The sequence below is a fragment of the Molothrus ater genome, chromosome 2 (genome assembly GCF_012460135.2).
Source record: "Molothrus ater isolate BHLD 08-10-18 breed brown headed cowbird chromosome 2, BPBGC_Mater_1.1, whole genome shotgun sequence".
NCBI lineage: Eukaryota > Metazoa > Chordata > Aves > Passeriformes > Icteridae > Molothrus > Molothrus ater.
The window spans coordinates 90,160,380-90,262,501 of NC_050479.2; the positions used below are offsets into that span (position 1 = coordinate 90,160,380).

General features: G+C 38.0%; 1 protein-coding gene across 1 annotated transcript; it reads left to right on the forward strand.

The window, feature by feature from the left end:
- The first annotated feature begins 11,306 nt into the window (after positions 1-11,306).
- SPAG17 (sperm associated antigen 17) lies at positions 11,307-100,220 on the forward strand. Its single transcript, XM_054514120.1, has 48 exons — positions 11,307-11,399; positions 19,628-19,768; positions 20,553-20,612; positions 31,824-31,955; positions 35,662-35,839; positions 38,008-38,202; positions 40,571-40,752; positions 43,619-43,774; positions 44,370-44,451; positions 45,401-45,519; positions 46,470-46,607; positions 46,685-46,798; positions 48,241-48,391; positions 50,077-50,307; positions 52,289-52,377; positions 53,038-53,154; positions 54,731-54,885; positions 59,443-59,522; positions 61,158-61,240; positions 62,527-62,781; positions 64,029-64,140; positions 64,681-64,806; positions 67,358-67,471; positions 69,790-70,001; positions 72,646-72,766; positions 74,599-74,954; positions 77,340-77,472; positions 78,741-78,934; positions 79,213-79,357; positions 80,505-80,659; positions 81,063-81,239; positions 82,009-82,130; positions 82,296-82,426; positions 84,003-84,130; positions 84,481-84,660; positions 86,289-86,396; positions 87,887-87,932; positions 89,425-89,521; positions 89,962-90,009; positions 91,333-91,435; positions 91,980-92,076; positions 92,940-93,038; positions 93,168-93,313; positions 93,777-93,943; positions 94,805-94,865; positions 96,013-96,166; positions 97,319-97,447; positions 100,094-100,220. The coding sequence occupies exons 1-47, from the start codon at positions 11,307-11,309 to the stop codon at positions 97,444-97,446; spliced, it is 6,411 nt and encodes a 2,136-aa protein (XP_054370095.1). The 3' UTR covers position 97,447; positions 100,094-100,220.
- The last annotated feature ends 1,902 nt before the right edge of the window (positions 100,221-102,122 follow it).

Below are 102,122 nucleotides of genomic sequence, written 5' to 3' on the forward strand. Positions count from 1 at the left end.
AAAGCTCCGTTGCAGGGAAGTTTCCTTCTCTGAAAGAGACAGGGCTTGCATAATATCATCAAGCTGCAACACCTCTTTAAGGGACCAGACCTAAATCATCCTGGTGGTCTGTGTCTCAAAGGTGGCATCAGCATGTCGCCTGATTCTATGAAAGATATTTGGGCCAGGCTGGTCTGTGCTTCCTCTGTCCTGCCAGCATCTGGTGGGCTGGTGACTGGTACTGCACCACAGGGCTTGTACAAGTTCAGCCTCCAGGGATCCTGCCATAGTGTACTTTATGTGGTCTGCAAACTACTGGTTTTCTTAGCATTCTTGGGAATCACAGGGATTGGCTGCCAGAGCTTCCCCTACATGCTGTGTTGCCTGAACTTCAGATCTCCACAGCTGCAGCCACCCTGCCTGTGGAGACTCTGTGGAGACATGGAGACTCCCACCCCAACAGGATACTTCTGCTGGAGGAGTTAAACCACCATCTTGAATGATATTCCCTGAGTGGACAAAGAAGTCCTCATGCACACACAGCTACTCCCGTCCCCACCATGAAGAGGATTAATTATCATAGCCCACATCACTACATTAGCAAACCAAAGCCCATACCCTGCCCAAACCCTCTACTGTACAAACCAAGCAGAGGGACCACTGGAAACACATAAACTGGGAGTCTACTAAGAAGCTGAGAGAAAACAGCTTTCACTGCCCTGGAGCAGTAGGCATCTGGCTGATTTGTATAATGTTAATTAGAAATCTATTCTTGAAAAGGGACAAGTGCTTGGTTTTGCATTCCACAAATATGAAGGAAGTATGGAAAAAAACAGTGAACTCTCCTTATGAAAACTGGGTTTTGTTCAATGTAACAGAACACAGTAGCATTAGCATAGGAATGAGTAGATCTGTGATATTAGAAATTTTTCCACTAGTACAGTAAGCTGAATTTCAAAGTGGTATCATACACAGTGTACATCAAAACATAAATAAACTCTACTGCCATCTAGCCAATAATCGAGGTCTCTACCATAAGATCTGTCTCAGGTAACAAGTCAACCTTTCACCAGATTTGTTAGAATATTTTCATAATTTGGAGCATTTTCCAGAGGTCTAGGTCATGAGTGTGAGTCTGAAACAAGCAAGTGGTAAGATAGGAAATACTATAGTTTCATGATTCAGCATATACACAGATCCCACTGTTTCTGCTCCAGGTGAAATGCAGAGGTTAACTCTGTAACATGTATACCTGTTCCTGAAGGATGGAATCCCTACTGATGTTTGCTTTCCTATGTTTGTACTTTTCATAGATACAAAGTACTGAGCATATGTTAGCCTAGAGAACAGTCTTGCTCTTCCACTGCTATCAACAATCTCTCCTGAGTTTTGCAGCTCCAGCTTTACAAATGCATACTGAACCACACTGAAAATATGGGTATTTAACATTACAACTAGCTTTGCTTTGTCTTGTTCTTTCTTTCTTAAATTTATGTTTTAGACATACTATGGTACAAAAGTGTCTTATGCACTTAGAAAAAAACACTCAAAAAACACCACCTCAGATTCTCATACATAACTCAGAAAGCAGCTGGGCAAAATATGCCCAATTTGATCTTTATCAGGCTGATAAGCTGGTCTTTTAAAAAGTCTGATGCAAGTGAGTTCCAGGGCTTCCCACCTAGGTCAGGAGCCTTTTAAAATGCGATTAAAATATTCTATTTCCCCACTGACTTGAGGGAAATAATGGATTAAAGTGTGTGCATAATGTTTCTTCTTTTCAACAATTCTTTAAATTCTAAATAAATAAGTGAAGGTTTAGATACCAGCATGGGAGGATGGGCAAATGACTGGGTTAAGGCAGGTGAAGACATCTCAGTTTAAAAAGAGATTGAACACATAGCATTGTCTCAAATGGTAATATTGCCATGCCTCCTCACTTGTTGCGTATTTGCATTAAGAGAATTGGAATTATTTTCTTCCAGCTTCAAATGCCTGCCTTTAGTGTATTCTCACCCTTCACCACACTTGAAGCTGTACAGACTGCTTTGTTTGTGTGTTGGAGCAGTGATGCAGTGGCTCCCAGGGCTCTGAGCCCTGTCACTCCTTTGTTTTCTCCATTTGCCTTCGCATCACTTCTATAGATAAAATCAGGATCAGGAATGTACCCATTCTTTCAGAAGATCACTCTGTTCCTGGCTAGTTGATGAAATATCAATGATGATCAAACGAAACCTTGACGAATGCCTCCCAAAGGCTAAGCTGCATCATCAATAGTACTTTATCTTGAACACTTGGGGGAAAAAATTGGTTTATGGCACTGTGAAGCCTTCAACCATTTTTACACGTTCTGAAAAGCAAAAAAGGACAGTGCTTTCTACAGGGCACTCCACTGCTCTTGGCAGGAAAGATCTCCAAGTCTCTGATTTGAACAGGATCCCAGTACATGTAGTGAATCAACTGACTAGCATTTCCTTAAAATCTATTAGAACCACTGGATGAGAAGTGCTGAAAATCATACCTACTGCATGTTCGTAATCCACTCATTCTGGGCAGAAAAGAAGGGTAATCCTCCTCCGTCTGCCCTGTTTTTTCCCTATCAGACAGCACTCTGATCAGAGGCAAGGATACCTCGGTGATCCAGGGCGTGTGGGCAAAGAGGAGCAAGGCAGGTACAAGAGCTCAGGTCGCTCAAGGTGTCTGGGGAGCTCAGTGCCTACAGATCTGGGCTTCAGCCTCTTGTTCAAAGCATCTAGAATTACCTGAACTCTGATGGCAAGGTCTGAATGAGGTAAGTGTTGAGCTTTAGTAGTCAATAATTTCCTTACTTCAGAACTGATAGCTTTTCCCACAGCTAACTTAGTGCCCCCAAACAACCAACAGAGATATATTTGCTCCAGCTTGGAATCTCAAGTACTGAGCTCCAGAAAGTAACACAAAGTGCTGATAGTGCCTTTTGTGCAAAAGCTGTTATGATCTCCAAAGTATGATTCCATCACCTCTGAAACGAAAACCACTCTAGGAGTGATTCATTTTCAGAGTAGTCTTTTATTCCACCCAAACTCTCACACTTTTTGGTGGCAAAGTTCTGTCTTTGTAGTGTTGTCTAAACAACATTACACTAGAAGATTTTCAATTTCAGTTAATTAACCTTCTGTTCTGAAAGTCAATATTTGCTGTTACAAAATAAAAAAAAATTAAAAGATCAATTAAATCTTGCAAATGTTAGCTGTTTGTCTAAATGAAAACCAGACAAGCTGCAGCTCATTGATCCACACTGGTAGTAATGGTACTCAAGGTTTACTAGTGAGGGTTTGCAGTAAAAATAACTAATTTGTCAGTGTTTTCTTTAAATTATTATTGTTTATTCATCAGAGGATTTTGTGGGATGACAAAGAAAAGCAAAGATAATTCAAGGCAAGTGAAAAAATATGTTTTCACCAAAAAAAGCTTTCTATTGGCATGTAACATATTTTAGAGAAAACTAAGAAGTCTGCTTTCTTTCATTTTGCTCACAGTCCTCATTTGACATACCCAATGACTAACACAATGACATTACAACATTTACATAATCCAAGCCTAAGTGTGCAGTTGAGAATTAGACTTTAGACACCATAGCTAGTACATTGGGCCAAACTGCTGAGCTCAACTGTTTATCTCAAATCTAGCCACAGTATTTTCAAATGCTGACTACTACCTCTCTTAAAAATCACTGGATACAAAAGTAAATACTAAGGATGCATGATCTGAAAGCACTGGCACAAGCAAGTCAATGCATCTGGAGCATGGCCAGATGTTAGTTATGCACTACCTTTTCCATTAATGCCCCTCCACATCTTGCATCTCTGCCACAGTAAATGTTTTGCTTTGTCTGAAGTCATGAGATGGAGAGAGATGGAAAAAAAGCCTCCTTTTTCATTTTGACTAATCTTAATGTGAGTTAAGGAATTTGACTGATGGGAATTAGTGCTAACACAGTTTGTCAACTAAGAAAAGTGTTAATTAGAAATGCTTTTGAACTCAATCTCTGCAATGATATAATATAAAAATTTGCCACATTTCATTTGTTTAAAGTGTACTGAATCCATATGAATGGCTGGTCATGGCAGAAGCTATCCAAAGTTGATGATAAAGCATTACCAAATCATTCTAACTTTTATTTATTATACAGCATCTGTCAGTAATAAGTGGAGACTTTACATTAAAGCAAGTGTTAGCATCTCATAGAGATGAAAATCCTGTTTCTCTTTCCTAAAATTATTTAATTTGATTTTTAAATAAATAGTTCTCTGAGAATTAAATCACTCTGATAGAGCCTGAATCAAATCACTCTGATAGATTGGTTTTGCAGTCATTTGCAGAAAAAGAGACACCATAAATTATTTCAACTTCCCATATTTTTAAGACTTGCTAAAATCTTGCACAAAGGATACATTTGTGGACTTTGGTGGGGCAGAAAACTGTCCTTTTTCGTGGTTATTTCACATAACTGCATAGTGTCCTTCCAAAGAAGCTGAAGAATGCTACTCCCTTACAGATAATTCCACAAAGGTAAGCCACATTTCATAGTACTTTCCAACTCTCATTGTCTTGGTAGGATGGTGCAAGATGAGGCCCTGGCAGGCAGAGACTGCCAATAGCCTGCTCATCTCCATCACCTGGTTCTCACCATCCTTTTCCTAGTAACCAGGGCTACAACAGTTGCAGATGGCACTGTACAGGCTCAGGGCTACATCCTGATGCCCTTAGGAGTAAGCAAATTCTGGAATTACCCAGACTTTCTACAGGAGGGCTCACAAATTTTAGGCTTTGAACTACCCTGCAATAGCCCTACCAGCTATTGCAGAAGCCAGCCTTTCAATGTTCTTTTATTTCATTTAATTGACTGGGAAATGGAGGTAGTGGGGTGCCCAATAAAGAACAAGAGAGGAGGCATTCCAGCACAGCTGATGAGGAAGAAGACCACACCTGCACAAATATGTTAATTGGAGCACTGTGCTTGGAGTTCACAGGATGGGGTTCTTGGCGGGTGTAGCTCAGATCACATGGACCAGCTGTGTCTAGAAGCAAGGACTGGCAGAAGAGAAGTGCTGGTGAAAGATGAGCTCCTGCTGGGCAATGCTGGATTTGATTCTTTATGGTGCCACAGTGTGCGGTCCAGCTTGAAATCTGGAGATGCAGGATAAGAAAAGCTGGTGAAATAGGAATGAGGCAGGTGGGGAAGAGAGAAGCACAGGATGGCTTCTAGTCTGCAGTTTGGAGACAGTAGCTGTCCTTCAGGGTTATGAAAGAGTAAAGGATTTAGTGGGTGACACTGTGAGGCACAATAGTGTTTTGTGATATAGCCCTAGCACTGGGAAGTTTAGTCATGGCTGTTCTATAAAGCACATTTCAGGCACTGAAATGACTGAGAGCCAAAATGGAGCAGGAAATAGTCATTACTCCATGTGCTTCTTTCCAAATGTACTCACTGAACCAGATCTACTGGGGGGTGTATATGCTCAGGAAAATGGTTTAGAAAGAAAAATAAAGTCAAAGCAACAGTTTCAGTATAGTCTATAATGTGGCAATTTAGTTATTCTGCCATTAGACATCACCTTGAGAAAATCCAGCTAAAAACTAAAAGTTCACTGAATGAGACTACCAAGGCCAAAGAAGTTTAGCCCTAGCCATTAAGTTACTCCAATTCTAGTACAGCTTACACTTATTTTTAAAAGTAATATCTTGTTTTAAAAAAAAATAAACACATGTCTTTCCACCTCTTTTCATCAATATTTTCATTGCAAACTCTGGCATACAGCTCAAGTCTGTTTACCCTCTATGGTGCTAATGTTTGTTTTTAATGGATTAGAAACTTTTTTTTTTTGCACCAGTAATGGCATAATATTTCAAATTCTACTTATTTAGACTTTGCTTTGTTTGGCCGTTGAGAAATGTTAGCAGTTAGTGCTCAGCACTACTGTGCAAGTCACCCTTTCTGGATGGTGGTAGAAGTAAGGACTATCTACTGAAGCAGATCTCCATGAAAGACTTTCTAACCTTAGGGAAACTACTCCTTTTGTGCCAAAAGAAAGCATGCAATGATGCAGGATTTGAAAATGCTGGAGAATTGAGTGGAGAAGGGGAGTGTGGCTATCTGGAAGACTGGGAGAATGTTTTCTTTGGATTTCTTCCTTTAGGGAGAAATATAACTTGTGATCTGTTTTGGAAAGGATCAGGAATAAAACCTGAGATACCTGAATCTGGATTTTTCTTTTGCTGGCTGATAGCACTGATCTACTTCCAAAATTCAGTTACCTAGAGACAGTAGAACTACAATACCAAATGCAGGAATCTTTCTTTAAAGAGACTGTTGCACAGCATCCAGCTGGAATTTGGAAGTCATTTTACTGACAGATGATAATGGATTTCATTCTGAGCTTTGCCAGGAATCCTTATGCCATTTGCTACAGAGAGGAAAAAACATTCTCCTTGCATATGCATGCATGTGGGAGAGCAGACCAAGAAAGCATCTTTTCCAAAATTAAATACAGGGCCTTGCAAGTTTTGAGATTTTTTCCTGGTAAAACAAAGCTGGTAAAGACTCTTAAATGTAAACATATTTATATACAGAAAGTTTGATATGTTCTGTATGTTATAGTGGTGATAAAAAACAGAGGCTACAAACACTTATAACTCAGCGTGGCTGGAAACATTTGAGTTGAAAAAAACACTGACTGGCCAGGCACCCACTAAATGCAAGAGCTGGAGGGAGAAATGAATATCTACAACTTGCTTTGCTTTTGGCCATGTTATTGGATGGACCAGTTAAATAGGTAAGGCCCAAAGTGTGCAGAGAATGGCCCAGCACTGGAGGCCAGGCCCTGCCATGTGGTGGATGGAATTGTCTGAATTGCATTGTCTTTACAATCCAGCTGTTCCCTTTCTCTCTAACCATCCCTGCAAGTTCTCACAGCTCAGCAAACATCTAGAAACCCTTATTTTATCAGGAAGGCCCATTACAGTCTGGAAAGGAGAGGTTGTTTTATTGTCTCATGATTACAACTCAGCCTAATGAAGAAGTTACTGATCTTTGGCACTAGAAAAGTAAGAGCACCATGTCATATTCAGAAGGGGAATGTGTTAATATATTTACACTTGACTTAACCTTTACCCCTTTCAGGGCACGTGCACTTACAATTTACTCATGTAGAAATAACCCTTCTAGATCCTAAAGCCAAAACAGATACTTGGTCCACATCCACAGGGCCAATTCAGCCCATGTGGGAAGCTTTATGCAAATTACATAAACAAATTTAGAGACTAAGAAATAAATTATAAAGAATCATTTGGTGGCCAGAGCAGCAACCATAGGCAAAGACCTCCTGCATCCAGCTTGGTATGTGAGAGTTCAGGGAGGCTTTGGTAACACATGCTATAGCTGTCAAATCTGTGTAACTTGTGAGACACTTGTGTCCTGGGGGGTTGCAAACTTCAAGCAAAAGCTGTTCCCAGCCCAGATGCTGCAGCGCTATGAAAATGGAAAGGAAAGCAAAATGAGTTTTATGTTCCTCCCTTTCTTCCTTTCTGAGGGGAAAAAGGACTGAACAGTGTTCTCTTGGGGGGTGGGGGGGTTAAGGAGGAGGAAGTGTGCTTTTTTCTTTTTTCTTAATACCTTTCTTTTTCTTTTAGAAATATAAGGAGGATGAAAGGCTGTTTCCTTAGCAGTGCTGAGCGCCATGTTAGCTCTTCTAGACAACTTTCCTAGCCAGTTTTCTAAAACAGAAACAGCTTTCTGAGGCCATAATTCAGGAAGCTTCCCTGTTTCAGCAACATTTAAATCTTATGAAAGCAGTATAAAGCAATTAAGTGTTTTCTTAAGGACTTAAGCAAAGAGATTCTGCTTACTTCCCAACTAAAGCTGAGAAGGTGATGGTTCTTACTGAAAAGATCATTTTTCCAAATAATTTTCAAGAATTTAAAATAGGCATATTTTTAAAACAAAACAAGCAGGATTAAAATAATTGCCCTCTCAGGTAATCAGGCTTTAATTAATAAGAATCAAAACCTTTACTGGTTCTTTAGACAGCCATAGTCTTTCAGAAAATATCAAGTAGAGAAAAACTGACATGTACAACTAGTAATGCCTTTCCACTCCCCACACTTTACTGAAGAACAAGAAAGTGCAAATGTTCTTTAATTTGCCCTAAAAGAAAAGACAACCAATATTCCTTCTCTTCCTGAAGGAGATAAAGAGTACACCTCATTTTTAAACACTGCTTCTATACTACTATGAAAAGTAGTAGTATAGAGTGTGGGCATGCAGACATGTTTTTGTGCCTAGTTACTCCACAGTACACTACAGTACTGGTACTCCAGTATTAACCATGCATGCTTTCTTACCCTGCTGTATAAACTCACAACACACAGGCTTGTTAACCTGTCTCCCAGGGAGAAGTGAGCTACACTTTATTTACACAGAGCATTATTCAGAGTTGCAAGTGTACTGTAAAGTCATGTCTTAAATTACTCCACACATGTATTCACAAGTGGTGTTTTTTAATAAGCCAAAAAATTAAAGGCTGATCTTGGTATTTTTGGGTTGCCACTCTCCCTGAAAATCTCACCATAAATATTCCTGTCACACACAAAGTCATCAAAGGTAGTCCCATTAACTCTTGCCCTAGACTAAATTTCACTTCTTGGAAATGTCCAGCGTACATCTAGACATTCCTGTTTTCTCTGAAGGTACCCTAAACTGCACACTGTCTCTCTGATTCTGAAATTTGCCTATTCCTCTAACCTCTAATTCCTTTAACAGGCTCATCAGTATAGTTGAATTACATTCAGGTTTGCTAATACAAGTTTTGAGATTGCAGCAGCTTCATATTTTAGTTACCAGAAGGAAGCTGTAGTTTTTCAGATGGCTCAGCTGCAAAACATGCAGCTGGATGTTGTGCAGTCCAGACCATTTGGAGGAAACAAAGGCTGTAGTTTCCTAGTATTTCTGATTTTTCTGTCTGTTTCACAATTTAACCAAGAGGGTTTCAGTGATCTGGTTCACAGCTTGGCCTACAAGCATCTTTGGCAGCACAACAGAATGGACAGGGACAAGCAGCCAAACAGGACATGTCTTCAGCTGACTTCACTGATGGATAACCCATTTTATACACTACAACCCTTTTTAATAGAGCATAAATACAATTACTTCCTCTCCTTTGTTTCTGAGAGTGGTGGAGGTAATTTTAAATGAACTGGTATAAAGTCCTAGTGATCAGCAGTCCTACTTCAGTTGGACTTGGTATCTGCCACAGCAGCCAACAACAAACAAGTTATCAAGATGCATTTACTAATGTGGTAAGCAGAACAAAACCATTTCCTTCAAATAGTCCTCATGCATCAGGCAAACCCACAGTAGATATAAACAGGCCAGCTAATGGTTCTCACAGCTACTCTGTGTTCTCAGAGCTGTTGGCTGGCTAACATCAGTCTCTCTGGTTTTTAACTTTTCAATGATCTGAGCACGCAGATACAGGTATGGGCATACTTAAACAGTTATCATTTCCCACCAAATTCACAGTAATGCACATTCCAGCCACACCATTGAGATCTGGGTGCACAACCCTCTCCTGTCACTCCTCCCGAAATTTATATTTATTCCTGAAAACTGAGCCATGAAAAATCTGAAGGGTGGTTCATATTTAGGATATTTAGCAACATTATCTGTGCATTCAACCCCAAACCTCCCTATTGTTCTGCTACATCAGCTGCTACATCAGATCCTGCCCCATTTCTCTTTTCCATACTCTTGTCAGTGCACCTCTGCAGGCACAGGCTGTGTATCCAAGGCTTTAGTGAAGAATAAGGATATGGTGGGAATGTCATGCAGTCTGTTTCTTTGAACAAGTTAAGCCTGATTTTTTTTTTTTTTTTTTTGTGGACAATAAAAGAAAAACTCAAAAAGAGAAAAAATGGATACCAGCCAAGAGATGGGTTGGGGGAAATGTTAATGGACGTTGGCAAATCTACTGTGCAGCTTTCCCATGTTAACAACTGTATCACTATTTAGAAATGCTGGGAAGATACCTTTCTGCAAATTAAAAAGATGAGAGATTTGCCTGTTACATCCCCTAAGAAGCTAAATTCCTATTCCTTAACTAAAGCTGCATAATGAAAGGTGTTTTATACAGCACACACACCAGGTCAGTATCATCCCAGAATGAAATCCTGACTAAGGCAGTAACACACCGCACAGCAGGGTTTTAAGCTCTGACGAAAATAAAATAAAGATTTGGAGGCTCTGAGCAACCCCAGTCGGTATAGGGGGGTGGGGGAAGGGCAGCATGTGGTTTGGGGTATTTTCACCAAATGTTAAATCACACTGAATATTTCACTCGTCTCCAGTGTGAGATCACAACATGACTCCTCTGTAATGAATTCTTTATCTTGGCAGCTCTCCTGTTTTCTCCCAACAGTGCCTCCCTCTCCCCTCCTGGTCCCAGTGCCGTAACATATGGTAGTATTTGGAGAGCCACTTGGGCCTGGGAGCTGGCCTGGCTGCCCACACCTGCGCGCCCCCCGCCTCGCCGCTCGGCCATGCTCCAGCGCCAGGCCCGAGCTCGCTCCTCCATCCTCCTCAAGGGGCACGCCGAGAGCTGCCAGGGTGCTGCCATGTGGCTCTGGGGATTTGATGTGTCACTTGGTGCCCTGGGGACGAGATGTGTCACTTGGTGTCCCTGTGAGCGTGTGTCACACCAGAACTCCCCACGCAGCCTCCGTGAGGCTTCTCCTTCGGGTGGCCGTGATGAAGGCTGCTCATTGTTTCAAAAATTATGATGAAATTACCCAAATAGCCCAAAGAGAATGCACAGAATCCATCAGGTTGGAAGGAACCACAGTGGATCATCTGGTCCAACCTCTCTGCTTAAGCAGAGAACCACAAGGCACAAAGTTGCATCCAGATGGTTCCTTGCCTGCCTCCAGCGAGTGAGATTCCACAACCTCCCGGGGCAACCTGTTTCAGTGTGCGGCCACCCGCACGGCAAAGTTCGCACTCATATTCAGGTGCGACTTCCGGGCATCAGTTTCTGCCCGCTGCGTCTTGTCCTGTGCCTTGGCATCACCGAGCAGAGCCCGACTCCATGTTCTGACACCCCCTTTAGATATTTACAGGCACTGGTGACGTCCCTTCCCGAGCCGGAGCAGGCCCAGCTCCCCCCGCCTTCCCGCGGCCGCCCCGGCCGGGCCCGGCGCCCCGCTTGAGGGCAGGCTCCGCCCGCGGCCGCCGTCTCCGGGGCGACGCGTGGGGCCGCTGCTGCTGCTGCTGCCGCCGCTGCCGTTGCACCGCCATGGGCCCCAAGCAGCCTAAGTCCGGCCGGGACACGCCGGTGTCCGTGCTGCCGACCTGGGAGCCCGCGCTGGTGTCCGCCCGCCTCGAGGAGGTGAAGGCAGCCGAGGGGCAGAGCCGGCGGCGCGGGGGAAGCGGGGAGCGGGCTGGAGGCGGCTCGGGCCCCTCCCCGGCCCGGGGGTTGCGGCTGCCGGACGTCCAGGGGGGCCCCGGGAGGGCCGTGAATGGTCCCGATGTGCGGCGGAGCCCCCCTGCCCCTTTGCCCCCCGCCACCAGCGTGGCCCAGCGAGTTTCTTTGCTCCTCCTCTCCTCGGCACTTTCCTTTCTGGGCTCTGGGTGCCAAGTTTCGGCTCGGAGTGAACTTTTTATAAACTGCTGAACAACGGGGTTTGATGGAGGTGCTGACACAGCATTAACTGTAGCGTTGAAAATGTGAGGCTGTAATTTTCCTGCCCGAGTGTGTGCAGCTAAAAGACACTTTTTTTTTTTCCTTTTTATTATTTTTTCTTTTACAGAGTGTGAGGATCTAAAGGCATATTTAGGTTTCCAGGTTCTGTGTAAGCAATGTAATTCTCATAAATCTTGACTTGCAAGAGAGAATTTGGTTTCAAAATAGGGCGGCAGTTTAGCAAACAATAATATTTATCTCACATGTGTTTATCTAGCAGGGCTTCTGCAAGTGAGACAAATTGCTTCCGTGGTTTCCTTGTTTTCTGGGTTCCTGTTGTGCCCTATTAAAAAAAATTAGAAAAAAAAGCAGGTTTGTGTTTTAGCTGATGCAGGTTTGTGTTTTGTAGTTGTTTTTTTTTTTTTTTTTCTTTTAATATGCCAGCAGCACTGGTTAAATATGAGGAACTTTTAATTCAGGGGGAGGCTTTTGAACTCGCTAATTGCTTTTCCAGAAAAGGCCACAGATGTCCAAAAATCTCTTAAATATTTACTCACTTTTACTTTTATTTGATAGTAACCATATAATTCAAGTTTAGCCAAACAAGACCACTTTTTGAATAGCTTAGTCTATTTTTTCCCATTTTTCTCTAGGACACAGATTTTTCAGTAGAGTTCTAAGATGCTTGAGCCCTTTCTTACTTGTGAATCTTGTCTCTTCCCTTGGGAAATGTCCCTGAAGTGTAAGAATGAGGTGAAGGTTCAATCTCCATCACCTACTCTGTTCCTGGTCTTCCTCCAGTGCTTACTAGCAAGGTGCCAATTAGTGATTATGTTTTTTTTATGGTGGTGTTTATTGTGGCTGTGGATATTGTGCAGTGAATTCACTGAACAAGGTGCTTTGTATGCTCTGCTGCCTCTACATGTAGTTTATTACATTTCTTAAATGCAAACCATTATATTGAAGTATTTTTAAAGGCAGGAAATAAAATGCTCAAAAGTTAGGAAATGTCAAAGTTGGTATTATTCTGGACTACTCATTGAGGCAGATGGAAAAAAAAATGTTGAATGTTCACTGAATGGGGCAAGAATTCTGTAGGGAAAGGTATGTGATCAACTAATTAAAGATTATCGTAATTCCTGTACCCATGGGGGCTGACTTGAGATACCTTGTTTCCATAATTCTGGTATTGTCTGACTGCTTTCTGTTCCAGTTAAGCTAATTTCGCTTTCTCTGCCATGCTGTTCACAGATAGAGCCTTGGGAAGTTGGGAAAAACTGTCCTCTTGCTGCGGTCAGCTTGAACTCAGGCTTCTGAGATGCTGGGCAGCCACTGAAATTTCTTACTGCAGGAGTGTTCTTATTCAGCTCTTACAGTCATGGGCAAGAGCACACTCGGTGCAAAACTGTCAAATGCCAGCAAATTTCTTCTGAGCGTGTGTGAATCAAGATTCATCAAGTGTGGCCAAATGTGGGTGTACATAATGTAAATAAACATGCTCTGTAAAAGCAAATCTTTGACACAAGTACGGCTCTGCTGCCAAATTTAATTCCTTCCTCTTGAACACAGAAAGCATTGAATATCTTAACTACTTAATCACATAGGGGTTTTTATTAAAGGATAAACATGGTTTTTAAAAATCAAATCTCATTCTGCAAATAGTCTAACCACATTTTCCCTTGCCCCACTCACCCTACCCCAGTAATCATGCAACATACAAAGTTTAAACTCGAATATATAAAGCTCAGGAACTGAAAGCAGTCTGTAAAAGAGAGTGTTGAACAGCTTGAATTTTAGATCTCACCAGATATAGTGCACAAAACTTATTTTTTACTCATCCTCAGTACTGTATATGAAATACCATATGAATCGGAAATTATTTGGGAGATGACAGGAACTCCTGTCAAGTAAATAAATGTCTCTCCTCATAATTCATATGTAAAGAATTTGTAGATCTGCTTGTATCAATTTGAAAAATATTCTTTCCCTTTATTGAAGGCAAAAGGAATTTGCTGCAACTGGTTTTAAATTGTACCAGATAGACCGAGTGGTGAAATTTCACATTTTAATGTGTTTATGACTTACACTATTTTATTAGTTCAATCTAGGAAAAACATTTTACCAGTGCTGTTAAGATTTTTATGAACGGGTACACTAACTAAAATATTATTTAAATTATATTTACTAACCAAATAATTGCTTTTACTAAATGCACTGTGAAAACTGGCAAACACACAACTTATAAATACATACAGAGGAAATATGGATTTTCCAGAGGCTCACATTATAATTTATGTCTATCTTTCTTGTTTGCAATATGCTATGCAGAAGAACATGGAGTTGCAAACTGTATTTGCCTTCAGATATTTATAATCTATTTTGGTTGGGCTCACTACAGAATTAAATTGCAAAATATAAATTAAGATTCTTAAGTAGTTTTTAACTTTGCATGTGTTAAGTAGCTAAAGGGTGATATTTGCTAAGTGAATGGTGAATTCTGGGCAAATACAGCCCTTAATTGAGATAATTGTCATTTATTATTTGTTCTTATTAACTAGTATAACTAAGCATAGCAGCAGTAAGCCATGTTCTGTGCTGACTTTCCATCTTTATGATTCCTCTCATTTCATGGCATTTTAGGGCCTGAAAATTGAACTTAAAATCTTGTGAAACCTCTAAAAATGTTCTGAATAGGATGGTTTCTCTTTTGATTGCTATTTATACTACTTCATCTTCAGAGAAAAATCAACGTTTTGTTGAGTTTTGATATTCTCTCACTTGCTCATGTTGTACAGCAAAATCTCAGGCTCTTAAGAACACAAGCCATTAGTAAATGTGGGTGTGTCATCAGCAATGAAAGTGGGTCTACAGATTTCCAAGCAGTGATGTCACCTTAAGGCTACAAAACTCCTGATATAAAACCTTTCTGAGTAATGCCAGTTGTATTTACTGGTTTACAAGCTCCCTCATTGTTGAAAGTAAAGAGTGCTAGCTAGAGTTGTTACTACTCTAATTGTTCATAAATCACTAATTGATGCTCACATGTTTTGAGTTTGAGTTTTCAAATGTTTCTTCTCAGCGTTTATAGGTAAATTTGAAATTCTGCTGTAATGAAATGAAATTACTGGTTGTTGTCCTACGAGAAAAAACCCAAACAAAACAAAACAAACAGACGGCAAAAAACCCCCAAACAAACAACCAAAAAAGCAATCAAACAAAAAACCAGTAAAACCCACAACAGTAAGTATCACAAAAATAAAATGACATATACCCAGATTGTCTGGAAATAGGAGGAGAATAAGATGGCTGCTTGATACTTTTCTTGGCCAAAGAGCTCTAGAAACTGGTACTGAAAAAATAAATATACCTGACTTGTTCAACTCTCTTCCCTAGAACAGCTGGCATTTTGTGTCTAGGAAATGAAGCAGAGAAAACAAGATACGTATAAAAAGGAAGAAAAAAATTTGTGTGCTGCATCTGCTTTTTTCTTCAATGTGAATTAAAGTTAGATATTTTCTTAACAGACCTATGCTATTCCAATACTGCTGTGATGAAGATATACAGGCTATGTGTACTGGTTTTTAAGAGCTGGGAAAAATCACATTACAGGGGAAAACAATGGAGCCTTGAGAGCAAAATCGTGAGAAGATGAGGCACCTTCTGTGTTTTGTGAAAGCAAGGATTTTTGACAGCCATTTGCTGCTTACATGGAGCTTCCATAATTAGGTTGATCTTGCGGATTTGGAGCCTCTCCAGCTGAGGAACATAGAAATTTCCCACACAGATGGTTATTTCTAACATCGAGAGACTTTGGTGCATTTCAACTCTTGACATGGCCAGGAGTTTTAAAACCAGGACAGTGTCATTTGTAGCAATGGTTGTCACTGGATGTTTTCCAGTGAAAGTGATCTGGCCTGCCCTTAACTGGAGTTTGTTTGAGATTGCTTAAGCAATATTCAGTTGCCAATGCCACATTTCCAGCTTCAATTTTCTTTTAAATTCACATTTGAACCAGCATTGTTGATTCTGTGGGATATCTGCTCCCTGCATTTTGGTCTTCTTTGTGCAGTTTGTAGTGCTCATGTTAAATTCTCGGTGGCAAGCTCCCTAGACTGTTTCCATGATTTTCCAGTAGTTATTTTTATGGTTTTTTCTATCCTGTTCATTAAGCTGGGAATGTCATTTGAGGTAGCCTTAGGGTCACTAATCTATCCTCTTTCAGATCCTTTCTCAAGCCTTCATACTACAATAACATTTGAAAGAATAAAACTAAGTAGAGGAGCAGTTGTATATTGAGGGAGAAAATATTTTTAGAGTAACCATATACATTTTACTACTTTTCCTTCACATTTTTATGTTGTGATTTTAGGTGGTGAGCTGTAGAAGCAGGGTCTGTTTCTCTTCTGTCCTTTCAGTGCCTTGAACATTAAGGATACTGTTACAGGATCGATAATATAAAGGCAGTATTGCAAAAATATTAGATTTTTAACCTCAGAAAATAGTCTAATCAATTAAACACCTTAAGCTGTGTATTTATGCTGCACATTGACTATTGACTTCAATTCATGTTCTCAGTGTGCAGATTTTCTGAAAAATGATCTTTAAGGACTTCAAAACTGGTGAGTCTAGAAATAGATGGCATGCTATTAATGACTCCGGGAAGTCTAGATCATTATTGACTGTGAAGATGTGTGTTGCTGCTTTGGATATATACTAGCTACTTCCAGATCCCATTCCCAGGTGTTGCACTTTTTAAAGAAAAGCTGTTTCTTTTCTTCATTTAGCACCAGGGAGGTATAGGCTGTCTCTAATAATAATTAAATTTGTGTGCAAAAACCTTGTATCGAGCTGCATATACTTCTGTAGAATTAAGTAAGTTTATAATTTTCACTACCAGTTCAGTTATCTTGTAGAGACTCATTCTATTTTATTTTAATATATTAGCCAATGTTTTGCCTATAGTATAAATATTCTCATAGCTGTTCTGTGGAGCAGATTTATCACCTTGTTTCTTTGAAGCAGAGCATTTCCAGTGGGAAGATGTGGCTCACTGATGATAATTTTTCTTGGATAAAAAAAAATCTGGGGTTGGATAATTTTGTTTGTATAAGTCCTGTTGTGGGTTTTTAAATATTAATTTTGCACAATCAGGACCTACCCTGATGTTTTGCTTTGGTGCTTTATCACAGGCTGCTGAGAAGGAGGGCACCACAGTGAAACAAGGAAAATTCTCTTTTCTTAGAAAGGCTATTAGTACTTTTGTGAAGAAAGGTCTCATTGCTCAGCCATAACTCTGAAAATGCCTGGGAATTATATGGGCTAGAGAATAAGAATTTGGAGAAGGAATCTGAGGATGGAGAAAGCTTGAAGTGGGATCGGATAATGAAACTGGAGACTAGCTGAACCAAGAGACAGAGGATAAGAGCTGGGGAGCAAGTCACAGGTGGGGGAAACATTAAGACAAGTGGTGTAGCTCAGGAAAAGAGAGTGGAAAAGGAAGGAGAAATTAACTAGGAACAGTTGTGACCAAGGGGTGGAAAAATAAGAAGAGAGAGGACAATAAGAAAGACAGGTTCCACAGACATTGTTGCAGTGTTATTAATTGGTGCTAAGCAGGATTGATCTCTGTATTGCTCTGCTGGACCATGCTTACCATAGGATCCTAAGTAGAACCTGACATTCCTGATTCTTGCTGCTCTTAAGCTGTCAGCATCTCTCTGTGAGACTTACTGGACCTTGTTTCCCTGTCTTGGTGGTCCCCCCTAAAGTGGGCAGTGTAGTGATCACAATTGCTCCATTAGTTCATGCCACAGGTCGATGGTTTTTCAAAAGATTCTGTGTGTGCTGGTCAGCACTGGGAACACCAGGATACTGACACGTGAGAGCATTTCAATCTCAGTGCTGAGAGCCTAGAAAATTATGCATTTCCACACAAGCATGGGCATCTAAATACTTCCTGTTCAAAGAATGCTGAAGTTTTACAGTCCAACTCTTGTCAGGTATACAGTGATAGCTTTAATCCAGATTAGCTGCAACTCCTGTGCATGTTGACAATATTGGAATACCTAGAGCTCTTTCACAGTGCTGTGCACCAGTAGCTGTCTTGCAGCTTTAGGCAGAACGACTTCAAAGAGCAAAATGAAATTCAGTGTACTTGATGCAGTAGTCCCCACTACTGCTGCCACTTCTCCAATGAGCAGTGTCTGCTGCCCCAGTGCAGCTGGACACTCATAAATTCCACCATGTTTGCACACTCCTAGAGCATCAGAGATATGCTTGATCTCTCTAGTACTTCATAATTTTAAAAAATTGAGGTTTATTTTGTGTTGCAATAAACCATCAAGGAAGTTCATGATATGTGGAGCTGTAGGCACCCTTTTGGATTAGTTATCTGATCTGTAGCTACTTGCAGTTTCACTTAATGACCCAGGTGATCTTTACACTGTTTTTGTTTTTCTGAATATTCTGTGGTTAGAAAAATGGGGCATACTCATGTGATGTTATCCTTTGTTACCTTGAGTGTTTGACAAACCATTTCCCACCATACAAACATGCACTGTTTTGAAACTTAAGTCAGCTGTGGCTTTCTCCCATCCCAGGCCATCAGGTACTCAAATTGCAGACATTTGGGTAGGCTTTTTACCAGCTAAGAAAAGGAACAAATTAAGAATGGTACTATAAAAATGGAAGAAGATGCTTCTCTTACCATCAGAGTCTTTTTCTTAGAATGGTCCTTTTCCTCACTTTACCATAATTCAGCTCAGGTTTTGTTCCTATTCTACAAGGACTTTGTACGTAATATAAATATATTAAAATATTCAATAACTAAAGTCACCACCCTATCTTAAATCTCTTAAAATCTTTCTTTGCTATGATGCACAATGAACAGTGACTCTGCTCGGATTAATGTGACTGTCCTGGGACTGCCTTGATCTGACTGAATCCCTTTCCATATTTACCTTTATGCAGCTGCATTGGTAACCTTGCAGTTTACACACGCAGACATGCATTGAAAAAAAATAAAAATTGGTGATTCCTGTATATCACAGCCATTACAAAATGCTCCTAATTCAGCCACCACTAATGCTGATAAAGAATACTCGAAAGTGAGATGTAGAATTGCTGGAGATAGCAACTCTGTGAAAGGGATTCCAATAGGAATGCGAAAGACAGTAACCAGTAAAAGTTGCTTAAGTTACATAATTTTTAAGCTTTTGTAGATGTACATCACTAAATAAAGTGTTCCAGTCTTCTCTTGTTCTGAATTTTTAATAGTGCTGAAAACACTTTTTACATTAGAATAATGTGTATGCTACTGCAAATGTCTGGAAACTGCAAATGTTCTTAACTTATCAACATTGTAGCGTACAACTTGCCATTGGGAAGTATTTTCTCTTTATTCAGAATATTTAGTGAAGCCATGCAAGAGCCATACTATGCATAAATATACCTTTATAAAACATCATAAAAATAATGCTACAGTGTACAGAAAATAGTATCTGGGCATTATCTAATTCACAGGATGAGGGAGCTGAAAATTGCTAATTTTTTTCTACATCGAATAATCACAATAGTACATATATTCAAAACTCACTTCTTGTTTGCTACCTGAACTGTCAAATCTGCAAATGCCTTTTAAAAGTTAGTACATCTTTGTGAGACGCTAATGCATCGTTTGCATGGGAAAAGGTTTAAGGCTGTTAGTAGGCATTTGTGTTTTGCGTAGCATAATGCTGCCACCTGATGGCAGAAAGAATTAGGACAAAGTAATAGGGGCTTTTTCGAGTTGCATGCAATTTCAGTGATTAATACAGTGATGTTTAATATATCTTAAAGTGACATAAAGCCGTCTCTACAAGATTACTCTTTGAAACTGAAGAGGACTTTTGTTGTCATGAGTTTTAATACCTTAAATATTTTTTTTTGGTATGTAGGATGACTGGAAGCCTAGCATCAGTTTTGTTGTCGGGACCAAGATTGAGGATGAAATCCACACCCAGGCCCTGGCTCTTGCTGTGCAGGTGCCACTGCGAAAACTCTTCAGTGTGGTAACATCTGAAGACCTTTACAAACAGGTATTTCAAGAAAGTAACTTTTAATAATGAACCAATCTGTAGATGTCACTTCTAGATCCTGCCTCCTTTGGTCTGTGGTAATGATAAACTACTCTGTGGAGGTTTCAAAAATTACACTAATTCATAGAATCATTAGGGCTAGAAAATAACTTTAAGATCATCAAGTGCAGCCTTTGAACATCACCTTATCAACTAAAGCACAGCACTAAGTGCCACATCTAGTCATTTCTTGAACACTTCCAGGGATGGTGACTCTACCACCTCCCTGGGCAGCCCATTCTAGTGCTTGACAACCCTTTTTGCAAAAAAATTCTTCCTGAGGTCCACCGTGAACCTGTCCTGGCACAGTTTGAAGCCATTTCCTCTTGTCCTGCCGTTTGTTGTCTGGGAGATGACGCTGATCACCACCTTGCTGCGCACTCCTTTCAGGCAGTTGTAGCAAGTGATAAATTCTCCCCTGAGAAATGGATTTCTCCAGACTAAAGAGCCCCAGCTCCCTCCTCCACTCCTCACAGGACTTACTCTCTTCTTACCAGCTTCATTGCTCTGATTCATAGGAGTTAAAAATGGGAAAAGAAAAGTTTATGATGTAAGCTGCTCTGCTCCTTGTAAATGAAGTTTTGTTACAGACTTTTCTTCAAGGTGCTGATCAAAAAAACTCCCTCCCTAAGGTACAGGGTTGCCATAAGATGATTCCTCTCTGTCTTGGGGTGTGAGTGTAGTATTTGCAAAGGGGAATAATGAGTAAAGTACTTTGGGTAATGAATGCTTTATTTACTTGCAGATCACAGAATCTGGGCGTCCAAAGGGAAAAAGGGCTAAGGATGTGCCTATGTACTATGAGGTAGGTTAAAACAGGTATTGCATAGTCAATACTCTCTTACCCCAAAGTGTGTAGAGCTGTGTGGTTTTGTTATACATTCTTGAGTAAATGCAAATTTGTTGACTCTAGCTGGTAAAAACATTCAACCATCTAGATACTTAAACTGCTTTGTTTTTGTGATACCAGCAATATTCTGTCGGACTGCTGATTATGTGATGATCAAAATCTGTTTTCAGGGATAAGAGTTTCATTATTGAAGAATGTGTTACATGGTCATATTTTGATGGTGATATCTCAAATTACAGAAAACCTGTCAGACTCTTCTGTCTCAGACCCTCCCAATAATTTAGAAACTTATACCTTCATTTATGGGTGTGCAGTCCCCTATATGAAACACTATTCTGTGTGCTAGTACCCTTGATAATCTGTTTGATGTAACCTGATTCATCTAGTGGGCTATGTCAGCAGGGTTTGGAGTCATGCTTAGCACAAAGAGTACTTCCTCTTACCCTGTTAATGTTTTACTTACAGCTTGAGAGAGGTGATAAAATCCTGTGATTAATTAGAAGATTGTTTAAAATTTTCTCAGGTAGGGTTTTATGGTCCTTACAGACCTGGAGCGTAAAGAATTTTGTATCCCTTTAAAAGGACTTTGTTTGTGTTTTATTTCTGCAATGACTAATAAACTTTTTATGTGTCTCAGGTTTTGGTGGACTTTATAACAGTACTTTTTAGCTGCGGTCTGCTTTTCAGTAATGCCAGGCTCCTATCTGAACAAGTCCCTTTGGAATTATTTACCACTGAAAGGACTGTGAAATTTATGCAATTAACCCTCTTCATTTAGGACTAGCCTCCCAGGCAAACTCACCCTTATATTACCTGGTATGTAAAACTTCTTCAGTCCTACTTGACAGAAGGATTTTGAAGTCTAGCTCTAAGCAGAAGCTTTGTATGATACCTGTATTTAATTACTAAGAGCAATTTTACTTGTGAAGTGGACACTTATTAAATTCCAGCTGTCAGTGCTGTGTCTCATTAGCTACTTACTTTACTCCTCAAAGACATTTTTTTCCTCCCCTCCTTTAACAGAGAATATAAAATGCCTGTTCTGACCTTTTGCATGGACTCAGTTTCCGTTCAGGCTGTAGCAAATTAAAAGATCGATCATGTTGCCACAGCATTAAAATCCCACCTCCCTGGGCAGAGTTTGTTCCTGAATATTCACATACATTCCATGTGCAGTTTGAGCAGTCAAAGCTTTCACTGCTTCCACTAGCAAAGATAAACAAATACAAGGTTGGCAGAAAACACAGGGTTGTGAAAAGTTCTTCTGAGAGGAGCATTTCTATCGTTGCCACATACAGTTCTCTGTGGCAGGATTCAATGTGCTGCCATTTCTACAAGTTTCCATATTAATTTTTAGAGGCATTGTGAGTTTCATTACATTCAGTGGTCTTTGGACATCTGACATGTAATATGTGTGTGAATTTGGGACTAATGACATGCATAGTAATGTGTTTATTATTGGTATTAGTAGTAATATAGTTCCCCATGCCACTGATCTTACACTTTGCATCCACTGAAATGCAGGGGTTGCATTGCAAGCTAATTATATAATACTAAAATAATTCCTTCTGTCTGCTCTAAGTTATTCCTCTTAGGCTTTCTATCATTTCATTGTTTTGTATCTCATATCACTCTTGTTGTACAAAGTGAAAAGGCTCAGGGCAGGGTTTATAAATATGTAGCTAAAAGATTTCCAAATCCAGGAGAAGTAGGTGTCTCCAACACCTTTTCTGATTCTTACATGACTTGATGGGGATAGGTGTCCTGCTTGGTAATTTTGTACTTAAGCATTTAATTGAATGATGATAGGCTGATTCTCTCATAAAAGTGCTGAGGAGTTAATTTTTTCCCTTATATATGAAAGGGAAAATGTTATGCTTCCTGTAATAGATCAACAGATTTCATAATTTATCATGTACAATTCTTCTAACAACAGCTACAACTAAAAATATAGTATTTTATCATTAAGGTGTGTATTTTTATTGTTTATGCACCTGTTTGTTGGGTCAGTTTTCTACTAAGGTTAATAACATTGTGTAATTAAGATATTTTGCCACTACTAAATATGATAGTATTGTTAAGATCTGATTGTTGAAAGATGCCTCTGCCCAAAACAAGACCAGATGCCAAAGTAAATGGTACAGATTTTACTTACAATTAATTAAGAAATAGAAGAGAGAGGAGGGAGAGGGAGAGTTCAAGTAGAAAATAACACCACCGTGGATCCAGCAGCATCCTGTTAGTCCTTTGCTCTGGGCTTTTTGGTGGTCGGAGGTCCCAAGGTCATTCAAAGCTTTTCATTATCTCTGCATTTTAGCAAACAAAGGAATTAATGCTTGTTGGCTACACAGTCTTCTTATGCTGTTGGTTAAATTATACCTCACCTCTAATGCTGGTTAGTCTGCATGCTCAGTCTTCCTTTTTGTCTGGTACAGTTAAAAAATAAACTCATCCTATATCTGCTGGTATCTGTTGTCTCTTATTTTTTTCCTTTCTTCATTGAATCTGAAATAGTGAGGACTTATAAATTACATTATCCAGGATCTTGTAATCCCACCTGGTTTATGTGAATTATCTCTGATATTCACATGGGATGAGCAACCAAACATAAGATTTCAAATCACATGCTGGAACTTTAAATATTTAAACAGAAGATAATACAAAATTTTGACTACAAATCATTCTTTCTGTGGTCATTGGGTGAACACAAGACCTGTTTGATTCTTCTGTTCCAGATCTGCATGACAGATTGTTTTCATACAAAACCTCACTTTATTTTACCTCCTTGCTGACAGGGAAGCAGCATCAGCTCAGAAACTTCAAACCTTTGGATAGATAAAAGCAGGAGAAGCTCCAGGCTTACTGTCAAGATACATAACAGCCAACCCTTATCACTAGGCATACTGAGATATCAACTAGTTGTGCAGTTTCAATAAACAAACCAAAGAAATTCCAAACTAGATCCTTCTTTTGCCGAGCATAATATGCATAGTTTTGCTATTAAAATCCAGTTCAGTTGAGTGCTTGCATTTAAATCTTAATTAGCTCATGTTTTGTACAGCTCATTTAAAGGACTAAAAGGTAATTGGTTAGAAATAGAATCTTATTGTTTTAAAATTATTTATGTTGTACATGTTTGGGGTTTTTTCTTTGGGCTTGTTGTTATTGTTATTGTTATTGTTGTTTTTCCCCCTAAGATTGTGATGCCATTATCCTTGAGAAATTGCATAATGTTCACAGTACTTCTTGCCTTAATAGGCAATAGACTGTAGCAGACACAGAAGAATCCTTGAGTTTTCTGGGCGCACAAGAAACAGATTCCTCTTCTGTCACTTCCAAAACAAAATATATAACCAAGACATTAAGAACTTCTGTAGGATTGTAAAACATAACAATTAACAAGCCCAAGTTGAAAAAAGTTAAATAAGTTTAGCCAGGAAGCAGTGGATGTAAAGCATCTTTCAAGCATTCGTGTGAATTTATGCTTTGTTAGGAATGTGTAGAGTGTAGACCTATGAAGTAAAGGTTGCTGCTGGCAAGGTTATTTGAAGTGCTGATCACATTATGATGTAGAGAGAAAGTCCACTTTAGATTGGAACTGAGTGTGTGTTTCCTGGGATAGGTGCTCCTACTATATCATGAAGTGTTATATACATTTGTATAATGTAATATGTATAATTGTATTATTTTTATATGTAATTATAGTTAGGTAATAGACATATTTAAAATATGTTTTAAATGTGTATGCATGTGTATAATTATTCAAAACTACCTTATATTACTCACCCCAGTGGCCTGAATTTCATTTTTAAAAAAGTTAAGAAGAGATGTTCTCTTTCTAAATATCTTTCATATCCTCTCTTCAGTAGGTCTTATTTACCTTATACCTTTGTATTACCTTATATTGTTCTTTTGTCTATGCCCCTTTTTTAGACTCTCATCGTCGTCTCTAACAATATCTTCAGAAAAAGGAATAAGGAGGGTAGCACTAGGGATATGGAGTATGCATTTATTTGTGTTCATTATAATAAACTCCTAGGGTACAAAAATCAAAAATGTTGGGTTTAGCTTGATAAAAGGGGACTTTTAATGTCAGCGACATAACGCTTATGGGAAGGAATATTTTCACCCAAGGACAAGCTCAAAAGAGTTGTCTGCCACTGGCAGAAAAGCAAACCCAGTAGTAGCCAGGATATGGGGCACTTAAGAAAACAGTTTCAACCATAACGTTAGTCAGGAGTGTTTTTAAGGAAGCCTTTTTATTTCTTGTGGAAACATATAATCAAAGCTTTCCTATTTTTGTGTAAGTGTATAGATAGTGTATAGATTTTGACACAACACCATAACAAAGGTTGTGGTCAAGATTAGGCTTTCTCAAAAGTAAAGATAGCCCTATCAAAAACCAAACCTCACTCTATATGTGCATGTCAGTAGAATTCTGTTCTTAATACAAGTTAGAAAGATTTTGTTTTCATTCCAATTGAGCAAAAACAATTTTAGAAGTTGGTGTAAAATGGAACAGCTCAGGAGCCAAAACTTATCTGGTGTCATTGTTTTCATGAAAGGGTTTGACACTAGAAACAACCTTGGCAGCCATGCTGAATGATTAGAAGGCTAGAAATACTTAATTTTATTTTTCATTCCAGTTCAAAATAAATTTCATACTGCAATCTTAAATGTCATAATAAAATGGAGCAGTTTTCCAGTCAGCCTTTGTCAAGTGGTATCGTGTGGATGCAAGTGAAGAGAATTTTATTGCAGAAGGACTTGGCTCTTACACTGTGTGGATACACAGAGATTTAATGTGTACACTTGGGAATTGTTGTTAAATGAATATGCCTTTTAGGGAGGTACTGGCTTCAGGGAAGGTTAAGGGACTTTAATTCCTGCTTTGGGCATTATCTACTCATCTGTTTTCAGTTCTTTTCTATCTGTTACCAAGCTCCTATCAGCTTAAACTACAGAATAGATACTTTATAAATGATCCACTAAATGAGGTGGTGTATTTACCTGAGTTATTTGGTGTCTTATCTTCTGAGGAGGGTTTATCTACTCTGTCTGCTGGTTCCTGGTATTTAGGTCAATCTACTTAAAAGGGTGTTAGGGAAAGAATCTGTTAATTTTGGTCTAGCATGTCTTTGCATCAGCCTTTGCCATTGTCAGATCATCTGATGCCACTGCATGAAAAAGTGGCCCGTGTAGTCCTTTAAGTAATCAAATTGTATGGCTTCCATTTGGTTTTAATTTTTCCATGAGAGGAAACCATTGTTGCTATGAACCAGGCAGTTCTATAAATTGTAGCTGTTCACTGTCAGTTTGGGTGTCTCCAGTTCAGTATCCCTTTCCAGGAGTAATGTGTCATGTTAAAAAGTACCAGCATTTCTAAATGTTAAAATTGGGGGGAAAAGTCTCAAGCTTGAGCAGGAAAACAACCTATGTTTTCTAATTTTGCTTCCTAAAATTTGGGTGGCCAGGTTCTATTATTTACATGAGGAAATTGACATGCACATCTCCTAGTTTCATTTCAGAATAGTGACTCTTCATAGTCCTAAAGCTAGGATTTTAGAAACATGCATTATTATTTCATTACTGTTAGTTGTAAGTATTTGACCTGAGGCCATTCGTAATACTCAAAATGTTAGCAATTTATTTTCTAGGGAAGACAACTTGATAACCTTTTGAAATTCATCTACCTATTTAAAATCTGCTTTAGAACACTGGAGACACTTTGGATTTCCTTCACAGATTACAAGAGTTATTGCCTAATGCAAATTGGTATCAAATTTCTGCTTTTTCTGTGCAGGTTTTGTTGAGATGTCTGTGTAACTAGAGGAAACAGCAATTATGTCTATGAGAATGTCATTTTTGAAGTGTTAGAGGGACTCTGAAGTAGCCAAAGGCAATGCTGTCTTCTGGTTTTTTGTCTTCAAAGTTTTTGGGGGACTGTATTAGGTTCATTAAGGACAATAAAGTGTATGACATTCTTCTCAAGTACAGCAACTAATCCTAGAATCCTTTGTCTCCAAATTAAAAAAAAAAAAGCTCAAAGCCCTGTTGCAAAGCTGGACCAACCAAGGTGGAAAGATTCTGCCCAGTTTTCTGGTGCCCAGTCTACAAGGCTGTTGGAACTACCTGGCCCAAACATTCTGATGTGGCTTAGAAAATTCTGTCAAGATGTAGCTGGATGGCTTCTGCCAGCACAAGGTTTGATGAGGCAATTTTATTTCTTAATCTTTTGTTCCACCTCTGATTGGGTTCTCTTCCTAGCCAGATGCAATGTTAGAGAAGCGTGACTAAATCTTTTAGCTGTGTGGTGTTCATTGTGTGGATTCAGTTGGCTGAAATTGCTGGAGACAATTTAGTTCTCAGAAGCTTAAAATATTCTGTACCATAATGGAAAGATTTACTGGGCAGATTCATCTCACTGAAATGTAAATATTTCAGTATTTGATCATAGCAATATATCCCCTCATCTGAGCACAACTCACAACAGACTGGCCTGTCCTCTCTCTCTAAAAGGGTCTGGGTTCTGTAGGCATTCTTCTGAAATCACTTAAATGCTGTTTCAACTATTGCCTCCCAATCAGTGTTAAAAGAAAACAGATATATGAAAGGTCATGTGAGAAAAAACCTTCCCTGTGCATAGAACTCCTTCCTGAGATAGCAGCGCTAATGCCTGATCTTTCCAATCACTGGATATTTGTATCCCTTAAAGCAGTTGGGTTTTCATAACAGCTAATGGTCAGGGAGCCATGGGACGTGTACATGCCAGATGATGAGAACTCCTGTATGAGCTCTCTAATAAAACCCTACTTATTTTTTTGGAATGTATTTTCTCTTTTTTACTGAAATTGGGTTATTCACCATTTCTGTTTTTCTTAAAACACAATATAAGTACTTGACATAACACTGTACATGTGTGTTAGAAAATTCTCATAGAACATCTCTGAGATTAAATCATTTAAATTATCCCCTCAGGTTGCAGATTTTCTGTAGAGAGAGGTTTAGAGAACAGATTTTCTTACAATGGATAATTCTAATAGGTTTCTGCTAACCAGATCAAGCTGTGTTGTGTTTTGGCAAAAAACAGACTCACTCATATGAGTGACAGGTTATTTTTCTAGAGTAGAAGCAACCATTTGCTTCTGCTTTGAGAAATTCTCTCACAAGAGAAAGGAAGATATTTAGCACATGAACAGCATTCATATTTGCTCAGTATTGCTTCATTTTAGTAGGTTGAGTTGAAAGAACTCCATGGGGCACAAGAAATCATAAAATCCTCTTTAATTATTTTCATTCTCTGGAACACAGCTTCACTGAGTAACGAAGATGACTCATTTGGCTGCTCTTAGGTTTTACAGTCTACCTTGTGGATACATAAGGGTTACATGGAGCTCTGCTCAGATATGCAATTGATTTATTGATTTATGTGAGTCCTTAAACTCTCTTTGAACTGTGAGTCATTAATTCGGTAGTGAAAAATAATGATTAAGCAAGGGGTCTTTTGACATCATAGGTGGGAAGAGGTTCTGAGAGTTAAAATCAAGTTAGGTGAATGGTCTAATATGAGAAACTGAATTCTTTCAACACACTGGAGGTGTCATCTGAAAAAAAAGTTATTTCAGTTAGCTCAGATCCTTCCTGGTATTCTTTCAAAATAATTGCTTTATTCAATTAAATTACAATGGCAGGGTCAGAAGTATTTAATAGTATATTTAAAGAAGTCTTCTTTAGAAAAACAAAATATAAGTATGATACATGCAGCTTTTGTCCCCTAGTCTGTCTTAAAAGTTGCTTGTGAAGGACTCAAGACTGACAGCAGATTTTAATAAGTCAAGATCACTTTTTTCCTGTACTTTTATTATTTTGCTCAGGAAAATACATCTGAATAGTAATTACCAGCTTGATTGTGTAATCCATAGACCCTCTTGACTGATGACTATCCTGCTTCAATTTAACTTGAATTGTGTCAGCAACTATGGGATTTTACTTATTTGGTTCTTCTAGGAACTGTTATGTTTCTTTGAGGAAGTGTTAGATGAGTCTGAGTCATATGTGATGGTCTGGATTTCTTACAATTTCAAGAATAAGAGGGAAGACAGGGCTTTAGAAAGCTCACTCTGGGTATGGGATAACTACACTGTGAAGTGGGCTGACCACTGTTCATAGCAAGCAATGTTACTGCTGCCAGGTAGTAATAAAGCTGTGAAAGTTTATGATCTAATTTATCTTTTTGGAAGGTTTTCTGATTATAATTTGGCAGCCACAATTGTTCTGTATCTTGAAAAAGAGGCATTTCAAAGAAAGATAGCACAAAGACTCTGGCTTTAAATGATCCCCTAACTTTTAAGACCTATCTCCTATCTCAATGGTGCTGACATCTGTCAGTGGTGTAGGGTCACTTACAAGCACTCATGCAGTGTTTGGGTGGCTCCAAATACATGCCCTTTGCACCAGACAGCTAAATCTCTGTGTGCTTCATACTGCCACCATATGAGATCAAATACTGCATCACCAAAGCCTTTCTGCACTTCACCAGTGTGACCCCTGCTGTGTGAGGAATGCTAAGTTTCCTCTTGCTTTAGAGGAAAAGAGGCCCTACCTAACTAAGTTTGTCCATCCAAGTTTCCATGGTTTCTCACATAAGAAAAAGATCATCACTGGTGGGATGAAGTATAGCCAATCAGTAACAAATCCACTTCATAGTAGCTGAAAAACTTCCTTCTGTATTCCTACCCAGTTTTTGTCTTGAGGTTTTCGTTCGGTTTTTTTTTTCACTTGAGGCTCTGTAGATTTTTAACTGTTTATGCCAGGTGCCTGCATAACTCACAGGACCACAGATGAAGTAAATATGGATGTGTAATAAATTTAATTTCTTTTTATCTACTGTGCATGGATTGATCTATGTTCTGTCTTTAGGATTGGTTTTAATTTCCTCCTGTATAAAGCATATTTTACATTTCTGTTTGAAAAGATATTTGCTTTCTTTGTATTGCCAAATGTAGTGCACTCATTCTGTCTTTGCTTTATTTGTGTGACCTCTTTCCACAGTCATGGAATGTATTCCTGTTAAATAGTTTTGGTTATGCTTCTCATGGCTCACATAAGACAATTTGTCCTTCCTACCCACTCTACTTCAGCAAGTCTCTTCATTCCTGTGTTTTCCATCTACAAAATAGGAATAATTATTATGCATTGCTTTTGACTGGTAAAATGCTTTAAAATTCTCAGCAGGAGTGGGGTTTAAGAATCTGAGCACTTTTTTCTTCTTCCATGAACAATAAATCAGCAACTGCCATTGAGCTGAGTTACTATATATACATTTTTCAGGAATCCTTCCAGAATCCCTCCATTTCCCCTCTACTGTGTTTCAAGAAATGTGCAACTCACCTACATTAAACCAGTGAGAAGCATCACTTTCTATAGGTTGTTAACATCAATTCTGAAAAAAAAAAACTTTATGAGAATTTTTCTCTCTGAGGGAAGTTACTGATATGTTATTTCTACCAATGTCTTTTTCTTTCAGAGCACCGCTTTGTGTGCCTAGCTCTGGGTGACTATTTTTTGTTGGAATAACTAGTAGCTCCTAGTGTGCCCACAGTGTGTGGTAATTTTTAAGTCTTGTTCTTAACATGTCCTTGATTTTCTGCTGTGGCTCTGATGTCAGTGGGTCTTTCCAGAAGCCTTCTATGATTGGCTTGTTGAGCTAGTGACCAGTCTTACTTTGAGTACAAAACATACAAACCAAAACTCATCTTAATCATGATGTATCTTCCTTTGTGTATGTTAAGATCATTAGATTTATTTGTGTTGCAAGAGAAGGATTGTTTTGGAAGGGTTTTGAAATGCATATGTTTTGGTTTGTCTCCCTGTTAAGCAACTTGGAAAAGATCTGAATTTTAAGACATTTATTTTTCTGCTCCTTGCTTTTGTTTGCATGAAACAATGATTTGGCATATAATGGTCTGGATTCTGATTTGGCTTCACTTTATTCAGAGAAGCATTTTAGTGGCTACATTTAGGTGAGAAGTGAAAATTTCTAAACTAGGTAAGAATCTATGAAAGCTCAAAACTAATGGTGGTGCTTGCATTAGACAAGACACAGTTCAGTGAGATGCAGTGTGCACCTTCATTGTCTCAGTATTAACAAGCAAAATTGACACCATATGTGCCCAACTGTAATTGCTCCATGAGGAGAAAAGAGAAACATGTCAGAGCATTTGAGTAACACCTAATTCAGCCCATGGTTATAAATAAAGCTGATGGTTGCTTAAAAACAAAAGTAAGAAAATATTATGGTTATATTATTCCTCAACAGCGCTTCCTACGTAGGTGAACTTTATTACAGAGACAACACAAGTGAAAAGAAACATATAACAACTTTTTAACGGTATTTTTATGTTATTTTATTTTTTTCGCAGTAAATAAAGTGGTTATGAGGCTCCAAGGAAAACGGCCCAGATGTTAGTGAGTTGTATGAAATTTAGTGGAAACAAGCTGTAAAAAACATAGTCATAAAACAGCCTGTCAATGCCACACATCTGGACAATGCAGCTGTATGTTCCTGCTGCTGTCATCACCCTAAGAAAACTCAATAGCCTTATTTCACCCCAATTAGGCTGCATACCAACAGAATCAGAATTACACAGGGAAGGGGTGTGTTTTCACCAAGACAGACCCGCTCAAATTCCCTTCAAGAAGTTTTTATCTTTCATTTAGGGCTAGTCCCTCAGACACTGGTCACTTTGTAAACAGCACTGCAAACTATTCCCCTTGATTTGCTATCTGTTAGGTGCTTTTTAATTTATTGCTTTATAATATGTAGTTGCTTAATGTTGTTCCTTTGTTTAAAACCTAAAGAGAATTACATTTTCCTATGAGAACTCTGTGTCTGTTGACTTTCTCATAAATCATAGAAGTTTTTTTCCATTCTAGTTTTATCACATAGTATAGCTGAAATAACTTTATTTGAGGTCTTTGGAACCAAAGAATAGTGGTGTATGTTACTGATACATTGTTTTGTCTGGAAATGTGGCCATTTCAACCCACACGTGGTACAGTGTGAGATAGCACTTGCTCATTTCAGCATGCAAATAAATATGAGTCAAGTGCAGTATGAAAACTATGCAAGTAGTAGTTTTGTTGAGATTTTTTTTTTCTTTCCAGGTGATGGAATTAGCCAAAGCCTTTCTGGACCAGGGTGAAAAAATTCCCGTAACACTAACTGGAAAGCTGTTGAAATTTCAATTGCTTTGTCTCAAACAGAAGGCTCTTCAGAGAAGAGAAGAGGAAAAGAAGGTACTATAGTATGCCCTAGGAACATTACATTTTTGAAGACACTTCTTTGATGTTGCTTCCATAAATCCAGCTTTCTTCTCATCTTTGTCTTTCTAAAACTGTAATTAAAGAGAAATGTGATTAGAAATATTTTTTAAAGTTGATTAGATTTTGTGCATGAAGTTCTCAATTACTCAAATGCCAATGAGAACATGGGGGAAAAAAGAAAATAAAAACACTATGGAAGAAGTCTTTGTTAGAGGTGACAGCTAGTAATGGCTTAGCTGAGTGTTAGGACCAATAGAAAATAGAGCTAGGAACAGGCTTCTGCTGAATGTGTATCCCTGCTGAAGTAAAGGCAGGAGAGATTGTTACTTGGAAGGTATCAAGGATAGACACAGAGCAGACTATGACAGAGTTCTTGTTATGAATCTCCTCTCTGGAGGGAATTTGGAGAAGTTATCTCTTCCATCCTCCAGCACTAAGGCAGGATAACATTTACATAAACTATTCCTGGCAGATGTTTGTTGAACCTTTTCTTAAAACTTCCCTGTGCTGTGTCTTTGCTTTTCCATGGAAACCAGTATTATTTCTGAACCATCTCTGCAACATGAGCATTTGAAAAAGGTTTCTGATCCTACCAACCCTACTCTCATTTAAATCTGTTTGAGTTCTCCCTGTATGGAACAACACTACGCTCCATTCTACAGAAATCTATTACATATTTAACTAACAAACCCAAATATGTACCACGGTTGTTCGTTTTTGATTATGGATGTTCCTCTCCTCTGAACTCTCTCAAAACAGTACATATTTTGAAGTCCACTTCTCAGAACCAGGTACCACATTTTCCAGTGTTCCCAAAACTTGCTTCCTTTTGTCTCCAAGGTCATCACTACTAGCTCCAAGATTGTCTGGGACAGATTGCTTATTTGTTCTAGGAGTAATTTCACTGAGCTTGCGCTGAATCACAGATCAGACCTCTAATTTATTTCTAACATTTTTTGGAGTTGTCAATGGTACATTTCAACAACTTACTGAACAGGTTGTGCTATAGTCCTTTTCCAACAAACATTCATGACACTGAAGAAAGTCAGTTAATTATCAGAAAGTCATACAATTGCTGCAGTAAGTTTACCCTGTTAATTGATCAAAACCTATAGTGTGGAGTGTGATGATATGGAGACCTAAGGAGTCTGTGCATGTAAAAGATGCAAGCAGAAAATAGTTTAATGGATTTTGTACAGCTGAAAAATCTGTAAATTTCTTTATCAATAGTTTTACTTATGGGAGAATTTGGTGGATGAAGTGTAGCACACAATCACAAGAACATTAAATGCTTGGTGATTCCATTAAAATTGTGTCCTGTTCCCACAGAATTCAATTTATTAGGAAACGATAATTTAAACTATAGAAATATATGAAGAATATGAGAAAAATAATGCGTTTTCAATCTGAAAAGAAATTGAGAGGCTGAAGCTGTAGAATAGATTGTTAATAGTGAATTGGAAAAAAAATTGCTTTTTTCTTAGATAGCAGTCAATTCTTGTAAGTAAACTGTCAAACCAAACTTTGAAGTTTAATGGCAATTCAATATTAAAATGGAGTCTTTAGAGCTTTGATTTAGCAAAATTAGTCTTGTAACTGTAATTTTATTTCCCTGGTTAATTGGTGGGTAGTCAATGTTGAGGATTGAGGAGTCTCTGGCACTTACAGTTACTCTTCTGTTTTAGCCAAACTGTCTGCAAAAGTTGTCACCTCCTTTGAATTGTATCTATATCAATGTGTGAGAGGCAAACACAAGCGGAGCTGTTGAACGACAGAGTCAAGAATTGGAAGGCTCTTGGATATGAGGATGTTCTGCAGTACAGAGTGGGCAGAAACTGACTTCTAATTTAGAATTCTATCTCTAAATTGGCTGCCATAGAATTTTTAATCCTTTCCAACTAGCTTGTACAATACAAGTTCTGTTGCCAGCAATCTGGGTGTTGAAAACAGGATTTTACTCGCAAATCAGTTCTCAGAAAGCAAACATATCTGTCCATGGGTCTTTTTCTTAAGTAGATACCTAGAATGGATACAATATATAAATAACCAAAAACAAGGCATCCTGTATTTCATTAGGAGCAGGAGCTTGTCATAAATTGACAGGCATAAATATTATGCAGAAGAGAAGAAGTGTCTCTGAATTAGAAAACTGTTTGAGGTAGTAAAATTTTGAAATGTGAAGCTTAAAATAAGAAAATTGCAGAATTAATGGATTATTAGAAACTCCACCAAAAGCTGCACCTTGTAGGGAAGGAGAAATATGACATTAAAAGGAAAAGGAAAGAGTCCAAGAAAGGAGAGGCTCTTACTTTCTAAAGTATTTAGGTCAAGTAATGTTCTTTGTTAGAATCTTGGCAAGTCCATAAATGTCTCTGTTTATTTAAGAATTACTTAAAATTATGCAGATGCAATAGATCAAGTTGATTGTGATCTTTGTGGCATGATGATTATATCATCTGTTTGATGTGTTCATCAGCTTAGAATTCAAAGAAGTACTATCAAAATTTCTAATTTGAAATGTCAAAGGTGGAACAAATTTGAAAGAAAGTAATGAAAGCCTCCAAATCCTTCATTACACAGTGGAAATAGTTTCAAGATTCTGTCAAAGACATTTCTAAATTTTACAGAAAGGAAATTCAAGAAGGAAGGGAAAAGCAGGAAGATATTTTCTGTTTTGATTTTAAATTTGAACAAAATACAACTTTCACAGCTGGAAAGTCTGCTTTTCAGCTGGATTTAGGAAAAGCAACTATATAGTGTTAGCTGACCTCTCTCATTTGCATGAAGGGCTTTCCTAATTGCTTTAATAGCCTTTAAAGTGGCATCAGGAGGATTGTAACTATAAGTTAAGTTAATATTTTTTTAAATTTAATTTAGCTTTATTATCCTGAAATGCAATTTTTGCATAGTTTGAATGTAGTAATTCTGCTGGGCAAAAATAAGGTGGACACTTTCTTCTCTACAGAACCTACTTTACCTTAATATTTTTTTTATTGTTTTCATTTCAGACCGACTCACAATTTTTTTGGATTTATAGAGTGAGTCTTTGGGACACTCAAAAAATCTTTTTTTGTCCTGTACTCTTAAATTACTAGGAACAGCTTTATGTAGGTGTTTTTATTTGAAGATAATGAGAATGGCTGAGTAATATCCTGTGTGAAATGAACGCACAACTCTTGGTTCTAGTTTACATTAGACAGATATTTACATCAAAGAAAAATAGTGCTAGTACCATTTTACACCATAGTCAAGAGTGTTAACAGAGATGTTAAAGATATTAACAGATATTGAATTTTTGCCATATTTCCCTTCAGTCCAAGGAAGGTTTCTGGCTGCAGCAACTGCTGTAGTGGAAGTAACTAAAGCAAAGGGGTTTTTACTCATCTTTCTACCCATATGCATTTTGTTAGTTTGGTAGGTATAATGTCTACCTACCTCTTGCAGTTCCTTTTTAATGTGAAGTCTCAGCATTATGACTGAGTAAGAGCATCTAAATAATTGAATGTGTGTTTGAGTAGGAAAAAGCAGGGTGTTCAAGACAGCTCCACCACATGAATATTATAGCAGCTGAGAGGGAAAAGTGTGAAAATAAAAGAATTGAACACCTAAAGTTTTGCAACAGTCTGACCTTTGTTCTTCACAAAGGTGTTAATGAGACTTCATATATTCATCTTGTCAGGCAGAACAGCAGCAGAAAGAAAAAGAGAAAGCGAGAGAAAAAGAAAAAGATAAGATATCTCCTGATAAGACAAGTGGAAAAGATAGTAAAGGAAAAAAGTCAGTGTCATCATCCCCTGTTAAAAAGGACACCAAATTCAAACAACGGGGAGAAGTGGAAGTGAAAGACAAATACATTGGTATGTAAAATATGATGATATACTCCTGGTAAACCTTTGGAATACTTAGTTTTGTTTCATGTTGAAAAGTCAAGATCTATTTGGCAATATCAAAATTTTGCCACTTTGCATTTGAAGAGGGCACTGTATTCTGCTCAGTGTTTGGATGGATTGTGCAGTCCAAGAAGTAAAATACAGATAAGTTACATGTGGCATGTCAACATCAAAATGTTTGGGCATATGTAAGACTACAATTAAGTAGCCAAATAAATCCCACACAAAGCCTATCCTAGAGAAAGATTCCAGAATAATTAAATGTCAGTATCCAAAGGTGGCTTTCTCCTTGTATTATAGTTTAAAACACGGCTGACAGAGTTGTGAACCCTGTCAGTGAAGAAATTTTTCATTACTTCCAATCTGGGCTTCCCCTCTTTATATTTGTTCTAATATAGCTGTATAAAGAAAGAGGGAAAAGAAAAAGCATGCCTTAAATTCAAAGACAATCTATATCTGTTTCTGGTAGCTAGCAGTCATTTTATCATTCATCCCTAATACATTATCATCTTCTTTCTGAAATTAAATATTTCTGCTTTTGAGTAATATTGAGATTACTTGCATTAATGTCTTTCCTCTTTTGCATATGGACTAGTCACTGATAATTAGAACTGACTGACTGTTATGCACTTGTCATGATTATTAGCCTAATCATAATTATAATTTTAAAATGGCAGGCAGTCTTCAGCATGTACGCATTGGAATTTTTGGATCTCTGTAGGTGACTGTGCAGACACCTGTCTTTTTTGTTAAAAATAATTAATGTTCAGTAATTCTATGTGCTCATATTTTTTATTCCTGCAGTAACTGAGACATAAATTTATGTACTTCATTTTCAGTACTAGGAGTGAAATAATAAGCTAGTTTTCTTCTGGTTTTGATTTTTACTTTATGTAATATATGTGCTGGACTGTGGTGGCTGCTTCCTCAGTCAGTCTCTCTCTAAATTTCTGTGTTATTTTATGTTTAGCTAATATTAACCTGCTACTACTCCAGGTGGTAGCAGCATTTGCATAGCCCTGGGCATATGCCTGAGCACAGGCAGATGTCAGTGCCAGGCTACCTTTTTTCCTTCCTTGGACAAATGAGTCCCACAAGTTGAGGAGTCAGTAAAGCACTTTTACATGTGATGTGTTAGTAGGCATAAGAAAGGATCTTAATGCTAAATAGAGTATAAAGCTGTGATTTGCTTTTAGTGTAGGTTTGTCTGCACTAACTCTATGTGTTTCAGCCTTGATGGAGAGATACAGGACCTCCAGCAGACAGTTTCTGTTAACTTAAGATAAATAACTGTACTGGATTAATTAAATCACTTGATACCTGTCTTACTACCTGTATTTCTCCATAAGGCATAAACGGAAACTACACAACTCTAGAGCTTCTAGAGAGTTCATGTCTACTTATATCATGCTTAACCTTTTGCTTTGGAACTGAAATGCTGCTATGCATATTTCTACATAACTGATAAGCCCAAATAGAACAGGCACTCAATGAAACTCCTCATCTACGTTTTAATATGAATTTGGATATGCCCCTGCCACCTAAAAGGAGTAGTGTGAATTGCTATTACCAGGTGATGAGGATTTTGCCAAGAATTACATCTAGTGAACATGAACCTGCTGGGTAGGGAGGAGTCAGCAGTGAGTCAGCTGATACCTGCAGCTAATCCTTTGAAATTATTATGACTTGGGTAATTTTTCACGTAAGATACAGTGACTTACTTTTTGTCCAGCTCTATGTCCAGCTTTATGCAGGATGAAATAGGATAGTTTAAACTACCATTAAGGCATGTGCATATGTCCTAACACTAAACTCCTTTGAGAGGAGCAATTACAGAAATGCTGCTACAACATTCTGATTATAATCAGCTTCTGCAGTTTTTCTCCTGGTCTTTCTCCAAACAATTATTACTTCTGACTTGTATTCTTCCTATTGTGTTCTAGGTGGTTTGGTACAGAAGAACTGAGTCTTATGCACATAATTTTTGAATTTATATGTAATTTTCCCAGTGAGAGTATAAAATGACTGTTTCTGTAACCTTTATTTGCATAACCCCATATAGTCAAGTAAAAAATTTATTTTGTTTAGATGATGAATGTTCTTATTCAAATTTGTTTTTGTTGTGTTTTGAACAGATGATGAACCAGATGATGGTGCTCATTATTACTTTATCATTCTGGGTTTCCCCAATCTTCAGCTGTTGCCTGTCTTGATTGACCTTGGGATTAACATTTCAAGTGTAATACAAATTTCTTCTGAAAATTACAAGCCATTGCAGATATACTTAGAAGCAACTAAACTTCAAAAACAATCTTCACTTTCACTTGAAGGTAATCTGGTCATTAAAAAAAATATGTAAAAAGGAGATCATTTTATATACAGGAAATGACTGTTCTGGCTGTGTTTTTCTCCCTCTCTATGCCTTGTGTTTGTGCTTGCTACTTGTGAGCAGCTGTGTTTGCCAGTGCCAAAATAGTATTGCCATTGGTTGACCACCAAACCAAATGGTTTGCCAGTGCAAAAACTGGACAGTAGAAAGAGGGACTGACTAAGCAGGCAGAGTTTGCAGCCACAGTAGCCACCAAAGAATGTTTTATCAAATGTATGCTTCTGTGAATTGTTAGGAAGCGTACTGGTAAGAAAACTTGGCTCATTTGGTAATTTTAATGAAAGTGAACAGTTGGCTGCTTTGGGACTGTGGCCCCAGCCACAGAAGAATATGCCTCAGAATAATGTTCTGTAATTATACTCAGCTGTTAACACTTTTCTTGAACTGGGATGCTGGTAAGCAGCGAGCTAAATATGCATCATCAGTGATGGCTGGCTATCCTGAGCTGTAGTGACATAGCCAGCAGATTAAGGGAGACAGTTATTCCCTGCTACTTGGCTGTCATGAAAATAGAATTATGGACTCTACAGTACAGAAAAAATACCAATAAACTCTATTCAATCCAGCAAACAGCCTCCCTATAAGGACTGGCTAAAGGACCTTGAAAGAAGAAAAAGTGGTTGTGATCATGAATGGCCTTTGGAATTTTCAGGCCCCAGAGACAGGGTGAAAGTCTGGAGAAAGTCTCTTGTTGGAAAAGGATTGAGTTAGGGATTACTTAAACAAACTGGACACACATAAGTCCATGGAACCTGATGGGATTCACTCAGGCATGCTGAGGGGCTGACTGTGATGTCACTTCAAGGCCACTGTTAATTACTTTGAAAAAACATGGCAATTGGAAAACATGCCTGAAAACTGGAGGAAAGCATCACTCCTATCTTCAGAAATGGCAGGAGTAACTCAGGAATGTAAAGGCCGTAAACGCCACTCAGACTCTTCTCAGTCTCTGGGAAGATAGAACAGCTAACCCTGGAAATATTTCCAGGCACATGAAGGACAAGGAGTTGGTCATTTAGCATGGATTTGCCAATGGAAGTCATTCTTAACCAACCTGATAACCTTCTATGACAAAATGACTGTCTTGGTCGAGGAGGAGGAGGAAGCAGTGAATATTGTCTGCCCTGACTCAGTAAGACCTTTGGCACTGTCTTCTCATAAAAGTGTTTGCTTGCTGGGTAAGCAAACACTGAGATAGATTGAAAACTGGCAGAATGACCTGGCCTAGAGCGTGTCAGAGGGGATTTGTGGTATGAGTCCAGCTGAACATCATTGTTAGTGATCAGGAGAGTTCCCTAAGCAGAGTCCTCTTATGATACAAAACAGGATGGAATGGCTGAAACACCACAGAATTGTGCTGGTTTTCAGAGGGACCTCAACAGGATGGAGAAATGGTCTGGTTTAATGGACCCCATAAAATTTGGCAAGGGCTAAATCCTGCACCAGTTCATGGTGGGGGCTGACTGGCTGGAAAGCAGCTCTGCACAGAAGGACTCCGGGGTGGTGGCAATGAGCTGAACATGAGCCAGCCCTGTGCCTTTGTAGCAAACAGGGCTAGTGGTATACAAGGCTGCATCAGGTCAAGGGATTTGAACTTTCTTTTGTGTTCAGCACTGGTGAGGCCATACTTAGAGTTCTGTGACCAGTTCTGGACTCCTCAGTAAAGGAGAGATAAGGAGCTATCGGAGAGAGTTCATCAAATGACTACAAGTATGTTCAAAGGACTGGAGCATCTCTCATGTGAGGAGAGGCTGAGAGAGCTGAGAATGTTTACCCTTGAGAAGAAAGAGCCTGGAGAGAACTCATCAATGTGTATAAATGCCTGAAAGGAATGTGGAAAGAAAAGGAAGCCAGGCTCTTTTTCAGTGGTGTTCAGTGACAGGACAAGAGGCAATGGCAAAACTGAACAGGGGGTGTTAGCTGAAGACAAAGAAACACTTGTTTACTGTGAGGGTGACTGAGCACTGTCACAGATTGCCCAGAGAGGTCATGGAGACTTTATTCTTGAAGGTACTCAGACACCATCTGGACAGGGTCCTGGGCAGTCTGCTCTTGGTGACCCTTCTTGAGCAGAGTTTTACCAGATGAGCCCCTCAGGTTCCTTTCAGGATCAATCATTGTACTTGGAATAGAAGATGATGGCAAGATATAAGGGGGGGTATTTTTTAATCCCCAAGTTAGGTGTCAGATATTTGCTAAGACTCTAAGGATGGAAATACTTTAACAATAGAGTAGACTGATACATGATTTGTGCTTTATGTTAAAGGGAGACACTGTACCATGATTTGTCAAATACTCATATATTTTAGATTTAGAAGCAGAGAAAAGAAAGGAAGATGAAGCTAAGAAAGACCTGGAAACATTTTGGAAATTCCTGGAGCCTGTTCTGAACAGTGGAAAGCATGGATCAAGTCTCTTTGATGTTGCCAGGCTTCATTACCTAGTTAAGGAAAGTGACTTTCCCCCTGATTGGTCAGACAGCGAAATGCTGGTCAGTACATTCTGTTTTTTACAGTACATGCCATGCTTTAGGGTTTGTAACTTTTAACAACACTTTAGGAATTTAATCTCAAGTCTTCTCTGAAACACAACCACAGTAGTTAGTATATTTGTAATCATAAACAAAAATTATTTCCTATGTATCCAACAACTTCATTAAGCATCTGTTTACAAGGAGTCCATTGAATAAAAATGCCTGATTTGGAGTTTCTTTATGTTGTAGGCCACAGCAGAAGGGTTGTAAAATAGTTTGAGGTTATTTTAAAGTTATTGAACATGTTTGCATCTTGTTCGAGAGTCATATGTGTGTATGAAATAACACAGAAGTTCTATTTTTGTCCTCATAACATCAAGCCTACTTACTGCACCTCAGAATAGTCACATGAGAAAAAAATAGCTGAATACAAGAATACCTTTTGATATATGATATTGCTTTATCATACTCAGTACTGCTTCTTTTTGTCCAAAACATGGATCTAGCTTATTATAGCCTGCTGAATCAGGACTATTACCAGGCACTGAAGGAGAAAGTGAATCATTAGAAATGTTTTCCATCCTAGATTCTCACATATAGTGAAGTAAAAGAGTCCAGTATTTCTCAATCTACAGTGTCAGCAGTAAAAATACAAACTGCTAAAACAAAATAAGGCAACATGCTATAATTTAACCTAGTGTATTTGTAGTCTGTATTATTAGGATTAAAGGACATTCTAGGGTTAAACTGCATTCTTCTAACCCTTACTTGTAGTACGGTAGATTCTGTATACAAACAAGTGACAGTGATTTCCAAAGCATTCACTGAAAATGCGTTAATTGTGGAATGTAGGCTTGCTACTTATAATATTACTTATCATTATACTCTTTATACAATCTTACAGTGCCAAGCCCCTTTTGGGAAAACAGTTTTTCTCTTCCCTATAATCACATCGCACAGGGTTTCTACTTTTGATTATCTTGCAAGCTCCTATATTATAGTTGAAATAAAGGAAAAACCATCTGTCACTGAAACAGATTTAAACAAATTGGAGTTACAGTTTCATGAGCCCTACAGAAGTAAGAAAGTTTTTAAGTTTTTTAAGAAACAGGTGCAGAGCATATAGGTTCTTAAATCATAGGTTGATAAAGTAAGTCCGTTCTTGTGGACTTTCTGGAGAATCTCTGAGTCCAAGCTTGCTGCATCTCTGAAGTGCAAGACACACAGGAGGAAAATTCTTGGGGCAAAATGTTAGACATTAATATAAAAATGACAGAGTATTGCATACTGCAAGTAGTCTCTGCTCTCAGATTTGAGATCTTTAAAATAGAAAATACTTTCAAAAATATTTACTTTGTTGAAGAGTCTCTAATGGTTAGACTTAAAAACTTGTGATAAAAATCTATGTCCTGAGGAGACACCAGGCAAATTGAATTACAAAATTGTAATTATGCTAAATTTTGCTTGGATCCCATTGAGCAGCAGGGTTTTGTTACTTATGACTTTGTAAAAAATCTTGTTTTGTTTAAAAGACTGCATTGAAAACACTCCAACATTTTTTATAAAACTTTTACGTGCTCTAGTGATACCTTAGATATACAAATATATGGATGAAAAGGTGTTATACTAGCCCATTCTTCAGAAGAATATTGAACTGGGAAAACAAAAGTGCAAGAATATTAATGAACATTCTGTTTTTGCAAATAGAATTTCTTTCCCAAGTGTCTCTTCTAGTCTTTAAATGTTCTGAAAATGGAGTCAAGTATTCCATAACTTAGTGATTTGGAATTGCCAGTTTCCCAGTGTCATAAAGAGCCACTGAGTTGAGGAAAGCAGATGTTTTGGTTTGTTAGTTTGGGTTTGTTATTTTTCTTAGTGCCTAATGTCAGTTGTGCTTCTTCACTGTGTTCTATTTTAGGAAATTTAAAATTGAGACATTCAATGTTGTTAGCCACCTCCTAGAGGCAAACTTCTTAGTACAAGAGACTTGCCCTAAATCCACAAAAGTGAAAAAATCACTCAGAAAAGGGCTTTTTACAGAAATCATCTAAAAGTTATAATAATTCCATTCTTTCCACAAAGTGCAGGATGTACAGGAGAAGATTACATCATTAAAGCTGTTGAAACTTGAGTGTTTCATTTGGTCTCCTACATGGTATTGGTATTTGTAAAAGAGCATTTAATATTTAAAATAGCAGTTGCTATTATTCTTTTTATTCCTCCCAAGCTTTGGTGAAAACCACAGTGCATGACCTCAAGAACCATGACTCTTAGCTTGTCAGATTTTTGCAGATACAGCGCTCTCCTTCTGGACATTTGGGCACTATGCTGACATTCCTTCACTCACAACAGTGGATTTCAGAATGCCATTCTTGAGGTTTTCTTTGTTTTCAAAGGGCAACAGAAAGAAAGAAAATAATATGAGATTATATTAATTACCTGGCTAGGGTTTTATTTTTTATCCTTCTAGAGCAGGGAAATGATTGAACTTGCACATATGCTGCAGGTTGATCACTAGTAAAAATGTACATACATTACAAAATACTTCAATTTTTCTCTTCCATTCCTTCCCATCCAAAAAAGATCCATCTGCAAGATAGCAGACCTTGAACAGTTACTGTTAAGACAAGTAAGACTTTATAACAACTAAAGCACTTTGGCAATATACAGTCTATACTCTGCTGTGGCAGTGTTAAGGCAAATAAAATGAAGGAGGTTTTAGAATAACTCTATAAAACATACTGAATTGGTGGAGGAAAAGGTCTTTTGTAAAATTCATAAACAGATGTAGATCTGCTGGTTAAAGAGCTAATGACTGTTATCACTAAGTTACATGACATTTTATACACACTCTTCATCCTTTGTCTCTGGTTTTCTCTCACAGCTTGAATTTGGTACTGTGGTGTTTGAACACATTGCTTGTTTGATGTATGACTGCCTGGACTGGAGAAGACAGCATTGCAACTACTTGGAAAACACCAAGTTTGTTAATGTGCCTTTGTTACCAGAGAGCAAATCGACACAACCATCTTCATTTGAGGCAAGGACCCTTCCCTTCTTGTTGATAATATCTAATTTTAGGATAGAATTGCCTGTCTTTAATTTTGACTCAAATATTTACCTTGGACCATCACTCTGTGAATAATTTTCAGTGAATGAAAGTTTTACTTTTGTTTTTAGCATTTAAAACCTCCAAAAATGGGAAAAAATAGCTGAGCATTGGGGAAACAGAAAAGGGAAATTGGAAGGACCCTAGAGGCATAATGTATCATAGGTGTAGAAATTTCTTAAATAGTGTCTGATGATACATTCTTATGTATGAAAAATCAATATGCCTGCACAGAGCTACTATGAAATGTTGCAGATCTATAAACTGTCAAAAAAAAAGATTATTAGTTCTATGCAAGATCAATTTCCTTATTTTACTTATGGTAGCAAAATGTTAAGTAGGCAGAAGAAAGTAGCTTATTAGAACATGCACTTCATTTTTACTATCTTGTTCCAATTAAAAGTTTAGCATGTAGTCTGGGGTGAGTAACCAAAGCTAAATGAAATTAACTTCTCCCACCTATTTGTGCAATACCCATTTGTTTTATGGTTTCTGATTTTTTTTTTGTTAACTTTCATTGTCTTAGGAGCAACCAGCACCACGGATGTCACCTACAAGGAAAAAAGGGAAACAAGAAGAAATTCTGCCAACAATAGTTTTGTCAGAGAGTATGTTTAAAGGGTTAAAGCACCCATCTGTAGTTGATCCCTCTGTCAAACCATTTATTCATCTGAGAGCACAAATCCTCAAAATTATTTGTGTAGTTAGCTGAAGATGTTGTGTATCCTGGTGAATGCATTATGGAACTGAGTGGTGATAACCAAGTTCTTTAGAAAATCACATTTTCTATCTGTTCCTAGTCAAATTCAGATTTAAAAGATCTCAGTAATTTTGTCCAATCTCTAACTTTGTTAGACTCTTTTTAATAAATATTGTCTGAAGGTTCACAGAATCACAGAATATTCTGAGTTGAAAGGGACCCACAAGGATCACTGAGTCCAATTTAGCCCCGCATAAGACATCACAGCATGTGCCTGAAACCATTTTCCAAAAGCTTCTTGAACTGTCAGGCTTGGTGCTTTCACCACTTTCCTGTGGAGCCTGTTCCAGTGCCCAACCACCCTCTGGATGAAAATGTCTCTAATACGCAACCTAAAACTCCCCTGACTCAAGGTGAGGCTGTCCCAGTGCAGAGCAGAGTGGGACAATTCCCTCCCTTGCCCGGCTGGCCATGCTGTGCCTGATGCACCCCAGGGCACAGTTGGCCCTCCTGGCTGCCAGGACATGGCTGGCTCATACTCAGTTTTCCATCAAACAGGACCCCTGGGTTGCTTTCTGTGGTGCTGCTCTCCAGCATCTTATTCTCCAGTCTGTCTGTACATCCAGGGTTGCCTCATTCCAGGCACAGAATCCAATACTCCTGGTTTTTAAGCTTCAAAAGGTTGATTATTGCCCAGCCCTCTAATTTGTCAAGGTCTCTCTTCAGGGCCTCCCTGCCTCTGGGAGAGTCAACAGCTCCTCCCAGTTTTGCATTACCTGCAAACTTGCAGAACTGATTTGGACTATAAATTGGCATTTCTAAACTAACGTATCTTAATGTTTTATCTCTTAATATAGCAGAAGAGACTTCTGTTCTGTTTCCTTCTGTGGACATGAGATATTACAATGACTTGCTGAGTCAAATTCCTGAGGAGTACATCTCTGTACCCTTAATACTGAGCTGCATGTTGGAACAGGTGGGAATGTTCTCTTTTTAGTTTCTGTGGCTATTTTGGCCTAGACCTAATATAATGAATTAACAAAGATCAATAAATCCATCTGTTTAAACCTAAAATATCAGACAGTGCATTGAGGCACTGAGCAAGGAGGTTCAATACAAAGGAGTCAAAACTCCAAACTTTTATTGTCTTTTTATTGTCTTTCATGTTGTCCACTTACCCTGTGTGTATATATATGTGTATTTATATATGTGTATATATATATGTGTGTATATATATACATATATATATATAGTACTACTCCATAATTAATTTTTGAAGACTACAAATATAATCAAATTAGGAGAAAGGAGGTGCAATTTCTTATCCAAGTCCATAACATGTTTTTGTGTCCTTCAGTGGTCTTATTGATACTGAACTTTTGTTGGTTTACTCAGTTCAAAGGACTTAGGTCAAGCCTAACATAAGAGCCTCAATGCTAGTGCTAGACAGATCTGACTTCTGTTGAATTAGGGCACAATCTATTATTTAGAAGAGACACCAAATATGATTTGGAAATCCTTCTTTTAGGAGTAACATTTCATAATTTTGGGGTTTTTCTTTTTGTAACTTAGCCTGAAAATAGACTGGGTAAGAATAAAGTCCAGCACCTAATAGACAAACAGTTTTTAATTACCTGTGTTCCTTAACAATCCTTAACATTTCAAGTTGGAAATATTTTTCTTCTTTTCCTTTCAAAAGCAACTAATAGGGAAAACATTTAATTCTGCTTTCCACAGTCCTTGCTTTGTGCAGCAACTAACCTGGAAAATTTTATTTTTGCTACTTGTAGAAAAAAATTAGGCTTTTCTTCCCTCACAGAATTTATGGTTGTATGCTTAGCTTATAGCAGGATTTGCTTGGTATTTCTTTTAAAGTTAAGCAGCAGTCATACTGTGATGAAAGCTAACATATACTGTATTTGCCAGGTTATTGCAAGTGAAGAAGACCTTCCACCACCAAGTCTGGTGTCACTGGAGCCTCAGGCAGATGAGCTGCATCGTGCCATTGCAGATCATATAATCTCTGTCCTTCCTTCTCTTTACCTTCCTATGAGTGAAAAAAAGGTTTGTGTTGTCTTTCATTAATTTCCTAAAATGACAGATCTCATTATTGGGATTTAATACCTCTTCTTTTTAAACAGAATCTGTATGACTACTTTTCTCCTAAACACAATGTACAAGAGATGGTCACCCCTGAGTACCCTCTCTTGTTTAACTACCACGATGCCCTGGCTCAGCGGTTGCACCTCCTGAAGGTACAGTACAACCTGTTTATATATAAATATTTCCAAAGTTCACAGGGCATGAATGCTCAATGCACTAGAAGGGGAGGAGGGCTGGTTTTGCGCAACAGGACAGCATATCCTAGATCTTTTTTACACTGAGGTGGACACACCAACACATGTTTAGTTTACTTAAGAAGCAATGAGTTACTGATGGAGGGCACCTCATAAACATGGAGCACAAACATACTGATTTAAGTGATCTATTTGCATTATTAATGAGAATGTTTAGCCTTTGGCATAGATGAGAGATATTACAGAACTGTTGATTTGCTGTTAAACACTGATGATACAATGGAACATGAGTTGCTAACTTGCTAACGGTGATTTAGCATGGAGATTAGACTGAATACTAAAATGCTGAGAAGTAGAAGAAAATACATAGCAGTTACTAATGAACACAACAAATGTATTCAGGTTGGCTAAATACTTGCAGCATAGCATGTAACGAAGATACTGCCAAATTCTAACAAAGGCAGAAAGGTTCAGAGACTGCATAGTTTGGGATTATAGCAAAGTAACAGTTCCCAGACTTTCTGAATCAAGAAGCTACTGTGAATGTCTTGAATTTTTCCAAAGGCAAGGTGTAGTTTTACCATTAAACTTCAAAAATTCACTGAGGATAATAAAAGTGATAATACAGTTCTAGATTTCACAGCTAAGGTGTGTCTGCCTGGCTTCCTGGATTAGAAATTATCTGGGAATACTTTGACAACCGTTGATTAAAACTATTCAGAAACAACTCAAGTTTGACACATTGGATATATTCAAGAAGAAGGAAGGGCTGAGTAATCAACATAAGAGATGCTCTTAGGAGATATATGCTTGATATATTTTATATACTTGCTGAAGAGGAAATTCAGGATATAGCACAATGTTTGAGGAAAGAGGACAAACATTTGGAATATGCAGTTGAAGAAAAAGGTACCATAAGTGTGTAATACTAAAAAGAGTGAAACTGAAATATACCACTACATCTGAAAAAAAATCCTTGGATATAGAGGGATGCCTCTCATCACAGACTGACCAATAAGTTTATTGATTTCGTTACTCTAAGAAGTAGCACAGACCAGCTGAAAGATACATGGAAGGTACCTGCTGCCAGTCTGAACAGATCAGTACATCTTTCTGTATTTTTAAGTCTAGCTAGCACAGACAAATAACTTCTAACAAATGTCTGTTATTATGCTGTCAGTCATTCTCTTATGTGTCTAATATTTTTCTGCCTACAGTATCTGACACCATGACTCAAAACCACACTGTGGGCACATGTTCAAGTATAAGTTTATGTCCAACTGGCTTAAGCACATGCTAATGTCTTCTGCTGAAAAAGACTTCTTTATTCAAACATAAGTTTTGGAAAGTCAATAGTGTGAAAGTTTACTTTAACTCTGGTACTTTGATTTTTATTCCAGGTCCAAGAGAACGTCAATGCAGAAAAGATTGAGCATGAAATGATGGATAAACTGCCTCTTACAGAACTTATCCATTTCACCCCTCCTTCAACTGAAAACAACACTAAACGCTTGGCTAGAGTTCATGAGCTCATGCATTATTTTACTACTGGTAAAATGATTTTCATTGATATAATTTCCATTCTTTTTATTTCTGGTTGATAATTTTCTCAAATAGCAGGAATTTTGGGGCAAGATTTTAAAGCTGCCAAATAAACCTTTGCAGAATTTCCCATTTTCACATTCTTGCTTATATATAATTATAGCCTACTATACAAGTTAACCCTAACTTCAGACCTCATCAGACCTGACGTTTCATGGTTAATGGGAACAACTGAATGAGTGTTAAATACTGCATAACTAAGAGCTGGAACTTATCTTGGAAGTACTTTATTTATTTATATTTGCAAACATACTTACTAATTCTGATGGAAAAAAAAAACAGCGGTAAAAATTGCAATTTCGGTCCTAGAATGTAGAATGCATTTTGAGAGACACTGATGTAAACTGTGTTGATTTATCAACTCAATTTTGGAGGTAAAGCACATGTATCTTAGGTAGACAATTTTTATGGAACAATACACAGCTTTCAGAATGTATTCTGAAATGCGTTGTGTATTGTGTTATTCATCTGTAAGCTGTTGGTGTTAATAATGAAGCTACTTTATCACAGTCCCTCTATCAAACCAAAAATATATTCACTTCTCCAACCATAATCACTTCTGCAGTTACCTTTTCTTAAAGTGTGCTTGCCACCATGACATATGCTGGGAAACAATCCCAAAGACTACATAAATACCCTTAGGTAGTATCAAAAGTCTGCTGTAGGTTATTAAGAAATATAAACATCCAAATCCCTTTGGTTACATTCATGTCATCATATAAGGCACAGGATTTGAAGGTACTTTCCCAGCTCTTTCATCCTGAATTCCCTGTGTTGGATTAATTTACACTTTGCTGTACTGTTTCTAGTTGCTGGTATGTACATTTTGGACAGTAAGCTATTAAAGTATTCACTATTGCTACAGTCTTCCAGCTGATGGGTAACTGAATTTGATGATCCTCACTGAGACACACTGTACTGCCAGACTGTCTTAACTGGTAACTTAGCTAGCAAAGCCTTTGCTTTTATCAAAGGAGATAATTAATTTGAACAGAAGATGAGGTCCAACATTCTCAAGATATATGATGTGCTTAGGTGCTTAACCACCCTAAAAAGAAAACATTTCAAACTGAAGATATTCTTTGTGTGATTTGGGCATTGTACTACCTTCTTAAACTTCAGTCCTTTGCATGATTATCATTGTTATATGACACAGATGCATACAAGCATAAATAGGATTTATTATTGCCTTTGCACCTTGCATAATTCTGTTTAAAATATGTGTAAGAGTCTTTCTGAAGAGGAAAAAAATTTGATACTTTTTTGAGAAGTTACAGATAATGGAAACATTTCATGAACTGAAAATAACTAGTTGCTAACTGGCCTGATAAAGTCTACTCAGTATTTTAAAATCAACATCATTTATATAAAGTTAATGAGCCAGAAGGTATTCAGATGTAGGAACCACTTCATTTAAGACGGATTAATAGGTAGGCATATCATTTTGCAATTTGGAAGCATTCAACTTTGAATGCAGTGTAAAATGTAGCCCACATAAGTTGATCCAGTACCATTAAGGAAATTGCTGCTGGCTTTTGCAGAGTTGCCAAGAACAATACACTTAAATAGTCTTGTATTTATTTTCTGCTGAGCTGTAAGGACGTTTTCAGTTAATGATTGTAATTCTTTTTTAGAACTTCTGAGTTGGGCTGAAGTAGAAAGAGCCTTCAGAGTGTTTACTTTTGAAAGCCTGAAGCTGACTGAGCTAAGTAACTCTGGTTTCCTGGAGAGCTCTGGATCTAGGGTTGGAGGTGATTCTGAAGAGTCTTATATCCCTTGGGATAATCCAGCCATGTTTGCAAGACAGCTGAGACAACTCTTCCTTATGAAAAAGAAATTTAGTGGGAAATCTCCAAGAAGCTCTGGTAAAAAGCTTTCTGTTTACGTTACTCCTGAAGAATTTGATTCTACTATTTGTCTTACCATATCATTTGCTATTGCAGGGATGTGATTTTTCTTCTTTGCACAAGTCACCAAATTTTCAAATATTGTATAGCCTGTACATTGAGTAACTCTGTAGGAATACTAGAATAACAACAAGAGTTATTTTGATTACAGCATTAACAACTGTAGATGATGTAAAATGAATTTTCTCAAGTTCTGCATTTTCTCCTCCAGATTCTAGCATAATGAAAAGTTGTTGGCCTGGTTAAAGGAGATGTGTTGGCCAAAAAGAAACATTAAAATCAAGTGATTATTTTTTCAGGACACAAGAACAGTAGAAATTAGATAATTTTAAGCAATTATACCTTTAGGTTCATGATCACAGAATCATAGAATCATGGTTGGTTTAGGTTGGCAGGGACCTCTAAAGGTCATCTGTTCTGATATCCCTGCAAGAAGCAGAGACATTTTCAACTAGATCAGGTTTCTTGGAGTCCAATCTGACCTCCAGTGCTTGCAGGGATGGAGCATCCACCTCCTTTCTGGGATACCTGTTCCAGTGTTTCACCACCCTTATGATAAAAATTCTTCCTTATACCTAGTCTGAATCTATCCTCCTTTCCTTTAAAACCTTTACTCCTTATCCTATGACTACAGTTCCTACTAGAAAGTCTCTTCCAAGGCCACAATAAGAAGAGCTCCCCAGAGCCTTCTCTTCTCCAGGCTGAACTCCCTGACCCTATCTTCACAGGAAAGGTTCTCCATCTTTGCACTCACCTTCATTGGGTCTACTCTGGACCAACTTCAACAGGTCCATGTGTTCCCTGTGCTGAGGACCCCAGAGCTGGATGCAGTACTTTGTGATACAGTCCATGCTTTCCTAATAGAGATGTCTAAGCAAGCAGCTTAGATGGGATCCTTTCCTTAGAAGGCTGGAGCAGACAAAAATGAGTCCTGCTTATCTGCTTTTCTTCTGCATCTAGGGAACATTTTTGGGTGTTGGTCTATTTTGCTTTTGTACTTAGTCATGATATTAAATTTTGCAGTTACAAGCATAACAACATTTCAGCACTTCTGCAGCACAAAAGCAAACATCAGAACGATAAAACATTTGCTTTCAGGTTTCTTCAATCTTCTAAAGGCAGCCAGTAAATAGGAGTTATTTCCAAGAGAAGCAGAGCCTAAAGATGTATGTCTGGGACCTGAGCTGGTTATAAGACACTTACAAACAAATACTTTGTGGTGTATTTTCCACCAGAAAAAGTAATTTTCCTGTACAGGTGAATTTTGATCAATTTTGATCAATTGAATTTTGACCTCTGCCCTCGCTTAGGGAATAAAGAATTCTATTAAAAGGATTTTTTTTTTTAATTAAGAGAATATAGAAGTTAAAATCCTCATTTGGTGCTGTTCATATCAGATGCTCATTGCAACAATGGAATGACTGGTCAGATCCTCAGGAGAGCTAATATTCTGTCAGTAGCTTATGGATCTGTAAACCAAATTAATTCAAACTTTTAAATTTGCATTTGTCAAAAAATGTGTGAAAATACCAGAACAATTGGTCTTACCTTTTATTTTAATGCCATCTGTGCAAAAGAATGCTTTTTAAAGTATGAAGAAAAATGGTTCTTTGTTTATGAATCTGGAGGCTACTTCTTCTGGAGGGTACTTCTGTTTAGTGGGCCAGCATGGGTCAGATAGAAAGGATTATTTGAGTGGGTTTTATAAATTCTTTTTCTCTTTTAATTTTATTTAATTAGCTGGCACTTGTTGACTGGGTTTTAAGGTGCTCTCTTAGTAAAGAAGCATAGCAGAGCTGATAATGTATAGGACAAGTGTGAATAAAGGAAGCATCAACTTGATGTCAATATCAGGGAGACTAAGGAAATTGCACTATTCCAACCTTAGTAGGGCTGAAATTTCTGGAACAATTCTTTAAGTTCTGCTTTCAATTTGCAGGGTATACAGAAACAAGTGACAAAGATGAGGAAGACGATCCGGTTTCTCCTCTTTTGAATGTTGATTTGGATCATCTTTATTCTGATATGGCAAGTGTGAGAAATGGAGTCAACTAGGTTTATATGAGGCAACAGAAGATACTGCTTAATGCCAGGCCATGTTACTGGGATTCCTTTGCAATGCTGCATGCAAATGTTAATTCTGTGATGTTTGGAAAATACTGACATAACTTTTAGGAACTGTGAAATCACTTTCTTTGAAATCCAAGGTGACAGGTTTTGATGAAGCTGTTAATGATAATTCTGTGCTGGTTTTGCTGAATACCAGGGGACAAATACAAAGGGGAAAGTTTAAAAGAAATTGTCAAACTGTGTCACACTAGAAGACTGTGTAGTTTGGCATCTTCAGAATCACCTGTCTTCTATACATCCCATAATAAACATAGCAATTTTAAAATTACATCATAGGACATGTTTGAATACTCATGATTGCTTACAGAACTCAAAAACATATAAGCTTATAATAAAAGTATTTAGATTATTTTGTCATAAAAAGTCCAAAGCCAGACCTGCTTGGGTGTAATTGTATTTTTTATTAAACAGTACCATATGGGTCTGCACATATTCATCATTATGCAGTTAACTGTGGTGCAACATGGGGTGCTGTCTATTAATCCAACAAGATTACAGTCAATTTAACACTGACACTGAAATGTTGATATTCATTATTTTGATTTCTTGTATTTTGAGGTGAGTCTTGAAAATTATGGCCTGGGGCCAAATTTAGAAGAAATAAAAAAGACACAGAGGCGTTGCTTGACAGACTGGAGTTTGGAAGAGCATTTTCAACCACATGTTCTTCATCAGGTATCTTTGAACTGACAATTTCATCTATACAGTTCTCCCTCAGAACCCAATATAAAGTAGTAGTAGTGGAGATCAGGGTATTTTTCTGCTCAATAATTGATTCAGTTTTATATTTCATTTTTACTAAAAATCATTGTGCTTTAGCTATTTTTCAGTTCTTTGTGTGAAATTTAGTTTGTAACAGGTTTTTATTTCCTGATTTGGCCAAACTGGAGCTGTCCTATTTGGCAGCAAGTCTCTTAGCTGAAAGTGTGGTGGAGATAAAACCACCTTGCCCTTAGAGGTCATCCGCTGTAGCAGTTTTGGGACTCAGTGCAGTGGATGTGAAAACATTCTTTGCAAATGCCTATGCAGGGTATGTTTTATGGGCAAATAGAAAATTTGGTTGTTACAGTACTTTACCCTTTAAGGGCTAAAAACATAATTTATAAAAATCTTGCAAGCTAAACACTAAAATCTTGCAGAAAGACAGAAGGACAAATCTAAAAGATATGCTCAAGTGTATTTGGCCTGAACTGGGAGGCATCCTCTTGGGAAGAGTGGATTTTTAGTTCTGTGCTGCCTTGAGCTTCATAGGTTGTAATTCTTATTTGAACCTGACACATGCTATACATGGGTGAAGGAAATGCTGCCTGGACTTTTGCAGCACCACTTTAGTGTGACAATTTTAAAGTCTAGTCATGCATTTCAATGCATGGGCATCCCTTCTTATGCAGCATAAATAGCTAACATTACTTCAACTACCAATAATTAGTGAGTCTAGTAAAAATATACTGAAGGTAAATAAAAAATAGCATTTTATTGAAACTGAAAATAACCTTTTGAAAGAAAATTCATGGCAGTCAGATGAAGTCCCAGATGACTAGATAAAGAGAAACATTTTGCACATCTTTAAAAAGGGTAGAAAGGAGGACCCTGGGATCTACCAACTTAATCAGCCTCACCTCTGTTCTGGGAAAGATCATAGAACAGATCCTTCTAGAACCTTCAGTTGCATAGTTCTGAAAAATAATAATTTATAAGAAGGCTTTCTTCTACCTATGACTATAAAATAAGTTTCAACCTGCAGGCAATATAAATATTGAAATTGTTGGGGCAGTACAGAGCAGAGTGGAATAATGTAGACCACAGCAAATCTCAGAGATGTGCAGGTCATGAAAAAGCAAATTGAATACCAAGTTAACTCAACTGAGATAAAAAAAAGTAAATTAGTTTTCTTTTTATCTGGTATATGATAATTCTGTGTTTATTTGCTATTTACTTAAGTATTTTATTATTTAAACTTTTTTAAGTATTTGTTTAATATTTTAATTTATTTGGGTTTTGTGTAGCTGAACTTTTTCATTCATGGTCAGTGAGAAGGTGGAGCACAGCTGGTATCTCTTCTCAACATGAATAGCAATGCAGTTTCAATTTCCACCTACCTGAACAATTCAGGTTGCTGGGATCCAAATGCTTTGGGTACATCTTTTAGGAGAGTGTTCTGGAGCACCTGTTGCTCAAAGCTCTGCTATGTAGCCTCTGAACATATCTACCATCTGGAGGAAGGATGTACCTTTATTCCTTTCCTTTTCAGGTTCTTCATACAGCATCCCAAGAATACAGATGTATTGATTCCTTTTATCATACCCAAGATAACTCTTTACTAATGGTTTTTCACAATCCCATGAATCAACATCGTCTGAGCCAAGAGACTTGGAATATTGCTCTGCACTCTAATGTGGGATTCAGGTAATGGATTTTATCTTCCCTGTCTCTTTCACAGTCATTTTTAATTAAAGCTTCCATGGCTGTGCTTAGGGCAAAGCTTAGAAATTAAGATATGATTATGTGATGCATTTATGAGAAAGAAAGTCATGTGAGTCAAAAACAGTACTGTATCAACAGAATTATGTTGAACTTTTCTGAGTAAGAATAGGCCAGAGTGTAGCTCCTTGTCATCAAGTATAAAAATGTAAATAACATACACATACATACAAAATCATTAGAAATGCCACATCAAGAAAATTGTAGGACATTCCAGGTGAAGAACATTAAAAAAAGAATTCTGTCTAAGTATATACTTATCAGGTTTTTCTGTTATATATACATAAATTGAGTGATTTAGTGGGAATTTTTTTTTGAGAAAAGTTGAAATCCCTATGATAATATTAAGATTTTTTTCCCACAGAATAACACATTCTTCTTAATTCCTTATCAGTACCTGCTCACCAGTTAGAGGTGTGCAAGTGGTTGATATGTCCACTTTAGCTCTTTTGTTAGTGGACCTATTCAGTTTGGAACACATTTTTGCACTGAAGCAGTGATATAAATGATGATGTAGATGCAACTACTATTCCAAATAATTGACTGAAAATAGAATAACTGTCCATGTACTGGTATGTAAAAATGTTAAAATGCCATGGAGAGACAGCTGAAGTATCTTTAACAATGTCACTCTGGTGCTCTATGAATTAATTAGATTTATCAAATAAAATTTCAAACAAATTATCCAGTATAAAAATACCTTCCTCCTGCTTGTCTGCAGATACCCTTTTCTGAGTGTAGTGCCTCATTTATCATATTATGGGAATATTTATAATAAACTTTTGTTGGCACCTGTATATATTTGAACAGGTTTGAATATTAAATAGGGAAAATGTGCCTTCCTGAAGCTGTATTTTGTATTGTATTTTGTATCTTTGCTCTCAGTCAAGGAACTCTCTGTAGGTCCATCTCAGCTTTCCAGGCATTTGGACTTAAAATATTTGCCATGAAAACAGGCTGTTGTGATTAGCAGTGAATAGGACCAGAGCCATAAGATATTTACCAGCAGAAATTCAAAGTTCCTTGGAGAAAATGCTGGCTGTTTTGTTGGGCAGATCCACTAAATGTGGTGTCAGTGGTTTTGCATTTATATAGCAACTAAAATCTTCCCCAAAAGTGAAAGATGTAGTAAAGCTGGGTCTTGCATGCAGACAGACCCAAGCACAGGGTCAGTGGTCTCAAGGGCTGTTACACAGCAGTCTGTTGGCACCCAGAGCTCTTTGCTCTGCCAGCAGTTCTTACACTTCTTTGTGACACTGGACTGCTGAATTCAAGTTTCCTAAACATAAACAGTTGGTGCCACAAAACAACTGCCTGGTGCATTTGGGTTTTCTGGGCAGAGTTGACACATGTGACATGAGACCCGTAGGAGACCCATACACTTTTGGAACAAACACCAGAGAGCAGGTCACACACCCCAGAACATCTAATGTGTCACCTGGTGTTTGCATACGCTGAGTAACACCTCATGCCAACAGCATATGGGTGCTGTAGGAGCAGAGGGAGGTACCAGACTTCCTCAGGAAGCATTTGTCCCTGACACAGCCACTATGGAGTTGTAAAACCTCTGATTGGCTGGTCACCTTGAAAGGGCATTCACTGAAATAAATCAAGAGCAACTGAGAGACAGGAAAGGCTCTTGATACCTGCTAAAGAAAAGCTGCTAATTTTGCATCTAAAGGAGACATTATGCATTTTATCTGCATTATAATTCATTTGAGTATGAAATAACTGTGTGCTTTCTACTTCTTACTCTTCCACATCCCCTGGAAACAAGGCTTAGACATTAAAGATAACTTTTGCTTAGGGCATGCCTGCTTTGTCCAGTGACATTTCACCAGGTTCTGTTTCTGGTTGCAAGAAGTTCTGTAAGAAAATGGCATGAACACTGGCAAGATGGTTTGGCTTTGCTCTTGCTTCCTAGAGATATTCTGCTATAACATCACTGCTATATATGCTACTTAAAATTTTTGAAGAGCTGTAGGTTCTCTTTTGCTTCTGTTATGTGTCACTGATACCTGCCTATACTCTGCAAAATAATCGGCACATTTTCAGACTTTATTCAGCCTTACTTCTAAAGATCATTTCAGATTTCCAAAGTATCATAAATATTTGCTAGTGTATGTTTCCAAGCAACATAACACTTCTGTGGAAGACACTCATTAAATACCTTGAGTGCTTCAAGCTATTGCCTGCAGTTAGCTTCCAGATCCTGCTAAGTTGCCAGAAATGGGCACAAACTCTACTTATTAATTGAGTAGTATTACTTGTTTTTACCTTTGTATGAAATAAGTTACTCCTGATGAGTTTAGTAACAATTTATTGATTTTTATTTTATTAAAATTGCTATCATTCTAATTTTCGATATAGCTTTAAGAATCACACTTTCATCACAGAAGTGTTACAAATGCACAATAGATGCAGCTCTTCAAAATTTCTCTGATAAGAGTTCTCCATCTGTGTTCACTTGTTACTTCTTCAGTGGGACAGCTTATAGACTACAGACCATTTTTGTAGAGTGACAGCTCATAGTTGCTGTCTGGAATATAAATCTGTTATCTGCTAATCAGTTGGTTACAGAATCACAGAATAATTTCATTTTGAATAAGCGAGTCCTGCTACAGCAAATTCTCATGCAAAGAGGAAATAAAATTTCTGTTGTTGCAGCAGCTTTTGCTCCTGGAGATCCCTGTTACCTTCCTTCTTCTTTATGGATATCAGATCCTGTAGTTCATGTAGAACATGCAAAATTCAGAAATTATGCTGTTTAAAGGGTAGGCAGCAGGAGTCTGCATGGGAAATCTAATGGATTCCACTGAGTAAGGGAATCCAAAGGCATGGACACATGTACCTCCAATAATAAGTGTGTATATAAAACATTTTAATTCTGGTTAGAATAAGTGGCCGCTCTATCAGGAAGCCAAATGAATTCAGGCATTATCAAAACCATTATTTTGCTCAAAGTTAATCTTAATGACATTTGTTTATAGTTTCATAGTAAACACATTACACAAGTTACTGGAAAAGAATAATCCTTTCTGAGAAATGCTTCTGAGTCAGACATTGGCAGTAGTGACATCAGAATACATATTAATAGAATGTGTATTTTAGACTTTGAATGACTGTTTCATTGGCCTAAAATATTTTCCACACGAATAGTCTCTTTTTTATTTATAACATATATTCATCTTCAAGTTATTCCAGTACTGGCAACTCTATGTTCCAGACTAGTTCTGCCTTTTGTTTTCAACACCATAGGTTTTTATAGCTTGTGCACTTTTCTTCAGATACAAACAGAATAACCTTCTCCCTACTGCATATATGTATGATCAACAGTTTCTCCCTGCAAGTTTCCCAAAGCAGACTCCACCTACATTGCTGAAGCAGGGAGAGTCTTGTATATCTTGAAGCTGTACCTGAACTGTGTATTACAGCCTGTGTGCATGACCTACTCTTGGACAGACTGCTGCAATAAGAACTTTAAAATTGATATGAGGTCAAGAATTGATTGTATTGTCTGCATGTTCATACCCAAAAGCCTCTACTACACAAAGAGTTTTTGAATAAAATTGAATCATCTTGAACTTGTAAATACAAAATATCATCAAGTTATTATATATACTCAGCAACTGAATCTGATGCATTCTTCAAAAGCTCCTTTCAATTTTGTACACATGAAGAATTTTACTTTCAAGTATTTTGATAAAACTCCGAATGAGGGGTTGAGTGGCAGTTGCATATAAGTTTCTCAGGCTTCCTCCTTTCTTGAAAGCAATTGTTTACAGTGAGCTACTTTAGCAGTCATTTCAGACACCTTTGGAAGATGAGACAATGCAACTTCAGATGCCAGCAGCAAACTCTGGATCAGTTTGTCTTCCAGTTCTCACTTCAAATTAATTGTGACTTGCGAATATTCTTAATTAATGGCAGGCTATGGTACACTGATTCTCTCATCTGGATTTGGATGACAATTTCCAAACACTTTTCTTGTCACACAGATAAAGAAGAGCTTGCATTATATACAATAGTACTTCAGTTTCTGAATAAACAAGTAAAGCATATTTTAAAAATCAACATCAATCAAAAGCAGCTAAGAAAATAAGTTATTCAGTGGTAAAACAGTGAGGATGACAATGAGTCTGTACCTTTTGGAACTGAATGTCTTTAAGTTTTCTGATTTCCTGGATTTTTCTTTAGCAGGTGTTCTTTGGCAGAGAAGTTTCTTACATTTCTTTGCAGAAAGGATAACCAGAATTCCAAGTGTAACATGTACTAAGCAAATACTAAACAAGCAAAAGTACTAGTTCCTAAAAAACTGAGAGAAATCCTTTCAAATACAAGTCTTGTCTCAAAGATTATAGAATAATACTTCCATAAGAAACTGAGAAGCCAAGTGGTCTCATTTGACTTGAAATCACATTAGTGAATACTGTATTGTATTATATTACATTATATTATATAGAAGAATATTCTGCTTTTCAGGAACTATCTTGAGCTGGTGGCCAACTTAATTGAAGACTGGGTGAAAGAGGAAGAAGCTAAATACCAAAAAGAGAAGATGGGTAAGGAAATAGAGTCTTTTAAATTAGAAAAAGCCATGGCAGAAGCCCTCTAAGACTGTCTGCCAGTACTGTCAAAAAAACCTGGCTTTATTAAGAAAGCCAAAAGTGGGTATCTTTTTATTGTATTCTAGGAAGTGAATTTTTCACTCTAAGTGCTGAGACAGATTTTTTCAGAGCAGAATTACATATGTTTTTTCATAGAATGACACTGTTTTGACATCTATATAGGCATAAACATGTTTTGAAATTAATTAAATATATATATTTATATATTCGCATCTTTCTCTGTTCTGAAAACTGACAGCTTTAGTATCAATTTACATTTTCAATATCTGTGCTTATCTAATGAGATTAAGGATTGCATACAAATTTGTATCTGTTCAGATGACTGAACGTATGAAGAGGTGAGCAGTAGTTAAAGCTGGCAACATGGTTCAGGAAAATTCCTTTTTAAAGGGCAGGATAAAAGCTGGAAGTCAGAAGCTAGAAGCTAAAACTGGAAACTTGAATTGACAAGACTGCAGAGCAAACTTGAATTACAAGCAACATTTTGGGTAGTGAAAATTGTAAGCAGTTCATACGATAACTGTTCAGCAGGCAGCAGAATCTGAAAACCCCTATTGACAAAAAAGAACTTCTGTCAAAATTTTCTACTTGTGTATTTAAATGGTATTAACAATGATTTGTTTATGCTTAACCTTTGCTTTTTTACGTTTCTTGAGAATGCACTTTGAAGCCTCCCAGGACTAGCAGTTAGCATTTACAAAAATAGAAACATTACTACTCAACTCAGTTAATACCTCTGATTATAGTTTGGAAACTAAAAGTACAGTTATGACTACTAAGTCATAATTTGTACATATCTAGCTGTCACAGGAGCTAGACTGAATCTTGCCCATGTGGTGCTTCATGACAGTTTTGATTCATAGAGTACTTGCTGAAAGGACATAATCACCTCTAGCTGGAACACACAGATGGGCAACAGTGTTCTTGGGTGTTTTCAATTTCACTGACACTGCAATTTCTACTTTATCATATAAAGTAATATAACTAGAAGTTTCTGATAGTGTTAATTTAATTGAGTTTAAATTACCTTTTCTAGAAGGTAAATATGGGGTATCCAAGCATAGTATAAAATACACTTATAGAAGATACTCTTTTCATTAAGTCATAGATGCTATAAAGCTGTAATAGTAAATGAAGGATATGGTGAGTGTTTCTTTAGTGAAGGTTTGAATATTCAAACAGCATTTATTTGGGATTTTTTGTCCTGAAAGGTTGTAACATCTATGACTCTGGTGTTGAGCTTGTTCTGGCTCACTTAAAAACAAACAAACACTGCCAGAGCAAAGCCTTCAATAGCAAGAAGCAGAGAGCCAGTCTTTACACTAATTGTTGATATATCATTTACTGTATTTGGTCCCCAGTTATGAGATTCAAGTTTCTTCTAACCTAAACAGACTTTCTATTTTATTTCTAAATATATTTAAGGTTTGCTTTATTGTACTATTATGATTTTCCTATTTTTAAATATACGTCCTTATTTACTTGCGCATCTTTTTTTCCCCATTTTTAAAAATTATTTTATTTTCCTGTATTTATAACCTTGCTTATTCTCCCTTTCACTTTTAAAAGGCAGCACAACTGAACATGAGAATGTAATAGAGTCTCAATCCAAGAATGAAGAAAGTCCCATTATCAGAGAAAATTCTCTAAAGGTGAGGCAAAAATATTTATGTTTCTGAAATGGACTAGATAGCACTGCTTTCTTAGAAAGGTAAGCCTTTGTTCTGTACATGGGCTTGACTGAATCGTCTTAGTCTTTCTGCTCTTTGTTATTTTTTGTATATGTTATTTTCTTTAATTTATTCCTTAATGATTGTGAGTCATGTTATGTTGTTTTCTTAAGAGAAGACTATTTGGAGTTAGACTAGGCATTCCAAAGTAATTTAAAATTGCAATACTACGAAGTGAAAGTTATGAATAATATCCTACTAGTTACTGAAGTTTTTCTGATTTTAAAGGTATGAAAAGATAAAATCCAGATTCATGGAAATACTTGTGTACCCAACTGTACCTTCACTGTCTACAGCTCTTTGAAATTAGGGAATGTCAATATGGTACCTCAGAGTTCCCTTATGTCAGAGAATCCCATTTTATCGATGGATCTATGAAAATTCACTGCAGATTAATTGACTTGCCCAGCTTTACACAATAAATTTCTGGCTGAGGCAAGGATTAAGCATACAGTTGTTTTGGTCATAGCATTGGTACTATCCATTAATCTGCACAAATCTATTTTTATTGATATTGTATTCTCCTTTTTTTTTGACTCCTCACAGACATATTATGTCTCATCTTCCTCACAGTGTATAATGCTGTGCAATTCAAGTCCTGATATGGAATATAGAGAGGAAATGAGGTTAACTGTCACAGCTCAATCGAGGCTAATGCCTGACTTGTAACTCTCCATGCTTGCCCTTTCTTCCCAAGAAACACTTCTCCTTCAATATGTTTAGACCACAAAGTGCTACAAAACCCTAAATACTCCAGAAAATCTCAAATGTCTTTCTAATGCAAGCTGATAATTTTGGCATTGACAAGTCATTCCTCTTTCTGTAAAAAAATAAAATAATTTTATCTCACAGTTGCATTTGGAGAATAAACTAATACCAATGATGCATTGTGGTTTGGTGGTAAATGTTGTGGAAAAGTATTCAACAAAATCATTCTCCTGTGACTGATTGTGTAAGATATGAATAATCACCTGATTCATTTCCTGTGGTCAACAATGGCTGCTGTTGTAGATTGAGTGAATCACTAATTTTATCCAAAATTTGGTGTGTGATATTGTGAGACTTTTGACACGTTTGGTAACGTGTTTTAGCTTAGAACTTTGATTCCTTTGGTTTTGTTTGCTTCTACTCTTTTCAGCATGCACATATGAAATATCTTGTAGTACAAAGATAAACACAGTCTGTTTAATTCCTAATATTGAATGTAGGCTTGGAAGATTGAGCAGGACCGATTACGAGAGCAAGAAGAAAAAGAAAAGGAAGAAGAACAAGGAAAGGAAGAAAAATTGCAAAGCAAAAGGAAAAGCCAGGATTTAAAAGGAAGTAAAGAAGGAAGTAAAAAAGGAAGTAAAGGATCAAACAGAAGGCCTTCAGAAGACAAGTATCAAAATGAGTCAGCAAAAGCCGCAGAACTTGAGGAGGATCATAGCATTCCAGAAACATGTTCTGAGAAAGTTTATAAAGTAAGGAGTTTTATTATTATACCACATTAGAAAAGTGTTAACTATATACAGAGTCAAGATTACAGCAGAGCTATTATCTATTGTGAAATTTGAGTTCAGGGCAAATTAAGCCTAACTGGGTCTTGTTACCTCTGTTGTTTTAGCAGCAGATCCTTTTCTAAAAGTTTTAAAAAGCAGTTCTTGATGTTCAACATTATCTTACACCAGATTATTTAATTTTTTTTAGTGTAATATGACATGAACAAAAACGTAAGTTGATCATGTGAGATTTTTCTGGGAGAGGATAGGAAAGGGGAACATAAGAAGTTGTCCCATCTTCCATAGTAAGGAACTACTAGACCTAGTTGAAATTTTGACTGCCTACACTGGAAATCACCATTTCTTACATTTCCTCTTTCAAAATTCATGTTTGTGAAGTGCCCTAATCTAAAATACATATTTTTCCCATATTTCCTAAAGCAACTCCATTGGCATGTGTGCAACAGGAAATGTAGAGCTCAGCTCACTCTTGGAGATTAAGGCACATGAAATCTAAACTGTAATTGTGCTTCATGTCCCTAGCAATCCCAGGAACTGGTGTCTAGACAGTTCAATGGACACAGCAGCTCTCCTTTTTCTGCCTGTTGCACTAACAGAGGGAGCTCTTCACTAGTTTTGTTCAGTTTTTCAGCAGTTTGCACCACCTTATGTTTGTAGAGTCTATCTTGCATCCAAAACTTGCACACATCAATGTAATTCCCTCTAAATTTGCTTAAGTACAGACTTTATACTTAGAAATAGATGGCATTTCAGTCTGGACTTATTTGAATACAGTCACGTAATTTTTTCCATCTTGTAGCACTCTGGAAGGCATAGCAATCTAATTAGATTTACAGTGTCTAAATTCCAAAACCTAGAGGGTAGAAAGCTGAATCTTTACCTGACCTTTATGTGATCCCATGGCATTGTACTTGATCAGAACTTCTCTTTCTCTCACACTGTATGTTAACTCACCGGTCTCCTTGCTACTCTTCAGTTTCCATTATGGTTTTCACATGTAACAAGTTACATCAGTTAGTAACTGGGAAATTATTTGAATATGACTATAGCATGCTAGATATTTGCTAAAGGTTTTTTTATTTTGGTTCAATAGCTAAGCAAAAGATGTTGAGCAGTACAGTGTGATCCTTGTGGTCTGTCCTTCATTTACCTCTTTCATGTGTACTGCCTTTCTCATTTACAGATAATTTGAAACTTGTCTTTTCCAGTTTCATGGCTACAACACAGGGGAGGATATCATTCAAGTATCAGGAACCAATCAATATCTTTTCCCATCCGATGGAGGACAGATTCAAGTAGAGAAGATAGAGTTTGTAAAAAGTGATTCTTTTTTTCTTTATGCTTTGCTTTGACTCAGTGCTAAATAATGGAATAATTTCTTAATCCATAAATGCTTTATCATGTCTCAGCAGTAAAAATTCAGTTAAAGAAATTCCATATTAGGCTCTATCATCATTAATCTTTACAGTTACCTGTAATATGTTAACAGTTGATAGATAAATGAAGTACCAGAAAACTAGAAATGCAGAAAAATCAGTTCATATTTATTTTTTTCAATGGCAACTGATGCATCATATTTCCAGGATGTTCAAATTATTTTTCCAGTCAAATGCAATATAGCTAAGCCACAGAGTCTTCTGCAGACTCTCAGATTTAATTATCAGAAAGTTTGTAATATATTTAGTCTAAACTCAGATAAGCTTAATTTTGTCACCTTGGTTTTCTACTACATGATTCAGTCCAGTTATTAATTTTCTTTTTTTGAGTGCTTTGCTCAAAGTAGCAGGTGCACCATTTATTTGGGTGCAAGTAAGTTCTGAAGCCTGGTGGAAGCAATAATAGTATTCTATTGCTTTACAGAAACTTTGATAAAGGTGAAAGTAATGAAAGACAAGCACAATTTCTTCGTTCATGTCACAGACCCCAAGGAGAACTTCAAAGAAGCTGAAGAGCAAGAAATTAATGAAGAACAGCAAGTTACATCAGGTTGGTGGATTGATGTCACTGATACAAAGAATTAATAGTTTGAAGTATTTAATAATGGGATGCAAAACTTACCAACTAACAGAAAATATATTTTTACTATTGGCAGAGAGTAAGAAAAGTCAGTGTTCCATAAAATAAACTAAAAATCCAGTTGGCTGACTGAAGCACTGCATAAAGAGGTCTTAGCAAGAAGTGCAGGTCAACATGTGCAAACCAGTCTCTCTTCTAAATCAAAGAAATCACCATTCCTTAAGAAAATAGTTTTCTTCTTTAGTGGAGGACTCATTTGGATCTTAAAACCATTGTGACTTGGTGACCAAAGTCACAATGAAAGGGAAGATTTCCCCTTTTGATGTGAACCTCCTTTTGTGGGTCAGATGACCATAGCATTATTGCCTCAAGACCTTTGCTTTGAAAACAGATCTTTCTGCAATCCAGCAACTTCTGCTGTTGGTTGATAAATTGTTCATACTCAGAAAGCATTGAATCAAAATCCTTTCTGAACACAGGCAAGTGTATTTCCAAGAAGCAAGACAGTTTGTAATAATTTGTGTATATGTTTGCCAAAACCATAATGGAATTCCTGTCACCAAACTGAAGAGTATTGGAAAAGGATAACTTATTACATTAACATTTATAACATTTATAAACATTTATAACACTTATAACATTTTAGATCTTTTCCTCTTCATCAGTGTGTTATAGATGGATAATGAGATGATTGGCTCTCTCAATTAAGGGATGACTATTGTGTGAATATTATGAAAAGCTTTAGTGCTGTATAGTTATGTTATTACAGTTTAGATGCCCTCTGTTCTCCCCATAGTTCCCTTTCCCCCCCACCCCTGTATTGTGACCATCAGACAGCTGGGGCTGTCTAGGACAGGTACAAAGGAGGCGTGCACAGGTGCCCCTTACCTGGGGCAGTTGGGAATGGAAAAGCTTAGGGGGTTGCTTAGGGGGTGCAGCATGGCAACACCTGACCTCCAATCAAGTTACAAGAAAGCAGTCTCCACCGATAAATGGCAAAGAAGAGCTGACTGAGACTTTGGGAGGGGCCAGGGCTGGCTGATGCAACCCCCAGGGGTATAAAAGACTGAGCATCCATCTTGAAGATGAACCAGCCATGTGGTATGCATGAGGGGCCGTTTCCATCACTGCAGCTTTTTCCTTATGTAGTCCTTTTGTTGTATTTTGTTAAGGTTTATTAAACCTTTTAAAATTTTCAAAGTGAGCAGTTGTTTCTCACAAGTGTTAGAAAGCATCCTGCTCTTGCTTCTCCCCTTGGCTTACCAGCAATGTAATTGTAGGTTGTCTTAATACAAAATTTGCCTCCCTTCTACAGAAAAGCTTTTTGTGTCTGCACTTCTGACAGCTGATCTGTATCATTGTGGGGTCTGCCAGACAGTACTGGCATCACCAGTGTGTGAGTGTTTGAGACAAGTTGTATTCACTGGACACAAGTGCAAGGCTTTCCTCTCTTGTAAATAGGAGCACCTTATAGAAAGGCAGTAGGGAAGACAAGAATCAATCCACTCTGATACTTGACAGTGGCTGGATGGTACAATGGTAAATGTGTAAAGCAGTCAAAATTCCAAAACATCTTCCTACAGGTGGTGTTCAGCAATAAGCATTGCAATGACAGACAAGAAATAGGAGCAGAAAAGGTCTCAGGATGTGTCGCATGTTGATGAGTTTGGGAGATAGTTTGGCCTGCCTTAACCTGCTTTTGTAGTCTTCTCTGCTATTCCTCACCATTTTAACATATTTCCCATATGTTCCCCATATGGGAAATCCCAAGTTTTTCTCTTACCAATAGAACATTTCTTTAAGGCAGCAGCAGCTGAAGTAGAGGCAAGGTAGGACCCAGTGTCTGGGAGGTGTATCTTGCCTAGTTCATGAGGTTTTCACCATAACATATTCATCACATGACACCTTGATCTACCCCTTTATGTGAGTTTGACTCCTGATCCACTTTTACAAATCCCAGACCTGTCTTTCGATCTAATTTCACTAATTTTTTTGTCCTTTCTTTTACTTTCTCCTCAAAGTACACACATAGAATCATAGAATATCCTGAGAGAAGGGACTCTCAGGGATAATTGAAGTTCAGGTCCTGTCCCTGAGGAGGGACAGTGTGGGTGACATGTGAGGGACAGTGATTTTTATTAGTGCATAGGCCACACATGTAATAGAAATGGGCAGTTTAACATTCTTATCAGCCAAGAAACAAGGATCCATAACTCCAGAACTGGGTCCTTCTGCTGCTTAAATTCCGTAAGACTTTGCATTAGTTGTTGCTATTAAACCTGTTTTTACACACCTAACTAATTAGAATGCTATTTCTGGATAAAAAACCACAGGTGTATTGCACAAAACCAACTATTATATTGTACCCTAAGAATGGAATGTTGGTTTTCCCTGCTCTATTTAGTCTATTTAGGTTAGTCATCCTCACTAAGGTTCCACTTCTCACACCAGCCATTGGTTTACAGGTCAGGTGGTTCTGATATGTGTTGCTGTCCTTAAAATTAATTTTTTTTTTTTTTAGAAGAATTGAAAAATAAAAAGAAAGCTGTGAGCAAGTTTGGATCTTTTTCAGCCACCTTGGAAAATGGAATCCAGCTGTCCCTGAGCTATTATGGACCTACCGGGGAGGCAGCAGGTAAAGTAAGCAAATAGAAGAGGATATTTGAGAACCATAGGGGGAATTTTTTTCCTTTTTTTTCCCCTTCATAGACTCCTTAACCAATAATTTGTTGCATGCAATTCTTCCTTTCTCAGCAGCTGTTACTACATGGTAGAGAATTTTCAGCAAGGCTCAAAATGAGATTACATTGTCAAGAATATTCTATGATTCAATTTTCAAAATGGAGGGAGGTCTCCAAGTTTTTCTGCTTACTGTGAAAACAGAGCAGTGCAAGTATTGTTATTAAGTAGCCCAGCAAAATCAGCCAATTAATTTGAGCCAAAGAAAATGTGATTTTCTGAGGAGTCTTCTTGGTTTTCCAAGAAATAATATTTTTGTAAACTTATATAGGTGATTATGGAACTTTCATTTTACTTTAGGAGTTGGACTTTAGGTTACAGTTGTGCAGACATAATGAGGGATTTCTCTCAGTCTTTCAATAAACACATTCACCAACTGGAAGCAATTGCTTCAGAAAACCACAGTGAAAACAGTGTCTGCTTTTACCAAGAGCTTTTTGTTTCCATTACGTTTGAAGGCCACTGAAACCATCTTATGGATAAAAGTGAAACCCTTCTCTGATCAGAAAATAATTCCAGCATTTTTCAGCTCTTAAAATATGAAAACATTTAATTGAATGCATCTTTGTGTGGACTCTGGTAAACCATTCAACTCTACACTCAGTTTTAATTGTTCAAATATATTTTACAAATTAATTACTAAAAAAATAGACTGTTTAGACTTGGGTCAAAAGAGAATTTACAACAGTGGCCTGCAAAAACTTGGATTTTGGCATAAACGAGAGAAATGTCTGATTAAACACCTACATGTCAGCTGTGATGTTTAGATTTTTTCACATTCACCATAATTATCCTATTCTGCATTAGAATAATCCTTGCCACGTTGAGCTTTAGAGTGCTGCTGACTGGCATTCTTTCATTGCTTGCAGTTTTTCTATGATCATTGCTTATGCCAAACCCCCATGGGTCTTTGTATTCCAAGTGCTCAGAATAATTCTGACCAGAAATAATCCCTTAGATGATTCTCATATGCCATCCATCCCTAATGCAGAATGGTATACCATGAAATCTGCAGTTTCTCTCCACTGATCAGTTAAATTGTGTGCAAATTACACTTTTTCCATGCAGTACTGAAATAGGTTTCTGGAAACTCTCTAATTCACATTTTTCTTACTGTTTTTCATACCTTATCTATTTCATCTTCCTTTTAGGGAGGCTAAGGTGACAAAAGGTCTCAAGTTGTTTTTTAGCTTTATCCAACTTTTTTTTCTTTTGGGGGGCAGATGTTAATATTTCTTCAAGTTTTGAATTATTCTTTGTTTTCTCCAGCATTATCAAAGGTTAATTTCCAATCACCTTAGATTTTTGTTAGAAATAATCTCCTTGTCTCTTTATGAATCTGGGACTGCTTGTGTACCTGCAGGGCTTTTGATTCTGGATACTATAGAACCTCTGCACTTGCTCTTTATATTTTGACAAAATCATGAGAGTACAACTTCAAGTCCTAGACATGTGAATGTGTTTATCTGGAATTTTACACCTCTCTCAAGATTTCTAAAGGCACTTTATCTCAATCTTGACAATCCACTCTTTTCCTGTTGTCACCCTCAGACACCATGTTCTTATTTTGGGGGGCAACCAAAATAAAAGCATGGGTGAAATTTCTATGAAAGTGAAGTGTCAGTTTGTTGAAATAATTACAGAAAATGGAAATTTGTGTTATTTTCAAGAAATTGTTTTGAAAGATAACATGACTCCTTCCTGTTGACGTGCCTAGAAGGCTGTCCTAATGCTTGGCTTGAAGAATTTCAAGAGTCTTATCAAGTCTAGATCATTAGAATCTTTCTGAAGAATTATAGCAAAATAGACATATGTAGTACAAAATTTGTCAAGTCTGTCTGTGCTGGATCAGTCCATGATAAAGCAGAACACAGATACTAGATTCAGAATGTCTCCACTTTTAAGTATTCTTGAAGTAAAAAATAATTTTAAATTTTATTTTTTTTTTAATTTTTGAGGTGACAACCAAGTGACAACTTGTGGGAAGCAATAGTTTCAAGATGTCTTTTAGGCTAATAAGTTGTCAGTGTGTGAAAAGATTTTCTAAATACTCTTATATATATAATCCCTCTATCTGAAATAACAAACTCCCCTACTGAGGTTATTATTTCTATGGTAAAATTCAGTGTACAAAATCTTTTTAAAAAATAAATGTAGTCATCTCTACATTTATGAAGCTTAATTACATTGAAAATCTTGCTTTTCCTTCCTTAGATGATGAAACAGGACTTGTCTTAGCGAGAATTCTGAACATCCCTTCTGTTCATCTTCCGACGGTAATTCAAACAGTTTCTGCTATTACACCAGCTCCAGGAAAAAAAGATAAGTTTGACAGAGGAAAATCAGGAAAAGCTTCTACCAAAGTAAACCGTCGCAAATTAGCCCCTTCACCACCTGATAACATGGTACAGAAAGAAGAACAAAAGGTGAGAGAAGAGACAATATCCAATCCAAAGAAACAAAACAAAAATTCAAAGGCACGAACTTCTGTAAAAGGAACGTATATTGTTCTCAGAGGGCTTTGAGCTGTGCCTTTACAAATTCCTAACAATTCGTGGTGCTGTTAAGGATGTGTTTTACTCTTTCAATTGTTCTCATATGTACATATTGGCAGCTGTTAATGAACTTAGTCCTTATGGTGATGTAAAGCAGTGAGTCTGCCATGGCCCACATTCTTTTGTCAATTTTGGCTTTACAGTTGCAGCTGTTACTGCAGGTGATCAGGGGGCTGGAGCACCTTCCCTGCAAAGACAAACTGAAACCATTGGGGTTGTTCAGCCTGGAGAAGAGAGCGCTGCAGGAAGACCTTAGAGCATGCCTTCCAGTACCTAAGTGAGGCTGCAAGAGAGCTGGAGGGGGACTTTTTACCAGAGCTTGTAGTGACAGGACAAGGGGAAATGGCTTTAAACTGAAAGATTAAGATTTAATATTAGGGAGAAATTCTTTACTGTGAAGGTGATTGAGGCACTGGAACAGATGCCCAGAGAAGCTGTGGATGCCCCATCCTTGGAAGTGTTGAAGGCCAGGTTGGATGGGACTTTGAGCACCCTGGTCTAGTGGATACTGTCCGTGTCCGTGGAAGGGGGTAGAACCTCAACAATCTTTAAGGTCCCTTCCAACCTGAACCATTCTATGATTATTAATACCTCAGTTAAAAGAACTGCTAAATTTTTAGTTGAACGAAGTAGAATTTCTTTGGGCTTTCCAAAACCCATATTCAAAAGTCTGACCAACCAGCAATTTAGTGAAGACAGTTTTGCAGTACCTTGATCTGTAATTTGGTCTTTTAAGCTCGTAACAAGCCAGGGACTAGCAATCTGAGGAGGTTACTTTAGCCTTTAACTGAAGCACTTCTATCATAGTACAAGTCTTTGGAAAGTATGAATGAATCTTTGGAAATCTTTTGGAAATCTTTTGAATTCTGAATTTCTCTTCTGAAGTAGTTTTTAGTACTTTGTGGTTGAAGTGGCACTGTGGCTGTTGTTGCAAAACAGATTCTGTGCATATCCACAAAAAGGGTTCCTTACCTAATTTCATCATGGAACGTGGTGTAGGGAGTTGCCAAACAGCACTCAGCGTAACATACAGCAATTGTATGGCACAAATGAACCCTATCGAAAAATAGCCCTATAATTAAAAATCTGTCAGGATGACTTCTAAACCAAAAGGTTTTTAACTACTTGGTTTGGAATTACTTTGCATAGAGAGTATCCATATTAGTGCATACAGCACCTGTCTGTTGAGTCTGCAAGTATTTTGGAGAATGGGATTAGAATCCAAATCAGACTTGACAAATTCACGTGGACATGATCTGTAAAATAGGATGCAAATCAGTAGGAGTAAGAGGTAGGTTCTACAATTACATATAAATAATCTGTATATATCTACAGAATGGATAACAATTGTGTCAGTAACGGTTCTATAGAGAAAGGTCTGAGAGTTGTCATGGATCAGAAGCTATCTGTAAGTCAACAATGCCATCTTCCTGTGAGAAGGGCAAAGACCACTGAGATGTAAATACAGAGGAGTATAGCCTGCTAAATATGTGAAGTTAGTGTTCTTTTAGGGCAGGTAGAGTCTCAGTTGGAGTATTGTGTCCAGTTCTGGATACTGCACTTCAAGAAAAACTTGAGCCACTCTGAAAGTTTTAAGGAAAGCATGAAGAAAGATTACAGGTCTTGAAAACTTAACAAGTGGGAAATATTTAAAATAATTAGTTTGGGTTTCTTTGATCTTGAGTTGAGAGACAGAATAGCCTTCTGTAAAGACCTAAAAATAACCATCATCTATTATGTGAGCTTGTATCATCAGAGGTATTTAGAAGTAAACTGATTTTCTGCAGTAGTGATTCAAGTCAGTCTCTGGGAAAATGTCAGTAAGGCTAAGCAAGGTAAAGCCCTGGAACAGTTTACCAGGAAACCTCCAGCCCTGGAAATTTTTAGAATACCTTACATTAGAATTTTTTGCTAACGGTATAGTTATACTTGATTATTGTTTTCACCATTAGACAGGGAGCAGTAGATGACAACTGAGGGTTACTTCTGCCCTATTCTGTGACTTCTACCTCATGATGCTGTGACTACAATCTTAGAGTATTGAGAGTAGCCTTAATTACCAGTAATATTATGTAAATTAACTGTAAAATATACAGCATCTTTTATGTTGAAAAACAGATGGCAAAACATCTGCCATTTCCCCCCTGTATTTCTCTTCCTAAAAAGCAAGACTATGGAATAATACCAGGACAAGTTCTCTCTGTTACCTATGTCTGCTACCCAAAACTTTTTTCATCTTATGACTACTGGCATAGTGTAGTCCATTGTTACATAGGTTTTTGAGGGGATGATTCTTCAAGGTGAATGAAAGATAGCATAATCAAAGAAAATAACTAATATTTCCACTTCTGAATCCATAAACTCTGAAAATGGTAAATATGAGTAGTAGACAGCACTAAAAAAAAAAAACAAACCACTGTTAAAATGGAATCTATACAGACTAAATCTGTACTCTCATTTTTTCTTTATTATTTTAAAATGTGGACTAGAACCTAATTAATTTTTCATTCTGTAGATGGAAATGCAAGAACCAGTTCCCCAAGCACAAGAGGTGCCAGATGCTCCTGCTTTTCCGAGTTTGAATGTCTCCTGTCCCAACGGACTTGTATTAACTTTCCTCGGTGAAAGGTTTCGAGGTTAGTTTTCTGAGACACTGCAAAGTAAGGAATTTCAGAGAAGCTAAGACTACAGAAGAAAATTATTTCTTCATTGATGGGTTTAGATGTAACTCTAATGTTTTCAATATGTCAGAATGCTAAGTCTGTCATAATGTCTATTTCATAGTATTTGCAACGTGAATAATATGATTTTATTCAAACAAATATGAAATCTAGAATCACGAGTTGTTGAACATAAAAGATTGAGGGGAAGGAAGTAGCAACCCTAAAAAGCCCTTAGGAGTCATGTTGGATAATTATTTGAATATGTACATAGATTGGAATACTAAAGAAAAACAAGCAAATTCAATAAGTAAATACATATATATAGAGGAATCTTGAGTGATAGCAGGAAGATGGTTACATTACCCATGTCTGCACTTCCTTTGAAAGCATATGTACTTAAGTCCCCAAGACAAAATGTTAATAATTTGAAAGATTCAGGGAAGAATGGCTAGAATGATTAAAGCATCAGAAGATGTATCTTATAATGAGCTCATTTCACCAGAGAACTCCATTTAAGCACCAAAGAAAAGGTCAAAGGAGTGACTAGTGCCAGCCTGGAAGTACAAGAAAACAGAATTTTGGTGATAGCTGGTAAACACAGTATACAAAGTTATTACAATTTTCAGGGGCTTGAAACTGAAAACTAGGACTTTGTACTAGGTTTAAGTTATACTCATTTGGTAAAAATGTTACACTCATAAATGGTAAGAATGATCAACAAAACTAACCAAGGCTGTGATGGAGTCCCTGCTGCTGGTTGTTTTACAATCAGGGGGGTTTTTGTGGCTTTTCTAAAAGATGCAATCAGTTTCTTTTCTAAAAGATGCAATCAGTTTCAAACTTCACAGAAGTCCTTTGGTTTATGCCATCCAGTACATAAAGAGAAAACACCCAGAATAAGCCTTTCTGCCCTTATCATTGGATTTCCTTTAGAAGACTGATAGGGTATATGGATACTTTAAAGCTTCTGTGCCTGACAAATATTCTGCAATAATTATTTTCTGCAGTGTTTTTGAAAATCACTGTTAGATTCATCTTTGCATGTTCTAAACTGTAGTAAATCTTGGGGTTTTTTAGTCATGCTGTTAGGTTTTGAATCAGAGAAATGTGAATTTTGTTGTCGTCTAGTTAATTCTAAGAACAGCCATGTACAGATGTCATTTAATACCTATGTACAACAAATCTGTACAGCTCAGTAAATGTGCTCTGATTAATCTGGTATGAAGTAATGAACATGGAGAGTGTTCTCAAAGATACATAATTTGGCAAGAAGCATAACTTGAAATGCTGAGTAGTTGAGGTGAACAGAGCAATTACAGACACTTCATTGGAGTCTCTCAATAAAATTACCATAATTATACCCCTTAGCATACTCAAAACACTGCCATCATTTAATCTAAGAAATTTACTTGCTCAATCAGACAGAATATATTACTTGGGTTTCTCTACAAATTCAAACTTGGTGAAACTCGGGGTTTTTTTTCACCTTTATGGGCAGTTAGGGAATTCCTCTCACATGATGTTAGTCTCAAAAGTTTAGCACCCATAAGAAATCCATCTTTACATTCCCTTTGTTTTCATTTGGAAAGACAGCCACCTTCACAAGAGGATGCAAAGTGTCTGAGTAGGTGACTGTTTTGAACTTTGCTCTGAAATCAGGGTCTGTCTTTTACTCTGTGATTACAAATTCAGCCAAGGAGGGTTAGTCTCACCTAAGTTGCACATCTTCTGTCGACATCACAGTGCTGGGTGTGTAGCACTGTTTGAATGTGTGCATGCAGTACTAATTCAAAGTTTGCTTTCAGATTTGAAAGGTGAAGCCACTGCCACTGAAGCAAAGAAAGAGACAGTTGAGGAAGGTAAAGCCAAAGCAGATGAAGAAGAGAAGGAAAAGGTTATGCCAGGTGGAGAGAAGGAAGAGGTTATGCCAAGTGGAGAGGAGGAACATCAGGTTACAGAAGGTGAAATAAAGCAGGAAGACACCAAAAGTGAACAGGCTAAGTGGCCTCCTCTGGAAATTATGGTTAGACAGAGTTATCCCCAAAAGGTAAAGGACTCTCATCTTTATTCACCTCCAGCGAGGCAAAAAGAGCAAGAGGTGTCAAGAGTCATCACTAGTCAAGGAACTGTCATAAAGCACCTGATGGATGGATCTACCCAGGTATGTTTGGTAGAATTCATTGCAAGCACTGCACTTTAGTACAGTTCAATGAAATGGAAGGTGATTACCCTTAAACTTGTTTTTGTCTACTGAGATTGAGAAGTGTCCAGTTTGTAGATGATGGAGTTAAGTAATACTGAATTATGCAACCATGTCAAGACTAAAGTACTCTTGGCTTTGTTCAGAGTCAGAACTTAGGGAGATTTAAGTATGAAAATTACAGGCACTAAAAGGTTTTAGGCAACTTTGTGATTAGGTAATAGCTGAATATGGTTCAGAGAACTGCATTCCTAAACTTAAGCTTCTGAAGTGTGGATTAGTTCAGCTTTGAGTATTTTTGGCAATATGAAAGCATTCATGTATTTTTTTCAGTTCAAACACTCATATGGGATCCAGAAAAGACATGAGCTCCTGTAGACACATTTCCCCTAAATTTTCAGGGGGAAAGTCTGTATATTCCTAAGTACCTGCTTTGTTTACACATATTTTTGTTGTGTAGAATTCTGTTACAGTTTAGGTGCTATAAGCTATCTTTGCAAATATTATAATCAATCCACAAGCAACTTTTTTTTTTAACTCTGACTCTCATGTAGTTAGCAAACAGATGAAAGAGGAGTCATCTAATTTGACTCAGAATCTGTCAAATAATTCCTTATTTCCAGAATTTCTTTTTCCTGTCTAAGTAGACCACAATGCCTAGTGTAAGTTCTTTACATTTATTCATCACACTAGATGTTAAAACATTTTGCCAGGATTCCTGAGAAATATATCCATTTCAGAAATAGCTGCTGTATGCCTATATATTCACAATATACTATTTCCTGAGAGAAAAAATGTAGATCTTATGTGCCTAAAATGATTTTGCAGTAGTCTTTGCTTAAAAAGATTATGAGTGCATCCTTCTTTGAATTAACTTAATGTCTATGAGTCATCAGAAATTTATTGCATATGATAAGCATTCAAAAAAGAAGAAATAAATTATTCCTTACAGTAACAATTTCAAGAGTTGTTTCTATATGTTGTTCATTTCTCTTCTACATTTTACTGTATTTATAAATTAATTTAGGGATGGTTGGAGTAATTCTAGAGTTTATCTAGACACACAGAGAACATGCATATCAAGAGATGAGTGTAATGGATCTCAGAAACCAGATATAATTTGATGAGTAACCAAGACTTCTTTTTGTTGACTATCATAATGGCTAAAAAATTCACAGCACTTGTAGACATGTGTAATATTTCAGTACAGATCAATATGTCAATACAGATGCATTATCAATGCTACCAAAAAAAAGTCATTAACCTATGACCATTTGGTCAAAGAATAATCTTTACTGCTTATTTTTATAACGCCTTTTTGTAATTGGAAGAGTCCCCATTAATTAGATCCACAGACTGCAGCAAATAGCACTCCTTCTGGCAGTGACAAATGGGATGAAATTTAACAAAACCAACTCCTGGATTCGACAGAGTGGGACAGAGTAATGCCAGGCACATGTACAAACTGGGAGAGGAGTCTGCAGAGCGCCCTTCAGGGAGGGCCCTGGGGGTGCTGGGGGCAGCAGCAGCTCAGTGAGAGCCAGCAGGGCGTGCCCGGGCAGCCCAGAGGGCAGGAACCGTGTCCTGGGGGCATCAAACACAGAGCACAGCCGGGCAGAGGGGGGATCATCCATCACCCGCTGTGCTCAGCGCTGCTGCGGCCTCACCCGGAGTGCTGGGAGCAGCTCTGGGCACCGCCACTCCAGAGGGGTGGGAAGGTCCTGCAGTGAGTCCAGAGAACAGCAAAGCTTGTGGAAGGGCTGGCAGGTGCATCCTGAGAGGAGTGGCTGAGGGCACTGGGCTTGTCTGCTTTGGAGAGCCAGGTGCTGAGGGTCAGCCTCCTGCTCTCTGCAGCTCCCTGACAGGGGAAGTGCAGAGGGAGGTGCTGATCCCTTCTCGCTGGAATCCACTGACAGGACAGATGGAAATGGCTCAAAGGAGCACTATGGGAGGTTCAGGCTGGAGGCTGGACATTGGGAAGCAGAAGAGTGGTCAGACACTGGAACAGGCTTGCTGGAAAGGTGGTTGATGCCCCAAGGTAGTCAGTGTTTAAGAGACATTTGATCAATGCCATTGACAAGATGCTTTAACTTGGTCAGCCCCGAAGTGGTCAGGCAGTTGGACCAGGTGATCATTGTAGGTCCCTTCCAACTGAAATAGTCTGTTCTATTAATTCTCTTCAAGATAGCTTCTTTATTTCTTGTATTCATTCTGAGAGATTTTACTTTTTTCCTCTTCATCGCCTACAGTATTGTAGTGACTATCACATTTGTGACACATTCTTTTAAGACTTTCTAGTGGTGTTTGAGTTTATTTTAACCTCTAGTATGTCCTTGATTTCTGTAGATTCTGTTTGCTGATGGCACAGTGAGTAATAGCCCTGATTCTGGTCCTGTCCTACCCCCACCTACGGATGAAATATGGAGGAAAATTCCCTTAACAGAATCAGACCATTTATCTGAGACTAGCACAAAGAAAGGTAATATTTCTTGTGTTTTGGACAGATATAAAGTTAGTAGGGCTGATGATACTTAGTAAAGAGCATATTTCTTTAGTCTGAAAATTCTGTCAATGTGAAAATGCAATTTTATCTGTACTCTGCTGCACACTGCTATGTTACCTTCATAGCAAATAATCTCTCTCCTACTCCAAATTTATTTTTCTTCTAACATGGTAGGACTCTAATAAGTAAAAGGTTGTGTAAGAACTTCATTGGTAGCAGAGTAAACACAAAGTCTTTTAAAAGAAATCCTTGTAGTGTTAAATCCTTACTTTTGTCTTACAGTTTTTAATCCTTGTATTAAGAAATGCTTCTCTCACAGAGGATACATTTTTCTTTCTCACTCCGTGTATTCCAAGGCACCTACTATTGGTCATTATCAACTGGTTGTATGGACATGTGCTTGGTGGTAATATAGCCATTCTTATTGTATTTTGACTGAGAATGAACCAAATAATGTTTACTTCATACCTCAGAGTGTAGTCCAAGATCACTGTCAGTATTAATTAGTACACAGAATAATTCTGACCTGTTGTATTAACATAAAATTTATTGGAAATAGGTGAATAAAAATTGCTGCCAAAGAGAAAGGTGTCTCAAAAAGAGATTTTCTGAGTCAAGTCCAGCCCTTTTTCTTAGGATATTCCTTTAGATACCTGCAAAGATGAGAACAACTCTGACAAACCGTTTTCTAATATGAATTCTCAGTATCTCTGACTAGTGTATGTCCTTTATTCCTTGTCCTTTATTTATGATCAGTTTTTCACCTTCTCCCCTGCTTATTCTTGACAAATTTCTAGTAAAAGGTTTCATCTCTTTTTGGTCTCAGGGGTGCTTTTTTGCTAGATAATTGCTCTAAGTCTTTCAGCCTGCTCTCTGGACTACACTCTTGTCTTTTGCATACACTTTGTCTATTTTTCCTGAATATGGGAGACAAGAGTTCTATATAATATTCCTAATAAGATCTCTCCAATTGCCTTTCATAATGAGATCTTCATCCTTTTCTTCTGATGCACCATAGGACTGCTGGCATTAGCATGCTCTATACTTTTTCTGTAAGAAGCACATTAGATAAGGCTAGTTCAAGATCATGTCTTTGAGTAGCAGGAGTTGTAATTTTCTTCTAGCCTGTCAAATAGTTCATTTTGCAATTCTGTCAAAAGCAATATTCACAAACTGAACTTTACTGGTTTTGTCTTTTGCCTTAGAGAATATCAAGTCTGATACAGAAATTTTTGTTTTTGCAGGAAAAGGCAGTGACAAGACATCACTACCGTCACAGAAGTCTGATGAGTTTGAAAAGGCCAGTTCTACACAACCTAAGGCAGGAACCTGGATAACAACAACTCCATTAGGCATTCTAGTGGGCACAGAGGGTGCCACAAGAATGGATCTGAAGCCACTCTTAATGTATCAGGCCACGAACCCAGCTGATGGAATGGTATTAACTGCTTTGGTGTTACTGTAGCACTGTCTATAAGCTAAGAGACAGGGCTAGCAATCATAAGTTGCAGTATTTGTTCTTTTAAAACATCCTACACTGTTAGAAATGCAGTAGCTTTAGATTTTGAAGAAAATGGAGTTCCTCTGTCTCCCAAGTAGATGACAATGTGGTAGGCAAGCTTCTTTAGTGCTTCAGTCCTGACCCCTTATATTGTTGGCGCTGCTGTCACAAGTATCACAGTGCCAATATAAATGAGTAGTCCTTCATTCTTTCAGATTATGACTGTACGAGAAGATGAAGTGATAATTGTTGAAAAGCCAGACGGTAACAAAGTAGTAGAACATGCTGATGGTACCAGGATAACAACTTTTTATGAAAAGTGTGAAGACCTTTCTGTACCAGAGGGTAGTGTGGAAACAGGTAATATCTAAAGGGGAGCACTTACTATTCTTGCACGTAATATTTTGTGAAGCAGAAAGTTGTCAAAATATATACTAAAAGTGGTTTATACCAGTAGCCTAGATAATTGATCCACTAGTGCAGTCTAGGCTTAGTTTGTTTACTTTCTTTCAGCAGTATATTCAGTGCAAAAATTATACTGTTGCAAGTAATTTAATTTCCTTCTTTCGTACCTGTATGGTCCTCCATCACCATGAGACCACAGTGCCAGGGTTTTAGTGATTTCATTGCCCTCTCTCCCCTACCCTAATAATAACAAGGAAGTTGTTGAGTTTTAACTGAAGAGGTATAAAAGGACCAAGGCATCCTTCTATTCCCCAGTGAAGCCATGGACTCACCAGCCTTGGAGATACTAAATATCTGAATATGGCTGTGGAAAATGGCCTGCCAAGAAAAGTGAAACTTGTATTTGCCTAAAATAAGTGGGGCTAAAGGTCATCTGTGACTCTTCTGGCTGGTGGTGTATTCTGTATGACTGCTTCATTTGCAAGACAAGTCCTGTCCTCCTTAATTAAACTGAAGGGGACATTTACTGTGTGGGTGTCTGGACTGTTCAAACACAGTGTAGGGAAAGACCATTATTGATTTTGCAGAAAATGTTCAGGGACATCTCCCTGTGGGATTTCAAAAGTCAAAATCCCTTGAACTGACCTATCTCTTCAATGGAAAGGCAATAACCAGATTAACATGCCTGTTATCATTTGTTTTCCAAGATTTGTGTTGCTGAATAGGAATTTCTTCACATTTTAGAGTTTGTATTACAGGCACAAAGAATTTCAGTGATCCAACTTGTATATTACAAATATGCAGATCATTATGGTTAGTACCATACTTGATACATTAGAGTGTACTTTCCTGGCCAGCTACAGATGGTTACAGATATTTTTTACTGTTGGGTTTTCCTATATTGAATTCACAGTCCAGAACTTAAAAGATTGCATATTGTTTACATAATGTAAAAATATGTGATAAAGGATGCTATGAAGTTTATGAAGGTCTTGCACTGAAAAGATAAAGATCCAGAACTATGAGAGAAAAAGCAAATTGAATCCTAAGACATGTCCATGATTCTTGTGCTCCTGTCTCATTGTTCTGCATTAATTCTTAGGTGAACCCTCAGATGCCATCGCAAAGAAGCGCAAAGGTACACGAGTAGAGAATCCTGAGTTTGCTACTGTTATAACAAATTGTGAGGATGGTACCTGTTGTACTATCTTTGGAGATGGGACATCTATTGTAGCAAAGCCACAGGGAACATATCAGGTGGGAATTATTTTTCATTTGTGACAGTGATGTTTAATCTCTGTGTTCCAAGTTCCCTGCCATTAGCAGCTCTCATCTTCATTACCTCCCTTCTCTGTAGTCTTCACTAGTCCCTATTCCTCTATCTCTTTCATACTCTGCCAATGTTTAGATACTTACTCACAAATGTACAATGTATTTAAATCACAGTCTTAAATCTCCTGAAGCTAAATATCACAGAGACTCAGATAAGCCTACCTCATATTCCTTCTTTCTCCCCTTTGATTCCTCTAAAGTGGATGATTCAGCATTGAATGTCTGAAAGCTGTCCTCTTGATTTTTATCTGTTCTTCATTTTCACAGTATCTTTAAATTAAAATTTTCACCTTTGAGGATTGAACCTCTTCCCTTTTTGCTGTCATAGGTTTTACCCAGAAAGGGAGGCTTTCTTTTCTTTGATGAAGATTGCTCAGCAGTTTATAGCCATGAAGTTTATGATTTCAGCAGCAAGGAAGAAGAGAAACAAGCAGGGAGATACATTATGAAACACACTTCCAGCACTATTTGTGAGATGATGGATCCTGAAGGAAATACTTTCAAGGTAAAATACATGGAAGAAAACAAGTTTCTGCATTCTATTATAAACTTCTCTCAAAGTCAAACTGTAACCTTGTAATCAGGTCTCTGATATCTTCTTGACTGTGTGATGGATATTCTTTTTTTATATTTATCCCTCTTCAGAGAGACTGAAACAGAACACATGGTGTACAATTTAGCTCACCTTTAATTAGCATGATTTGTACTATAGCAAATAATCAGCTCTGCAAGTGAGGATTAAAAACTAGGTGGTGTCAGATTCAGTTAGTGGACTGTGCTTTGAATCACCCTTATTTAAATTGGATCTTGAAAAAGGCATTATTATTCCTTTTTAGGTCATTGTTGGTTATCTTGCTTTTTCAAACAAGAATGTTAATGTTACCTTAGTTAATAAGCACATAGTATTTTCAAGAAGGAAAATACTGTAGAAGTTCACTCAGTAGGTATACAGCAATGTCTGTCTTGACTATTACAGTTACCTGGCTTGACCAGTGAGTGAGTATTTTTGTGTAACAGTCCTTGGGAATTTATTAAATACCAGCATGTGATATTAGTATTTATGATACAGCATGTCTTTCAAGAAATGTTGTGGGTGTTTTACTGTCCTGTCAGTTTTCCTCTTTATTTCTTTTTCCTGTGAGTTTCCAGTCGCTCATTGTGAAATGTGTTTTTCTGTCTCTTTCACTGGGCTAGGCTATGTTAAAATTCTCCAGCAAGTCACTGTTTTAAAAGTATCTTTTAACTCAAGTAATTTCACATAATTTCTGCTATAGGTCCTGGCTGATGGCAGCACAGATGTGTGTGTTCCCAGCAGTGGCTCTGATGACAAGGAGGACAGGAGTCCAGCAGCAGATGATGTTAACAAACCTATCACTGATAATGAGCATGTCCCCAGGTAAACTGCATTGCATTCATAGGTTAACACTTTTCTTCATAGTATTTTACAGAGTTCATGGATTTGTGCTCCCTTTGCTCAGTACTCTGTATTTGCACATTTGATGCCATCATGCTGGAGTTCTGCTCTCTTGATAGAGCCCCATTCATATGTTTGGCTGTGCAGGTTTTTCATCATCTCTGCGGATGGTTCTGGAACGGAGCTCCTGCGAACAAAGGATGTACACGAGTATATGGCTGAGGCCTGCAGTGATCCTGCCACTGCAGTCTTGCAGGATCTTGTACAAGAACAGCCAGGTAGAAAAGGTTTCTTCTCTGACAGACTACTAATAGAAAGAATTGAAAAGTTTCAAAACTCTTATAAGGGCAGGAAATGTTTTTACCCTTGTAAATAAGTGTCCACACTTCTAGGAGTGAAAGAAAGGAGTTTAGGGGAAAACTCTGGGAAGCAGAGAATTAACTGAAGGACACTGTTAAGGGATAAGTGAACTAACAAATGGCATATCCTTATCCACTCTCAGTCACACAAATAAAAGTGATTACCAACTAAATATATTCTTTGTGTTTATAATTTAAAAAGCTGAATGTATCACAGTCTCCATTAGTGATGTAGCAATGAGGAGAATGATGCCCTGATGTTGACCATTAGGCTGTCTGTTGGAAAGGATACACATTAAAAAGCTGAAAAAACATGACTGGAATAGCCAATACTACATGGTACCAACCACCATGTAGTAGCAATGCAAGAAATTATGTCCTGGAATTGTTGGTTGTCATTGTAAAGGTAATTAGATCTGCTGTGTTTCTATAAAAGACACTGGTGTAACAGGTAGTTGCTAACAACAAAATATCTTTAAAAGAGAAGAAAGTATGGTTCCCCTGGATATGAGAGGATGATAAGTTAAGTTTGCTTCAAGCCATAAAGTCCTAAGACATATTTCTCATAGATTTATGTCATAAGCATATGACATAAAACAGCTTTCCCACTTACTACTCTTATAAAGTGTGGCACATTTTTAAATGTACTTTTATTCACACAAATGACCGGTTCCCCATTGCAGAAACCAAATGAAGTCATTATGCTGTGGGAAAAAAGAAAAAAGACAGGACATGGAGGGAGCCAGAAAAATGCAGAAGATGAAAAGATCAGAAAGATGGAGAGGATACATACCCAGTCAAAATCCCAGTCAAAAAAACTTACTTACAACCAGCAATCGTTTGTAATAGTAGCACATCTGATTTTCCAGACTTCCTGCTCCACCTTTCACAATACTGGCTCTATTTGCCTTTACAGCAAAGTTTCACAACTTTGTATCATTGTGACAAAGTACCTCAGTGCTGATATCCATTTTGAAGGTCACCCGTAGGATGGATCATAGTAGATTAAGTAATTTTTGGGTTGGGCTGGAAAAAATATTTTGAAGAACATTAAAATTTATTCTAACAATACAAATAAATCATCTCTAAGGGAATCCATCCAGTGATCAGGGCATGAAGTATAAAATACAGTGAAGAATTATGCATATTCTGAATATGTTGTACTACTTCTGAGATTAGTATTCAGTACTCATGGGTCAATGCTGTGCTCTTCCTTGTTTGGGCTAATCCCCACACTATAAAAGTGAGCTGTTAACCAAGAATCAAAGCAAGTAGCATAAGCAATTTATTGTTAAAAATGGGCTGAGTAAGCTGAACTTGTACCACTATTCTATAATCAACACAGGGATCTGATATTATCTGTAGCCATGGATACAAGGACTCTTATCTGTTAGTAATAAGATTTTTTTTTAGATAGGTGTTTTTTTCTGTAGGTCTGAGACACTTTTTTTTTTTAATTTGAACTGGTTCTTAGCAAAATGTGTCTTTAAACCAGGTGTTTTAAGTATTACTGTCCTCCGGCCTATGGCTGAAGCATCGCCCTGGGTAATGAAGAAAGAACCAGAGAGTATTGTTCCTCCATATCTACAGCCAAAGACTCAGGAAGAATCTTCTCCTCGTGAGGTATAATTGTTTCAAAACTGTCTTTTCATGTTAAAGCAATAGATGTTTGTCTCTGTGGGGAAATGAAGCTCTAAACATTGTGAATGTTAAATTCAATTTATTAAGCAGACAGAGCAAATGGTAGGCTGTGTCAGGGAATGTATGGTCCCAGTCTTTTACACTTAGTGAAGGGATTAACAATTTTAAGGAGAGTTTATCTTAGCAGATGAAGATGGTTTAGGATGGATAAATTGTTCCCAGGAATCTACTGGCTTTATTGTCTAGGTCTGTGACATGCCTTTCAACTGAGACATATTGCCAATAAGTGCATTTTTGGGTTTTGCTCTTTTTGTTTGCTCCTCTCTGTTCAGGGGGAGATCAAAGGTCCCCTAGTGAGAAGGTGTGCCTGGAAGGGTCTCAGCATTGGAGAAGCACGTGTGTCCTTGCCAGACCCTGTGCGAAAATGTCCCAAAAAACTGCAGATCCGCCAGCTATTCCAGTATAAGCCACTCTGTGATGAACTAAGAGAAAAACTGCATCTTTCCCTCAAGGTAGTTCAACCACATTTATTCATTCTTCCAGTAAGCAATAGAGAACAAACAAGTAGACAAATTGGGTGTGATAAATGTGAAGTATATACCTGAGAAAAATCTACTATGCTTGAAGAACAATTATTTCATACACAGACAGGTGCTGTAAGTGTTTTTCTGAAAAAGTTCAATTGTTTCATTTACCTCTTATGAAACCTAGTTTTCTGAGCAAATACATGAGATCCAATCCAGCATACATGACAGACAGTACTCTAACATATCATTTCCTTGCTGTCAATATTGATATCTGTTACTTCACTTTTATTTTGCTTAGGGTTTGTTTTCCTTCAAAAAGCCTTAAGAATTTAAATCTATAAAGCTGAACAAGAATTTCTAGCTCACCATAATTCTGCAAGTAACTTGGTCACTGAGACACTGAGACACACTCTCGTCTTGGTTATGTATTTTTTTCATAAATCAGTGTAGACCATTTCCAGGTTTCAGTCTGAGTTTGTTACTCTATCCATGTCTAGGAAACAGCTGTGTAGCCTTCTGACAAGGTTTGTGGTCATCCCTCCTTAGTGACTCGCTCACAGCAGGGTGCAAGCTAGACCTCCTGTGCCAGTGTTCTGAGATGGTGTCCAAAAAGGACCAGCTTTGCCCTTCTCAGTGTTGGTGTAAAACATTCCTTTATTTAATTCACATTGTGAAGATGCTCTTAGAAGAGATTTTAGAGTCAAAACCCCATTATTACTTAGGAATTAGAGAATAACAAAATATATGTGTCCTGTAATTTATTCATTTAAACTATTTTGATAATGGCATTGCAGACTGAATTTGTAAGTTAACAGCATGTGACATGTGTGAAGGTAGTAGTATATTGTAGCCATTTATATAATTTTTCCCCCACATTACATTTCAAAGAAAACATGCTTGCAATAGAAAAACATTGACAGCTGGCCAGCCCAGACATGTTTGGGATATTCAAGTCTATCAGAATGAAATGTTACCAGTTTTTCAGTCTATAAATATATTAAAATTATTCTTTAATTTGCATAGTGATCTTTCAAAGGCAAACAGTGTAAGAAAAGTTCCACGCCAAAATGGCAAGGGAAGTCTATTAATCACCCAGATATATTGTTGATTTTTAGAGAAAGATGAATGCTGTTTATTACACTGGGAAGGAAGAACTGCAATTACTAGCACTGAAAAAACAGTTGCAACAATTGCATAAATGTGCAATGAAAATACCCTCATTGCTCATAAATCAATATTTAATTAATTATTTTTTCTTCCAGAATGAAGTGTCTTAAATCTTTAGCCTCACCTTCACTTTGTCAGAGCAAAATCAAGATTTAAGGAAAATATTCTTCCTTTCTCCATCTCCTATAAGATTAAAGAGATATAAACAAGTGAAAAAGAACTGGTGTGGGAAACATTTGTTTCTACAAACCTGTCTGTTAGTAAAGTTCTGTACTGCATGTAGCTTTCTGGCAGAGTGGTGTGTTTAAAACCCTTTTTTCTATCCAACTGATTTAAAGAGATGTGGGAAAAGAAATGAGGGTCTTTTCTGTAGCAGTTGGAATGATTATGTCAATGTAAATATCTATTTTAAGCCTACATCTGCATCTTTTTCATTGTTCCACCAGGAATATATAGAGAACATCTTAAAGCAGGAAAATGAGCTGGAAGAGATTAATGTGAAAGAACCAAGAACAGAAGAGGAAAAGGAGAATGCTGCAACTCTCCTTGAACAGGTTACAGTGAGAAAATCATATTTTTAAGTATTTCTTTCAACAAAATCCTTGTATTGCATTGGAAGTGTGAGCCTTGAAGCTCCACTTCCAATGCAATACAAGGATTTTGTATTTTTATATTATTATTATCCATTTATTATTATATTATTTATTATTGTATAGTTTATTATTATCCATTAATAAACCAGCAAATGTCAGAGCAGCACAGAGCCAGTTCTGGTGGAGATTAATGGTAAAGCAGAGCCACACTTAGCCTTCAGCTGGTCTGAATTCAGCTGGGCTCTGCTGCCATTTGGGGAAGCAATGCTCAAAACAGTTCAAGAGTTCTACTGAATGATATGTTCCCAAACACACAGACCAAAATTACTTTCCAGTAATTTACTTTTTTTAATATCCCCTAACATCAGGGTGAAAATGTTTCCAGTCTGTTGTCATTGCACATGGGAGACTTTTATTTCAACCACAGCCACTTCATAGTAAGAATTTAAACCCTGCTTTTGGGATAATACAAAAACAGTCTGGAGGAATATTGTTATTACTGCTGAGCAGCATTTTGTTTTTTTAAATATAATCTGTGAATTTTCATGGATAATTAGAACACAAAAAGAAAAAGGAGAGAATAGGTAATGGGAAAGGTGGGTAAATAAAAGAGGATCACAGCTTTTCTGGGAAAAGGGACAAAGAAATGATCTGTCAGTATTCCATCTGCATCTATCCTCTAGGCAGACATTTATTTACTTCAATGAGGCCCAGGTGCTGAACCTCACATGCTGCTCAGATCCAGTGAACTTGTCTAGTGACTAATTATTGTTGATTGTCCTGGCTACCTTCAGCACCTTCATTTCCAGATTTCACATTGGACAACCCTTTCGTGAGCAGCAGTCTCAGTGTGCACCTGCTGTGACCCAGGAATCAGTGTCACATTGCTCCCAAGTCTCCAATAGCTCTGTTACAACCCAGACTGCCTGGTCAGGAGCTCTGCTTTCCAGTTAACTGCTTCAGAGACAGCACGAGAATAAACAAAACACTTGAGAGCCTCTTAGCCCTCATTCACTTTACTGTAAGCCAGCCACATGAGATCTCCTCAGTAACAAAGCCTGCAAATTCCTGAGCACATTTCCCATTTGACTTGTTGGGATTCTAAGTTTAATACAAGATAAGTATATCTCGTTCAGATTTTTTTGCCAAAGGATTTCAGTTTGATTAGGAATTAGCTTAGATGACCTAATAAAAAGTAAGCATATAAAATACAAAGCTATCTATGCAGTGGGTCATCAAGAAGGAGACAAATACCTGTTTAGAACAGGGAAATTGTACTTGATATCATTTTTTCCCTGCGTATGTTTTCTGACACACTGAAATACCTGACAATGTGACCTCAAGAATGGGGATAAGAAGATAGCACTTGTTTATAATATAAATCCTCTGAATAAGATGTTGTTGTGAATTTTATTTCTCATGTAGTCACAGTTATTCCTTCTTCATTGCAGTCCCTCCCTCACTGGAAGAAATCAACTGAAAAGCTCAGTGATAGAGGTAATAAAAATTTGAATACCTGTACTTTTAAAATTAAAAATATCATAATAAGTTTAAAAGTATTGTACTATTATTTTTAAAGAGGCAATATAAAGGTGAATTCATCTATGTACTATGTACATGCTTCTGTGTGACTCTCACAGGTGATTAGGACTTCTTAGCATCAGTGATCCAGTATGTCTGAAAAATAATTCCTGGCTTTAGGCATGTGTATTTGACATTTTCATGTAGTGAGTTTTCTTAGGTGTAAGAACTATGACAATACTTGGCTATTTTTATGCAAGTAACAACTTTTCAGACAAGTTTTTCAAAGCAACTAAGTAAATCCTAGTTATTTATTACACTTCAAAATCTAATCTCAACCCATCACATCACATTTGTACATCAAGATGTACAAATAAAAGTTATCTCTTATAAAAACCCATAACCCTTTTCTGTAGAAAAATTCATTACATTCTATCCCCTTGTGATGCTCATCTTTAAAATGTTATTTTCCTTGTCAAGAATATTTCTACTTGTCAAAAACATCATACTGTGCAAAATAAACAGAAACTGCTGCAACAAATGCTTGCTGAACAGTTTCCTCTTAAATGGAGCTGCAATTTTAATGTAGTATTGCTAATGAAGAAGATAGTGGGAAAGAAAAGCTCTTTGAAACATGTAAAAATGGAAAAAGCTGAAAAATAAAATCATGTTTTATGGTGAAGAAGCTGACCAAAAAACCCCCACATTTTGAAGTCTGAACTCATGTAATTCCCAGAACACTAAGAGATATTGTCATAGTCTAATAGGATCATATCTCTCAAATACTCACATCTCCTAAACTTCACCACAGAAAATTGTTTTTAGACAAGGAAATTTCTTTGGACCCATGATTTAGCTTCAAAGTATAAAGTAAACAACACACTTTATAAAATATGTCAGAGGACAGGGCAACTCTTTAATAAAGCCCCAGAGCTGGTCACAATATTAAATGTGGAAAGGCTGGCATTTCTCCATTATATATATTGAACTAGCAGTTCCTTCCATGAGAATGTTGATTATGGCTGCTTCACAGCCTCAATTAAGCACAAGCAAGCTTAAGCAAGCTAAATGTAATAAGGGTCCCTGAAAGCCCACATTATTTTCTTCAGCTGTAGATAAAGACCTCAGAGCACCCCAGTTAGAGAGTGGCTGAATGTCAGCAACTTTTCCTATTCACAGGTATTTGTATCTTGAAAGAATGTAAAAATATGTCAGGAAATACAGGGTGGGAGTGTGAACCTAATCTGCTTCTTCTCCTTTCAATATTGAATTCAATTTCTTATCTGTTAATGCTCTGATCTTGATTTTGGAATGAAGTTCTTTCTGCCTTTTCCCTCACAGTAACAAAGATTCTGTTAGGTTTCCATAAAGTGGCAGAAAGATGCATTTAAAAAATATCCTTTGATGGTTTTTTTCGTAACCCTGTGCAGCAGAGCAAGCCCATTCAGCAATGCCCTTCCCCTTGCAGCCTGTGTGAGCCAGCTGTATGAGCAGGCAGTGGCTCCTCCTGCCCAGGATCACACAGGGAAGGCAAGCACTGCGCACAGACAGGACCAGCAGCACAGGTAGGACAGAGCAGCGAGGACTGGTGCAGATGGAAATAACACAAAGGGTGAAGCCAAGCACACTGTGCTTTACTGACTGTCATTAAGGGCTGGAATCTACATCCCTAGATACATATGGCAACGTTTTACTGTCTTGTCCTGTGATTATTTTCTCCCTCTATGGCTCTCTTTCCATATCTGAAAGATAATTCAAAGTTTGTTGGGAAAGGATTTTGCATATTTCTTGGATTGAATGATCTAATAAAAATGCAGATATGAGCAAACACTTTTGTGCAAACCATACAAGTCTGAGTCAGAAGCTACCTGAAGTGTTTACATAACATGCTCTCATGAAAAGCATTTTCTTTCCAGGGTTATCTTGTAAATATTTTTATATTTATAGAAGACTACTGGTTTTCTCATTCCCACTACTCTCTCTTTTTTTCTTCTGGGTGATTCAGTCCAGAAGGAGTAAAATCCAAGTGGAAAAGTAAACTGGAAGAGACCAGGTAATAATATTAGTAGGATCAAGTTCTTTTATGAGCCAGCTTAATCTGCTTTTGTAAAGAATGTTACTGATTTCACCAGGTCTCTGGTGATGGTGCAATGCCTTGCCTGCAAATAATGTGGTATTTTCTGCTCAACAGAAATGCTGAAAAAGTGGTTTGAGTCTCTTTCTTTTGTCTTTTTTTTCTCCCAAAACCCAGCAGCATTACTGTTAACTTACACTATGCAAACCAAGGCTGAAGTCAGAAGCCCTTTGTTTTCTTTTCTGCTTCTGCCACTAGTGTAGAAAATACTGTATATTAATATTTTCAAATGCTGATGCTTTAGGTTAAGATTCAGGTATTCCACAAATAAAAGCTGATTTTTTCAAATAGAACCCCAGACATATCTCACATGGTGGTGCTTCAAAGCTTCTCTAGGCAAAACTGTCCCAGCTCTCTCAGCCTCTACTCACATGAAAGGTCTTCCAAACCCTTAATCATCTTTGTGGCCCTTTTGTGCACCAGACAGGTCAAAAGTGGACACAGCACTGCATGTGAGGCTTTCCATATTGCTTCTTAATTATTTCTGATTTGCATGAGATAAAAAAGCCTTTTAGAATTTCAGAGTTACATTTTCATATAGCATTTCACACTGTTTTGGATCCTATAAAAAATAATTTCAATATATAAATCTGAGCAGTCAGCACCCAAGAACATCATGTGCAATTCTGGCTCTAAAACCAGTGTTTAAACTCTCAGTATAATTAAGACTGATCATTTTATAGCTGATATTAGACCCTGCTGCAAGTCAGTGAAATTCTAATAGTGTAAAACTGGGCTATATCAAGCTGAAAATATGACTGATCTTTACTCTGGTCAACCTTACCTTCAGAGATTTGAACAGCTTCTTCTGTATCCACAGAGCCATCAAGTCTTTCTGTGATAAAATAATGAAATTAGATGAGTTTTGTCTTCAAAATTTTAGCAATGCATCTGGAATACCAATTCTTAGCTTGAAGTGTTTGTTGGAAGGTTGGAAAGACACCAGTGGCAGTCCCAGACATGTTCCATGAGGTTCAGAGAAATGGGGTATGTTCTGAGGAGGAGCTCCTCATAGCAGGCAGCTCACTGTCTGTGTGCATTCTGACCAGTCAATTCTTAATTCACCTCCAAGAAAATAGCCAATTACAAGACTATTACTTCATGTGATGAACCAGGGAAGAAAATGCCACTTGCCTTTACCAAATCCATTTCTTGATGCACAATACTGAAAAACAAGATGAACTCAGTTATAATGCTTTTTTTCTTTCTTTTCCTTACCAACAATGTGAAAAATATCCCTAGGAAAGAACTGGATAAACAGAAAACTTTATTCGCAGCACTGATAAATGGAATTTTTGCTCCGTATTTTGAATCTGAATTTGGCAAAAACTTCTACCAACAAAAGGTAACGCAGCTGAAAACTGGATAAAGTCTGTTAGGCCAACTAGTATCTCCCGTGCTCCCAAAGACAATTTTGGGTTTATATCTCAACAAACCATTACAAAAGACAACCGTGGCAGATGAAGATGGTATATGTTCACTGATAACAAACTCTATAAAATTCCTTACATAAACTCTGGAGAGAGCCTGATTCAGAGCAAAGCTCAGCCTCAGGATTTTTTTACTTACCCCTCAAGTCCCTCTCCTTGCTTCTTAGAAAGGGAATAAGTAAAACTAACACTCCTAATTTAGAGGTGATCTTGGGGGCTTTTCTACTGGTAAATGCTGTAAGTGCATAAAGCCTACTCAGAAATGTAGGTTGTAATCTGATGTAACTATTTCTATCTCTTTTATAAGTCACCACTTTGTTTCTGCTTATTTGTTTCCTTTGCATTCCTTTTTAAATTTTTTTTCCTTTCTTTTTCTGCAAGGGGAGGAAGGTGTCTGCTGTCTGGTTTTCCTAGGTGTTTAGTTGTGAAATCTAAGCCCTCTTTCTTCCTTTCCTCCAGTTTCCTGATTTGGAAGCAATGTCTAAGGAACTTCCTCCACTTCAAAAAGAAACATGTGAGACTTGGCCTCTGAGGCTGATAAGAGAACCCAGTGGAGGTAATTGACTGTCTGGCATCAGTTTTGTATCTTCTTCAGGAGGAAGAAGCCCTTCCAGACATCATTGAATGTGGAAGAACCATCAGCTTTGGATGCTAAGCTGAAGAATTGTGCTATGAATGAGAATTGGATAGATGAAAAATGGTCAAGAATCTTGAATGGAATAAATAATAGTTAGGGGTAGGTGAGCAAGAGTCAAGGAGGCCAAGTTTAGAAAATAACTAGTATGACTGTAGGAAAAATATGGGAGATTTATTTCTGAAACTCAGTGGTAAGAGGGAACTGGTGCAAAAGCAATATGGACTAGGAAACATTCAGGCTAAAGATAGATTGGAGGACATAGGAGGAAAGCAGTGACTCTGTGACAGGAAGCAGGGAAAGAGGGATCATTATCTAAGCTTCAGCTTTTCAGATCTGAGAGGAGTATTTCAGTTCTGTTTAAAAAGCAGCCTGACAAGTTACTGAAATTATACAGTGAGATTAAAAGTCATACACAGCAAAGATTCATATCAGGGAAATAGTCCTCTGTGGGGCTTTATCAGACCCCCACTTATTCCCATATTTCCTCATTTTCAATCACCATAAGAGCTGTGCAGGATTTTCTTTTAGTCCTTTAGGGCTTATAGCTCAGTTAGCCAGAGAACAAGAAATGACTAATCACACAATAGGCATTTTTGAGATCCCTGTGGTCCAGTAGACAAAACGTTTCATGCAGAATTTCCCAGCCTCTCATGGTTTTGTAGCAGCTTTCCAAGACTGTGTAAATTAAAGTGCTAAAGACTGATGTTGTTTTTCACATGTTTATGAAAAGGATTTTGATCATAAAAAACACTCGACTCAGTGTTCCATTATTTCCCCTTTAGCAGCTGAATTTCTTGATACCACAAGTGAATCATCACTTTCATGTGGCCTTCCCCTGCAGGATCCTTCCAAACAAGATGATGGTTCCAGCAGCACAACAGGTACACCTGCCTTCCAGAACATAGCTGGAGCAGCTCGGTATCTTTTTATAACTTCTGACACAATATTTGCAATATGAATTTCAATCCATCTGTCACTTTTTCATGCTTTTGGAAATCTTTCCCTTCCAGACAAGGCTGAGGGAGCAGAAGAGACAGCCTTTCAACAGAAAATTCCAAGTCTGATGGTGGATGTTACAGGACAGACAAGAAAAGAGAAAGTAATATTACCATCATGCCTTCAGGGGAAAAAACCAAACACCATACCAAATAAAAAGGTAAAAAATAACATCTTTCTTGTCAATATTCATTCCTCTGAGTGACCTCTTTTCCATAAAATCTTCACCCTGGAGCAATGCTGGCAGATATTTTGAATGTATTTACTGTAACATGGCTGTTGCAATTTATTTATGTTTACTGGCAATTCTAGAAGTACCTTTCCTCTCAACTGCTAGGAAAAACTCATTCTGCATCAGGCACCTACATGAAAGCTCTGTTTCCAAAAGAGCAGAGCTTTCCCCATTTTCCCTGTGACACCTCAATGGCTTCATGCATCTGAAAACTCAAACCAGTATAAATTTCCAGACAGTATTCAAAGTGCTGCTTAAGTTCTTACTCAATTAGGATGTCTTTTTGTAATTCTTCAGGGTGAGTGGACAGAGGTTAAATATAGGTTAAGTAATTCTCTACCTGACTTAATGGCCACCAACTTTCTCTTTGTCTCATATTTTGTTTGCAAAGATAGAAGATCCTGCCTCAGGAAAGGTCAGCACATCTTCTCTTGCAACAAGACAGGATCTTACCAAATTCCATCTCATCCCACCCAGAGTGATATTTGGAGTGCTAAAGGAAGGCTGCACCTATGCAACCACTGTAATCATGAAGAATGTTGGTGTGAACTTCTCAAGGTTAGTTTGAATTCTTAGTACCCTGGTTTTTATCTCTCCAAATAGATCCTGACAAAAATTAAGTATAGTTTCTCTGGACCCACCACTCAGAGAAAGCTCAGGAATTCTCACAGCCACTTCATAGGTCTGCCAGAGCTTTCCATAAGATGGAGCCATATCCTAGGAATGCCTCTTCTACTGCCTTTGCTTTAACAGCTTCTGGTGCAAGGGCATGCTGGTAAGGGGGAATGAAATCTGCAGGATCAGTTCCAGAGCAATGCAAAAGTAAAGGTCATACCTTATCTAATGATCTTTAAACAAAAAAATCTGCACAGTAGGAAATTGCATTCACAAAAGGACTGAGTCAGATGTGAAACAATCAGTAAGAAATGAAGAAGCAAAACTTCTGCTTTAGTTGGTACCATTTAATTAAAGATTATTTGCACAAAATTCATACCAGTATCATGCTTCCTGCAATAGAATCACATCAAAGGACATTTAATAAAGATTGTTATGAACTTTTGGGTCTGCAACACACAGGTGTTTGCCAAGAAGCTGTTTGTACTTCAGCTACCTTTGAATGTGCAGATTTAAAATGGTGCTGTTTCACATTCTCTTATAAGGACCAGGCAGTGTTAACAAGCTCTTTGAAGGCTTACTTTGGCCCATTCATCTGCTCCTTTGGGGTTTTTTTGTTAGAAACCTGAGCCTTGGCAAGAAGCCCAGGAATTGCTGTAGTCCAACTTGTACATTATGATGGAAAGGATGAGCTAAGAAATTCTGCTGTCATTTAAAAAAGCAGAGGAAAAGCAGACAGCCTCGATGAGATTTCTCCTGCCTGAAACAGTTTCTGGCAAACTGATTCTCTTCTCTTTCTGACAGGTTTCGGGTGAAGCAGCCGCCTCCATACACAGGACTGAGAGTGATGTACACACCAGGACCTGTAGGTTACACAGGATAGCTTTTGGGGTTTTTTCTAGACTCAGCTGGCCCTCAGGCTAGCTAGGGCACCTTTCTGGGACAGCAGCTGTCTGGGAATAGAGCTGCCAGGGTACACAGTTTTGTTTAAGGTTACTTGAAGCGATGCTGTCTTCCACCGTCCCTCTGCCACCTTCAGCTAAGTGCTCCATGCACTCGAGTCTCAGCCTGTGCCAGAATGCAGAGTGATAAAAATGTTAAGTTCAGTGGAAAGCAGCAGGTCAAACAGTGAAGTAATAGAGAGCTTTTTCAAAGCAAACAGGACTACTCTACCACTGCCTGTGAGTTTTGCCTTCTGCTTAGGGTGTTTGTTATATCTGCTCTGTCTTATGTCTAGACTTAACTTCCTGTCCTGATACCCTCAGGATTTGAACCTAGTAAACTATTGCCTCAATCCTTTCTTCTCCTGCTTCCAACTGTTCTCCACCTTAAGTTTTTTATCTAGCAAAGCACCATAGCACATTATTTCACTAAGGAAGCTTTCATTCTTTCTGCTTTTGTTCAGTCTCTCTTTTTACCTGCATGCTATCCCTCAATAAATAGTGCTGGCCACTCTCCCCATGGCATCCACGTAATACCAGGCAATATCTTGTCAATGCATGGAATCAAGAAGCAATGACTTGTGCAGAGGCAGTGCCAGAATGCAAATCAAACCTCCTAGTCCAGAGCCTTAGCCACAACTCAGTACTTAAAATCACAGGATGGTGTTGGTTGGAAGGGATCTTTAAAGGCTCCAGTTGAGAGAGAAGGATGGTGTGGAGGACTGTGTCAAAGGCCTTATAGAAATCCATCTAGATGGCTGGAATAATTTCCATTCTTTTCTTTTCTCCTCACATCTGCCCCTTTTGTATCTCCCTAGCTTTATGTTCTTTTTAGAACAGAAGAGAATATTTTATTCTATTTCATAGGGAAGGGACCTACAATGGCCCTCTAGTCCAACTGCCTGACCACTTCAGGGCTAGCCAAAAATTAAAGCATACTATTAAAGACACTGTCCAAATGCCTCTAACACTGACAGGCTTGGGGCATCAACCACCAGCTCCAAGGACTGCTGGAGGGGACCATGTATGAAACTTGCACCTTACCTGTGAGTCATTCTCTGTCTCTCCCAGGTGGCAGCAGGCTTGCAGGCTGAACTGGAGATAGAGATTTTTGCCATGCTGATTGGAGGGAAAGACACTGGTGGCCTTGAAGAAGTTTCCCATAATATTGAAATAATAACAGAAACTGAAACTCTACTCCTGCCTGTGAAAGCAAATATCCTTTGTTGTCTTATTTCTCACACACACCTCATAGCATCGACCCTGGGGATCATCTTACTGTTGGGAGCCTCAAGCATTGTTTCCAGTGTAGGCTGTTGCAGTAGCAAGCTTTACTGTCCTTTTCAGAAATACACAAATGGGTGCTTTCAAAAGCACAACAAATGAATAATTTAAGATTCTGATGCCAAACACATTTTACATCAGAATAACGTGGTTTTAAAAGTGGGGAAAGGAAGAAGAGCAACTCAGAAAAATGTTGCTTTTAAAACTAAATGAAAATAATAGGAACTCTTTCCCACCACCTCTCATGAAAATACTTTATTATGCTTTTTGAATCTCTGGTAGCATCTGGTGATAAATCTCATGAGCAACAAAATGACGTTTCATCCAGACACTGAACCGGCAAATGGGACAATCCCTGCAGCAGCAAAGATGCAAGCACAGAAGCACATGAATGCTGCCAGAAATGAGCCTGGGTGGATTCAGTGGGCTTTTCAATTGTTTAATTCATGACAGCAGTACAGTAAAAAAGCCAAGTCAGTAGCTATTATTTCTATTTCCCTTGTCCTCCAGGTGAAGTTCTGTTTGACATTTAATCAAATTTACACTTAGAAGTTTGGGAGAAAGGGTCCTCTGGAAACCTATAAAAGAAATAGCAAGGCAAGCTACATCCAAACATGCCAGAAATGTCATTCAGAGTAAGGACCACCCTTACCAAAGAAAGGAGAATTTCAGGATACTCTGAGCCTGACCAGAGTAACAGCAACCCTTCTGAGGCTTTATATGCTCTAGATGTGACATTGAAACTCCCCAGATTTACTTGCATTGACCCAAAGAAACCTTTCATGCCTATAACTGCAGAACTGATCTAGACAGGACCAGTGGCAGAGCAGCAAAACCAGCTGCTGTTCTGTTCCCACTCACCCAGTCCTCAGACACAGTTGCAGACCAGCCTCCAAAACACGTGCCCTTCCCCCATATTTTAGCTGTTCCTTTAATCTTTGAGCTGAGGACACTAGTCCAGATTCAAGATGTTTCACAGCCTTACTTCCAGAATTCATTCCTACCTCCACAGGTTATTTTGCTTAAATAAACATTGGTATGTTTATTTAAATAAAATGGTTAGATCCTTAACGTGGTATTCCACCCGTGCTAGCCACTGACATTTATAAGTGCCGCCCCGAAGGATTCCCCCAGGGAGGGATGGCAGCAGCCGTCCAGGAAGTTCCTCCAAGCCCCAGGCCGCGGTTTCGGATTACACTCCCACGAAAGCTTCGTAGTTAGTGTAAGTACTGGATGCAGTGACACCAGCTGTAAATTACAGTACACTTGTTTTACCTACTCTGCACTTCAGCAGCAGCATTCTGAACAAAGCTCATGCAAATGATGCACCTGGCACACTGACTTGGTTACTGTGACAAGAGAAGGGAAACACTGGATGACATTAACCAAAGCACTCACTACAAGGGACTGCAGGTTATTACAACTGCTCAGCTCAGCAGAGGCACTCACAGCAAAGCCTCCTCAGTCCTGTCCCAAATCCTTCACTTACTGTCTCCACATTAAATAAATCCTTGAACTTCCTGGCAGCTGGATTTATTACCGTTAAACCCTAATAAATCAGCTTCTCTTTAACATATTTCACTTTCTGTAACCAAGTCTTACTGGTTAGACCCATTGACACTGACAGCAAGTCTAATAAGGGGCAGGAGTCTTACAGATAGGGCAGCCTCAATGTGACAAGTGCAAATACATACAACTCTGCACACACAGTTTCCTACAGCACATTTCTGTAGCCTTACAGATTCAGTCTACATGAAGAGTCACAGAATATCCTGAGTTGGAAGGGACTCACAAAGGACACAGGACATCCTGAGAATCACACCCTGTGCCTGAGAGCATTGTCCAAACACTTCTTGGACTCTGTCAGGCTCAATGCTGTGACCACTGCCCTGGAGAGCCTGTTCCAGTGCCCAGCCACCCTCTGGGTGAAGAACCTTCTCCTGATATCCTAACTCACTCTTCCCTGACACAACTTCAGGCCATTGCCTCGGGTCCTGTCACTGGTCAGCAGAGAGATCAGTGCCTGCCCCTCCTCTTCCCCTTGTGAGGATGTTGCAGACTGCAATGAGCTCTCCCCTCGGTCTCCTCCAGGCTGAACAGACCAAGTGACCTCAGCCACTTCTCACACTCCCCCTCAAGGCCCTTCACCATCTTTGTAGCTCTCCTTTGGATGCTTTCTAAGAGTGTCTTAGAAGGGTTAAGTCTTCCCAGAGGACAAGAAAACCTTACTGGGAATTTCTCACAAACCAGCAGTCAACGTGTTTAACATTAGGCTGGTGTTCACCTCACCCCCGTGAGCTCAGGCACTCCACAACACAATTGATGGTGACAGCTCATAAACAGAAAACCCTATGGATGTCTCTCCTCAGCTGAACAGTCCCTGTTTTCTTCATATGTGTAAGATTGACATCATCTTTTTCTTTCATCCTCAACATCTGTAAGCCTGCCAAGTTATCCAACCAATCAGCAAAGAAATTCCATCTGTATCTCATTCCTCTCCTCTGGAGAAAAAGAAAAGTGACCACATCAGTCAGTTCTCAAAAAGTTCACAGACATGTACCTCTGACTGCTGCTCTAGGACTGCCCAGTATACATCAAGTATAGCTTTTTTTTCCTGTTTAAGTATCTTCTTACCTTTTCCAGTGTGGAATTCTACCCCCAAAGTAACACACAATTATAGTCTAGAAAAACAACTGGTTTAATCCTTCCACCTTAGGGATTTACAACCTGGAGCTCATCATGAAGGAAGTTTAGACAAACTTCTCTCACTCCATGTTGAAACCTAAGAGGAATACTCACCCAGTCAGTTCACATTTTAGTGAGACACCCCCAGTCCCAAGAGAAGTTCTGATCAGGACAATCTTCCATGACAAGTACAAAGGGAGAGAAATTAATTACACAGTATTCTCCTCTCACATGTCTAATCCAGCTAATCATAGCTGCTGTCACCACAGCCAAACCTCCCTTCTCCTCTGACAGTGTCGTTTTGTGAATTGATTAACAATTCCTACTGAAGCTGGCTGCAGCCATCCCATGCTACCCAAACAACTGTACCCAATGCCTCTTTCAACATTCTTCCCCTCCAAGTCTCCTGGACTCAAAACCATATCCATCTCAGACATAGTAAGGAGCTCTGGATTGGTTGGTTTAGTCTCACAAAACATGGAACACTGACACTCCTGGGTTAAATCCTGTTATTGGTTAAATAGTCTTGCTCAGCCACCCCGAACAGAAACAGTCAAGTCACTGCAGAGGCACCCTGAGAACTTTCTAAGTTTCTATCACCTCCCCAGGTGGTTATCACCAGAGCCAGTGATTGTCTCTACTGAGACCTAGAAACCTCCCTGCAATATTAACCTTGATCACAAATTTGCCAATCCTCCTAGCAGAGACCAACAAGCAAAAATCACTGATCAAGCATCACCTGACCAAACTTAGTCCTATCTCATTAATTTCCTTAGTTATTTCACATCAATATTTGAAACATTTCAAAAAGATTCTCTTAACATACTCAGAATTAAATACCACACAGGAAGCTGCCCATGAAAGTCTTCAGCATTCCTAAGAAGACTGTCCATCCTGAACGTGTGGTTGTGATTTTTGTACCAATCACTTTGTGCAATAAAAGCAAGCCCCTAATCTACTTAAGCCTATGTAAGATCTCCATCTCATGTTGTTGTTCCCTTCCAACAGCAAAAGGCCAAATCTGAAGAGTCTGTAGCAATCACAGTGCTCACACAACACTCTTGCAAAGAATCTGGACATAATTTTTAGGTTTGGTTCAACAACTGTACAAAGGTGGAGCTGGGATTTCTTCATTTTTTTCTTCCTTCCATTCATGTTAATTTTCTGTCTTCTTCCACTACAGGTTAGAGCCCAAGAAGATCAACATGAAGATCAGCAACACTTAAATACCTAGATTTTAGTTCAACCTTATGGAAACATCCAGTGTAATTTTTCCATTCATTTAAACAGATTAAATGAGATAAACATTTTGCCTTTTTCCTGTTAATGGAAAAGGTAGTCCAAAAGTTGCAGAATCTCCTGACATGGCTGTCTGAAATGTAAACAGTGGAAGGATTGCTGTATTTCAACCCTACTACAGAGCAGTGCTGGACAGTTCCCACAAAGTTTTTTTTTTAAAGGGATTAGGTTTCTAATAACATGCACTGAGGCACCTGAAATCTTTTTCAAGTACTGGAAATGCACTGGGTTTCAACACAGTCAACTGTGAGTCTTCAGGAGCTGCTGACCTGCTCTGGTCTTTTAATTCCTAAGTTTCTGTTTGCTTTCACAGTCACAGGCTGAACGTTCTGTGTGCTCACCTACCTTTAATAAGCTGCACATACCAGATGGGGTAACACAAAGTTACACTTGACAAGAGAGGGATCCTTACACCCTCTTGTTCACAGTCACACATGAGCACCTTCAAATGTTCACCTGCTCATCTCTCTTCATAGTAAGAGACTGAGCCACTGAGCCACAGATGGTCTTTTGCCCCTCCTTGTTCCCACCTACACAGCAATGGCTAAAAGAAAGGTCACAGGCTCTTTTTGAGCCACCACATTTGTGTGTGCAAGTGCAGCTCTGCTTCTAGTTTATGGATTCATTTCTCACAAGGTCCTTTCTTGTGCTTCATCCTTTTTCCAACATGTGACATGCTGAGAGATGAGGAATTTTTCTTGATACATGCAGATGATTTGTTGTCACAACACAGTGACTGAGGATCCCATGATTGGCCATTAACAGCAGCTTTCACCAGTGTGAAATATGAATGCCAGTTCTGAACCCTCACATCCACACTGTTAGGTGAGACATGTATTCTAATAATACAGATTTAAGCTTGCCCTGTACTTGAAAGTGCTTTCCTGCTCAGGTTTGTAAATCTAGGGAATTTCACCCAAGAAAGGGCAAACTGATGTCCCAAGGATATTAAAATTCCTATCAGAGGACTGTTGGCACAGGACAGACCTCTTCCATGTAAAGCACATGCTGGGCTCTGTCAGTAGCCACCCAAGTACTGCATTAGTACAGACCCGTCACAAGTGATAAAAATCAGAGAACCAGAGGGAAACTTCAAGAAGGCAGCCTGTGTCAGCAGCTACGGAGAGACAACTTTTCAACACCTGAAAGACCTTTTCTCCAAGGATTCTTCCCTAACACCAGTGACAGCAAATAGATACAAAAGTGTAGGAATTCCACCTCTTCCAAATTAGATGAGAGGATACCTGTCATTATAAGATGACTGCATCCCAAGCTACTCTTCTGTATCACCATTTACATACTTCCCATCAGTCCCTGAATTCATGTGCCCATGGCCATGATTTTTTCTTCCAGGCCTCCCAGGGGATCATCAAACAGCAGTTCATTATACAGCATCCATAACATCGATTTCCCTGTCACTAAGGGTAACAGAAGCACAGCTAGCCTTCCCCTTTTGGTACCTGGTTTTGGCATCTCTCTCCTCAGTCATCTCAGCTGAGGGTGCATTGTGGTGTCACAAGCCAGCTCTCCATCTGTAACACTTGTTTTTCCAGCGGGCTGGCCCATTTCAGCAGCAGATAATGTGGATAACAGATGTCAACTGACTTTACCAACAAAATATATCATCCTACAGTGCATCCTCTTCCTCCTAGTAATCCCTCTGATGAGGGTCTATTACTACTTACAGAGGGTAGACTTATGAGGGTCTACTTACTCTCCCTCTTATGAGGGAGTAGTAAAGCAAAAGAACAGAATAAAATGAAATAGAACAGCATAAGTCAGGATAGAGACATGTTTGAATGCAGCTGTTTCCAGGTGCCCCTATGATTTCATATCTGTCCAGATATGGATGAAACTTGTGATTCAAGTGAACAACTGGCAGAGCTGTATGAAGGTTGCCATTTCTATAGAGT

Bases quoted from the DNA above. Each gene is read 5' to 3' on its own strand.
- SPAG17 (XM_054514120.1), top strand. From the start codon at position 11,307: ATGGGCCCCAAGCAGCCTAAGTCCGGCCGGGACACGCCGGTGTCCGTG. The intron at 50,308-52,288 runs GTAAAAAGCTTT...TTCAATTTGCAG, and splicing joins GAAATCTCCAAGAAGCTCTG to GGTATACAGAAACAAGTGAC. The intron at 80,660-81,062 runs GTGGGAATTATT...TTGCTGTCATAG, and splicing joins AGCCACAGGGAACATATCAG to GTTTTACCCAGAAAGGGAGG.